The sequence below is a fragment of the Lissotriton vulgaris genome, chromosome 12, assembly GCF_964263255.1.
Source record: "Lissotriton vulgaris chromosome 12, aLisVul1.2, whole genome shotgun sequence".
NCBI lineage: Eukaryota > Metazoa > Chordata > Amphibia > Caudata > Salamandridae > Lissotriton > Lissotriton vulgaris.
The window spans coordinates 742015900-742155742 of NC_141700.1; the positions used below are offsets into that span (position 1 = coordinate 742015900).

The 139843-nt window shown below is 42.3% G+C and overlaps 1 protein-coding gene across 1 annotated transcript; it reads left to right on the forward strand.

Annotated features, from left to right (window-relative positions):
* Positions 1-980: 980 nt before the first annotated feature.
* LOC147678524 (vomeronasal type-2 receptor 1-like) lies at positions 981-64214 on the forward strand. Its single transcript, XM_086945669.1, has 7 exons — positions 981-1458; positions 24346-24661; positions 31621-31912; positions 58296-59126; positions 60135-60362; positions 63091-63214; positions 63316-64214. Exons 1-7 carry the CDS (start codon positions 981-983, stop codon positions 64212-64214), a joined length of 3168 nt encoding a protein of 1055 aa, XP_086801795.1.
* The last annotated feature ends 75629 nt before the right edge of the window (positions 64215-139843 follow it).

Genomic DNA, 139843 nt, shown 5'->3' on the forward strand with positions numbered 1-139843 from the left:
TTCCCCGGCTTACGTTCTGCCACATATCCTGATCTCTAAGGAGTGATTCAGAGTGCGGAGGGCAAGTGGAGCTTGTCCGTGCTTTCCCGGGCCTCGGTGCTGCCGGGAGCTGGAGTGAATCTTTGAGCCGGCACTGCGTGTGCAGAGGAGGCGGCCGCCACGGACCGGAAGACGCCGGTCGGCGGAACGCACGGAAGGGAGAGGGCGAAGCTGCAACTGAATGCAATGAGCCCTGGTGGTGAGGGAAGACCGCGCTGCAGCTCGTCGCAACCTCCCCAGCGTAGGCACTTCTGATATCGACAACGCAACACGGGCCTTACAGGGCCACACCTAGGAGCCACCTGAGTGGTGGGGGCCCCCTCAAAACCTTTGCAGCATCCCACGGCGATCAGCCCGCGGGGCACCCACAGTGGCCCGCAGGCGCAGAGAGCTGATTGCACTGGGCACGGACGTGTGCTGCAGCCCAGGGAATAAAGACTGCGGGGGGAAAGAGAGAGTAACTGCAACCGCCTAAGAGCTTTGTGAATAGAAGCATCGCAGTGCGGAGCTGTGGCGGCGGCCTGGCCACACCAGGAACGTTATGGGCACTCAGGTCACTAGCTGGGTGCTCTAGTGGTCCTACATGTGTTTGATCAGCTTTGCTCCACCGCCCTGCCAGCTGCGGGGGCATAGTTTGTAGAGGGAAGCTGCGGGGTGCCAACGGGCAGCAGAGTGGTGCGCTGGGCGCAGTTTGGACTTCCTACTTTGCATCTACGTACTACAACAGCTGCGCCATCGCTACTGCTGCTTGAGATTCCTGGCAGGCCCAGAACACTTCCCAACATGTGGAGGATTCACAGGGGGAGGGTGTGCACCTCCATCAGCACACGCTAAAGCGGCGTCACAGAGAGTGACCAGCTATCCGTCTCATCGCCTCTTCTGTTCTGCCGGGAGCCCTGGTGGTGGCTACTGAACCAAATACAGTCTGTGGGCCCTGCATAATGGCAGGAAGAACTGACTCAGAAAGGGCATCTTCTCGGGGTCCCAAAACTGCTAAACCAGTCCAATCCAATAAGCTTGATTGGTACACACTACCCAAGGGTTCACCAAAAGACCCACGCAACGCATCTAAGCCTGCAGAAGACCTCGAGGGAGCCACCCCGGAGCTGACTCTTCAGGATGTCATGGCCGCCATCACTGGGGTCAAAGAGTCCCTAGAGCACAAAATGGACACCATATCCATAGATGTTAACCTACTCCGTGCTGACCTCATGAAAAAAAGCAAAAAAGTCAAGAGCCTGGACATTAAAATCGCCAGTCTAACGGACGATGTATCCCAACTTCAGAATGAGATGCAGGTCCTCAAATCCTTCTGTGAAATGGCCGTACGCAAGCTGGATGATTATGAAGGCCGCCCAAGGCATAATCATATTCGCATTCTTGGGGTGCCTGAAAAAGCAGAGGGGCGGCTTCGGATCTGTTTGTGGAGGCCCTCATACTTAATCACCTTTGACCCAAAGCCCTAGGGAAATTCTTCACTATCGAGAGGGCGCACCGAGTTCCGGGAGGCGGCCCAGGCCTGGAGCATCCTCGCACCCCTTGATAGCAAGAGTTTTTAATTTCTGAGAAAGAGATGCAATCCTCCAACATGCTCGGGCCATGACCCTCCTCCAGTATGAAAATGCAGATCACACGTTCTTTCCTGACTATACCCAGCTGGTCCAAAGACAATGTCATACCTTTTAGACCAGGGAGAAAGACTCAGGAATGCAACGATGTTCCTGGCCCGTCTCCAAGTAGAAGCAGAGGGACGAGCCTGGTTCTTTGACAACCCTGCAGTGGCTTCAGACTGGCTAGACAGCCGAACAGACAATAGAACCAGAGACAGAGAAGAAGAGGGTGATCCAGACACGCAGGGCCAGGGATGAGATCCGGGGTTACGTCTGACCCTAACATAGTTCACTTGTGCGTGGGTTGCGGGGGCCCGAGCCTTAAAGTCAATGTGTTATGTTAGCCCCACCCCTGGGATGTTACCATGTTAGAGACTCGCAATCTGTAAAACTGCCTGGGTTAGGGGGATGTAGAGTTGATATTTCCCCTTCTTTTTTCTACATTTAGTTAACTTGTCGGGCGACAGGCACTCTGCATGTTCAGACTGGGCAGTTCTAAGTCTAGGGGGCAGGGTAGCAGGGTGGGGTGTGTGGGGAGTTGGGGGGTGGGGGTGGGAGAATAAGAGAGGTATGTTTTCTCAGTGTATTGTATAGAGAGTTGAGTTTTTCGACATCATCAAAGAGCAAAGCAGAGCTGAAGCGACTCCACATGAGAAATAGTGATGAGCACTAAACAAGAATCAGGGGTTAGAATTCTCAGTTGGAATGTGAAAGGTCTGGGGGACAAGATCAAGCGTGGCCTGGTTAGCCAGTTTCTTAGAAGACATGCCCCAGTCGTAATTCTTCTGCAGGAAACGCACCTGGTCGGAAATAAATGTAGGCCTTGCATAGAGGAGGGTATAAGCTAGTAGCACACACAGGATTCACCTCAGGGTCACAAGGAGTTGGCATATTAATCAAGAATTCCTTCCCCTTCACAATACAGGCCACTTGGCAGATGTACGAGGTGGATACATTGGGGTCTCGGGCCAATGGGAAGGCAAGACAGCTACGTTTGTATCCATTTATGTCAGGCTAGGCCTGCAGACAGACACATTCAAAGACATTGGCACAATTTTACTCTCATTTCCAATAGGCCTTCTGATAATAGGAGGGGACTTTAACGCAGTAATGTCTGGTGAACTAGACCGATATCCACAGCGAGACATTAGACCTGCGCAGAGATGGCTGCAACATTTCTCAGAATTAATGGGGCTGGTAGACGGGTGGCGGACACATAACCCAGTAAAGACACAATACACCCATATTTCGGACACACACAGTAGTCTTTCCCACATTGACTACATCCTCGTCCCTGCGATACAGGTACATACAATCCAAGAGGTACGTTACCTGGGACGAGGCATATCAGATCACTCCCCAGTATGGCTGAGAGTATTGATAGATTACACGAGCGTGGGAAGAGTAGTCCCAATCAACTCATGGTACTTGAAAGACCTTACCATTCGGAATAATATTGCCAAAGCCACTGATAATTACTCCACCCAGACCCTGTGGGAATCGTACAAAACAGTCATTCGGGGAGTAGCGCTCTCACTGATTGTGGGGAAAAGGAAAGAAAGGCAGGCAGATCTAGAGAAGGTTGAAGAGGAAGTGATGAACTCAGAAGAAGAGTTAGCCCAAGCAGTAACCCCCGACAAACTGCACCTCCTAAAGTTGAGCCAAGATGAGTTTAATAGCATTGCCAGGGATAGAGCCAGGGCGCAGACTAGAGAGGTCCAGTTTAGGATATACAAAAACAGGGATAAGGCTGGAAAGTTGATAGCGTGGCTAGATAGAAGGGAGTGGGCATCACGATTTGTGCTTGAGTGCAGGGAGAAGACTCCAGTCCTATAACAGACCCACAAGGGATAGCGGATAAGTTTGCAGACTATTACCGCGCGGTATATAGCACGACTGGCGAATTGACTGAAGAGGAGAACAGTGAGTTACCCAGAGATATTGGGCTGCCTGTGCTCTCAGACGAAAACAGGAAATACCTGCAATCCCTGTTGACGAACGATGAGGTGGCACAGGCAATCAGGGGAGTGAACTCTGGGAAGGCAACAGGGCCCAACGGTATCCCTATTGAATTATATAAATTTAGGCCAAATAAACCTGCTCTCTACATCCGCTCTATGTTGTTGGAAAGTAGAGATAAGGGAATGCTCCTGTATGATCAACGGGTATCCAATATAGTGGTCATATAAAGAAGGCAAACCTAGGAAAAGCTGCACCTCTTACAGGCCAATCTCGCTGCACAATTCAGTGAAGACATCACGGACTTTATCACCCCACACGCCCTCCCCTCCGAGGATTACATTCTTTTGGGAGACCTCAACTTTCACCTGGATAAGAACAACGACCGCAACGCCACCACCCTTCTGGACAATCTCACCAACCTCGAACTCAAACAACTTGTCACTACCCCCACCCACACTGCAGGTCACACACTCGACCCTATCTTCACCTCCAGCAAACATGTCTCCTTCAGCCACACCACAGCTCTCCTTTGGACGGACCACAGCTGCGTTCACTTTACCTACAATAAGACCACAACCCACAACCATCCTCAATCCACTCTGCGAAGGAACTGGAACAAAATCACCATCGACCAGATCTCCTCATCGCTTCTTCAAAACCCCCCTGCCCACTCCTCAAACCCCGACCAAGCAGCCATTAACCTCACCCAATGGCTATTCAACGGCGCCGACATCCTAGCACCGTTGAAAAAACGTCAAATCAAACTAGGCAGCAAAAAAGCCTCCTGGTTCAACGATGATCTTAAGAAATCTAAGAAACTCTGTCGCTCACTTGAGAAGGCCTGGAAAAAAGACCCTAACACCAGCACCAAGGACGCCTTAAAAAACGCCACCCGCATACACCACCAAGTGATCCGGACTGCCAAGAAAGCCGCCTTCAAGGACCGACTAGATAACAACGCCCACAACAGCAAGGAATTATTCAACATCGTCAAGGAATTTTCCAACCCTTCAGCCAACTCCAACGACATCACCCCCTCTCAAGCCCTCTGCAACTCCCTAGCTTCATTCTTCCACAACAAGATCGCAGACATCCACAACAGCTTCGACAACCGACCCGAAGACAAACCCACCCAACACTCGGCAGAACCTCCACCCCCCTTGAACATCCTCAATGACTGTAACCCAATCTCCACTGAGGACACCATCCGTCTGATGAACTCTATCCACTCAGGATCCCCCACAGACCCATGCCCTCACCACATCTTCAACAAAGCAGACTCCACCATAGCACCGCACCTCCGAGACGTCATCAACTGCTCCCTCTACTCCGCCACCTTCCCGGAAAGCTGGAAACACGCCGAACTCAGCGCCCTTCTGAAAAAACCCACAGCTGACCCCACCGAACTCAAAAACTACCGCCCCATCTCGCTCCTTCCTTTCCCGGCCAAAATCATCGAGAAAGCTGTCAACAATCAACTCGCCGCCTTCCTTGAAACCAACAAATCCCTCGACTCCTCACAGTCCGGATTCCGAGCAAAACACAGCACTGAGACCGCACTCATCGCAGCTACAGACGACATTCGTACTCTACTGGACAATGGAGACACAGTCGCCCTCATCCTCCTTGACCTCTCCGCAGCCTTCGACACAGTCTGTCATAGCACCCTGCTACAACGCCTCAGAAACATCGGAATCCAAGGAAAAGCACTGGAATGGATCACCTCATTCCTTACCGGAAGAACTCAGAGAGTCCGCCTCCCACCATTCAAATCAGAGGCCACTGAAGTCATTTGCGGCGTGCCACAAGTATCTTCACTCAGCCCCACCCTCTTCAACGTATACATGAGCCCCCTCGCGACCATCGCACGCCAACACAACCTCAACATCATCTCCTACGCTGATGACACTCAACTGATCCTCTCACTCACCAAAGACCCGAACACCGCCAAAACCAACCTACATGAAGGAATGAAAGAAGTAGCCGAGTGGATGAAGCACAGCCGTCTGAAACTGAACTCAGACAAAACAGAAGTCCTTATCTTAGGTACCTCCCCCTCCGCCTGGGATGACTCTTGGTGGCCAGAGGCCCTTGGAAAAGCACCCATCCCGACGGACCACGCACGAAACTTGGGCGTCATCCTGGACTCCTCACTCTCGATGAACAGACAAGTCAACGCCGTTTCATCATCTTGCTTCAACATTCTTCGCATGCTTAAAAAAACATTTCGCTGGATTACCACCGAAACTAGAAAAACGGTCACCCACGCACTGGTCACGAGCCGCCTGGACTACGGAAACACCCTTTACGCCGGTACCACCGCAAAAAATCAGAAAAAACTCCAACGCATCCAGAACGCATCAGCCAGACTCATACTAGACATCCCGCGTAAAGACCACATTTCTAGTCACCTGAAAAACCTCCACTGGTTCCCCGTTAATAAGAGGATAACATTCCACCTCCTAACCCAAGCTCACAAAGCACTTTACGAACTTGGACCCGAATGCCTCAACACACTTTCCTTCTACACCCCCTCCCGCCATCTACGCTACTCCAACCAAGCCCTTGCTGTTGTACCTCGCATCAACAAAACCACCATGGGAGGAAGATCCTTCTCCTACCTAGCAGCTAAAACCTGGAACTCACTTCCCACTCACCTTCGCCTCACTCAAAACCACCCAGCATTCAGAAAGCAACTTAAAACTTGGATTTTCGACCAATAATTCCCCACCCTTCTTCAAGCGCCTTGAGACCCTCTGGGTATGTAGCGCGCTATATACATTTTCTGACTTGACTTGACTTGACTTGAGCCCAAAGTCCTTGCGAAATTGCTAGCAACACATCTGATCAAAGTTATCAACACCTTAGTTCACCCTGACCAATCAGGCTTTATGCCTCACTGCAATACTGCCATTAACCTGCGCCGACTACCTGGAATACTCAGCAGGGCACATACCATACTGGAGCCGGCTGCAGTGGTATCGTTAGACGCTACTATGACGTTCGATATGGTTGCATGGCCTTATTTATTTTCGGTTTTATGCAAGCTAGGGTTTAGGCCGGAGTTCATGGGCTGGATTCGTCTCCTATACTCCGGCCAGATGACCCGAGTAGTGGTAAACAAATGCAAATCCACAGATTTCCAGTTGAGCAGGGGTACTGCCAGGGATGCCCTCTGTCACTGCTTCTCTTTGCGTTAGCGCTGACATGGATTAGGCAAGACTGAGACATCCGAGGAATGAGGTGGTCATTAGACTGGGAGGATAAGATATCCTTATACTTGGATGATATTCTTCTCTACATGACTTCCCCAAGAGTATCGCTGATCAGTCTCCTTGATATATTGGCGATAGTTATGAGGTACTCTGGATTCACTGTCAACTGGTCCAAGTCCATAATATATGTCCTCCAAGTCGACCCGCCTATAATACCACCAAACTGTCCAATCCAGGTTGCGCCTGAGGGCTTTTGATACCTCGGCATCTATGAGTCGCTGGATCCAAAACTCCGATTTGCCCGTAATCTGGATCCTCCCCTACAAAGGCTCAAGAGCGATGTCGCGTATTGGAGATCCCTTCCCCTGTCCATCCTAGGGAGAGCCGAACTGTTTAAAATGATTGCCCTGCCTCGTTTTCTGTATGCACTTCAAAATGCAATGGACCCTGTCCCAGCTTCCTACTTCAAGGAAGTAGAGAGTCTCCAAAGGGAACTTCTCTGAGACGGCAGGCCCCACATAGCATTTTCTAAATTGACTCTTAAATGGTATGAGGGGGGCATCAGCCTTCCTGATCTAAAGAAATATTATTGGGCATCCCAGCTCGCGGCTATCAAGCACAGGATCTATGGCCGTCCGGGTGATCCTTGGTATGCTATGGATAGGTGGTTACTCCCGGCAGGAGACTATAATAGAGCTTTGTATGCAAAGCCCTTTAGATTCCTGCTGACTTGAACCACGGCTCACTCCACCCAAGTTTGGCATGCGGTCAACAAACACCTGCAATGAGCCAATAATCTCACCCTGGCTACTCCACTGTGGAGCTCTGAGAAACTGGGGAGCCTCTGGAAATCCAAAGGGTTTGATAAGTGGGACCTCATAGGGATCTCACGGATCAAAGACGTCTGGGGGCGGGAACGGTCCTTCCATTTGCCTCACTTAAAGAACAGTACAGCATGGCAGACACTGAGTATTACCGGTATCTCTAAATCCGACATGCATTGCTTAACCAGATACCAAGTAATACAATGCTCCCGGAAGCCTCCCCCCTGGAGGATAGAATACTAGATGGACACCTTCCAGAAAAAAACATCTCTCTCATATATAGGAAGCTAATAAATAACATGGCAGATCCACTACAGATCCTCAAGGGGAAATGAAATGGTGATGGCTTGGAACTTGATGAAGAGGACTGGCAAGTGGCGATTTCATCCCCGTGTGAGGTCGCAATTAGTGCAGCTCAAAATACTTCACAGGACATGCATAACAGGGCCTTGCTTAGTCCGGCTGGGGAAGGCAGAAAGCCTTCCCCAGCCAGGTGTGCGGAGATAGGAAAATTTCTTCACATACTGTAGGACTGTCACCATATACAATCGTACTGGAGGGACATACACCACATACTGCGGGAAGTATTGGGTTAAACATGCAGCTAGTGGCACGGCGATGTATTCTTAACACTTCCCTGTTTTAACCCTACCTGGGGATCATATAATAAGCCCTGTTTTGAGGACTCCTTAGGTAGTTTTAACCACAGTTCTCATCATGTGCCCTCTACCCTAGATTCACAGACCCTCACATACCCATACGGACCCACAAATTAGCCAAAATACAGCTAAATCTTGTTGGTTTTTTTTAAATTTGAAAAAAGTGCTGCAAATGAAGGCGTCTGTTTTTTTCCCTGTAAATGGCATCAACAAAGTGTTTGTGGGGCTGAAATCACAATTTTCCCAGCTTTCAGGGACTGACAGACTTTTGTGAGAAAACCAATGTTGTTTACACAGTTTTGGCATTTTACTGGGACATAGCCTATTTTTGCTATTTTTTGTGCTTTCAACCTTGTGCCAATTAATTCTGAATTCAGTGAGGGGTCATTTGAAAAAAGCACAAGATTCCAATCAATGAAATTAGTAAGAACACTGATTACACCTAAGTTACTGGACTGGGTTTATTAGTAATCACCAGTGGCTCTGTGATGGATCAGAACTTGGGTGTAATCTTAGCACCCACTAATTTCATTAATTGGAATCTTGTGATTTTTTCAAGAGCTTGCAGGCCCTCACCTTGATAATACAGCCTTAATAAAATGGCGCCTGCCCAGGTACGTGCTGTCGTCTAATGGTGCTCCTTCCCCCTCATTCACCTTTCCTTTGAGTCCTGATGAAGACCCCTCCAATAAGAATGAAGCTACCTTTATGAGTACAGGAGTCGAAACTTGGAAATTTTGGCATTTATATCAAACACAGGCTACAGAGACATGTTTATCTGTACCTATAATGTTATGTTTTGTTACTTTATTTATTTGCCAAGTAAATGGCCGGATTGGATCTAAAAAACTTGGATGTATCTGAACCACTTTACCTTTCCATTTCTTTACACCATCATTCACTTCTCCTAGATCACTCACCTACCCCACCCTGTCCCTTCCTTTATTCTCTGAGCACCAATGTGTACCAATGTTCATTAACTGCCTATTACTATGTCTTGATTTATTTCGATTCTGTGATGCAAATTAAATCACAAGAAATCCTGTCTTTGCAGTGACATTTGAATTATTTAATGTATTTGAATTTGGTTCTACATACGTGAATTTAAAATCAATTTTCCACTGTACTACCTAATGGGCATGCTGTTCCTGTATGAGCCACGACACACAACTAAACATGTATATGGGTGCAAACAGGAACAATGGCTCATATGTATGTGCCGTTTTTTAGCTCACAAATAGGCCGATTCTCAGAATTGGCCCATTTGCGAATGGAAGAAAGGTTTTTAAAATGTATCAAACCCAAATTGCAATTCAGTAACCTGTTACTGAATCGTGAAATTTAATGAATGAAATGAAATGAAATGTAATAGGATTTATAAAGCGCATGGCTGCCCCAGCTGTCCCAGCGCTGGTGAGTGTGCTAAATGAAGAAAATAAAAAGAATTTAAGGAAATAACCTAGTTTTCAGCAATTTACGGAAAGGCAGAAGGTAAGGCTGTGCCCTAATGGCAGGTGGTAACGAGTTCCACAGTTTGGAGGCGTTATAAGAAAAAAGACGTCCCCCCCAATCGGGTTCTCTTGATCTTGGGCATAGAAGCCAGGTGAAGATGAGTGGACCGAAGGGCTCTGTTAGTTTTGTAGGGCACAATGAGATCCTTCAGAATAGGAGGGGCATTGCCGTAGAAGATTTTATGAGTGGTACATAGAGATTTAAAATACACTCTTTCCTGTATAGGCAGCCAGTGTAGTGAGCTGACAGCGGGTTTTGCTGAGCAGCGGTTCCCGGTGCCCGTAAGAAGCCTGGCAGCTGTATTTTGGACAACTTGTAATTTGGCAGTTACTTTCTTGTGGGCCCCAAGATACAGGGCATTGCCATAATCCAGCCTGGACAATATGAGGCCCTGGATCAAGAGCTTCCTATATTGAGGGGGAAGTAAAGGACGGATTTTCCGGGAGGTGCGTAGGAGGCCATAACAGACCCCGCCGTTTTCCTGGCTTGAGTGTTGAACGTAAGTCCTTGGTCCAACCATATACCTAGACTTTTAATATCAGGTTTGGGGGGCGGGGGCGGACCCATACAATGTGGCCACATGGTCTCAGTGCGAAAATGTGACTGGTTACCCATGACCAGGATCTCAGTTTTAACGCTATTTAACTTTAGATGGAAACCATCCATCCATCTAGTTATGTCTTCAAGGCAGGAGTAAAGGTCCGAAAGGGGGCGATCCAGCTGGCTCAGTGATACGATAAGCTGGGTATCGTCAGCATATGTCAGGAGTTTGACCCCATGTGGAGTGACGATTTCCTCAAGGGGAGACATATATACATTAAAAAGCATAGGGCTCAAAGATGAGCCCTGAGGAACGCCACAATGTACCGCAGTGATATTGGAGATGGAATTCCCCTCAGCCACATGAAAAGATCGGCTGTGGAGAAAGGATTTCAACCAGGAAAGGGCAAGCCTCGTAACTCCCAAACCCTTAAGGCGGTGAATCAGGGCAGAATGATTCACGGTGTCGAAAGCTGCAATCAGATCCAGGAGGATCGCTGCCACTGATCCCCCTGAATCTAAAATCTTTCTGGTATCCTCGACCACCGCAATCATTGCACTTTCCGTGCCCTGACCGGGGCGGAATCCTGTCTGTGAAGGCTGGAGTAAGTCCCCTGATTCAAGAAAGGTGGATAGCTGAAGGTTGACGTATTTTTCTGCTACCTTGCTAATACCTGGAAGTAGAGAGATGGGCCGATAGTTGCTCAATTCCGAGGGATCAAGCTTGGATTTTTTGGGAAGAGCTTTTACTATGGCCCTCTTCCAGTTTGGGGGGCAATACCCTGTGAAAGAGAGGTGTTGATCAATCTAGCAATTGGGGTACGGATGGTAGATGTAACTAACTTTAAGATGTTAACTGGAGCTGGGTCCCGCGGGGATCCGCTTTTGATTGATTGAAAGATGGGAAGGAATGTATCTTTAAAAATAGGGAGAAAAATGTCTAGATTAAAAGCTGATTGCTGAAGGCATATCTTCCAGATCAACAGATTTACATGTGGGAAGAAGCTTCAGAATGTTTTGGATTTTAAGGTCGAAAAACTCTGCCAGCTCATTGCAGCGATGATTGGAGGGATCCAAGGGAGGAGAAGGGTCCGGGGTTTTAAGAAGTTTCTTCACGATACGATAGGTTTCACTAGATGAATTTGATGAGGATCTAATTTTTTCCTCAAAAAGGCCGCCTGAGAAGATTTTAAGGCCTTTTTTATAATTTAGGATCGTGTGTTTATAATCTAATTTTTTTGTGGGGTCGCATTCTCTCCTCCATGCCTTTTCCGACTATTTGCAGAGTTTTTTTAGGAGGCGAAGTTCGTTGCTAAACCCGGGGGAAGTGGTCTTTCCCCTTGGTTTAAAGGCCTCTTTTTTGGGGAGAGCTATATCCAATGAGCTTTCAATCCATGCAGAAAACTGAGCATCGTAATTTGGTGTTGTGATTCGGTATTAGGAAGGGGCGTCCCTTCCTAATACTGAATCACATTTGTATGTATGAATGTGTTGTGACCGTGATTGCAATCGCAAAACATTTGCATTTCGCCACCTACTTCAAGTAGGTGATAACTAATTTGCAAATGGGAAGGGGTCCCGAAGGGACCCCTTCCCCTTCATGAGTGTTTGTAATAAAAAAAATTAAGGGCAGGCAGTAATTCCACGGACCACTGCCTGCTCTTAAAACATAAAAAGAAATCTTTTAATTTTTCATTTTTAAATGCAACAATTTTTTCTTTAAGGAAAACTAGTAGCATTTAAAAAAAATGATTGCTCTTTCTAAAGGTGATCACGAACATTGTGGTCTACTGTCTCCAGCAGCCCACCATTCCCATGATTTTAGCGATTTCTAGGGGGTTGCAAATTGCGCCATACCTCATTAATATTCATGAGGTAGGTTATTTCTGACTCCCTAGGAATCGCAGAAGGTGTTCCACACACTTTCATACATGCCGTTTGGCGATTTCCTAATTGCAGGTCCTTGTGATTCGCAATTGGGAAGTCGCAAAATGGTATCTTTATACATCTGGCCCATTGTGCCCTATTACAGCGCCCACAGGCCCAGCAAACCTATCCCTCTCCTCAAGATGAAATAAACTATATAGATGGTAGATCACCTGCACTCCCCCCATTAATGCATAATAAAGTATCTTCATCTCCCATCATAGGACAGCCTGCGACCTTAAAATCTTGTCTTCGGAAACCCAGTCTCCTTGCAAGCCCCTGTACACTGTACCACCTCTCCAAGTGCACCAATAACAATGCGCCCAATGATTTCTAATCCTCTAGAGAGGAATTACCACTTGCAAACCTCTTATCCAGAACTAAAAAAAGTTTTCATGGTCATCGTCCCTAAATTAAACATTGTGGCTGGCTATGAAGGTGAGGATTCACTAATCAATAAGCCAATACACTGGATTCGTCATGTCAGGGGATGTCGGTCACTCATACGGAGGATATTGTCAGAGCCAGGAGATGTACATCACGCACACATCCATTGGACCATATTGAGCTTACACTGACTAATGCTGACCTGACTGAAAATCTTCTCTTACTTGAGTTTTGCACCTGCTCCGCTGACTCTTCAACAATACAGCTTAGGCGATTTTCAGTGGCACCACCTTTACAAAGATCAAGCGATAACCACCTGACAAGGACCATAAGGGGCTTGTCTTCATTAGAATCTAACATTTGACTACAAAATATGTCCCGGCTTTGTGCAGCCATCACAGGTCTTTACCCTGGTCATTGACTACACTTCTATAAATGAACTAATCCCCCCTCTTGAACCCACTACAGTAATAACTCAAAATCTAGCACTCTCCCATCAGCTAAAAATTATCTCCTAGAAAGTCACTGCCCTTAGTAGTAAAATATCCCTACCCCATTGGAATGATCTAGTAGAGGGATATAACATCTGCGCTTTCCAAGAAAAGTGGAGCCTTGCTCCTTTATATAGATCGGGCTACAGCCGGTAGCACACCAGCTACCACTATGGGGAACGGTCGCCCCTCGGGAGGGTTGATCGTAGGGGTTAAAATTGCCCTTAATTGTAGAATTTCCAATCATCAAACCTTGAGTCCAGACATTATGAGGCTTACAATTATGGGCCCAAGATGGGGGGAAATTATGGATACGTTCAATGTATATATAAGGGGAACAGCTGGGGGTAAAGTCTCATCCACCATTACACTACTTGAGCAAGGCTTGTCAAATTGTCTGTCCCATTCTAGAGTAGTAGTCGGTGGTGATTTAACAGCACTTTTGAGCCTCTTAGCACAGAGGACATATTAGGGATAGAGGAAGATGATAGAAAATGGGGTGTTCCCCTACTAACTATACCCCGATAAAAAAGATGGTCACAAGTGGCTATCCAATTAAAAGCACTCACTGTGGAATATGGTTTTAGGGCAGAGACTGGCAGAACCAAGTCAGATGTCCAGGGAGCCTTCACTTACAATAGAGTAACTTGCCCATCTCGTATTGACTATATCCTAGTAGATGTTGGGTTTTGGGGGTATGTTTTAGATATGGAGGTGGGGAACAGAACTGATAGTGATCACAATCCTCTCTGTATGTCCATGAGGTTTCCATGGGCACGTCTTTGCCCTACATCGACCATCCACATACACTCTGTGCCTAAAGAGGTGATTCCCTCAAACTCTGGAAGAGCCCTAAAATGGCACAATGTTGCTTTACAAGACACAAAATTAGAGGCCATTGGACAAGTACTGCACAAAAACACCAACGAGCTACCAAGAAGAGGACAATCTGGTATACCAAAGAGTGAGACTCAAGAGGAAGGCCTTGGTAGTAGCTAGGAGAGCCAGGAATGGTTTAGCCATTAAAGCCACAAGGAAAGAATACAGAGAGACCCAGCACCAAGCAAAGCTAGATTGGGATCAGACCAGTTGGCAAGATCTCAAAAATGCCAGTTTAGCAAAGGACACTAACCTCTTCTGGACACTGGTTAGAAGGTCAAACAAGGGGGAAGTAGGCCAAATCTCCAATCAAATCCCATATCGGGTCTGGCATAACCATTTTGGTGAACTTTACTATGGGTCTAACGGCGCTAGTGTGGCTGGCCAATACGCCCATTTCTGAACTAATCTTGGGAATGGCGATAGTGACCCATTCACACTAAATGAAGTTGAGTCTGCCATAAGTAGGATAGTGCCTGCTAAGGCCCCGCGACCAGATGGCCTCCCTGGAGACCTGTTCCTTGCTGATCAGGAAAAATGGGCTGAGTATATCCTCCTACTTATTAACTCCATCTCCGGAGGATGTCCACTTCCATAATCAGGGAAGGGTGCGGAGGCAGTCTCAATCTTTAAGAAGGGAGCTAGGGAGGACCCTTCCAACTATAGGCCAATTAGCCTCATAGATGCAATGCAGAAGTTAGTTGGTAGGGATGTATTGCAGAGAATTCAATCGTTGGCGGAGGAGGAGGCTATCCTCTTTCAATACCATGATGGATTCCGTCCAACATGGGAACGGTGGACCAGGTCTTCAGGCTCCTCTTGATTTATTGGAAAGTAGTAGTGATTGGTAAAGGTAGTCTTTATCTCGCTTTTATCGAGTTAAAGACTACCTTTGTCCTGGTCCCCAGGAATAGGTTATGGGAAACACTGCAAGACATGGGTATCCCTCCATCAATTCTTAACCTCATAGTAAGGCTTCACGAGAGTAACTATGTTCAGATAAGATGGGGGTCCCAAGGGAAGCTTAACAAAACGATTCCACTAAACAAGGCACTTCGGTAGGGCTGTGTGATGGCACCCACCCTGTTCTACTTGGATATGAATGGGGTGGTTAGCTTTTTGCAAGCAATACCATCTAATGCCCTGGCCCTAGCAGATAACAAGGAACCGACTCTCCTGTTTGCTGATGACACATTGCTGATCTCTAAGACCCCAACAGGCAAGCAAAAACTCCTGAACAGGTTCTAACTTTTTTGTAACATCCAGGGGTTGGTCATAAATGCATCTAAAACAAAATTTAGGACACTCAATCCTCCCAAATCATTCAGGAATAACATCACTTTAGAGGGGATACAACTAGAGAGAGTCACCGCCTTTTGATTACCTAGAGATAGGCCTCTCACAAAAAGCGCAGTGGAGACCCCATCTCAATAAAATTCTCCTGAATCACAAATGTGCTGCTGGGGCACTGAGCAAAGAACATCTCTCATCATTTAGTAGTCCTGTTGCCCCGGCACTCACTGTGTATGGAGCAAAGGCACTTAGCTCAGTTCTGTATGGCGCCGAGCTATGGGGTTTTGACAACCTCGATGAGATCAGTAGGTCAGAACACAAGATCTTTAGGGACTTGATTATGTTACCTCAGGGCGTTCCTTGCCCCCTTCAAAATACGACCTGGGCAGGCGCCATTCTAAAGATCCGGCCAAACTTCGCCCACTGCTTTATTGGGCTCACCTTAGGAGTACCCCAGAAGTCGCTAAAGTCGCTAACCATGCAGAGGCATTCACAGACGAAATGGGTATGGACACCAACAAGGGGATCAAATGTATTTCCAATCTTAAGGCACTAATGATAACCCTTGGGCTTAAGGAATCCTGGGACACTCAAAATCCACCAAGCAAGGTAGATTTCAAACGGATCTATTAGGACTGGATAGATGCTAGAGACCACAATAACCGAAACATGGGAAGGCTTACGGAAGAATTCTTCCAGCACAAACTATCTAGAGGCCTCAAACCTTACTTGGATATAATTCAGATCCCAAGGGACAGGGAATTATTTACCCAGTTCAGATATTGCTCACTTCCATTCCTCGAATTTACCGCAAAGTGCCGCCCCCTCATCAGACTGCTGAAGAATGCCCTTCCTGGAGGACTTCCAAAGAGAATGATGCACATCTTATGTTTGCTTGCCTAGGGTACTCAAGCGCTAGAGGTGGCTTGTACCAATCTGCAAACAACTAGGCCCTCTCGACCATCCAGTTGCCTTAAGCATTTTAAAATCTGACCCAAGAATCCTCTTTGTTTGTGAGTCACCAAGTTCCTGGGTCGTGCCTGGATAATCAGGCACAGGGCTATACAAAGGGCTAGCTGATCTTGATCCAGTATCCCTGTGAGCATGTACAGCGAAACCAATTCCAATGAGGAGGACAATTCTATCTTGAAACGCTATACTCTGTCCCCAATATAAAACATCAAACATTCCACGTTTAATTCTGTTTCATAGTTTTTATCAGAAATGTCAAACCAGGAGGAAATAGCTTCATATTTCAATTGTTTTAAAATATTGTAGTGTCATATTTTATCAATTTTAATAGCCTGTATTTCTCTCTTTCTTATTTTTATTAATTGAATTGTCTGATGCTTTTATGATATTTATATTGAAATAAAGCTATTTGACTTGACTATTAGAAGTAAGGCACTATCCCCTTGGAAGCCACAAACTTGCACCTTAGGGTTGCACAATTTTGAAATACCAAGTGGTTCCATTTAAAGGGAGGACAGAGTTCCTTCTACAGGCATGTGCAATGAGGGACTGCTCCTGCTTGCTGGGGGATATCTGGGGTATCCATGGGACACCCTTTCCACCCTTGCTGGGTTTCACTTAGGGGAAAAACTGATTTCGCACCACGATTTTGTGAAAAACAATCAGTGTGCCTCCTGATGACTATTTGCCTCTTTACCCCCATTCATAATAAGGGGAGGGTGTAGAAGCTAATTGTTCAATTTATTTGCATGGGGCTACGCCCTCAATAGCATGGGCAACGCGTCTGTGCTAATGAGGGAACACCACTTAAAGATAGTACCAGCTCTGTATTGGGGCCAATCCTATCTGTATTATGGAACAAGTGCCTGAGTCGTCTTCTGTAATACTACTGTGCCCCTATGCTTGTAATACAGACTCTCGTAATTAATAGACCAGATGAGGTAGGCAGGGCCACCTGTGGTCAGTGATCTTTACTGCTTTCGGTAAGGCTAGCCTTTTCTGGTTTAGAGGCTTGAAATAGTTGGCATGTAATAAGGTGAAATGATGTATGATGTCTATCAATACCAAGAGGTGTATTTACTATCATTTCATGCAACGCAGTGCATCAAGTGCTGCATTGCATGAAAGAGAGAGAGCAGAACTGCACCACATTTTTGAAGACATAGGGCCAGATGTAGGTAATCTCGATTTGAAAATAACAAAAGGTACCAGAGGGTCTGAGATCAAAAAAAGGAGTTCAAAGGTGCAGAATATCCACCCAACCGACCACAGTCCCTTACTCAACCAGGGGTCAAATTGATCGACACAAAGGCTCTCAAGGGATGAGGAAAATACCCATCAGTCACCATACGGATCCGCCCTTCATCATTTGGGATTTATCGAGACCACCCGTCCGAGAAAATCAGTGTCACAATCAAAGGATGACCTGGTGGTTAGGAGGTCCCCCTTGTTGTTTTCAATTACAGTGTGGTCTACCACTCGATATTAATGAGTGGAAAGAAAACATGGGACTGGGGTGTGCAGTGCAAATAACTGTGAGTGAGAAAAAGAAACCAAAACAGGAAAGTGTGTTAAAATTGGTCAAAAGAGCACGGAACAACCTTTATTCTATGTATGCTCTCAATACCAAGATTAAAAAATATAACCTTAGGCAGTCAAATTAGGTAGACCGTCTGAGGTGAGGTCGACATGTTTCAGCAAACATGAAATATTGCGTCCTTGCTTTCATCAGGACCAGAAATATGAGGCTAGTGCTACTGCACAAAGTGAAATAAATCATAAAGTGACAAGAGGAAAAGTGAAACAAGTGCAAGGAGTCACCTGTATGATCCAAATGCCATTACAGTTAGTGTTGTTCACTGTGGAAAAAATAAAGGAAGTGAGTGTCAGGTAAGGTTATCTGCACCTTATGAACTACAACTATGGATCAACGAGAAAATCACATAAAAATGATGTTGATACATGCTCTCTTATTATTAGAGGGTCAGTTGCCATCCATTTGGAGATACATATTATTAACCAAACGTCGTTCAGTTCTTACCTTAATCTGTAAGGTAGAATTGCCTCACCCCACCTGGCAGTGGCTCAGGGGAAAAATGAAGCACCGCTCTAAAAAACATGTAAAGCACATGTAAACATAGTGTGTACAACAAATACATACACCTCTCTGCTATCAATGACCGGGAAGTAGCAAATCTCAGACTGACAAATAATGCTGCCGTTCCCAGTGTAACGTGACCAGATCTAAGAGAAGAGGAGACTCCCTTTTGTCTAACGTCCTCTTCGAAACGGAGCATAGCATCGAGTAATTCGGCAAGAAACAACTCATCTTACCTGTCCGTCGGTACTCCGTGGCCGGCGTCCTAGCCGACTGGGGAGGTGCCGGATGGCAGGAACAGGGCTGTTTATCAACCGCGCTCCAATTGGTGGCCAAGTCACGTGGTGTATATGGACGCGCGATCTCATTGGCTCTGCTCGCGTGTAATGACTTACAAGCTTACCCATTGGTGGTCTGGGGGTAAACAAGCGATCCGATAGGCGGAAAAGCGGCCAAGCTGGACAGGGTCTGATTATGTGACGGGGTTGTCTGGGTAACTGTTGGTTCTGTGTTATTGAATGAAATACCACACTATTATGCATAAGATAATACGAGTTGTCCTAGACAGATTCAGATGACAGCACAGTAATCTCGATTTACCTACTCTTAAGTACCGAATCATACCGATTCGGTATTTAAGAGTCGGTAAATGGGATGTAGGTAATTTCACTTTTGAAATTACCGAATTGGAATGATTCAGTAATTACCGAATCGGTATTTACCGATTCGGTAATTGCAATTGATTCCTATGGGCCTTGAGGCCCATAGGAATCAATGGCAATTACCGAATCGGTAAATACTGATTCGGTAAAATTACCGAATTTGCAAGGGGGACAGGGTGTCACTTTGACACCCTGTTGCACCCCTCAATTGTGCATGGGTGCACATGTTGCTGAAATACATGCCCTTAGATTCTAGGAACAAATAGGGATAGGTCCATAAACACGTGGTGGGGGCTAGACCCTTTATAGAATATATAACACAAATTGCCCGAACCACAAAATATCTACAAGCTTATTAGGAGGGAAAAGATCAATTTATTGTGATCCCCCTCGACATCCTACTTAGTGTCAATGTTTATTATCTTTTTCAAGTTATGACAAGCTATATGACAGAAAACAACAATACATTAAATATTTACACACCTATATATACTTTGGATATACATAAAAAACAGATTCTTTACACCGTACAAAAAGAAAATTTCTTGCATCAAACATTACAAAAAACTAAGAATACATCACAAACAACATTAGAACAAACATTACAATCAAAAAATGAGAAAAATAGGAAAAACCAATCAAGTGAATGGCTCTTAAACAAATCAATACTGGACCAGCGGTCCTAGTATCGTAGAGATAACATTTTATTCCACCCAATGAAAGTGCCGACGCGTTTCGAGATCAGGCACAGTGTTGCTGATCTCTCATCAGGGCTGTTTTATTCTTTGTATCTATAAGATGCAAAGAAAATATTTTACTCATCACTCTCAAAACCGAACTTCTTTTAAGGCAATGGGCTCAGAAAGAAAATTGCTACATACCAAACTTGGTTGTAAGTAGAGCAGGGCATTAAGGTGTAAAGGATTTCAAACCAAATATTTTTAAACGTGGCCAGGCAGGAAAACCTACAAGAAATTTTAAGAATGATTTTTTTTATTGGTGAATCTAACCAGCTCGTGGTTTCAATACCAAGTCGTCACCCAGTTGCCAATAAAGTTTAGAAGATTTTTTAGTTTAAACCCAGTGCGTAACCAAAATAGTTAAAAAATAGATTTTCTGCCTCCATTCATTGACAATGACACTACGAAACAGGCGCACCCTGATTTTACATGCGCTTCCCATACTAAACATAATTTTCTCGTAGCGCAATTATGAGGACACTACAAGTCCCATCATGCCTTTTTTGGAGGTGGGCTTTAAATACAGGAAGTGCTTGGGCGGCCATCTCTTGTGAGAAAACTTTGATCACACCAGCGGCGTGCTGTTATTTTTGAGCAGGTAAATGCCAGGACATGTTTCCTGTCTATTTCCGTTTATAATCTGTTTGAATGGTCATACTTTTGGCTACAAGCGCTTACACTCGCTTTTTGTTTTTTTCGCTAACACAGGACGGCAAATTGAGAGCAAATTTCCAAAAATTAAAAAGGGAATAGAAATACATCATTAAGGTAGGCGAAATGATTCCTGCCTTTCCTGGTATTTTAATAATGCATGCACTATGCGAACATTGCAATCAACAGCCCCACCACTAAAACATTTGTCACTATTGTTTTAGGAGCCTACTTTCATGGTGGTGGATTATATATAAGAACGCCGGTTGGCGGCAGTTGACTATAGCAAGGTATGCTTCATGTAGCACTGGGTGACGCCTTAGTATTGAAACCACGAGCTGGTTAGATTCACCAATTCAAAATCATTTCTTAAAATTTCTTGTAGGTTGTCCTGCCTGGCCACGTTTAGAAATATTTGGTTTGAAATCCTTTACGCCTTAATACCCTGCTCTACTTACAACTAAGTTTGGTATGTACAATTTTCTTTCTCAACCCATTGCCTTAAAAGAAGTTTGGTTTTGAGAGTGATGAGTAAAATATTTTCTTTGCATCTTACAGATACAAAGAATAAAACAGCTCTGATTAGAGATCAGCGACACTGTGCCTGATCTCGAAAAGCGTCGGCACTTTCATAGGGTGGAATAAAATGTCATCTCTACGATACTAGGACCAGCTGGTCCGGTATTGATTTGTTTAAGAGCCATGCACTTGCTTATAATTCCCCCTTGATTGGTTTTACCTATTTTTCTCATTTTTTGATTGTAATGTTTGTTCTAATGTTGTTTGTGATGTCTTCTTAGTTTTTTGTAATGTTTGATGCAAGAAATTTTCTTTTTGTACTGTGTAAAGAATCTGTTTTTTATATATGTACAAAGTATATATAGGTGTGTAAATATTTAATGTATTGTTGTTTTCTGTCATATAGATTGTCATAACTTGAAAAAGATAATAAACATTGACACTAAGTAGGATGTCGAGGGGGATCACAATAAATTGATCTTTTCCCTCCTAATAAGCTTGTAGAGATTTTGTGGTTCGGGCAATTTGTGTTATATATACATGCCCTTAGGGCATGTATGTCTGCAACATGGCACGTTTTTTAAAGCAAAAAAAAATTTTTGGGAAGGGTTTTCATTATTTACCACCAACTTCTAGTTGGTGGTAAATAACAAATTCTTAAACCCTTGAAGCACTGATTACAGTGCTACCTACATGTTGAATTAAAGAATCTGTAATTTTACCAATTCGGTATTTTACCGAAAAGGAAAAATTACAAATTCGGTAAAATTACCAATTCTGTAATTTAACATGCCCCTACATCTCAATATCCAAATACCGGTTGGAAACGGCTGAAAATCGGTATTTTCGGCCGTTTCTGTCAGGTATTTGAAAACCTACATCTGGCCCATGGTGCAGTTCTGCTCTCTACTTGTGGCAAACTAGTGCCAATGCAGACCCCCTTGCATTACATCAAAAGGGTGTCTGCGTTGTGGTCAGGATCTTTTTTTGTGAAGGAAGGGACATGTATGTAAACAGACTGATAGGTTGATAGATGCATAGTTAGTTAGACAGATAGGTAGAACGACAGGCAGACTGGTAGATAGACCAACAAATATGTAGGTAGGCAGAAGAGTACTATATAGAGATGGTTGCATAGATAGATAGCTAGATAGTTAGGGATGCATGCATAGAGTGAGTTGCACAGATAGATAGATAGATAGATAGATAGATAGATAGATAGATAGATAGATAGATAGATAGATAGATAGATAGATAGACAGACAGACAGACAGACAGACAGACAGACAGACAGACAGACAGACAGACAGACAGACAGACAGACAGACAGATAGATAGATAGATAGATAGATAGATAGATAGATAGATAGATAGATAGATAGATAGATAGATAGATAGATAGATAGATAGATAGATAGATTCACTATATTAATTAGTAAAATAGTAGTTACATGTCTATACAAGCATGACATTAAAGAGAGCTGAAATCAAACTAGAAACCCATATAAGCAGCACATACTGACTAAATTAATTTACAAGAATCACTGTAGTACTAAATTAAAAAATATACCTGCTTTACATACAGGGAGCAGCAACACATGCTCTTTATTATCTGCACAGTAATTGGAGGTTAACTTCCTAAAGCACAGTTTCAAATGAACACAATCTTGTATGCTGTGAACTACTAGTAGTCAGATAATCAGAGGCCACTCTAAAAGGAATTTGCAGCATTAACAGGAGACACGGACTGTTCTAGTTGGAATTCGCCCTGTACTGACATTAACCCGTTGCGTGCTTCTGTCGGCCAATGGCTGTCGCGCGCACTACCTCCGTAGTGCTGCGCACGTTGGTTGGCCGACGCGGCCCCACCCACTCATCAAAGCCGCTGCACCGCGGCAGAATTGCCGCTGCGGTAAAGGGGTTAATAGTGAATTGAAGAGCAGGTAGAAAGCATTCTTCTATCACACAGGCTTTAAACGCAAATACAACACTAAAGTAATAATTAAGTAAAAACAAAAACACTGACACGGAAAAGAACTACCTTGCATGTGAATGTGCTCCTTGTGAAAGAGCAAAATGCAGTCACTCAAAGTGAAGTTAACCCTGGGTGAAGTAGGCTGAAGCACTGACCCCTGCTGCATGCTGTAGTGGGCAGGAGCAAATTGTGAATGGCAGAACAACAGACCAATGGATGAAGTGGGCTGGCTGAAAGCTTCTTTAAGTATGAATATCAAACATATGCTTTTAGGGAAATCAAAAGGTCTTGGCTAACCTTAGATCTAAAGATGAGGAGAAAGAAAGATATTTCTTATCATTGCACTTGCCTCAGGTAGGCGGACCATTTTGACGCAATCTATGTTTACAAGTCTGTAAATATGGTTTTCTGTCAGAATACATAAGTAGATGCATTGGGGCACCCAAGCACCAACCGTTTAACACCTTTTTTTTAAAAAGCCATGCAAATCCATCCAAATTGGGATTTGTGTGGCTGTGTAAATACAAAAATGCATTTTGTGTCAAGGCTGCAGCAAAAAAAGGGTGATGCAACCCCAACGAAAAATCTTAATAAATGTGGGTCAAAGTTATTGAGAGTTATTTATATGTCGTGTGGATCTGCCACTCATAGACGATGGTTGGCCATTTTTTAAATATATTTTGTTTCTAACTAGCACTGTTTTATTAGATGGGTCTGTTGATCAAGGGTCTAATGGCTGCCTTCATAAACAACCGAAGAGACGAGCTCAAATGCTCCCTTCCAAGAGGATTTCAAAGTCTCATAGGGTACTGACCTTCAAATAACCTCTCATGAGGAATTGTCAATTTCTTTAATTAAAAAAGTTGAGGCAATCACTCTAACCAGCAGCCTACCTCTCAATTGCAATCATCTTTTTCCTCCCTAGAGCATGGCACCACAGCATAAAAGCACAGAGAGACAAGCAGTTCCATTATCGTCAGTAGAGCAGTGTGAGGGATGCTAACACATAGACAAATGATATTGGCTGCCATTTTGAACCGTGATAAAAGAGATTTGAAGTTGCAGACTTTTTTACCTTCATGGTTGGCTTTTCTCTAGAATAGGAATTGTTCAATGTTACATTTTGTTTGCATGAGGTTAATATGATTGTTATATGTTGCAGTTAATATTAAAAGATGCTGTGTCCAATATTTGATGTAAAAAAATGATATGCATGCTGGGAAATAAAGACATATATATATATGCTAAATTGTTTTGAAGAATCTTTCATCCTTCATGTGGGCTCCTTAATTTCAATACCGGTAATAAAGACCTTGATTTGATTACACGCTTTGAACTTTTTGCACTAACATTCTCCAAATGCTAATTTTCTTTTTTCTCCAATTGAGCAGTTAACATAAAAGGAATAGTCTTGTTAAAGCCGTGTGCAGAGAACCTTGGTCTTGGGCGCACCTATGGTGATCAAATGACGTCCTTAAGTTATTGTCTGGACCGTCTCCAGTGCCGGAGCACTCTCTTCTTGTTCCTTGTCTGCTGCCTGGTTCTTGGCCAGGGTTCCATGCCCCAGTGCCAGCTTCCCAGTACCCAAGTGTCCGGGGTCTACGAAGAGGGAGATATCCAGATCGGAGGGATCTTTCCAGTCCACATGCCAAATGCCTACCCTGTTGCCACATTCATCGCTCAACCTTCACCCGTGGCTTGCGCAAAGTAAGAGATTCATACCTTTTCCTCCCCACTGTCATTTTGTTGGTGTCGTCTGTTTGAGCTTGTGCATCATTCGAGACAGCAAGTTATGTTGTAAGTGGATATCAGGGTGTGCGGTTATATTCAATATAGCATGGATGGGAAGAATTGCTAATGGGATTAGTGAAGCCCCAGACAAAATTAGAAATCTATCTGGAAAGAAGAGTAGTGCGGAAAGCTCAGGATTGGGTTAGATGGGCAGGTTAGCATTGCACCAGGGTTCTGATGCATTGTCAGGGTTGTGTGTGTGGTTGATGGCTGAAATGACAGCATATGATTCAGGTCAGAGTACAAATTGGTAGGCAGACCTGTGTACTGGGGATGATCGAGAAGAACTAGCAGTGTGTGCTCCAGGCCATTCAAAAGCTGCTTGTATGGGTCCCAGGGCTGGAACATCAAGGGAGTTGTATGGGAGCTGCAAGCGATGTGCAATAATATTGATTTACACCAGGACAGCTGCTGATAGGATCTCTGTCCTGGGAAAGCTGATGTTCTGCAGAGAACATTGGAAGAGCTGTGTGGGCAGAAATGAGGAGCATTGTCAGATCTATTTGTATCTCGATATCAATCAACAGTTCACCTACATTAGGGGCAAGATCTTGAGAGTATAAAATGAAAATAAATACATTTAAATGTGTATGCTCATTCAAGAACATAGGGGCATATTATCAAGAGGGTTTATCTCTGCTTTTTTGGCTTTAAAAGCCAGGAAAGCGGAGATAAAATTAACTCCCTATTACTTAGCTGTCGCTAATACCAGTTAGCGACAGCTAGTAGGAGATAGCGACCATCTTGGGCCCCACTTTGCTTGTCAGTGATATTTATCACTAATGACATGCAAAGTGGGCGTGCCAAGATGTTAGAGACTGGAAACAGTTGCTATTATCGCTATCTCCTATTTCCAACTTTTGGAGATATTCGCGCTAAGCGCGAATATCCCCAAAAGCTAACACCTGCCCTGAGCAGTTCTTAGCCATGTTATCCAATGGGAGGTGGATAACATATCTAGAAGCATTAGCTCGGTAATGCATGAATATCGCTGACTTTTCAGCGATATTCATGCATTGCTGCCGATTTTTATCGCATTTGCGATATACCTTCGTAATACCAAGGTTTATTTGCGATAAAAATCGCCGCAGCTTAGCAGTAAATTTATATCTCTAACCAAACAATAGCGATAATTATCGCTATTGCTTGGTAATATGCCCCATACCTCTATGTCACCCAGTGACCGATGGACCTAACTATTATTTCCACTCCAAATTACAGATACACTCAATAAAGTTAAATTGAGATTCCTTCATTATTTTAACCTTCATTATATTTAGTAAATACTTTGAATATCACCCAATTTTCCTCTCTCATCCACTGACGCCTCAACTAGTGCTTCCTCTTTTCAGTTCTTAGCACAAGTGTGTTTTCTGTGGCTAGTGCCTCGTTAACACTTACCACTGTATGAGGTGTCCAGGCGCTGTGCTGACACGCCTTTCAACAATACTGCGACTGTATCCTTTTGACCTTTCTTACTGTTTCCAATCTGAACACAGCTCACCCCTGAAACCGACCCCTTGTTGCACTTGTGCCATATACCATGTATCGTCAGTCTAGTGTCACACAGGTGATTCATTTCCTGTAAAGGCAGCAGAGACAATGGTGAGGTTGGGAAACATCCTTTACAACGCAACTTTTACCACGCAGTGCCTTTACGACGCAACTTTTACAACGCAAACCATCACAACGCATTGCGCTGGGGGGCGCTCTAGGATAGGGAATAGGTTTAATTTACTATCCAACACCTTCCCTACTATCCACGGGGACTAGAGTCGGCCTAGTAAATTAAACTATTCACTATCCAGCGCCCCAAAGCACTATGCGTTGTAAAGGCATGCGTTGTAAAAACCACGTTGTAAAGGCATGCGTGGTAAAAGCATGCTTTGTAACATCATACATCCGGTGAGGTTGCACCAGTCTCGGATGAATGTTAACATTGACTTAAATACGTAAAGCCTTTTTCTTAATTCTTCCACCCTATTGCTTTGACTTAAGTATATTAATTTCATCGGATTTGATAGAGTACATTTATAGAACATTATTTTAAAGTTGCTTTTGGTTCCCTCATAAGCAGTGGACAATTGCACCACAAATGTCTGAGCATACTCTTTTTTTTCTTTTCTTATAGCGCCTTAAGCAGTGGTACTCAAAGTACGGCCCTAGGGCCGCTGGGGGCTCGGCAAACCTTTAATTGCGGCCGCAGACCTTACTCTGGGAACATGGTAAACTGCAGCTGAGAAAAAAGGCTGCTCGAATTCCCTTTTATTCTGTTGCTGCTTACCAATCAACACTGGTGTGGATTCTGGGCTTTTTCTGTATAGTCATTGAGCTTGTTTTGCGAGCTGGACTGCCCTGCTCATAGAACAAGCTGAATAGAAGCAAAGCACATAATCAGAAATCATAGAGAACGATGTAACATGGTTACATATATGGTGATCTTCATCATATAGGCTTTGGGGCAGATTTACGAGTTCTGGTGCATCTCTGCAAATCAGCAGGGATGCGCCAGAACAGATACGACAAGCAATTCCATCCCTGCGCCACCACAAATGCATTGCATTTACAATGCGGCGCACCATGGTGCAAGGATTGTGCGATGCGTGTCGCATCCTGTGTCGTAAGGGCAGCGCATTGCAGGAGTCGTGTCGCAAGAGCAGCACGGCTCCAGCATTGCTCAGGGGGTCCCTAGGCCTAACATGCTGCGTCACTCCTTACGCCTGCTGCAAGCAGGCGCAGGGTTTTGACACAGCATGGACGTAAAAGTGACTCAGTGAAATGTTGTACATTTCACTGCGTCACTTTTATGAGGGATTCCTGCGACGGAACGCCCACTCTGCGCCGGAACGCCCACATGAAACCTAACGCAGGTTTCATGTGGGGCACGGCTTTACAACATGACGCATCTCCCTAGATGCGTCATGTTGTAAATTAGGCGCAACGTGGCGCATGGTTTACGCAGCTGCTGCGTCACAGAAGTGACGCAACAGCGGTGTAAATGTGTCACAAGGAGCTTGTAAATCTGCCCCTTTGTTTCTACTTCTAGCTCAGCTTTTACTATCAGCAAGGAAAACCAGCTCATAGGTGATAGCCTAGCTGAACAGACTTGAAGTGCACAGATATAGCATGGGAGCTACAAACAGGAGTAGATCAGGGCGGGGTTACTGAGCGTGAGCAGGTGACCAGAGTGTCGAGTCTTTAACCTACAGGAACTGCATATACATTGTAATGTTCACATCTTAAAAGAAAAGTGTATGCAAGTTAAACTAATATCTGGAAATATATTGTTTTGGGAGGAAAGGGCAGTTTGATCTCGACAGAGTTCAGTGTAAACAGAGGGTTAATTGACTTGAAACCTCTGGGGAAACGCAATCGAAAATTTTTTGTGCAATTGGGTCCCATCCTGTGATAGTAAGCATTGTGAATATACGAATAATTTGTTTACAAATGTATTGCACACAGTATAACATAGAGTATCAACCTAAAATATTTTATAGAATGCTCACAGTCTGAGTTAGGCTACTGCCAAATGTGCAAACACACTTCAAAGGAAACTTTTCCTACAAATCTTTTGAAAAGGTGTGTGTTTCTTTTCTGATTCCATTAAACCCCATCTCACCCTGATTCCTTGGGCTTTCACCAGCATAGGCTTGTTTGTGAGTAACCTTGGCCTAAAGAATGGCCCCTCCACCACAGCCTGAAATAAGGGCTAGTGAATAAAAATACAAATAAACTCTCTGTGATGAGATGAATAGGAACCTCAGATCACCTTTGCAGTTTGCCTGTGCTTTGATACAGACCATACAACCCAGCCTTCGTGTTAGCGGGAGGCAACATCAGGTCAGGAATAAGGCGTATAACAGGAATCCTGCCTGTGGAGACACCAGGACAGGCATGAGAGGTGTATTTTTAGACCTGCACCAGTAGGCTTTATTTTGAATGTACTTAAGTTTTAATATAGCTCTTCTTTACACCAGAGGATGTCATGGCGCTTTACAAGGTGAGAAAGATGGCACCAGGATGCGCCTGAGAAGGAATGCATAGTAACATGTGTACCAAGGTACAGTCAATTATGGGGCATATTACCAACAACTAGCGATAATTATCGCTATGTTGGCTTAGCGGCAATATTTTTATCGCCGAGCTGCGGCGATTTTTATCGCTTAGGAACCTTGCTATTATCAAGGTTTATCTCCTAAGCGATAAAAATCGACCGAAATGCATGAATATCGCTGAAAAGTCAGCGATATTCATGCATTACCGAGCTAATGCTCTTAGCCATGCTATCCACCTACCATTGGATAACATGGCTAAGAACTGCTCAGGGGCAGGTGTTAGCTTTTGGAGATAATCGTGCTTAGCGCGAATATCTCCAAAAGTTGGTAATAGGAGATAGGGATGTTAGCGACTGTTTCCAGTCGCTAACATCTTGGCACGCCCACTTTGCATGTCATTAGTGATAAATTTCACTGACATGCAAAGCGGGCCCAAAATGGTCGCTATCTCCTACTAGCTGTCACTAACTGGTGTTAGTGACAGCTAGGTAATAGGGAGATCATTTTATCTCTGCTTTCTTGGCTTTTAAAGCCAAAAAAGCGGACATAAACCCCCTTGAAAATATGCCCCTATATTATTAGCCACTAGGCACATTAAATATTTAGGGTAGTCCTAAGGAAAAGGCAACTTTGGTTCTGTGTGCCAAAAATTACATTCAAGCTACCATAGGGGCAATCATTTAAAAACACAAGCTGCGGGCAAAACTGTAAACATAGGAAGGGGCAGAAAGGAGTGGGGTTAAGAGCAGTCATGCAAGGGGCAAATAAACGATTGTTCAGTTTCGTTTAATAGACCTGGGGCATGTTCAGATAACGTTTTGGTTTGCTATGTTGATTCCTGTGGTGCTGGTGTGTTTTCCAGTTGATGTGTTATGTTGGTGCATTAGTGTGTTGTATTAGTGTTTCTTGTTATTATTAAGTCGTGATGATGTTTCCTTGAATGATCATGGTGTGTTATATTGGCACGTGTTTTGTGTGTGTTGTGGTCTGATTTTGAATTACATTATGTCATCATGTTGTGTGTGTTTTTTGTGTCGCTGTATTGGATTTTTGATGTGTCATTATGTTGTAGTGTTACTACTGTAATTGTGTGTGTTGTTTTGGTGCTATTTAATTTGTTCACCAAAACGGCTCAAACATATTTTCTGTACTACAAAGTACGTCTCTGTTTATTTTCTATTATCAGTTTAACAAATAAATTGATCTATAAAAATCTTATTTACAAAAAAATGTCTTTTCAAACAACGCAGGCCTCCGAGTCTACATATATCAAATCAGAGTCTTGGAAAAACCACTCGGACATCTTTCGACACAATCCTGTCTGTTTACATTCACATTCGGGCTCTTGCTTGCTTGTACCCTCTTAACGAAATAGAATGTACCAGCACAGATTCCTCTCAAACCTGTTGATGCCGCGTTTCAGCTACACCATAATTTCCATGGACTTCATCAGGACATGGCTACTATAACTCAATTTTTGCTTCTTGTGGGCAGTTGTTCCCCCTATCATGATTTAGGGCAGGTATACCAGTACAGTGTTCTCTTAAATTTGTTGATGCAGCTTTTTGGCCTCTAAATATTTTCCATCGTCGTTATCATGACTTTGTTTCTACAACTCATTTGATGGTTTTTGTGGAAACATTTCCAACTCTATCAAGACTTAAGGTCAGCATATCCTCATTAAGGGCTGTTTTTATCTTTATTTCAAGCAGCACAATGCAGCCAGACATCTTGCTGTGCTGCACTGCATGAAAGGGAGAGGGCAGGAAGCCACCATATCTATCACAAACTGCTACCTAGTGGCGATGCAAGAAAGGATTGTTTTTGTGCAGGAAGGGACACCTTCCTGGACAAAAACAATACTGAGGCTTTTTAACCTTTCTACATGTGCGTCGAAAAAAGAAAATGAGGATAAATGAAGATATTTCTCCTTGTTACGCCTCCCCTTGGATTGCAATGCATTCTGATACATTCCCAGGTCTCTCTAGTATTGATAAATCTGGGAAAACTAGATTCTATGGGTGGATACATGGGAACACCCACACTTCACTCAAGGAACACTTCCCTGAGGCAGAGTAATGTAAGGCAGCAACTTGCGCTGCTCTGTATTACTCTGGATTAACCAAGCCACTTAGGGCCGTGCAAAGTGGCCTTGATTGGCTTTGGAAATCTCATCACACGTTTCGTGTCACCCTGCACCCCCTTGCGTGGCGCAAAGGCGATGCAAAATATAAATGTACTCTACAGCTTTAAATAGAACAGGCCACCTTCAGGTATACAGGCTACTCTGTTACAAATTTGCATCCCTGGATTTGAGGGAAAACTGTGCTAGCACAGCCAAATGTGAAAGTGATAAGACAGGACTGGGACCAAAGATGCCTGAGTGGCTTTGCCAAGATTTTGATCTGACGTCTGTAGACATCAAGGGGTGAATACTTTAGAAATAAATACTTTTTAAGTAGATTTTTATTTATCAATTCATTGGTTAAACTGATAGTAAATAAAAAGAGGCATATATTTTTATAGCACAAAAAAGAAGTGTAATAGGTTTTTGGTGAATACATTAACTATACTGAGGATTCATGAATAAGTAAAGCAATAGCCCCCACCTCATCATGTTCTTGGGAGTCTTTCCTTCATATCTTTTAATAACTTGTGAACTTGGTGATCTAAATTACTTATTAAAGCATATGCCATGTGCCTTAGGCTTAAGTAAGTTTGTGTGTGACATAACTAAGGCGTTCATAAATATTTATTTTTCTGCAAAATCTTCTAAATTTGAGGTCAATAAATATGGTTCCACTGTTTTTCACAACCTAGGATTGGACACCAGAACTATCAGTGGCTCCAAGCCATGCTCTTCGCCATAGGAGAGATCAATCGAAACCCAAATCTTTTACCAAATGTCACCTTGGGATTTGAGATTTATGACTGCTGCTTTGCCCCGCAACTTGCCCTCGAGGGAACGCTGAGGATCCTGACTGGACAAAGATTTTCAGCTGCGAACTATCGGTGTCTGAAACAAAAGCCACTAGCAGGGATTGTGGGTGATGCTGGCTCTACGCGATCAATCCTCATGGCTCATGTTTTGGGTCTATACAGGATGCCTCAGGCAAGTGCAACACAAAGTCTGCATCTCTCAAAGTTATTCTTTCCTTACATATCCTATGTGTTTAGGAACTGGAAAAACATAGGAACAATTATGGATGTAGTGTGTGTATATTTTTGTTCATAATTTCATAACACGCCGCCTCCTGATTTTATGCATGTATGCTTCACTGTCCCCCTGGCTTCCCTGGGCAAATTAGCATATCTGTTGTAAGAAACATCCTGATATAGGTATGAAATGCACTCTTGTTCGATACATTTCTGTTGGTCTACTGTCAATATAAATTAGGGCTTACCCATTGTGGAACAGGAGCCCATATTACTATCGATGCCCAGGCTGCTGGCGCAAGTCGCCTCTTAGTTCCCATTCTGAATAGTTACCAAATAAAGAGACGGGCGCTGGAAGCAGGAATCACAAGAACAGAGTTTATTTCTCATGAGGAGAGCCTGTCATTTCAGACACGAAACAAGATGTCATCGGGAGGTGCTCTAACAAGTGAGCTGAGACTCCGTCTTTTATACTTTACAAAACACTTGGCATTACAATCACGATATTGTGAAACAAGGAAAAGACATCCCCATAATCCTCGTGTCAATCCTACCCCACATGTGTTCACAATAGGGACCCTTGACCTGCTAATAAGAGGGGAGGGCAATCACGCAGCTGAGTGTTCCGTCAACTGTTTAGGATGTGTGCGCCTGATCATAGCCCAGGGGGTGGGGTGGCCAGGATCAATAGTGGGTCCTTTGAAGAGGAGTGACTCCATACAATAAGCAGTAAACAGCATCTCCTGGCTTAGGCGATGACCTCAGACATGTGTGGACAGTCAATCGCGGAGGGAGGGTTTACTAACAGAGGGGTTATTCATGAAAGGAGAGGAGGTGCTGGTCAGGCGCGGCCGTGACTCCCAAGGACAGGGTCTTGCAGAAGAAGAAGGCTTATGACTTGCCCATGTGAGGAGAAGGGAGGGGGAGCCAGGGTGGACACAGGGACAGAGTCGCAGAGAGAGAGAGAGATCTTATGACCCGTACATGAGAGAGCGGGGGCAGTCAGGTGCAGCTGGGGAGGGCTATGTCAGCTAAGGCGAAGGATGCCTCTTCAAGAGGGAATGGGGGGGGGGTTTGCATGGGTCAAGCAGAAGGGCTGCCTTTCAGGGCAGGGTCGCGCAGAGGGAGAGGGTTTCATGGTTTATGCATGTGAGAGAGAGGGGGGGGGGGTTTCAAATACACGCAGAAGGGAAGCCGGTGATTCTAATCTTAGGCGGGCAAAAGGCCAGGGTGCCTAAAATGGCTGTCATGTACACATGGGTACAGGCCTTTGCTGGCAGAGGGATGCAGTCAATGCTTTACGGTATTCATGGTGCGCGCAGGGAGAGGAGTGGGAAAAGGGAAATGAACGTTGCTTATGTACATCAATATTTCTAATTTTCTACACCTGCCCCTCCCCTACAAAGGGTTGTTGATTCCTATGATGTTTCTAAAGGGGTGCTGTTGGGCAGGTTTGATTTCCATTGGTGTTATTTCAAGGGGTCAAATGCCTTATACGACAGGGTTCAACATAAATTCAATCAATCAATCAATCAATCGGAATTGAGAAGCACGCTACTCACCCATAGGAGTATCAATGCGCTGGAGAGGATGGGGTGCAGCTCCGGTCAGTTGTTAGTGAGTACTGTTTAAATATGTAAATATCTGTATCAGTCTCTCACTTTGTGTATAAGTGGCTGCATGGGTTTGTGAATAGCTATATGAGTGTCTATATGGGTTATTAGTTGGTTTATTGAGTACCAGTATGAGTGTATGTATGTTTTGGTTGGGGTATTATTTAGTCCATAGATGCATGAATGAGTGACTCACTGTTTGTATGTGTTGTAACTGGTATTGGTATATTCATTGTTTTGAAAATGTTAGTTTGTATTTTTGTGTGTGTATCAAAGGTTACATTAGGGTGGGAGGATGCCTGCCACTCCGTCATCAGTGATGTCATTTGAGATGTCATGAGTGATGTCATGAGTGATTTCTCTGACCATGTCATGAGTGATATAATATGTGACGTCATCAGCAGTGCATTGCGGGCGCAAGAGTTATAGTTAGCTGAAATAACTATAACAGGGGAATTTCTATGGTTTTGTACAAGTGACATGTCCAACTAACTATAACGCCCCTGAAACCTATGTTTTTTTCAGTGAATATATATATATATGATAATCTCTTCTCAGATATTATGGGAGTGGCTTTCAGTACCTGGGAGTGTCTTTCTGTACTTGAAATCTGGGCTGGTGTAAATTTTTTACTACCCCCACCATATTCACTATTTGGGGCCATATTACGATGTCGGTCAGTAAGCCTCCGACCACTCGTCAGAGGCTTACCTATCAACATCGTTGGTTTACATTCCGACCACCAAATTATATTGTCGGTGGTTGGAGTGTAAACCGGCCAGTCAGAAGCCTCACATAATCACAAACAGACAATGTTTCCCCAGTCAGGATTATGATGTCAGTTTCCGACAGTCTTCACATTTCGGCCTTTCTGACATGGAAAGGCTGTCGAAGAGCAACTTTGGAGGCCCCTAGCAGGGCCCCCTGACCTTTAGGTTCACATCCCATGAAGTGCCTGCCACACAGTCCAAGGATGTACAAAAAGTTCCATTTCACAATGGGAGCTTGTGCTGAGGGCGGTTTCGGGCATCCTAATCCTAACTACGTTTCAGAACCACCGAGCGGAGGTCAATCAGCTCCGCATCCGCGACAATGTTGGTCAGAGAGAATTCCAACCAACATCATAATTAGCCCCTAAGTAGTAAACTTACATTTGCATAGCTCTCAACAAAGAAAATATAGGAGGGTGCTGGTGGATGTTTACGCATGTAGGTTTGTGAATTGCATTTTTTAGTTCATGAATACTGCTACTGTAGAACAACTCTACATTCCAAAAAATGCAGTTTTTGAATCAGGCTCTATGTTTCCAATTATATAGGTGACACAAGAATCTTATACAAAAATGCTATATGACGATAGAACATATCCAAAGACTCATTTCCTGCAGTGGGATGTATATGTACTTTTTAGATACAGGTCTTTGAATTGTATAATATTGCTGAGTAGATGGGCATAAATGAAAGCTTTTTACACTCATGCCCAATATCATCATAATAAATTCTGTCAGAAAATCCACACAGAATCTTCCCTACCCAGATACCACTCCATGTTTCTACAGAGCATTTCCCAGTAGGATCACAAGGTTTTACTCGTGCAGTGGAAAACCATGTGCTGAATCTCTGCTTCCACATTAATTTCACAGGATTTTCTTCAGTCCTTTTTTCACCAAGCACATTTGTGTATGGGAAGAAAAACTGAAAATATTTTAAATGCACAACTTATAACCCAGAAATTTGCACACATATACTCTTCATGATTGCCTTTTATAGGAAGCCCCACCAGTTTTTTTGGTGGTCTTTTCTGTACCCAGCTCAGGGAATATTTCTAGAAAATTCAATGGTTGCAAATGTCTTCACTTTGTTATATGGGTCCTCAATACTGCCATATTCATATCTGTTGAGTCAAAGAACCTGACTAATAATTCCGTGAGATGCTACCACAGTGATGCAGCGGTACTCACATTAAGCGGTAGCCCAAAGAAAGAAGTACTTAATAACTTGAATGGTATAGCAACATAATATTTAAATGTCTATGCGTTTTATCTTAACTGTCTGAGTAGGTAATGCTTTGCTCCATTCCTTATGGGTAGTGTCTCACAAATTTTTTTACCAGTCAGGAGTTTGAACACATTACATAGCTTAGAATATTTCCTTATTTTATTTATTCCCAGTTCACGTCACAATTTTAACAAATTTTAAAAACAAATATTCTCTATGAATACTCCTTTGTGTATAGCGTCAATGCATTTCAGAACTTGCTCATTTCACATGACTCTGCATCCTCAATTACTGAATCACATCTACAAGGGGCATAATTGGAGATTAGTCTTGGAGTCACTAATCACTGTGGACCTTACCAATCCCCGCAGACTCAAACCCTGAACAGTCCACGCGCTAGGATGTGAGCCTGCACATTGGTGCCTGAGGAGGCTGGCCTCCTCCAGCAGCGTTTAAAAAAACTCCTATGCATCTGGCTCCCTTGACTTCATTGGAGACAAGCCATGGGGACGCTAATATCTATGGATCTTGCCAGGACTAGACCTGGGTGGGGTTTTCGGAGTTCTGCTACGCGGATTTCGGAGAAGTGACCAAAATACGCTGCCAAGCTACGTGGAGTTCCACAAGCATCAGAGTGCATTAGGTAATGGCGTTTGAGCTGATTTTTAGCTCCAGGTGTTTGTTCCTCACTGGAAAATCAGCACCCACTGCACCATGCACAGAGCAAGAGGGTGCTGCTTTTTTCTGCCACTTGTGTAAATGTTCTACTCAAGCAGCAGCTTCCTCAACAGGAATGGAAGGTTTCTCAATTGGAGCGGTAATGGCCATCCACTACTACCTGCATTGAGAAATCCCACTGGGAGGGGGTCTGGAGTAAGATTTTCCTGACTCGCCAACTAAATATTGACGAGTGCGAGTGACAGAAAAACTCTGCTCTGCCATGTGGAGGGGAGTTTTTAGAAATCTACACACCCTACACGGATCGGGGAGTGGGAAAAAATCTGCAAACTCCACGAGTGGGGTGGAACTTCATGCCCAGTCTAAGCCAGGATCTGGGGAGTCAAGCCCCCAACAGTCCACATGCCAGAAGGCAAGCCTGCACACTGGTCCCTGAGCATACCAATGGGCGGGCAAATCTCAGGTCAAATGCTGGCCCGTCCATACCCATCAGAGCCTGAAAAAGGCTGGGCTGGGCCACCCCCTTTGGTCCTACGACTTATGGGGGCTGATTTAAATTTTCGCAGTCCATCCGCCGACCCGCCATGGTGGAGGGACTGATTACTCCACCGAACCGACGGTCTTCCACCCGCCATATTTAAATGTATATGTGATACAGGCAAGACCGCCGCAGCAATTGTTACCGATCCTATGCTGGTGAAGATCCTGCCATTTCCATCTTGATACAGGCAGGATACCACTGAGCCGATTTGGATGTTCCTGATGGGTTGGCGGTGTCCTAACAGTGGAGTACGGATGGGGGCGACTGCGGTGTGGGGCAGACAGGTAAGTAAGTTTTTTTATACATAAAACATAAATAAGTTATTTCTGTGTACATGTGTTCGTAGGATATCTGTAGTGTGCATATGTGTACATACAACCTCGCACTTCCACTAACCTACACACACCATGCAATGTATACCTGCATACAGCATGGACATCTACCTTTGATTCCAATCTGGTCTGTAGCCGTCAAGGGACAGCAGGATATAGGGGCCATAGATGAAGGTGAATTGGACAAAACCACATACTGTACCCCGAAAAAAAGTGAGTTATAATCTTCACTTTTGTGCCATTCGGCCGACTTGAAGTGGGTGAGATTCCCATTGGATTTTTCTTAGGAACAGCCCACATCTAAATACTCACTGTGGGATTCCTGGCTCGACTCCAGCCACCTGCCGTCCAACCCGCTGTCAGGGTGGGAAGCGAAGTTCTGGCAGAGTTGGCGGGACTGTGGCAGTCATCTCTCCCATGGAAATACAGCATCGTAATCAGGTGAGGAGATCGCCAGGTAGGCATTCGGTCAGACCACCAAAAAAGGACACTCCATTGCGATCCTGCCAAAATCTAAATAAGGCCTTGGATGTTGACAGCGGTCCCAGGGCCATTATATTTTACATCGTAAGGTACTGTCCTCATTATCTATCTGGCATATCCCCTCCCTGTGCCTACAACCTTTTGGGTCACTATCTGGTCGAGGAAGGGCCATTTGCTTCTGCTGAGTCACATACATCTTTGCATGGATTCAATTGAGTGACTCCTGTAAAGTGCATTTTTACCCCCGATCCATAAACACTAATTTGTTTTGCACTGTTCCGGTAGTGTGTTTACCCATACCGTCTGTTGTCTTCATCGTTTACCATTTTATTTATCTGTGGTAACATTTGCCTTGCTGCGCCATCAGAGTATACTGGGCTAGACTGTTTGTCTCTGTGGAGGCCTAAACGGGTAAAGTGCAGCTTGAGCAGTTATAAAGATTGGTTTATTGCCTGACTCTATTCACACAGATTAACTTGGATGCCAACAAAGCATCATTCACAACCTTACGTTAGTACAACATGTGGTTGCTCCTGGTACCTCACCGTCAGCATTATTATCTGGACTGAGTGCACACTTGGATTATTGGGACGAGCAAACTGTGCTTAAACGATGGGCAACATGACTAATTGGCCCAAGGGGAGGGTTGGTATAGTGACTCTTAGGTTCATTCGGGTGCAAACTGATTGCTATAACATCTTTAAAATGACCAGCTGATGGATATGGGCAAGCGGAAAGCTGCTGATGCTGCTCCTTCCGCCAACAAACCTAACAAATGTGCTAGGAGGGTCATAGGTTCCAGCGCCCTCAGTCAAATTAATGACATGCTAGGGGAGGTTGAGATAATACTAAACCCTTCCACACATAGTACAACTCGCAGATCAGGAAAGAGTGCAAACGTCACCCTTCCTGAATCATTTTGGGTAGAAGCCCAATAGGGTACAGACTGGCAGAAGCTAATCACGCACATTCATAACTTCTGCACATAATACTGACAAAGATGATGACCTCCGCCCTGGAGTTGCAGCTGTAACCCCACTATAACAGTTATTGGTTTGTTCTAACTGGTGCACCCATCTGATGGAAAGTGCAATGGGGGGGGGTCTTCTGTAGCTGTTTGCGGGGGCCTAGTGGCTAGCATTACCACTCGGTCACACAACGCAACAACTCACTTGTAAGAAATAGTCTAAAAGAGGTGGTCGAATCCCTGGAATGCAATCTGAATATTGGAAAGCAAATGCTAGCTCCAGGAAATCACAGCAAAAAAACTGTAGTCAGTCCTTCCCTGTCTTGATATGTTACACCCTCTATCCCTGCTATGTCTGGGGAGTTTAGAACCAGGGAAGCTCTGGATACTGGAAGGTCAGCACCAGTATATTCTGATCCTTTACCTCTGACCATTCAGCTTCAGAGAGAGCAATTTGGATCACTTGCTAAGGGGATCTGTAGCTTTAGACATAATACAGCTGAACATTTTAGTCAAACAGTTCCTAGTAAACTACTGCCCCAAGTATGTCTAGATTGTCATATAGAAGAGGGGCTCAGGTAGGATTCATGTTTAATGACACTTGTGGCTTTACGTGTGCAGAGAAACCAATCGAGCTGAGGCTTAGTGAGGGTCACTACAATTTATAGAAAATTGATGTACCGAAAATGTAGAGAAAATGCTTTAAGGACAGCTAATCTTTGCACCACAATAACGTTGTACTTTGGTTGAGGGGCAACTACCAGTGTAAGTCGATCATTAAGCAGGATATTCTGAGTGCCCTTAGATGCTCCCTTGAGCTTGAGTCAGGCGACATCATTACCATCTCTTGGGGCTTCAGACAGAACTTAGATGGTTTGGTGGCAAATGAGGCACAGGATATCTGCACCACAGACACTACGTTTCAGCTAGTGTTTGGCAACACTAATGGCAGTGATTTACGATCAAGGGAGTGTGCCACTAGAAGAGAACGACCATTGAGCGGTGTGGACTCACTGCAATGTGCAGTGACACAAGTTACCCCTATTCTGCATATTGAAGCTGCCCCTGTAGTTTTACTGTCCCCAAGAGCAGCAGAGGCAGATGCTGTTTTAGAAGGTAGGGACTGTCCATTGGGCCCTGCATTGTATCGATCAAATCCCGGGGGTCAATTGCAGATTCTCTCCTGGAATTTGGCAGGCTTACAAAGACAGATCAGTGACTTATTATTGGGTGATTTACTTGATTCTTTCAATCTCTGCCTCTTCCAGGAGACCTAGGCCTTAAAGCCACTACTTAGATCTGGCGTTATAACCTTTTTAGTAGGTACACTCCCTTCTTCCTCTGGTTGCTCCTCTGGGAACATCCTGAAATGGGTCAAAATCTCCATTATAATATTGAGCTTCTCCAAATCAAGTCATTTGATGTCCTAGGGTTGTCTGTAAGGGCTTTATAACATCTACAACTGCAGTGTATGTTCCAACTGTCCCTCGCCTATACTGTTTGTCCTTGACAATCACCTAAAGTCCTTGACGTACAAACCAAAGCTTATCATCGCAGGTGATTTTAACACCAGTTCTGAGCCCCCGGAATACATCTCGTTGGTAACAAAAATGGAGAATTCGGCGATGGGTAGTCCAGGATTGAGCACTCTGACCCTTAAATGAATGCTATGTAGGGGCTGTGCAATTGGCCCTTCACTATTGCCCACAGGGCTCGGACATATAATAGCAAGACAGATTCTGACCAGATTAGGGCTTAAAATTCATCAGAGGCATAACCAAAAGTAGGATCAGCTACATATTGCTATCTCTCTACTGATGGGAATGGTTGGTTGACTTTTCTGTTACTGTTAGGCCAGAGATTGATCACAATCCTCTCCACCTAACACTTAAGGTAAGGCTGTATGAGATTCTGGATCAGTCAAGATTGCCTGGGGATTTAATCATTGGGAATTCCAGGAGGGCCCTTAAGTGGCCTAAAATTATTTATTTTCTTCACGGCTTGCTTCTATCTACAATCTCCACAGTTTTGCTCTCTCTCCATAAGTGGATGTTGATATAGATGGCATCCCCATTACTATTATTTGTGGCAACTTGTTCTCCTCCTTAAGCTGTCTTTTTGAGGTGGATGTGGGTGCTAGCAATCATAAGAGGACCTCCTATGAATCTAACCCCTAGTTCTCTGAGACTGCAGACAGGTCAAATCAAATCTACTAAATGCCATTAGATCTCTGTGGCCCCAGCAGATTTGGAAGGCAAGGAACCTGTACAAAAAGGTGCTAGATACCAGTATGAAGAGTTGGGATGAGAAAAAGTGACAGGAGCTATTAGAAGCTTCCAAAAGGAAGGATATTCCCTCTTTTTGGCATATATTTGCCCATGGCAGCTTGAAAGTTCAAACTTCTGTCCATCATATTCATCCACAGATCTGGGTCAAACACTCTACTAATCTTTATTCTATGCTCTCCCAACCCTAGGTGCCTTCTATCCCTGTCTTACACGCACAGGTTAAGACAAATTGAGTGATGCTTGATGCTATTACTTTTTCTTTGGAGAATACTAAGGAAGCAATTTTATCTCTAAAACCGAGGACAGCACCAAGGCTAGACCTTATTCCTGGTGAGGTGTACAATTCTGAGATCGAGATATGGGTACCTTACATTAACACCCTGTCCAATTCCATCATGGCAGGTGCTCCACTCGCTGATTCATGGAGTGGAGCAGTGATTATTCCAGTTTTTAAAAAGCATGTCAGATTAGAACCACGTAATTACAGGCCTATCAGCCTTATAGACATCTTGCAGATGGTGATTTGCCACCAGAACTTGTCCAAACTCCAGACGTGGGCTACCAACTTTGATGTCCTCTTACTCTTCCAGGCTGGGTTTAGATCCAAGGTAGGGACTGTGGATAAAACATTTAGACTTTCCTTGATACTCTGGAAGTACATTAAGTTCTTAAAGGATCATCTATATGTTGCATTCATTGATCTAAGAGCAGCATTCATTCTAGTTCCTTGTGCTAATCTCTGAAACACTCTCACGTCAATGGGGTCTCCTCCAATGCTTTTAGAGATCTTGGAGAGGTTACATGAGAACAACTTTGCCCAGATTTGTTGAGGTAGGGTCGGGGGACTAGCAGGCAGGATTAACGTCACATGGGGGGGGGGGCGGGGGGCGCCAGGGCTCTGTATTACCAACAACACTGTTTTCCTCTATATCAATGGCACGTTTAATTAGCTTTATGGTTGCATCAATGATGCGCATAAACTTGGTGGTGTGCCCGTCCATGGCCTGCTATTCACCAATGATATGCTCCTTATCTCCAGGACACCTATGGGCATTCAGAACTTTTTAATTACATTTCAGGGGTTCTGTAGAAATAGGGGGCTGGAGATTAATGCAAAGAAACCACATTCATAACTCTAAGGCCACACTGGTCCTTTTGTAGGAACTTAACACTGGAGTCTGAGGTACCTGAGGAGGTCAAGTACTTTGATGACCTTGGTATAAGGTCCAGCAGTTCCATGACATGGTCATCCCATATTGAGAAGTCTAGGGCTATTTTATTACATAAATTAGCAGCTATCAGAAGGATGCACAGGGATTCTACCCAGAGAGCAGTAGTGGTAGTTTATAAGGTTGCCGTCCAGTCGGCTAACCTTTATGGGGTTGGGGTTTGGGGCACAGGTTCTATGGACAGTCTTCTTGTCAGAGGAAAACGATTTCATAAGATGCATATTATTCCTCCCGAATCCATGTCACTAATCTCCTTGTTTTTCGACTTTGCTTTAAAGTGTATTGACGATATAGCTGCTCTGAGACCTTTGGTATAGTTGGTTAGGTTATGGTCATGCCCTGAACTTGAGTCATATAGACAAGGCCTTTGTGAACTCATCCTTTTGAATTGGACATGATTGTTCCTTGCTAGTCCACATTAAAAGTGGCTCCTAAGGCTTGGTGTGGAAGCTTTCTGGACCAATCCCTCTGCTATCAACCCTTCAAAAAAGGCTCTTGTGAAGAAAATATTTTGGGAGCACATAAATAGTGAGTGTATAAGGAAAGCTGCCAGATTTACTGGGAGGTTTCAGTCCATTACATTTTCACCTCAGTTTGATCCCTATTTTGATGAGGTTCCACAGTGGGCAAATATGCTTTCTTTTTTTTTTTTTTCCTTTTTTATTTCATCATCAGAAAAACAAAGTGTAAACAATTGATTATTTTGACATATATATCAGTTATAACAGAAATCATTCAATTAGTGCTTTGTCACTTAAAGAATCAAACGAATTGTACAACATATTCTTAAAAGGCAAAGTTTAAACGAAAGGGAAAACAAAAAAAGAAATAAAAAAAACAACAAAAAAAAGAGAAAAAAATTGAAAAATTACAAAGAGGGCTAAGCAGTTTTTGACCCCACCGACTATAATCTTGTAAGAATAAGCATGAGTCTATCCCTCTTTTTAGTTAACCGTCTAATTTAATTTTCCATTTTTCAACTGGGGCCCATATCCGCTTCCCAAGCTGCTTTGCCTTCGCGCCTTTTTTTTCATATAAAGCTTTATCTAGAGTATAGATAGCTAATAATTTTGAAAGCCATTGTTGAAACGAAGGAGGATTAGAATCTTTCCATACCGTTGCAATACAAAGCCGGATCAGCGTCATTGCAATAAATAAAAATTCTTGATGGGGTACCTCCTGCCCCTCCTTTGCCACCCCAAGAACCATAATCTCATTAGTTAATTTAATTGAGATTTTCAATTCCTCTTTAAAGAATTCCTCCATAGCTTCTTTAAGGGGATCTAGTTTAGGACAAGCTGCAAACATATGTATTGTGTCAGCCTCCATACTCTGACATCTTGGGCAGAAGATCCCACTCGTGCCCCCCCAACTGGCTATTCTATGCGGTGTATAATATAATTCATATAGAGTCTTAAAATATTGTGCCTGCAGATTTGCAACCTTTAAAGTAGTGTTTCCTGACCTGAGCGATTTTTCAGCCTCATTTCCTGATAGATTTAATTTATTTCTCCATTTATCAAATACCTTTCCTCTGTCATCCTCATTATACTGGCATAATGCCCCATATAGTTGAGAGATTGTGCATCCATCCTCATCTCGAACAAATTCCATCAGGTCTACCCTAATAAATTTACAATTGCCTGCTTGTTTTCTCTGCAGGACTGACCTTATCTGTAAGTATTTGAAAAAGTCTCTCTGATCCAAATTGTATAGCTGTTGCGCCCTTTCAAATGTTATTAACCCTGATTGATCTGTGATGTCTCCAATTATGCTAACCCCAAGATTATCCCACCGCCTCATCACTTGATCATGGAATACATCTGGGAGAAGTTCATTCATATATAAAGGAGTATAAAAATTAATTCGCCCTAATTTAATTTTCTTCCGGATAATTGACCAAGCTGAGATAGCCGCACCCAACACCTTGAACTTCGTTCTTTTATAATAGTTTAACTCCCTGAAAGTAAGGAGTCCCTTATTAGAATCCAAAACCAGCAGTTCATATATATCCGGAATGCCAGCATTACCCCTCCAGATATCTTTCATATTTCCTCCGAGAAGTCCTTTACAATACTGAAGGACTGAAGCAAAATAATATGTCTTAAAGTCTGGTGCTGCAAGGCCCCCCGTTTTTTAGATAGTGCCAACATCTTAATGGATCTTCGGGTTCTGCCCTTTGCCCATATAAAGCGATTACAAATCCCCTCTATTTCTTTAAACCACTTATTAGTAAATAATAAAGGAATCGTGCGGAATAAATATAAAATTTTGGGCAGGAACAGCATTTTTATAACATTACAGCGACCTATAATCGTTAAATGTAAATTGTCCATCCTGTCTAGGTCTAATTTTGCCTTTTTAATTACTGGGGTCAGATTTTTCTCCACAACCTTCGATAAGTCGGATGTTATATTAACGCCCAAATAAACCGCAGACTCTATAACTCTTTCGTCCTGAATATTAACAAATTGATTTACAACTATTTGCGTTTTCCCTTGGTTCAATTTATACCCTGATAGAAGACCATATTTTTTAGCTTCATCCTCGATCTCTCTAATTGCTATTACTGGTGTTGATGATGTGATTGCTAAATCGTCCGCGTATCCCAATATTTTGGTCTCGTATCCATTCAGCATAATTGGGCTGATATTTTTATTTTTTTCTATATATCTAATAAATGAATCAATATAACAGGCGAAGAGTAGAGGGGAACATGGGCATCCTTGCCTGGTCCCACGTTCGATTTTTATTACCTCGCTCAGTTCTCCCCCTACTCTCAGTGTGATACTCGGATTTTTATAAAGGGCCTTTAATGCTCCTATGCATTTTTTCCCGAAATTGCACTTAATCATTGTTGCCCACAGGAAACCCCACGAGACCCTATCAAAAGCCTTTTCGGCGTCCAGCAATATTAAAGACATAGGGTCTCGTGAGGCAGTTGTACCATCCAGCAGCGCAAACACCCTTCTAATATGATCGGCGGTACTCCTCCCCGGTATAAACCTGTGCTGCCACGGTGAAACTATCTTCCCAATTATCAAGCTCAGCCTATTTGACAAAATTTTAGAATAGGCTTTACAATCACTATTCATTAAGCTGATTGGTCTGTATGACCCGGGATCCGTAGAGCTTTTATTCTTTTTCAGAAACACCACCATTGAAGCTTCTCCCCAAGACCCCGGAGGGGCAGCACCGTTTTGTATAAGAACCATAAGTCTATTAATGTCTGCTTCTAAGATCAGAAAGAACTTCTTGTAAAACTCTAGGGGTATTAAATCAGGTCCAACTGCTTTCCCTGACGGAAGATCTTTAAAGGCTCTTTGTACTTCTTCTAAGGTAAAGTTATTCTCAAGGGATTCGTTGTCCTCTTTTGTTAGCTTATCTAGTGAGGCAGACTCTAAATATTGCTCAATTTCTGCTGTATCTGCTTCCCCATTATCCTGACTATATAATTTTTTATAAAACTTCTGGAATACAGAGCAAATTTCTTTTGGTGTTTTCACTATCACCCCTGCCTCCGTAGTCATTTCTGTTATCTGCCCTGAGTAGCCGCCTGCCGAGTTCTGATCGCTAGGATTCGTCCTACCTGTTCGCTGTATTCATGTTGCTCTTCCCTCCTTGCTAGATATTTACCAGCTGATTTTGCGGCATATGCTTCCCCCACTCTAGCTTTAGCCATTGCCAATTTTTGCATTACTTTTGTCACCTCCTCTTTCTCTCTTATATTTCTTATCAATTCTTCCTCTAACTTTGCTACTAAGCTTATCTTCTTCTCAAGATCTTCTTTTTCCTGCTTATTCCGTCTAAGAGAGTAGCTTAGCGTTCCCCCCCTAATACCTGCCTTCATAGCATCCCATACTATTTGGGGTGACGCTGTACCTCTATTGTTTTCCAGGAATTCTTTTAACCAAGTTTCCATGTAGGTAATATAATTTGTATCCTGTAACAATTCTCTCTCAAAAGTCCAGCTAGTTATATTTTTCTGAAAATTTGGTATAGAGATCTCCATAGAGAGCGGATTATGATCCGACATCAATCTGGGCATTTTTTTAACTTTCACCATCGGTATCAACGAGGGGGAGATCAGAAAGTAATCTAACCGAGCTAAAGTTTTATGGGGGGCAGAATAGTATGTGCTGCCTCCCCCTCCATTTGTATGTTCCCAAATATCGATCAACCCATTGTCCTGCATGAGTTGAATCAGAGCTCTATGAGTTTTTTTCTTTTTACCAGTAAACCTTGCAGGATCATCTTTCCACAACCCATTAAGGCCATTTATATTTAAGTCGCCACATAGTATAATGGGGAGAGGCCAGTTGGATAGTTGAGAATTTATATGGATTAGAGTTTCTGGGTCGTCATCTGTTGGTGCATAAATAGAACATAAAGTAAAATTAAAACTTTGAATTTGGCACTCCGTTAAGACCCACCGCCCGTGTCTATCTACCTGTTGTTTTTTTACTGCAGTTCTATTTCCCCGAGCTAATATTGCAACCCCACGTGTTCTCGTACCCTGAGTCGTACATGTCAGTACTTTATACCCCAATTGTTCCAGTAAAGTTTTCTGAGAAATCTCTATATGTGTCTCCTGAACACAAATTAAATCAGCTTGCAGTGTTTTAAAATATTCTTTCAATTCCCTTCTTTTTCTTGCATCGTTTAATCCACATACATTAATTGTGACTATGCGTATCATTTTTCTTTTTTCTTTTTTTTCCTTTCCCCCCTTCCTTTCTCCCCCTTTATTATGACACCTTTCCTTATCTGATGATGATTTTTCCCCCCCTTTACTCCCCCAAAGGCCCCCCCACCCCCTCCTCCCCTTTCCTCCCCTTGAGGCATCCTGAGTCCAGCCGGAACCAGGTGTGGGCGCTCGTTGGTCAGTGCACCTCAGTGCCCTCCCCCCCCAACCTTGCGTGACTGTATCATTTCCATACAAAAAAGGTTTTTACAATCAAGGGTTCTTTTCTTTTGCTCCTCTAGTAAAGTTTTTTGTATATTATTTCATATGTGAATAGCACTTAATATTGTTCTCCCGTTATTTTTTCACCAGCGAGAGATTCTTAATATGACACTTATTTTTTGTTTCACATAGGAAAGAAATGAGTTCTTGCTCGTATCTCCGGTCTATTTTTTCACAGTCTCAGAAATTTCTTTGAGATAGTTTTCAGCCTGTATTTCACTAGTGAAGACCCGAGTTGAGCCTCTGAATATTATTTTCAGTCTTGCCGGGTTTTGTAAATACACTTTAGCACCAATCTGTTCAAAAGGGTTAAATAGCTGTCTCAGCCTCCATCTCCTTTCCACGGTCGCGTGGGCAAAATCTGGTCTAACAAAATATGTACTACCATTGTACTCTTTCTTACTTGTGGGGCGAGCTAAATCATATATGGAGTCCCGAAGTAAAAAATTTCCAAAAAACACCAGCATTGCCCTTGGAAATTTAGATTGATTCTCTGTTTTTTTAGACTGAGTAAGAGGAAAACGATGGGCTCTTTGAACTTCTCTCTCTAGTTCCCAGGTTTGCAATTCGGGCATAGATGATTTAAGAAGTTTAATTATGTACCCTCTTGGGTCGTTGTCTTCAACACCTTCTGGAAGCCCCTGGAATCGCAGATTATTCCGCCTGGCTCTATTTTCCTGTTCCTCCGCCTTTATCATCAGGTCCTGTATAATGGCTTCTTGTCTTTTTTCTTGTTTTTGCAGATACGTAACATCTTTTTCCAGATGGTCAGTTCGTGTCTCTACTGATATCATCCTTTCAGAAATCGCCAGACAGGTGCTGCCCACTTTATTCACTGCCCCTTGGAGCTTTTGAATAGCGAGGTGGTTCTTTTGTGTGTCTGTTTTAACATCTTTGTGGAGTTTCTTTATTGAAGTCAATATATCTTTCAGAGATGGATCCTTTGCTTCTTCTGCCTCATCGTATTCAGAGATGTCCACAATAGATTCCTCCCCACTTTCCTGATTCACCGTTGCTTTTCTTGATTTTTCAGGTTTTAAGTTTTTCCGAGGATCATTCAATTCTGTGTTACTTCCTTGATCGGTGGTTTCATCGTAGGTAGATCTATTTAGTCTTTTATTCCTTATTCTTCTTTTCTCCAGTTTTTTCCTGGGTGTGCTTCCTTGTCCAGGATCACTCTCTTTCCTTGTTCCAGAGCGACCTGAATTTTCCTGGGACGATGTTTCTTGGTCTCGACTTTTTTTGACACCACTCGTCTCGCTAGCAGTCGAAATCCCAGTCTCATACATGTCTACATCAGACTCCTCAGAGTTTGTATCATTTCCTAGCAAAAATAGCTTATCAGGTACGGGATTTAGATTTACTTGTCCATTGGTCGCTAAATTGAGTCTTTCACTTTCCCTGTCCGGTTTTGCTGACGCCTGGGTTATTACCGCATGACTCAACCCCTTATCTGCCCCAATTTTGGGCACTGGACTGAAGATATTTAATATACTAGGCTGCAATGCGGTTGGTTCTCCCGTCATCTTTGCATTTGCTTTTAATTCTTTGATGGTCTGCAAGCGTTTAGCTTTCTTTAACATTAATTCCATCTCTTCAGTATCTTCATAGTCTTTCTCCTTCTCCTTGTGTTTCTCTTTAGTTTTTTCCTTCATTTTATCTGATTCTCCGCCATTGCCTTTTGCTGCCTGTCTGTCACTTTTTTTTTCCTTTTTTAATTTTTCATTAGCTCCGTGTTGTTCTCTATAGTTGATGCTTTTAGCTTTGTCTTTGTCCTTGTCCTTGTCTTTATCTTTATCTTTTTCTAGACCCCTTCTATTACCTCTGTCGTCCTCCTTCCCCTTCTGTTTCTCTTTCTCATTACCGTTGGCTCTCTCTCTCCCTCCATCTTGTTCTCGTTCCTTATTTTTTACATCTTTTGCTTTGGTCCCTCTAGTTTCTCGTCTTTGTGGCAATGTTTTCAGGGTATGGTCGCTGTCTGCATCTTGTACTTTCTCGTTAGAATCATTAGGTTTATTAGGTTCAAGCTCCTCATTCCATTGTGCACCTGGGGTATTTAATTGAAGCACAGTTAGATCATTGACCGAGCTTTGATCAAGTAGTTCACATAACTCCTTCTGAACGCTCTCTTGGATATTCTCCATCTTTTCTGTGTCCATATTGCTCATCTTACCTATCTCTTCGTGCTTTATAGTCCCCCCAATATTCCTGGTTTCGTCGCTTTGATCTGCTGGCTTTATCTGGGTAGAGTATGTAGAGATTGCTTCCTGCCCTGAGTTTCTCAGTTTTGGGGTGTTTGAAATACCCCTACGATCACATCCCTTTACTTGGCAGTTGAGTTGACACAAAGGACACAAAGGCCACTGAAGGTCAGATCTACTTTCACCATCTTCAGAATTTCGACTATTCCATTTTATTTGTGGGCATTGCGGGCGTTGCCTATTACTTTGTGGGCCCTTGGCAAGTCCCTGGGCAGCTATAGCTATAGCTGCTGTCACTACAACCTCTATGATTTTGTTACCACACAATAAATTACATAATAGGTCGAATTTAGTCTTTCTCCCACTCAGCCTCTTTCGTGGAACACTGTCTAAGTGCCTATAATGCTTATAATGCTGCCCCTGAAATTTCCATCGAAGCTCTTCTCGCATTATTCGCTATTGTGGGTGTGTGACTTTAAGAGCAGGGCCTCCTTTTTCCCTTGCTTCCTAGGTATAAATAGCCACTGTCGGCTTCCGACCAAGTGATTGGTAGATGAAACCGGGTCAGGGATCAGACCCTTTTCCGGCCAGCAAAGCAAAGTGGAGCTGCTCCAGGTGGAGAAACAGAAAACAGAGGTAAATGTTTTTGTTGTTGTAGCGCTCTGTATATCTTGTCAAGGGCTTTGTTACTTGTATTTGGGTATTCTCCTCTGAGTTTCCCTTAAGTATATTAACTCTGCCTAACTCACGTCACCTAACAGAAGCACACCCTCCCTCTCGTACTCACACTACCATATCAACAGTACCTTAAGGAGTAGCTGTAAACTTGTGCTATCACAGAGTCATTTTCGCTCCTAACTCGTCTGTAATTCTTCCAAAAATTCTTGAAATCCTTGAACGCTACTGCCACCCTGTGCCCGCTCCTCACCTTTCAACTTCAGAGTCTGTGCAATCGAGCCGGTAATCAAGCAGCTAGTTAGCAATTACAGTAGGGACAGGGAACAAGGAGGAGGGAGCAGGGCAAGAGCAGACGCTGATGCAAACAAAAGCAGCCGTTGAAAAATCCATAATCTCTTTTTTTCATAAGCTGCCAGTGAATTGTTGATAGCCACGTCGTTCCAATTTAACCAGATGTCAAATATCAGGTGATGAGTAACAGCCTCTCGAGCAAAAAAAAAGATTCACAAACCTCTAGCAAAGAGGCCTCAATTGCTCAGTGTCAATACTAGTTAATTGACAGTGCCGGTCGAGTCTTCAGATCAGAAAAGTAGTGTGTTTCGAGTTTCCAGTTTTTCCATGTTTCACGGCCTCAAACTCGGCTTCACACAATATCTGCTGCTGCTGCTGCTGACTCTTAATGCTCGAGGGTGTATTACTCTTATTTAGTTCCCGTTAATATTCTCCAGCAAGATCATGATCATCCATGAATTATCCTGCCAGTTGAAAGGGGCAGCAGGTCAAATCACTTCATTCTCCCTTGATTCTCCCTAAGCTCTCACGCTCAGCTTCCAGGGGTGGGAGAGGGCTCAGTCAGCGACTGCTCCCACTGACGCCATCTTGCCTCTCCCCTCACGCGAATATGCTTTCATCAAATTTAGGGTCTGCACTCTAGTGGTAAACTGCTACACACAAGACGAGCCTCAAAGCAAATGACAAGGGATCATGTTCCATTTGTCCGGGCAGATTAGACACCATAGAACATATCTGATTTTGTGGTCCACTGTGTTCCACAACATAGGCAAAATACTGTTTTTTGTATATGCAGATTCCTATTGGCAGTGGCTGTGTTTAAGAAGCGACTTGGTCTTCCACTTTAACATCGGCGTTCTGTATCTTTTTAGTGTTTTAGGTAGTGGACAGGATTAGTATTTAACTAGGTATTTTGCCCGGTTAGTGGAGCACTATTATGGTTGCGGCCTAGGACACTGCATGGTTTGCACATGCACTAGTGCTGCAGTGAGGGAGTCATTGTTGCCATCTGCCGGCTTATGTTATGTCCTTGTAGGTATATTTTAGCAAAATAGTCCATCACCTTTATTCTCGCCTGTTACTATGTCTACGAATGAACTTATTGATCTATTCCTTTTTATTGGCAATTGTTTGCTTGGTCTGTGACTGCACTTAGCTCTAGCTACTATTTACATTATGATATGCATGAACCTTACCATTAGGCAAGGTGGACCACATAGGTTTTTTCTATGGTTTGCACTTGTGGATTATCTTCTGTGCAAATAGGCCAATTTTAGAACATGCTTGTGTGATATTTTGTATGTCATTTGCTGTATTGTTTGATGAACTAAATGTATCATGTTTTTAAAGAGATTTCTTGTCATAATGCCTTCCCTGGGAAGGCATAGCATGTTGATGTATTTTCAGGTCTGACACTCATGGTAAATCTGGGAATGTGTCAAAATCCATGGGTGGATATCTGAGAACACCAACACTCCACCCATAGGACACCCCCTGGGGCAGAGTAAAGCAAGGCAACAACTTGTGCTGGCTTTCATTACTCCTGATTTAACACTGGGTGGCCTTGTGTGGCTTGTTAAATCTCATCTAGGTTTGCGTCACCCTTGCGTGGTGCAAGGGAGACACAATCTTTCATAAATATTCCTTGAAATGACTTCTAAGTGTCTGTTATTTTGGATCAGTGACCCTCTGTAAATCTGGGTACATTTTCATAAGCTAAGCATAATCTTGAGTATTTCCCATTTATAAAGTTTTGTATAAATCATATTTTTGTCAGTTCTGAAATTTTGCTTGATTATGGCTTGAAAAAGACTGATTCGAGTAGCAAATAAGACTTGTCAATGTTTTTCAAGGGGCACAGGAACATCTACTGGAGGGAGCCAGATAGTGGTCTGGACATCAAGGGCAATCTTTGTGTGGGTCCACTAAAGCAAGAGACACACCAATGTACAAAGCAGAATACTTTTGAACTGCTGTAAATGGCTAGTGCACAAGCCAAATCAGTGTTGCTCCTCAGCAATGAAGTCTCAGAGGCAGTCTCACACTGACACTGCTGAGGGTAATGATGGTGGACAGGGCAGTTGTAGCTCCCACAAATATGAACAAAGTAAGTGAGTGTGCTTGCTATGCAGACTCCAAATTCAGCAAAAAAAGAAGATCCAGCAAAAACTTAGGAAATGAAACCAGCCCTTACAAATAGATAGTTGTTGTGCAGACTCTTCCGTACCCCAGTGTCCCTGTTGAGGGCCAATGAGGACTTGCTGTGGCTCTCTGTCAACTTATCTCAATTCATTGGGATGACTGTGAACTGCCACACAGGTTATGTTAGCAGCAGCAGGGCCAGCTGGCAGACCTTCAGAAGGGCAGAGACGAACCCCATGATTAGATTGGGTCATCTGAATCTGTTATTTCATGAAGTATTACTAACTGGAGAGGAGGGAGTGAGTCATTTTAATCTTTTGTTTTTACTTTCAAAACAAATAGTTTTTAAACCTTTGTTTGCACTACTGTATTATGAACTTTTTCATGATGTGAATCAGTGTTTTGAATAGTGCTCCAGTTCTTGGACAGCCTCTATATAATGAGAAGCGGTGTGCAGATGCGCCATTAGTGTTGTGCACAGGGGGAATCTCTGTTTCCTGTTAACTGGGGGTGAGTCATTTTAATATTTCAAAACAAATAGTTTTTAAACCTTTGTTTGCACTACTGCTGCACTTTTTCCTTCTGTGAGTCATAATTTTGGTTAGTGCTCCAGCTTCTTGGGTGGCATCTATATGATGATAGACGGTGCACAGACCCACCACTAGTATTGCACAGAGGGGGAATCTCTGTTTGCTGCTAATTGGGGAGTAAAGGAAGTTGTATTCATCTTGTGTTATTACTTTACTGATCGAGCTTCAAAAGTACAAGTTGGTTCTTTTGTCTCCTGCAGCCAATTGATAGACAAGGGGTCCCATAGGGTTCTATCTTAAGACTCACGCTCTTCAATCTGTATGTGGCACCCCTAGATAGATACACAACTACTAATGTTGCTAGGCCCAGATCCAACGGATACCATACTCCGATTTATGAAGTGTATGTCTGACATACACATCTGGATACAAACTAATCATCTGCAAGTTAATGCCAGCAAGACAGAAATTATCCTCTTTGGCAAAGCTCAAACCCTGTGGTCGAGTGATTGGTGGCCTCCTAATCTCAGCCCCTGTCCATTTCCCAAGTCAGTGGTTCGTAACCTTGGGGTGATGATTGACAACCACCTCTTCATGACTGACCATGTTAATCATGTGACGGACATTTGCTATGGACTACTGCTTGGTCTCCATAAGATTTTCTAATGGGTTCCATTGGCATTTCGGATGCCGCTTGCTGAGGGATTAATCATCAGTCGGTTAGACTATGGAAACGCCCTAATGGCCTCCATTAATGCGGAGCTCCTTACCAAATTATAGGTCCTTCAAAATACAGCTGCTAGACTAGTATTAAATCTACCCTCTTGATCCCACTCGACACCAAGCCTGAGAGCCCTTCATTGGCTTCCCATTAGGAAACGTATTATCATCAATATCAACAGCCTGGGCCATAAACCATTCATGGGAATGGACTGCATTATCTTGCAAGAAAAACGATCTTGTAAAACCCCAACAGAACCCTTAGGTCCACCATCAAACTTCTTCTCATCACTTTTAAGATCCATACCGCCAGGAATGCGGGAGATCCTTTTCATATCTTTCCCCCACGCAGTGGAAGTCACTCCCTTTGGATCTATGTATGGAAACCAACCACAGAACATTTCTTAAGACTCTTAAAACCTGCCTGTTCTGATCCTTCCTTTTTCTGCTTGCTCCCTTCATTCTTTTTCCCTCTATGTTCTTGGGTTTAGGCTACCTCTTTGAGACCCTCGGGTGATTTGTGCGCTTGATAAAAATCCTGAAACAACAACAATAACAATACTTTCAAAACAAATCTTTGTTTGCATTGCTGTATTGCTGCACATTTTCACGCTGTGAGTCACCATCTTGGTTTGCGCTTCAGCCTCTTGGTTGCATTGTATATAATTAGAGGCCGCGCTGCTCAAATGGGACCCGGGGCCAGTAAGTAAGCAAGTACAGTCTTCGCCTCAACTATTAGCTTTACAAGGGAATGCTTGTTAAAACTCCCATCACTCAGTTGATCCCAGTGTGGGAGAAACCTCCAGTAAAAACTGCTCTTTGTTCTTTTCCAAGGTGTAGGACCCAGAGAAACAAACACACACTAAAGCTAGTTGCTGTATGTCTTCAATCAACTGTAGATTGCTCCCTGCCCCCATACTAGAAATCTTTGATTTTTTTTGAGGATAGAAACCTGGCACCATGCTTAGTCAGGACGTGGCCCCTTTCAGGTTATGCCTACAGGATATTATATTTTATGGAAAGACAGTGAGAAGAAGAAGGGGGAGGGTTAGCAATTAATCTTAAGAAATAACTCATCTGCCTTATGGAACCCATAAATATCCCAGATTGCAAAAGTGTAATTTCTGTAATTACTTTTTCTTCTGTAATTGCATTTTCTGGGATCTTGCTGCATAGACCTCCAGGTCAATTGGTAATTTACTCCACTCCCATCAGGAAGTGGGACCAATTTTGGCCATTACTAGAGCAAATTACTCCCTAATAGGAGATTTTAATCTGATACTTGGAGCAGCCAGCAAATGCCCAAGCTACAGGGTTCTTGCAGTATCTGATGTCTATCTAATTGTCCCAAAGGGTGTCAGGACCCACCCATGAGAAGTGCCACCTATGCGATCCTGTCTTTTCTATGGATAATGTGCTACAGGTTTTAGTTCCACTTCCTGTCACCCGATCTGATCATTTTTTGATTTTGCCTATTTTGTATTCAGGTCAGCCACCACTAAACCCATTACCAGTCACTTGGAAAGACCAAGCACAGTCTAAATTGCCTATGGAAGCATGGAAACAGGTACTCAAGAATTCCAGACCATATCTAGACTCTGACTCTACTGTATGAAAGGACCAAATTTCCTTGTGGCTAGAGTCCTCGCTTGAATCAGTGATTCTGAAAAAACTGATTCTAGAAATGCCAAAAGATAAATTAGCTCTCTGGTACTCCCCTCAACTTTTGAAACTTCTGCATGTTAACAAAAAGGCATCAAGGGTTTTGGGAAGAGTCTATGGGGAGTACTCCAAACAGAAATGTTGGGACACTATTAGAATTTACAAATCTCAAGCTGCATATTTTGTGAAGAACATTAATGGCTCAACCAATTCCCTGCACTAAATGTTTTGTGTAGTGAAGACCCTTTTAGAGCTTCATCTTCCGGTCCCAACTCGGAAGTCGAGTCTGCACAGTGCAATGACTTGGCACATCCCTTCCAAAGGAAAATTCTGACTATTTATGACACCTTCCAACTTGCTTCTCAATTCAATGCCAATTGCCCAAAAGAAAATGGGCCGGCTACCAATCCTACCAATCTGACTGATTTTCCCAACCTGACATCATGTAGCCTCTTAGATAACTGGGGCAAAATTAAATTGGGCTGTTTAAGGATCAGGCCCCCCTTTGCATCTTAGCCAAAGGGACAGAGGTGATACTCCCTACCCTGCTTGAAATGGTGAATCTTTCCTTAACCTCAGGCTATGTCTCCATGGCGTGGAAACACGCCATGGTTAAATCACTTAGAAAAAAGCCCAATTTCAATCCTCTCAATCTAGCAAACTACCACGCAATATATCTTTTGCCTGGGTTAAGTAGAATACTGAAAAAACATACCAATTCAGCGCTTTGAGATTGTTTTGAGAAGCATTATATTCTGCATTCAACACAGACTGGCTTCTGGCCCTATCACAGCACAGAGACTGCTCTTCTGGGACTGGTGGAATAAGATAAAAGAGTCTTAGATCAAGGGGGGTTTTCAGCAATAATTCTTCTAGACCTTAGCTCTGCATTCAACACTGTACATCACAACCTTCTTGCAGAATATTAGAGAGTGCTGGAACTGATGGCTTGGCTTAAGTCCTTTCTGGAAGACAGAACTTTTCGGATTGTTTAGGGTGACTGTACATCAGACAGCCTCCCCCTTAAATGTTCCTTATTGATCCCTACTCTTTTTAATCTGCATATGAGACCCCTGGCTGATATCGTCCTCCCTTTGGGACTTCAATAATATTGTACGTCGACAATACATAACTGGTCTTTTCCCTCACCTAAAATCATGGTCCAGCATCCACCTGATTAGTCCCCTTCCTTGAGACACTTGCAAAGTGGATAAAGAGCTCCTGTGTCAAATTAAATGGAGACAAAACTTAGCTTATGTTCCTGGGCAACAATCCAATTCTTTCCTGAATTTGGTCTGCCCAAGTTTCCTAAATCCCCCCCTGGCTAAAATGTCAGCCATGAAGAGCCTAGGAATGTGGCTGGATAAGTCTATCAATTTTGATTCTCAAGCCATATAAACTTGCCGTTATCTGTTATCGCATGTGGATGATGTTGCACAAAATGATCCCCTTCTTCCCCCTACCTCGTAAAGGCTTGTAAACCAGGTACTCATCCTCTCTTGCCAGATTTGGGCTAATTCACTCTACTTGGGAATGCCCAAAGCCACAATAAAGCAACTGCAGGTAGTGCAGAAGTTCGCTGTTCATATTTTGCACAATATTCCAAGACTTCAATCCACCGAACAAGCTTTACTCCTCCACAGGCTACCTGAGATCAAGAGGATATTATTTAAATAACTCTGTATCGCCCTTAGGGCGCTGCACGTTAAAGGGCTTTCAATCACTCAGCCATATATTCCTGAGTGATCACTGCACTCCACTGATACCCATTTGTCTAAAATCTGTGCTATTAGGAGAACAAAATTTGGAGGGCAAGTTGTTTCATATAACACAACCAAACTATGTAACAGTCTCCCTTTCTCTCTCTGTTCAATTGGTAAGGAGCGTCCCTTGTCAAAGATCATCGAAATCCTGTCTCTTCTCTAATGAATCTCTGTACATTCCTCCTAAGAATCTGTGCAGCACTAACAGTGCTGGGATGCCTATGGCTAGCTATTCACTATATAAGTGCTCATAGAAAAGAATAGAATAGAATAGAATAGATAGAATAGAATAGAATATTCAGGTTTCAGCGAAGATTCCCTTCTCAGATGGGGTGCTAAGCACAGCAAGCCTTCCCCTGTTCCCAGTGTGATGTAAATTGGTCTGTTTGAAAAATTCCAATACAAAGTGGCTCGTAATCTGAGCTACCACATGAATAGGATTGAGACAGGTTACACATTTTACCTCACTCTGATTGGTGACCTCAAAAGCATGGTAGCCTGCTAGGGTCAGCAGACCACAATATCTGAGGTGATATTTAAATAAAGTAAACTTTCTTTTACTGCAACCAATTTTCTTTAAAAGAAATATGGCTGCATTTCCTATTTTGAAATGTTTGGTTAGGTGTGGTCATTGCTCCCCAAGGGAACCCCTACAAATTTTTGAATGGATTATCACACCAGCTCTGGAGTCTGTAACTTTGCAATGTTTGGCTACTGGATTTTGGTCGCACAAAACATTAATTGGAATTTGAACGGGGCATCTACAACATGTGTCTTTCAAATAATACATTGGTATGGAGTTACAATTCCATTTAAGGACTTATTACATGTTTATAGACTTCTAAAATATTTTTGATATATGAAAAAACCTATTAGGCGGTTAAAAACTCACAATTGGAGTGTTTGTGTTCATAAAATAGATTCAAACATCGATCCCCAATGCAACTAAGTGTGGATGCTAAACTCTATTCTTACAATATTATATATGTCACTACCAATCTTCAGAGCAATTAAGTTGCCACAGAAGGAGGAAGGAAACAGCTTACAAAGTCCACCAACAGAAATGAGCTTGCACTGACTTTATAGTTTAAGTTATCACTTCCTAAGTTCCATTAACTGTTGGTATATCATCAGTGTCTATAAACACGATGAGTCAGATATTAAATCTTCTAATTTCAAGGAGCTTTTGAAATCAGTTTGTTGGTCTCTAACCCTTGGTAAACTCACTAACACCTTGCAAGTTCTCTCCTATTAATAGATAAGCTATTTTGCAACAAGTCCTCTCTTGAGTGATCGGAAGCAGTTCCCAGCATTTTTTCGGACAATTCCTAGTGATGACTCTCAATCCCGTGGGTTAGCACAGTTGCTGATACACTTTGGATGGACCTGGGTTGGGCTTCTGGCTGACGACAGTGACTATGGGCAGCAGGGCATCGCCATCTTAAAGCAGGAGCTTGACTCAGCTGGGGCTTGTGTTGCCTTTTCTGAAAACATAATGTTGAGCCGAGCCGACAGAAATGCTTTTCACATTGTACGAGTGATTAAGGATACAACTGCCAATGCCATTGTCATCTTCTCACTTGACTCAGAAATTTTACCTATTATTGAAGAGGTTAGGAGAGAAAATGTGACTGGTAAAATCTGGATTGCCAGTGAGTCTTGGTCAACCTCCCCTCTCTTATTAGAAAAGAAGTATTCCAACATCCTCTATGGCACCATTGGCTTTGCAATCCACAGTGGTCAAATGCCTGGTTTTGATGAATTTCTCAACAGCATCCTCCCCCTGCGATCTTCCAATGATGTTCTACTGAGAGAGTTCTGGGAACAAGCATTTGACTGTAAGTGGATGGACCACACGGTTCACATAGGTCCCTGGAATAATGAAACCAAACTTTGCACAGGTGAAGAGAAATTGGACACCCTCCAAACTGACTTCAATGATGCTACCAGTTTAAGAGTCACCTACAATGTCTACACTGCTGTGTACACCATTGCCTTGGCTTTACACGATCTGCTGAGCTGCAGACAAGAGGAAGGTCCTTTTCTCCAGGCAAGCTGTGCAGAGATCTTCAAATGTGAACCATGGCAGGTAAGAATGTGCTTTCTTTACTTAAATAATTCAAGCCAATAATTCTGTCTTGTTTTGATAGGGCCTTGTGTACCGAATAATGGTCATGTCATTGATGTAGCCATAATTGACAGCAATTTTCTTTCATACTGCTGCTGATTGGAAATTAACACATTTTGCAAATGAATATAAGCACAAAATACATGTGCTGGTTTGCAAATTAATGTATGTATGCACTTAAATTTCATGTATAAATTCACTTTGACAAGCCCTCCGTGGATAGTATGTTGTAGTACAATATTCCGTGAATCGTGGTCAATAGAGAAAGGCCTAACAAGCTATGATTTTGCCATTAAACCTTAATTGCAAATATAGCAGCTATACTTATGCTTAAAGCTAGTAAGGGAAGGAATTTTAATCATGCATAGGTACTTGGGAAAAGACGGAAAAATGCAGATTTTGTGAAAGTTTAAAATGACAGGCTTAATCCAAGGCCAATATTGTCTAAAACTGGAAGTCCCAACCACACGTGGAGAGGACATTATGCGGTTGGAAAACAGTGTTTTAATTGCCATCTCAGTGCAAGTTTAAAGACACAAACTCTGTCATCTGGCTTCGCACAAATTTATTTCCATGCTGCCAGAAATTTGCCCCACTGATTTCCAAAAGTCGAAAATAAGATTGATCTTGCCATCACTAAAGAAAACAGCTCAAAGGTTGCAGAGTGGTGAGCTCCTTGAAAGAAAGACATAGCAGGAGGACTGTTCCTGATGCAGCGCAGGGCCACATGTTTGCTCCCATTGTTTTAACTTTGCCAACTTCATACTTTAGAAAGCTTCCAAAGTAAAAAAAATATATTTGAGGAATTTGTGAAGTCAAGCAGTTTGAAAATTTGATCAGTTTTCTTAAAAACCCATTTAACAAAAATATATAAAAAGGTGTACTAGCAATGACGTCAACCACTAATGAAGCTCAGGCTGACCGTTTTGGAATGCTCTGTATATTATATTTCACTTATTCGTCAAACAGCTTCTTCACTACATCCAGAATGTGCACTATAAGACTTCCACAGAGGATCCAGTGGATTTTGACAAGAGTGGAAATCCTCTTGCTCAGTATGATATCATCAACTGGCAGATGAAGGAAGAAGACACCCTAACCCATGTGAAAGTTGGTGGCTATGACTCCAGTGCCCCTCCAGGAGAGTCCCTGATCATCAATGTCAAAGCAATCCAGTGGCCCACAAAGAGCAGACAAGTAAGGCACAGGATACATCAGGACTTGCCTCAGTGAAACTGTACCCAGCACACACATTCTTACTAATAAACCAGTGTACAACGACAAACTTTTCTCTCTTTCTCCCCATGCAACCCAAAAAATATTCTACAGTATGTCTTGTATTCTTATCCCTCATAGGATAGGTGCTGCATTTATCTCAAGATCAGGAACAGATCAGAATAGAGGATTGAAGATCAATAGGACATGAAGGGTTTAGGAACATATAAAGATCATTGATTTCTGGATGATATTGTTATTCTAGAAAAACAGTAATATTATATAGTCATAATTTATGCTGAAACAACTCCTCAATGTACCCATGAAGGCAGCATTATTCCAGCAGGACACAACTGACATCATGTCCTTAAACAATAATTGGGATTACACAACCTGATTTAAAATTTGGCAGACAAGGTATTCTGTTGCAAAAGTGGTACCAAACTCTCGGTCTACCTGCCTAATTGAGAGATGGGTAGGCATTAAATATTCAGTTGAAAGAACTCCTGTTGACTCTGTCAAAGAAATGCTTGCTTTAATGGACCAATGAAATTGGGGCAGTCAGAGGAAAGGATTTGCACTGCACAACCTATGTAGAGTGGATGGTGTATTGTGTTTTCTTCTATCTGTCTCTGCCAGGAAAAACCTAGCAGTGAGGGACAGAAAACCAAAATAAGGCCCCCACACAATAGGAGAAAAATTGCAGGGTTTGGGGGATTATTAGTTTGTTTGTTTTTCTGACACAAACTCCCGCTTTGAAAGTTTTTTCTTTTTTTTAAAGCAATTTAAAAATGTAGTATAGGCTGGCTATGCACTAAATATTTTGCACAATGTGATGGTGGTTGCTTATAATGTACAGAGTTGATCGCTGGGCCAGAGATCATCTCTAAATTTGATGGACAGTAGTCCATCAGGATGACAGAGGTAATGTCATCCGTCATCCTATTGGACGGAGTATCGTCAAATTCTGGATCAGGGACTTTATCCAACCAAAGCTAGTATATTGGCCATAAACTGTCCTTGGATTAACCAATCACTGTGAGGCTCTGCTTATATTTCGTTCAGAAATTGACTGCCCAAGGCATAAAAATAAATATTTACAATGTAAAAAGGAAGATAATTTATTGACTATCAATGTACATCCATGAAAGTGTTGGTTCCATCTCGATTCTGACTCTTGGAAAAAAGCGTTGAAGAAATCAGTTTACATCTCTGCAAATATACAATGGGTACTGAAGGTGAATCTAGCCAACTCTGCAGCAACAGTATTTCTGGGTGATATGGAAACAAAGGACTATATTTACCATTCATGCAACACAATGCAGCTAGCCGCCGTGCTGTGATGCATGAGAGTTGAAAGGGCATGAATTCAACATATTTACCATATATTGAACATTACTGTCCTTTCCTATTGCTGGTGCACTTGTAGTTGCCTAATGGAAATGCAAGCGCGCTAAGCTCATGTTGCAAGCAGGATTGTTTTGTGCAGTAAGGGACACCTTCCAGCATAAAAACAATTGTCAGAGGCATTTTGCACTTTCTAAGTGTGCTCCATAATCCCGTGATATTCAACCACTAGAAGGATTCATGCCACAGGATGTGTTGATACATTTGTAAAGGTAGTGGAGTATCACCACAGCTCTCTATCACTTTTCATAGCAAAATGGCCCCTAAGCCTTTTTTTTCCACCACAAACACAGGTCCTGTGATTCAGGCAATAAATGGGGTATTGTTGTGACTGCTCTGTTGCTACTTATTTAGGTAACAAACTGTAGTCTACTAGAAAAGAAGAATGCAAGCGTAGATTTGCTGGTGCTTTCAATTGTTTTGCCTTTTAATTTCCAAAGAAAAACCAAAGGAAATGATGAACGGAGCGTTGACAATACAAGCACTCACCCCCAGTCAACTGATCTGGGTTTAATCCATCACCATTCTTTAGCCCACTCTGCCACCCCAGTTCAGACATGGCCATATGCAAATCAGTCTGACCCTGTGCCTCATGGAAACAGTCCAGCCCAAACTGCCAAGCCATGCCTTCCCTGGACCGTAAACAAGCTCTTTTGGTTTTTCTTTTAATTTCCACACATTCATCAAGGTTGACATGTAACATACTAATACGTCGTTGTGTCTAATGTAATTCTTTGGACCCAGGTAATACATTCTATGATGAAAGAAGCAACATCACATATAAGTCATTATGATAAACAGGAATTAATATTGACTGTATGAATTTGTGACATTCAGTTTTCTTACTCTGATTCCCCAGAATTAGTTTGGCAATATTATAATGATTTATTGTGTTATAATAAATTCAATGCTATGTGATATAACACAAATATTTAATAACTATGTTAATAATTTATAAAGATTCTTCTCAGAGTAGTTGTGATCCTACTTAAGGCAAGGTGCTACTTTCCATGAAGAGAGCAGACTGAAAAGAAAATGTTGCGTGAATCAGGACCTTTATGAGCAAATTGTCTGCCAGTGCAACACATCCATCCACAATCACAATGAGTTTAGTCAAAAATATGATATGTAGGATTTCTACAGCCAATTGAATAAAATGTGTTACAGCCAGTGGTCTGATCAAGATTTACACTGTAGTCACACATCTATGGGTAATCAAATCAAAGCTCAATAGGATCAATTTTGACAGAGCATTACTTACATATTTATTTTTCTAATAATGCCAATTACTTTCTATGCCAAGGTCCCTGTCTCATTGTGCAGTTCTAGCTGCCTGCCTGGCTATTGGAAATCTGCTATAGAAGGAAAGCCTGTATGCTGTTTCCAGTGTGTACCCTGCCCTCCAGGGGAAGTTTCTAATCTTACTGGTAAGTTGATGAAATTGCAAAAGAACCCAAAGTAATATATTTTTTACAAAATCAAAATAACAAGAGCAAGGTTTGAATTTTTTTTGGTTCTATTCTTTCAGACTCATTGGAGTGCACCAAATGCCTTTGGGATCAGTGGCCCAACGACAATCATGATGAATGCATCCCAAAGAATGTGGACTTCCTCTCCTATGATGAACATCTAGGATTTATCTTGGCAGCAATCAGCATTATATTTTCCATGATTCCTGCTGCCATTCTTGGAATTTTCTTCCATCACAGAAACACCCCCATTGTCAAAGCCAACAATCGTTCAGTGAGCTACCTCTTGCTCCTGTCTCTCATTGTCTGCTTCCTCTGCTCGTTGACTTTCATTGGATACCCAACCCCAGACAAATGTCTGTTCCGACAGGCTACATTTGGTATCACTTTTGCTGTTTCAGTCTCTTGCATCTTAGCCAAAACCATCATGGTGGTCATCGCCTTCAATGCAACTAAACCAAACAGTAAATTGCGAAGGTGGGTTGGACCCAAACTGTCTTACATGATCATCTCTATCTGTAGCCTCCTTCAGGCTGTTTTGTGTGTCGCCTGGTTATTAATCACCCCTCCTTTCTCAGAAAATAACATCCATACCCAGCCTTGGATCATAATAGTAGAATGTAATGAAGGTTCTTCACTTGCTTTCTGGTGCATGCTGGGGTATCTTGGCCTTCTGGCTATGATCAGCTTCATAGTTGCCTTCTTAGCAAGAAAACTGCCTGACACCTTTAATGAAGCCAAATTCATCACTTTCAGCCTCCTTGCCTTCCTCAGTGTATGGATCTCTTTTATTCCAGCCTACTTGAGCACAAAGGGCAAGTACATGGTGGCCATGGAGATATTTGCTATTTTGACATCCAGCTTGTCATTGGTGTTTTGTATATTTTTCCCAAAATGTTACATCATCCTTTGGAGACCAGAGATGAATTCAAAAGGCCATTTGATAGGAAGGCCATGACAGGTCATGGGAGCAATAAATAGTTAAAGAGAAAAAGATATATATATATATATATTTTAGAAGTGGAGAAAGCCTAGGTCATATATAATTTTCAAATCACTGTGCATGTGTACCGCCTGTCAAAATCAGACAAAAGGTGTTTTTCAATGAACTTTTACATAATAGACATTTAGACTTGAAAGGCCTACATAGGCCATCCAGATGTATTCCTAGTTCTGCAAAAGTTGGTATAGAGATTCTGGCTTCTAAAAACAAGTTTTTCCAAGAAGTAAAAGTTAGCTCTTCTAACTCACTGACATTTCTATGAACCATTGTACCATCAGAGAAGACGGCATGAAATGCATTGATAATTAATACTGATCTTATGATCAGACAGCTGAAATTATGGAGAGAGGTTTCCACTGTAGAAAGAATGGTTGTTATCAAAGTAATTTCTGTTTCTAGAAAATTCAGCCCAACTGTTTCCCAACTGTATGGATTTCTACATAGCCACAAAGATCAATTCACACAGCCATATCAGCCAATACATTCCGGAATTAATAGTATTCTAAAACCACTATCTGAATATGTGGATTATGTTCTGCAGTGAGTAATAACAATAACTCTTATTTATGTGCAGAATACAAACTCTTTCATGAAAGTCGCTCCATTGGATAAAACTAAAGATATATTGGTATAATTGCATATTGAATCTCTACACAAACTCTCCTCACACAGATATACTGTGAATTCTCAAGAATAATCTTGAAAGAGTTGGACTTCTTTTCAGTTATGAATGTAGACAATTTTGAGACATGATTTACCCTTGATTAAACAGCACCATTTATCCATGTATGAGGGGGTAGCACTGTTATACCAACAATTTCTTCTTTACATCGAAAGAGAATGAAGACAAACTGGAGCTATTTATGGAGTGGATCAATCAGTGTGCCATAGACATAGATTACATTTTTTATAGAAAATAGATATTTGTATTAAGCAAGCCGTATGTGGTGAAATTAGACACAAACCTTTATGTTAAACCATCAGGTAGGAATGTGTTTCTGCACTTCATTAGTGACCATCCAATTTCAGTAATAAGAAGCTTACCTTCATTTGGTTTTTGTGCATAATGCACTAATTTACAATCTAAACTATTGGACAGGAGTCATCCCAAATCTTTAGTTAAGAATTGAAAAAATGAGGAAAAAAACAACCATATTTGAGACTTCCTTTTAAAAACAAAACTATAACAGGAAAAACTTGGCACTAGAATTGTCTTTATATCTACGTTGAATCCTACTATAAAGACAGTGACAAACCAAATTAGTCTGAAACGGACAATCCTTAATAGTAAACGGAAGAAATAGAAATCTGAGAGACACTCTAGTGCATACTCTCTTACAAAATCCATCCTGTCTGTTTGCCATCAATAAAATTTAAGGACTGCATATACGACTCAAGGGAATTTCCCTTGAAGTTGGCAAGGTAAGGTTTGTAAATGTATCAGTATAAAGCAGAATAGTTGATGAATCAGACTAAGATCAAATCAGATAATTTTACAAATTGTATCATGAGAAATGTTATATAAATTGTTTCACATCCATGTGGCTTTCCATATACAGGTCAGCAAAAAACTAGCAATTAAATGTAGTCATTTTGTAGTGTGCCAATGTACTGAAGATGTTATGCAGTAAGGATCAATACAAAAGACAATTTAACCCAGACATTTAAACATTCAAAAAGCTGGCTGTCTCTTTAGGTTTGTCTGGGTGAGTAGTGGACTAAATAAAGAATTTAATAAAAATAGTCTAATATATAATTACACTGATAAATTCTAAGGAAGATTATAATTGATACGCAGAAAGACTCCCTTTGGCCAATAGTGATTTTGCCTCACAATCATTTCTGCATATGTATATATTACCTACTGGCGGTCGCCAGTAGGTAGTTATAGTTAGGATTTTTTTCAATGCAAAATCTCAAAATTCTATTGTGAATAACTTTGGCGTCGGTTGACGAATCTGCCAGAAAATTTCCTCAAATTTGCCTCGTCGAGCTTCGGTCCTTCCCTGAAAGTTTGGGGGGGATTCGTCAAGTGGGGGCCAAGATAAAAGGGGGGGTCCCAAAACGTGTTTTCCCCATGTTAATTTCCAAAGGGCGGTCGAACTCACTTTTAGCCCGAACGGCTGAATGGATTTCCACCAAACTTGGCAAAATTGTAGGGACTGGTAGCCCGATGTGCCTTTGCTATGGCTCAAGATATGTGCTGCAGTGGATTTTGAGTAATTTAGGTTAAAAAAATAAATATATATCTATATCAGCGCCCCGGTACGCGCACCGGGGCGCGTACCGGGCATGCTACGCGACTTGCGCACGGAAAGCTTATTGGCTCTCGGGTGTCTGTAAACATTCGAAACAGTCCGGAGCCGCCGCCATCTTGTGTCTTGGTAGGATCGAGACACAAGAGGTGGCCAAAACAAAGGGGGAAATGACCATAAGGGGGCAGGGTAGACCCCCCCTGACCCCCTAGGTTTGATGTGGGGGCTATAAAAGGGCCCCGCGGGGCAAAACAAAAAAAAATATTCCGTTTTGCGCGGGGGGAGCGCCCGGTACACGCACCGGGTAGCGCACCAGGGAGCGTACCATGGGGAAAAAAGAATGGCAGACTTTTCAAAAATTGTATGTTTATTAATTGTTCTTTTTGTTGTTTTTTTTTATTTTTTATTAAGTACCAACATGTTGGTACCAATGCAGAGTCTAAAATGTAATATACACCGTCTCCTTTGTAGATATCTTGCATGTTGTTACAGAAGTTATTGTGGTATGGTATATGGTATTCATACCATAGTCTGTCAGGAAGGCAGAAACAGCATGGAGGCAGAAGATGATAAAGAGATGTTAAATACACATTGGAGATAATATAGTGATAGAAAGGAAGTAACTATGAGCAAACTTACTATGTTACACAAAAAAGTTGCATAGTGTACTATAAGTCTCACTTTATATTATAAACATTTTGGAACTACTTGATGAATTACATATAAAAATGAATAATGTCTTGAACAATTTTTGATTATTAAATATACATTTATTTTTCTGATTCTTTTTCAAAATTTAATAAAACTTGTCTGGAATGTCCTCATTTTCATTCTGTGATTCTATTGATTCCACACACTCAACTAATTGATGGTCCAGAGATTCATCCATAAAATCAAAGTTATCATTCTCAGCAATTTTTTCCTCAGGGTTGTTGTCCAAAACGATTTCGGAAGAAATATTCTGTTCTCCTTCCATTTTGTGGCTGTAAATTGCATAAAAAATAAATATATCAGTAGAGATAGGGCACTGTTGGGTTTAAGTTCAGACAGGTAGTTTTGATTTTTTAACAGTGAAGTTATCTTTGGGCAGTGTATGGTATCAGGCTGGAATTAGAAATATAAAAAAGTGTATGTGTTAAAGCCTATGTACATTTATAATTATAGAATCGGAAGCCTAACTCAATCCATAACTATAACAGAGAAGCCTATCTCAATCTATAACTATTACAGAGGGATAGTATATAACTATCAGAATATTTTTTCTCAAATTAACTTAAAGTACACAACATACTTCACTTTCCAAAATAAGAACTTACCTTTGAGAAAGCAGATGAAGTTCTCAGTGTAATTCCTTTTCAAATGTACTTCAGGAAGTAGTAGTCAAAATGGCTGTGTTTCCCTCTCTTTTTTATATATATTCATGTACATAACCAATCAAATGTCAGGAAATAATAGTAGAAAATGAAAGTAACTTTTTAATTGGTTGTAAATTCTAACACTTCATATGTGTTTTTGTCATGTAATTTACCTCAGGATATTTAGACAGGCCTAAATGTCTCAATGGAATTCCACCAAATTTGGGTAAATGGTAGGGACTGCTATGTAGTAGGGCCTATTCTATATTTGGTGAAAGTGTCTCCAGTGGTTTTTCTGTAAATTACTTTCCCACCTTTTTTTAGGGAGCGCTTACCGGTGCGCGCCCCGGTACGCACACCGGCAGCGTTACGGGAGTCCGCCATTTTGTGTTTCGGTACAATCGAGACACAAGATGGAGGACAAACAGCGTTGGGAATGAGTAGAAGGGGGCATGGTAGACAGCCCCTGATCAACTAGGTTTTCTGAAGGGAGTATAGGAGGGGCATATATGCCCCAAAAAAATAAAAAAATAAAATTTCGCGGGGGGAGCGCCCGGTACGCACACCGGGGAGCGTACCGGGGAGCGTACCGGGGAGCGTACTCTAGTGACAAATAGTGAAAAAAGTTAGAGAAGGATAATCATTTTGAGTGATCAGAGGTAGGGTAGCCCTGAAAAGAGCTTTTGGGTTCTGTGGCTGATTTAGGTACCTACAAGTAGGTTCCAATGCACAGTCCTAAATTCAGGAGGAATATTCTATTCCCCTCATCTGAGGAGTGCACACCATCTCCTCTGTAGATGTCTTGCATGTTGTAACGCAAGTTATTATTGTATATTAAACCCATTCCACAGTCTCTCATGTAAGCAGAAACAGATTTATTCACATGTTTCCGTGCTTTCTCAAATTGTGGACAAAATTGGGTGGACCAGTTCCATTTCTGTCTTTGGCATATATTGGAATATACCAAGGCAGTTTGTGGAAAAAGTGTCATCAATTGATCAAAGGTGTCCTTTAAAAGCATTTCCAGACCAACCCCAGTCATAGTGCCCAAGTCATTTCCACCACAGTGCAATATTAAGAGGTCAGGGTTTGGCAGATGCAAAAAGGTTTTCACCAAAGGTATCAATTGGTGACATCTCAACCCTCTCTGGCCAATCCACTTGATTTCCACATTTGATAAATCAAGGTTGTGAAAATTTCTGCAAGCTGCATACCTTTGAGCCCAGTGGATGTAGCTATGTCCAATAATCCACACAGAATACATGCTGAGAGAAGGTTCTGGTGCAGTCAGATGAAGTGTGGGAATGAAATGGCAGTTGGAACAGTAGGAGTTTACAAAAAAATAATTGTGGAGTTTCCCTGCTCTTGAATTACAAGCAATGATTGGTGGATTCAGATAGTTAAAAACTGAAAGTTAGGGTGCATGGTTGTGTTGTGTGAAAGAAGCAATTTGAATGGTTAAGAAAAAGTCACTAAAAGCAATAATGCCCTGGATAAGCTGGTGTATTGAGAGGTCAAACATCCTTGCTGACTTAATTTGCAACATTGTAGAATAAACTTTTGAATCTGAGAGTTCAGTTAGGAGGGAGTTGCTATGGTAACAGGTAGAAAGGGCTGAGGGGGGAAGGGTATTGGTTTGAAAATAGTGAGGGAAGAGTTTTGATTGGTTGAAATGAGGCATATGTGTGTAGAATTAGAGCTTTTCACTGCCAGTCTTGGTTTCAGTGTATTGAGTGCACACCTTTTGCTCTGCTAAAGAAAAATTGGTGTGTGTGTCTGACACTGTTCTCAATCTCCCAAAGCATTTTTAAAGGTAAGTAATGATTCATTTAATTTAGATAGAGACTTGTTTGCTCTTTTTTTTTTTTGCAATAATGTGACATGAAATACAAGTACAAGTACATAAGACAGGTAATACAAACATACAGCAGGTATTAACATCCAAGGGGTGAGTCCAAGGTCATGATGAAACAAGGAAAATAAAATAAGAGGTCAAAATTAAATACAACACCAGATAAATAAAACCTGAAATCACATACAATTTTTTTTAAAGTCAACGAATACCGCTGGGGATAATGCAATTTTTCTATTGAGTTATTGGACGCCAGAGTGTTTCCCCTGGTAGCCTAGAATGTATTCCTCTTGTTTCAAATATAGCAGTTTCGTATCTATAAGCTGCCAGAAAGCGTGCTAGCCACATCTGAAAGCTTGGGGGATCTACCTCTTTCCATCTTGCAGATAAGATTATCCTAAATACTGCCATGCCAATAAAAATTAGTCTTTCTTCAGCTTTCGTTAAATTTAGAGAATGGTCATGGCCAAGTAAAAACAAGGTTTCTGATTCTGGTATTTTGTGCCTGAATATTTCTTCCCAAAAGGAAACTATCATATTTTTAATTAGGATCAAATCGGGGCAAGTGAAGAACATGTGAGTGAGAGTTGCCGGCCCTTGAGTGCATCTAGGACATAGATCATTCTCACGTTTACCCCAAGTAAACAGTTTAGCGGGAGTGAAATAGAGGTCAAAAACAGTTTTATAAAGTTGTGCTTTGAGATTACTCGCCATCAGTAATTTTTGGCTCATCTCTAATACTTTATTGATGTCTACATTAGGATTGTTTAGTTTTATGGCCCATTTTCTTTCCGTTTTATCAAGATCATCATTCTTCATGCTTTCATGCAATTTTAGAAAGACAGATTAGGGACTCTTTGGCCTTTAATTTAGCAAATATCTGTGCAAATTTAAAAAAATCTCCATTAGGTAAATTATATTTTATTTTTAGATCAAGAAAGGTGGTGTCAAAATCATTTATTAAAAACTCACCAATTGTTCTAATTCCCTGCTTATCCCATTGCTTTAAGACGCTAGTGAGATCCTGTCCTTGAATGGCGTTAGAGTGCCAAAGCGGCGTATATCGATTAATCTTCTCAATTTTCATATATTTAGCAACTTTATTCCAGGTTTTCCATGCATTAACCATAATTTCTCCTTTAAAATCTTTATAATTTCTTGTCTCGGTCTTTCGTAATAGTAAGCCCTTAGCCTCCTGACCTACAAGAAGCTCATATATTGAAGGTATTTCTTCGGAGCCTTCTGAGTTCTCTAGATTATAGCCTCTAATCATAGGTGTAAGTTGTTTTATCTGTGCCGCCCAATAATATACCAGCATATTGGGTATAGTAAGACCGCCTCTATCAAGAGGAAGTGATAATGATGCAAGGGATCTCCGAATCTTCCCATTTTGCCACACAAATTTAGATATAAGTGAGTTAATCAGTGCTAATGTTTCATATTTAATGGCTAATGGAATTGCCCGAAACAAATAGAGGCATCTAGGTAGCGTATTCATTTTGACATAATTGGCTCTTCCTATAATAGAGAGATGAAGACTGTTAACCCTTTCAAAGTCGTTCTTGATCTTAATCAGTAATGGATCGAAATTAATTTTTGTGATTAACTTAGTGTTTGCACAGAGTTCAATTCCCAGATATGTAGCTTTTTCAGTTCTTCATTGGTTCATGCCAGTTGTATTATCTGTTCATATAATAATTGTTTTTCCTTTGTTAAGAGAGTAACCTGAACAGCGCCCAAATTCAGAAGTAACCTCCTCTATTTCACGAATAGCCTCAATCGGTTCAGATGTAGTAATTGCGATGTCATTGGCGTAGGCCAGTGCTCTTGTTAAAAAAAAATGACTAATAACAGGTTTGATATTATTACTTTCTAGTAGTTTCAAAATAAGAGGATTAATATATAAGGCAAACAGTAGGGGTGAGCATGGGCACCCTTGTCTAGTGCCCCTGGTTATGTTGATATATCCAGAGAATAGCCCGGCTGCCAAAACTTTTGCTTTGGGGCGATGATACATTGATTTAATAGAGTTAATAAATTTAGGGCCAAAATTATTACGTATCATAACTTCCCAGAGAAAGTTCCATGTGACACGATCAAAAGCTTTCTCAGCGTCGAGCAGGATCATCGACATTCGTCCCCCCTTGGCAGCCATGGCGTCAAATAAGGCAATTGCCCTGCGGATATGTTCTGTAGTTCCTTTACCAGGAATGAAGCCATGTTGCCACGGGGATACAAGATGTTCGATAACCCTGCTGAGTCTGAGCGCTAGTACCTTTGCATATAATTTAGAGTACGAATTGATTAGAGATATGGGGCGATATGAGGTTAGCTGTTTAGGGGATTTTCCCTTTTTTGGAAAAACGATTATGTTAGCCTCATCCCAGGAGATTGGAGGTACACCATTACACTGTATCCCGAGGAATAGATCGTGCAAGATAGGAACTAATTGATAGCTGAGAATCTTAAATAGCTTGATCGGTAGTTTATCGGGGCCTGCTGCTTTGCCGGATGCCAATAATGTTAATGCGGCACCCACCTCTGTGAGTGTGATTTCTCTTTCGAGATCATCCTTTGTAGCGTCATCTAGTAGTTTTGTGGCCTCAGGATTAACAAGAAAATTATCTAAATAATCTTTTATATCCTCTTCGGAGATTCTAGCTTCCTCTGTATACAATTTCTGATAGTACCTTTGAAACTGAAAGTTGATATCAATCGCATGGGTAAAGGTCTGCCCATTTTCTATTATAGCAACAATATCTTTTCTTGTGGTTTTTTGTCGTGTACTAAGTGCCAGTTGTCTACCCACTTTCTCTCCACTTTCGTAGACTTGTTTCCTATGTGATTGATATATTTGGGCAGCTTTCTGGCTAAGTTCAGTATTTAATTCTGATTTCAGTACTGCTACCTGCATCATCACGTGACTAGTATCTTGTTTTTGTATGATTTTGACAGTGTGTTCTTCCTCAGCTTTAGCTAGAGCCGCTATTCTTATTTCATATTCTTTTTTTTCGTTTTTTCTGATTTTGTTTTGGTAGCTCATAGTCTCCCCCCACAATGCAGCTTTATAAGTATCCCATACGGTGTTTCTTGATGCACTGAAGCGATTCATACTAAAGAATTCCTCAGTCCAGGTTTTAATATGATCAATATATTCTTTGTTAGATATCAGCTTCCTATCAAAAGACCATGAGGTTTTTTGAGTGAGATTAGTATCATAAACAATTAATAATATTAAGGGATTATGATCCGAGATTATTTTGGGGAATTTATTTATATATGAAGAAGGTGCTAAGTCTCTGGAAGTGAAGATATAATCTATCCGTACATGCTTTTGGTGGGGATGAGAATAGTAAGTATAGCCAGGGTCCATTTGGTTATTTTGCAGCCATATGTCAGTTAGTCCAAGGTTGCATATTAAACTACTAACAGCGCGATAAACCCTCGGTTTCCGCCCGTATATTTCAGTTTAGATGAATACGCCGATAAGGGTGGTAACAGGGAGATGTTAAAATCGCCACAAAGAATTAGCGGACCTTGCCACATAGCTAATTCTATTTCCAAAGTTTCAAATATTGTGGGATCATCCTGGTTTGATCCATAAACAGTGCATATAGTGATTCCATTTGCTAATTTAGCGATTGCCCACCTTCCATGTGCATCAGATAAAAAGCCTGTTCCTTGTCCATAACAATTTTTTACAAAAATTGCAACACCCCTAATATTAGACGATTGAGATGAAGCTACCAGTAAATTATATCCCTTAAATCTTAGTAACGCTCTTTTACTCTAAGGAATGTGCGTCTCCTGTATACACAAAATGTCTGCAGGATGTAGTTTTACTAATTCCTCTAATCTGAGGCGTTTATCTCTAGACAGTAGCCCTCGTACATTCCAGGATTGAATACTAAGCTTACCCATTATTAATGTGGTAAAGTTGACTAATAGCATTGTTCAAATAATACTCCATATCATTGTCCTGCTGCATCTCCTTTCTCAATATCGCAAAAGTTAATTTTATTCCTGCTGTTAAACCTGGTTCGTTTTTTTCTTTTTCCCCCTCCCCCCCTTTCTCCACCCCCCCTTACCGCTGTCCCTCCCCCAGACCCGCCCGCAAACCCTCGCCTTTTCCCTTTCCCCCCCCTTACACAGGCATTCAGACTCTACCAGAGTCTGTGTGATGAAGTTGCTGCACTTCTACTGAGCTACCGCTCCTTGCCATAAATAACAAAGAAAAGCTTTTTAAGTGAACAGGATTAAAGCTTAACATAAAGAAGAAAAAATGACATTATATATCATTACTATGACCATAGTGTCATCTACATCGAATCAGGCATCTATCTAATTCAGACCAATCAGTTTTTTAGAGTATCAAAAAACTATCAGCAGATATTTTACATTTTTTTTTATCAAAACACAAAGAAATACTGGAATCTCATTCTTTCCCCCCCCTGCGCATATGTAAATTATTGCTGCAGTTACCAATGAATTGTATCCAGAATTGTCTAAGATATTTCATCTAGATACGCTTTTGCTTTTATCTCAGACTGAAAAAACTTTGTCTGACCACCATGAATAATCTTAAGTCTAGCAGGGTTATTCAAAAAAGCCAGAGCACCCTTTTCCTGAAATGGTTTAATCAGCAGTCGCAACCGCCATCGTCTTTCGACGGTTGCGTGGCAAAAGTCAGGTCTTGAGAAAAAGGAGAAATCACTAAAAGATAGTTTGCGATCTGGTCTCGCTTTCTCCGCCACTGCCTGCCGAAGTAGAAAATTACCGAAATATACTAGAATAGCACGTGGGTATATCCCTGGCTTCGGTGGTGGATTAAATGGGACTCGATGAGCCCGCTGGATTTCCAATTCCCAGTTCCAGTTCTGTATTTCAGGCATAGACTCGCTAAAAAGTTTGACAATGAAAGCTCGCACATTCTCCCCTTCTATTTTCTCAGGTACCACTAGGATGCGCAAATTATTGCGACGTTGTCTATTTTCAAAATCTTCAAGCTTCCATTTAATATCCATCAGCTCTGCCTCCTGAAGCTTGATTTTCTCGTGATTCTCTGAAGAATCTTTTTCCGCTGACATCACCCTTAGTTCCATTTCTGTTACTCTTTCGCCAATATGATTACACGTTTTGGAGAGTTTCTTGACAACCCCTTGAATTTTACGCAATGCTGCGCGGGATCTTCTACTATCTAGAGCAGTCTCTTCCCTATGAGCTGCTATTGCTTGTAGAATGATCTCCACTGCCGTGGGAGTTATCTCTGGAATGTCTGAGCTGGCGCCTTGGTTAGTCTCAAGATGATCTTTAGCTAATTTGCTCTGTGTGGTTCTAGCACCTGTTTTAGTCTTAGCCTTTACAGTATTAACATTCTGTCTTCCCTCTCCATAGCTGTCTTCTGAGGAGTATGGATGCGGTTCTGATTCCTCATCATCATCCTCGCCCTCCGTAGATTCAAAGCTCTCTGACCACTCCCCCAATGCATCTACTTCAGCGTCCCCGGTTTTGTCAGAAAAGGAGTAAAACTCACTGAGGTCTTTTTCCCCTTCCGGGTGTTGTCCAGTTTGTAGCAGAGCTGTATTCGGTAATAAATCATTAATGCCTTCATTTGCTATAACCTGTTCAGGGGCTGGTTGTGGGGATGCGCATGACACCTCTTCCGAGGTTATTAAGCGTGGAGTTAGTGTTGATATTATAGACACATTCTGATTATTGATAAGTGTTGCTTCTGTAGTCAGATTAGCCTGATCATTTTGTACACCTAGAATATTGCCACCTGGACCTGAGAATGACATTGCGCGCCCCTCCTCAATTTGCTTCTCGCCATTTCCTGTTCCTTCTATCGATACATCGGTTTGTCTGGAGTTAGAAATCTCAATAGTCGCAGAAGTATTGATATTGATATCGATAGTGTTCGGATCTTCTGCACTGTTACCAGCTAAAGGCAGAGAGGTAACAGGAACGTTTGGGGGGGTCAGACAATCCGTTATCTAAGCCTGGTGTGTTATTTGGTTGTAAAGTGGTTATGTTATTCTGCTTGTCATTCATTAGTGGGGTAGACACAAGCTCAACCTCAGTCTGTGAACTAGTCTGAATCGGTGTTTTTTTTAATAGTAAATCAAGCACAGACCTCCATCCCGTATTACTTAGTTTTCTACGTGATGCTAAGATTTCTTGCCTTGGGGTGTTGGTTGGGGGTACAGTCGCTTGCTTCTTTGTCCTTAAGCTTGCTGCTTTTACCTGTAAGTGATCAGAATCTTCCCCGTCCAATAAGCCTTCTCGTTGTTGCCTTTCTGCCTCTTTGCGAAGCACCCTGGCTGCCTTTGCGATCCGAGCTCTGGTTGCAGCGGCTGAGGCACTTTTCGGCAGCATTACTGCTGTCTTTGGCTCCCTCTGCGTTCTTCTCCTTACACACCGCTGCACTCGCCAGACAAAGCCACACACCGTAAATCCGGAGCTCTGCCGCGATGATCGTAGCGTCTGACACGCCCCCTGAAGCACCGCTGACAGCGTAGGTCTGAGTCTCTCGAAGACGCCGTGCAGAGAAACCGCGGATCCCCAAACAAGCGTGAGTTGATTTAGATGCTGCTCATGATTTTTACTTGCGTTGTAACGATGTAGCATTATACAAATCCTCGTAGTACATTTGCCTTGTGGGTTAGTATCGTATAGCCGTGAAGCCGTGGAGCCGTAATCACTCGTAGTCAGTGTATCAGCGTGTCATTCATTAGCATTAGCAGGAGCCCGGCCAGAAGTTTCCGTCGCTCTCCGTAACTCGGTAGCTTAATCTACGATTTTTTCCCCCTTTTCTTTAGTCAGCGGATAAGTCCGAGTCACTCAGACACCGATTCAGATCAAAAACCTGCTTCAAAACGTCTTTGGTCATTCAGAATCCATCGGAGCTCAGTGAAGTGCTGCAATCGGTCTAACGTTAGACCGCCATCTTGTTTGCTCTATGGAGAAGATTTGGAAGCAGATAGTGAAGTTTCAGTAGTAAAATTGAATGTTTGTACATAGGACTTGTGCTGTGTTTGTACAAAGGTATTTAAAAAACGATTTTGGGGTAAATGGATGGCTTATATTTTTGAGAAGAAATTAATAGTGTTTGCCTCATTAAATAAATATATTTGAACCTTTTAGAATGATGTCACTTGCATTACCTTAGATTTGGAAGCAGATTGAGATTCTTTCTTCTTGGTTTGTGGCATGTTTTTTGGAAATGCTTGCTATGAACATTTGCAAGATAGGGGATTTGTATTTTGTGAAACAGTGAGGTTTCAGTAGTGAAATTGCATGCTTGTACATAGGTCCTGCGCTGTGTTTCTAAAATGCTATTCAAAAAACGATTTTGGGGGCAAATCAATGGTATTTTCATTTGGGCCTTATTTATGATTGCCTTGTGGCGCCAGTGCGTCACTTTTAACATGGGACAAAAGTGACGCACCAGTGGTGCAAGGCCTTCATAAATAAGGTCCTGAGTTTCTTTGCTGTTGGTTTGTGTCTTGCTTTTTGATAATGCTTGCTATGAATATTTGCAAGACAGGGGATTTGTATTTTGTGAAACAGTGAGGTTTCAGTAGTGAAATTGCATGCTTGTACATAAGTCCTGCGCTGTGTTTCTAAAATGTTATTCAAAAAACGATTTTGGGGGCAAATCAATGGTATTTACATTTGGGTCTTATTTATGATTGCCTTGTGGCGCCGGTGCGTCACTTTTAACATGGGACAAAAGTGACGCACCGGTGGCGCAAGGCCTTCATAAAAAAGGTCCTGAGTTTCTTTGCTGTTGGTTTGTGTCTTGCTTTTTGATAATGCTTGCTATGAACATTTGCAAGATAGGGGATTTGTATTTTGTGAAACAGTGAGGTTTCAGTAGTGAAATTAAATGCTTGTACATAGGTCCTGTGCTGTGTTTCATAAATGTTATTCCAAAAACGATTTTGGTGGCAAATCAATGGTATTTACATTTGGGCCTTATTTATGATTGCCTTGTGGCGCTGGTGCGTCACTTTTAACATGGGAAAAAAGTGACACACCAGTGGTGGAATGCCTTCATAAATAAGGCCCTGAGTTTCTTTGCTGTTGGTTTTTGTCTTGCTTTTTGATAATGCTTGTTATGAACATTTGCATGATAGGGGATTTGTATTTGGTGAAATAGTGAGGTTTCAGTAGTGAAGTTGAATGCTTGTACATAGGTCCTGCGCTGTGTTTCTTAAATGTTATTCCTAAAACGATTTTGGTGGCAAATCAATGGTATTTACATTTGGACCTTATTTATGATTGCCTTGTGGCGCCGGTGCATCACTTTTAACATGGGAAAAAAGTGACGCACCAGTGGCGCAAGGCCTTCATAAATAAGGCCCTGAGTTTCTTTGCTGTTGGTTTGTGTCTTGCTTTTTGATAATGCTTGCTATGAACATTTGCAAGATAGGGGATTTGTATTTTGTGAAACAGTGAGGTTTCAGTAGTGAAATTGAGTGCTTGTACATAGGTCCTGTGCTGTGTTTCTAAAAAGAGAATTTCTCTATGCTTCAAAATGTTTTAACCAAGCATTATCCAAAAATATAAGTCATCTGAGGAAACATAGATGACATGATTGTGAAATGTGTTAATATATTTCTTGAATCATGCACATACTATCTAATCAACCTTTTTCTTTGTAATATTCTAGCCTTGAGTTACTCTCTATTACACCTTTTGTGTGTTTTATACCGTCTCTCTTTCTGTTTCTGACTTTTTTCTCTCTTCCTGTTACACCCTCTGTCTCTCCTATTTCTTGTAACATCCTGTCTCTGATTTACTTCCTCCTACACCCTCTCTGAAAGTTACTCTCTGTCTCTTCCTTTACAGGCTGTCTCTGTTTTAGTCTCTTTTACAACCTTTTCTCTTCTAACACCCTCTCTCTGTGTTAGTTGCTGTTACACCCTTTCTCTGTTTTATATCCTGTTACATCCTTTTTCTGATTTACTCCCTTTTTTTGACTTACTCCCTTTCCCTATTACATCCTTTTTCTGTCTTTCAACATATTATACACTCTCTTCGTCTTAGTCATTTTTTATGTTTTACTCCTTCTACCTGTTTTTTTGTCTGAGGCTCTCTGTGTTTTTGTGTTACTCCCTCTAGCTGTTTTTGTTTGTCTTACTCCTAGTTATATAGTTGCTGTGGTATAAACTTAGATATGTTGCAAATTAGTGTTTATATCGTTTGCCTATTTTTTTTTTTTTAATATCTTTATTAGGTTTTTTTCCCAAATTTACAAACCCCTCTCTTCCCCCCCCCCCCAAGTCAGACAAGTTCAACAATAATATTTCAAATATAAACACAGAGAAATTATGAATTTTAGGTGAGTTCTTAAATCATACATTAATGGCTAAATAGGTAAATAGGTTAATCAACCAGCCAAAACATTTCCACTCTGTTTGGGTAGATACAAACAGCATCTAAATAATTATTAATTACAACAAAAAAAAATTTACAGCCATAACAAATTACATTTTGGCAATTCTTAGATCACGCTGGTTATGGCCTTATATTACAGAGAATTGCCTTGGGATTGAGACCACTCAATTAAGGGATTCCAGATTTTTAATCCCCGGACCCTCCGTCTTCTGCCTTTTCTTTTATATATAGCCATTTCTAAGTTAAATATAGCTAACAATCTAGAAAACCACTGTTGAAAAGATGGTGGGTTAGGGTCTAGCCAGGCGGTGGCGATACAGATTCTTAAGACCGCCATTGCGATAAATATTAATTCGTGTCCAGGAGATAGTTCTGCGAGACTAGTCGCCCCAAGCAAAATCATTTCATTAGAAAGGGTTATTTCCGTTTTTAGAACATCAGTTAGAAACCTTTCAATGTTCAATTTTAAAGAGGATAAGTTTGCACAGGAGGAAAATATATGTATGCTGTCTGCATTAGATAAAGTACATCTAAAACAACATGTACCCCTCCCACTTCCCCATTTGGCGATTCTATCAGGGGTATAATACATACAAAAAGCAGGTTTTATAAAACTGAGTTTGCAGTTTAGTTGACATGAGGATAGTTTGAGATAAATCATATGCATAATTAAATTCTTCTATGCTGATTGCTAATTTCCCCTGCCACTTCTGTGCTGTTTTCTCAAGATTGTTCGGAAGGAGGGATAGCAGGTGAGAATATATCTCACCAATTGTGAATTTTTTGGTTCTTTTTAAGGTTTCTGCTGCCGGTATTTTATCAAATGGGGTATTTTCCCTAATCCTTCGTGTTAAAAAATCTCTGATTTGCAGATATTTAAAAAAATCCCTCCATTCCAAGTGATATATTTCCCTCAAGGTTTCAAAAGAGTGTAACCCTTCATTTGAAATAAGACATCCAAAATGTGTAATTCCTGCCATATTCCATCTATCAATACAGGCATCTCTGAATATTTCAGGGAGGGCTGGATTCGTTTGCTTATTGTGATTACTTTGTTGTTTGCTAATAGTGGTCTATAATGTGTTATTTTTTTTCTTTACCACAGATTGAAATCAACATTTAAAAAGTAAGCAAAAATGCCTTCAAGGTAAAGGAAAAGAAAAAATACCATACGGAAAATAACAAATTTGGCAACGGCAGTAAAGGAATCCTCTACAACGAGAACTTCAAAAAACACCCAAAAAGATCCTGGTAAGACAACTAAGTCTTCTTTTCGCAACATATGTAAAACAAAAACAAATGTTAACGGTAATGTGAAGATCCAGAAGGAGAGAGCAAATTTGAAAAGGAAGGAGAGGCCCTCAAAAAATGTCTCTATTGGAGCAGGAGAGAAGAATATGGATAGCAATAGAAGGTTAAATCAATTTAGGGGCATTCGTAGACAAATGTTTCGCAATAGGGTAGTTTTAAATTTGATAAAAAAATGAAAAGAAAGGTAAACAGAGAGCTGCTTTTTACAAGAAAAAGAAAAGTGTAGAGAAGATTGTTGATCAGGCTTTTGAAGTTAAGAAAAAATTATTTATTTTAGTAATTAATAGAATTAGGATACTTAATAAGGCAATTGATGTTTTCAAATCGAACAGTAGATGGAAAAGAATAATTAATCGGACTAATTTTTGTGAAGTATTTTCTGGAGAATGGATGCATAGTTCAAGTTCTGAGCCATTTTTTAATTAGGAGAGTTACTTTCAGGAAAATGATTTGGTGCATGCAGTTGACACCAGTGGTCGAGCATATGAGGTGAAAGATGGTTGTGTGATAGAAAAAGAGAAACTTGTGTCTAGAGAAGCAGAAGAGGTGTTAGCTGATAAAGTTTTAGGGAGACGTACTAAGGATCCAGTGTACACATGGAAGTGCAGTAGTATTTGTAGTGTGCGACAGGATTCAATCGATTTGCTTCGAAATTTTTTACGAACATATAGTAAGAAAAGTGTAAAATAGAAAGTGAAGATCTTGCAAGAGTTAGATCCTTGCAGAGTGAGAGAAAACACAGGTTTGCATGGGCATTCACTTGCTTGTCTTTCTAGAAAAGTATGTCAGAGTGTTTTTCATCATTTTAGGATGTTAGCAGTGCATCATAATAAGGTGAGGAAATTAGTGAGAAGGATGTACTATGCAAAAAGTCCAGCACTTAAGCTTAAACAGTTAAACAGTGCTCTTTTGCATGGATCTGAAGTAGATGTGAAGACTATTTGTGAAGAAATTGAGTTTTGTTATTTTGAGAACAAAGAGGACAGTGTAGAAATGGATATAGTAATGGATGGTAATGTGGAAGACAATGTACAGATTTTAAGTACAGAAAAGTTTGACGAGGAAATTACCAAGTTTAAGGTGAAATCAAGTGAAAGGCCTAATTTAACTTGTGTGTGTTGTCGACGGACTCATTATAAGATTCAGACTAGGTTAGTTGATTTATATGCAAAATGTGAATTGGAAAATAATAGTGAATGGAAGGATTTTGTAAGTTATTTGTTGGTGGAGAATTCTTTTGATTTGAGTTATGATCAGCGTATTTGTAATTATTGTTTGAAAAAATTAAATGAAAATAGAATGCCTGCTAGAGCTACTCATAATAATCTTCAGTTGATAGATATTCCTTCTGAATTGATGGATTTAAATACTTATGAATCAATTTTGATTCAATGTGCTATTGTTCGCATGGAACCTAAGATAGGGAAATTACCTCCTACAGATTTACAAAGAGGATTAAAGGGAAGAGTTGTTTATTTGCCTCTAGATGTCAAGAAAAATATTGATACAATTGGTGTAGAAAGAGTAGAAGAGGATCCTCTGGTTATTCTAGTTAATGGGGTTCCGAAAAAGAGTAAGAAAATCTGGCAAGATTTAGTGGATGTTAGGAAAGTCAAAAAGGCAACGTTGTGTTTGGTCAAAAACAATGAGTACTATAAAGATGTAAGTGTTGGAGCAGAGGAAACAGCTACAGAAGAAGACAGTGATTGTTCAGTTGGCCAAATTGAAAAAGTTGATGTGTCTAGAAGTGAAGAAATATATGAACATTATACTGTTCATCCTTTGCATTCCAAAGAAGTAATGGGGAATGCAATTGACTTGTTTCAAATGAAAGCAGCAAAAGGAAGTCCTATTAGTGTATGGGAAGAAAGTTTGGAAGCTCGTTGTTTTTCACAGTTATTTCCAACAGGTGCAGCTGAATACCGGACTTTAAGATTATATGCTGAAGATCCAAGGTTTCGTCAATGCATTCCGTATTTGTTTCATCTACTGTATGAAAGTGATTTGTCTGGGCTTTTTTATGCAGTTAATCATATACTGAAAAGTGGAGCTCATTTGCAAAATGTTTCGGCGGGGGACTTTATGGAGAAAGTCAATCTGCAAGACAGTATTTTGGAATCTCAGCTAATCAATCTCATGGCATGTCAGCGTGGAACAAACGAGTATTGGTTCCGTCGTCATGGGGAATTGAAATGTATGCTAAGAAACTTAGGAACTCCTACATGGTTCCTCACTCTTAGCTGTGCTGAGTATGCATGGGACGACTTACTTCAATTTCTACGAGAGGCAAATGGAAACATACAAAATATAGAATTGAAAAACCTGGAGAACTGCGTTCTTTAGATCCAGTGAATGTTTGCAGATATTTTAATCATAGATTTGAAGCTATGATGTCTTTTATTACCAACAAAAGAAAATCCTCCCCTTGGAGAGGTTTTGGATTTCTTTTGGAGGAAGAAATATCAAGCGAGAGGTGCTCCTCATATACATATGTTGCTATGGATTAAAGATGCACCCAAATTTGGAACTGATTCGGATGACACAGTGATGAGTTTCATTGAAGAATATTCAACATGTGCTGTTCCGAGAACTATTGAAGAAAACCGTTTAAGGTAACAAGTTTTACGTTTTCAATCTCATCGTTGTGGAAAGTACTGTCGTCGAAAATTTAAAAACAAGGAGAAATTCTACACAAAATGTCGTTTTGCGTTTCCATGACCAGTGATTTCTAAAGGAAGAGTAAATAATTTGATGTCTTCTCTGCAACATACTGTGACAAGGAAATCACCAAAAAATACATACAATTTAAAAAGAAACGAAGAGTCCAAGTATATCAACGACTACAACCCAGTGATTTTATCCATGTGGAATGCTAACATGGATATTCAGTTTGTTGCTGACAACTCTATTGCTGTGGCTCGATATGTGACATCTTACATCACAAAAAAAGAAAAGACTGAACTGAAGGAAATGTGGGAAGACATTTCGCATGAAAAGAGTATAAGTAAAAAAATTTACAGTTTCAGTCTGAAGATGTTGTCGCATCGAGAAATTGGAGCATATGAATGTTCTGATCAATCAAGTACAATCCTGATAAAGTTCTGACTCGAAATAATGCCACATATGCCATACCCTCTTTAAACACAGATCTTCCAATGTTCACCAAAGCACTATCTACACTTAAACCTTGAGATTTATGAATTGTCATCCCATATGCCAAACAAACAGGAAACTGTTTTCGGCGAACATATAAGTCTTTTACAAGCAAAAATCTAGCAGAACAGCGACTGATTTGTTGTACTTGCTCAATGCAGAGATTCTGGTTCACTTAGTCCCTTTCTCACACTCCTTCCTTTACTCTCTCTGTTCTTTCTCTCTGTCTCTCTGTCACTCCCCATGTCTTACCCTTATTCACTTTTATCCACCCTCTTTCACCCCTCTTTACTTACACTCACTGCTATTTTCTTTCCCTCCGTCACCGCTGTTCCTTTTCTCTGGTTCTGTCACTACCCGTCATTCCCCATCCTTTACTCTCCTTCCTTTTACTTTCATCACCCATTCACATTCTCTCAGAACCTCTGCTTTAGACTTCTTTCTCTTTCTTCTCTTCTTTTGCTCACTCCTTCATTATTTTTTTATTTTTTTTTTGGGTGCGCTAATGGGACGCGCCCCGGTACGCGCACCGGGTCGCGCCGATGTACTGCGCTCACCGGTGCGCTCACCGGTACGCGCACCGGGAGCGCTCCAAAGTGAAACATTAAAAAAAAATGGATATACTTTAAAAAATATATATTATATTAATATACAATATAGGATTCATTTTTAGATAAAAATACCTTTCTTAGCTATAGACATTTGCTAATAAATAACCTTAGAAATTTACTAAAAAACACATAGGTATGAGGCCCTATATAAAGTTAGGAATTAGCAGTTAAAAAACCTATGAAATTCACTGAAAAAACCATAGGTTTCACACCAGTTATAGTTAGGAATTAGCATTTAAAAAACCTATGAAATTCACTGAAAAAACCATAGGTTTCACACCAGTTATAGTTAGGAATTAGCATTTTAAAAACCTATTAAATTCACTGAAAAAACCATAGGTTTCACACCAGTTATAGTTACCTGGAAATTTTACTGGCATAAAACCATTGAAATTCCCACGTTATAGTTAGTTGGACTCACTATAACTTGCGCGTGTAATGGACTGCTGATGACATCACATATTACATCACTCATGACATGGTCAGTGACATCACTCATGACATCACTGATGACACCATCCTTGTGACAGAGTGACAAACCTCCTTTCACTGTAAAGTAACCCTTGAAACACATATTCAAAAATAGAAAGTAACATTTTCAAAAAAGTGGAGATACCTATACCAGTTACAACAACCAATTCAGTAATTCCACCATGTATATACACATCCACTCATTCACCAACAGTTCTATATAGTCACTCATACATATACTCACTCATCATATGTAGTGATACACCTATACATCCGTTAACACACCGACAGTCTTCCAAAAGTTGCTCACACACATACTCACACATGCAAATAAACTATTGAACATCCATTTATTTGCATATACAGCTATACACACACTACCACCTTACTTCTAAGGAAACTTACACATACTTACTCTCTTAAACAATCACTTATGGAAACACATACTTATTAAAACAAGAACTCTTTCAATCTCTCACTCTCACATATACTCACTTATATACATCAATACTCACATATACTAGATTAAAACATATGTAGTTACTGATAAAGACACTAGTAAGACAGTCATTCACTTTCTAACACATACATATACACACTCATTCACCCATCCAGTCCGGCACATATGCTGTCTTCAAAACACATACAAACAGTGAGTCAGTCATTGATGCATCTATATGCTAAGTAACACCCCCACCAAATCATACAGACACTCATACTGATACTAAAAAAAACATCTAATAACCCATATACACACACATGTAGCTACTCACCAACCCATGCAGCCACTTATACACAAAGTGAAACACTGATACAAACATTTAAATATTTAAACAACACTCGCTAATATATGTATTCACTATGATACACTTAATAAGCCAGTTAACCAATCAATTATTTTTTTTAAAAACATCCATTAAGACATTTATTTAAACATTTATTCTTCCATCGACCTTTACATATACATATATAAAACATGTTTATTTTTCAGAAAGACACACATTCACTGGATGGTGTCATCAGTGATGTCATGATTGATGTCACTGACCATGTCATGAGTGATGTAATATGTGATGTCATCAGCAGTGCATTACACGTGCACGTTATATTGAGTCCAACTAACTATAACGTGGGAATTTCAATGATTTTATGCCAGTAAAATTTCCAGGTAACTATAACTGGTGTGAAACCTATGTTTTTTTCAGTGAATATATATATATATATATATATATATATATATATATATATATATATATATATATATATATATATATATATATATATATATATATATATATATATATATATATATATATATATATATATATATATATATATATATATATATATATATGTATATATATATATATATATATATATATATATATATACATATATAAATAAATATATACATATATAAATAAATATAAGCATATGCATATATAATAAAATATACATATATATATATATATATATATATATATATATATATATATATATATATATATATATATATATATATATATATATATATATATATATATATATATATATATATATATATATATATATATATATATATATATATATATATACATGTATATATCCTGAAATATCCAGCACCTCCTGCTGCTTCCTGGCGAACAGGGACCACAACGAATCCCAAATTAGAGGCAAGATGTTTATTTAGACCAAATTTAACAGCACCACGGTCTGAAGTGTTTCGGGCAGATGCCCTTGATCACAGATGTATATATATACATTTACTGAAAAAACCATAGGGTTCACACATGTTATAGTTAGCTGGACATTTCACTCATACAAAACCATTGAAATTCCCCGGTTATAGTTAGTTCAGCTAACTATAACTCGCGCGTCCGCAATGCACTGCTGATGACGTCACATATTACATCACTCATGACATGGTCAGTGACATCACTCATGACATCACTCTTGACATCTCAAATGACATCACTGATGACATCATCCAGTGAATGTGTGTCTTTCTGAAAAATGCATTTTTTTTAAATATGTATATCTAAAGGTCGACGGAAGAATACATGGGTAAATAAGTGTCTAATTGGATGTTTTTTTTTTTTGTAAAATTGATTGTATAACTGACTTATTAAGTGTATCTTAGTGAATACATGTATTAACGAGTAATGTTTTAATATTTAAATATCTGTATCAGTGTCTCACTTTGTGTATAAATTGCTGCATGGGTTGCTGAGTAGCTACATGAGTGTGTATATGGGTTGTTAGTTTGTTTTTTGAGTATCAGTATGAGTGTTTGTATAGTTCGGTGGGAGATATTACTTAGCGTATAGATGCATGAATGAGTGACTCACTGTATGTTTTTTTAAGACAGCATGTGTGCAGGACTGTGTGGTTGGATGAGTGTGTGTATGGATGTATTAATGAGTGAATGACTGTCTCAATAGTGTCTTTATGAGTAAGTACATATGTTTTCAACTAGTATATGTGAGTATTGATGTATATAAGTGAGTATATGTGAGAGTGAGAGATTGGAAGAGGTCCTGTATATATAATAATGTGTATCTATAAGTGATTGTTTAAGAGAGTAAGTATATGTACGTTTCTGTAGAAGTAAGTGTAGTCGTGTGTGCATAGCTGTATATGCAAGTAAATGGATGTTTGATAGTTTATTTGCATGTGTGAGTATGTGTGTGAGTAACTCTATGGATGAGTATCGGTGTGTAACAGGATGTATAGGTGTATGAGTACATATGATGAGTGAGTACATGTATGAGTGACTATATAGAACTGTTGGTGAATGAGTGGATGTGTATGAGATTTTGTAATTAATGAATAGGTTGTTGTAACTGTTATTGGTATTTCCATTGTTTTGAAAATGTTAGTTTCTATTTTTTAATGTGTGTATCAAAGGTTATATTACGCTGAGAGGAGGCCTGCCACTCTTTCACAAGGATGATGTAATCAGTGATGTCATCAGTGATGTCATTTGAGATGTCTTCAGTGATGTCATGAGTAATGTCACTGACCATGTCATGAGTAATGTAATATGTGACGTCATCAGCAGTGCATTGTGGGCGCGCGGGTTATAGTTAGCTCAACTAACTATAACACGGGGAATTTTAATGGTTTTGTATGAGTGAACTGTCCAGCTAACTATAACATGTGTGAAACCTATGTTTTTTCAGTGAATTTCTAAGGTTTTTTAAATGCTAATTCCTAACTATAACGTGGCTGAAACCTATGTTTTTTTCAATGAATTTCTAAGGTTTTTGAAATAATAATTCCTAACTATAACGTGGCTAAAACCTATGGTTTTTTCAGTAAATTTCAAAGGTTTTGTAAATGATATTTAAATGTATTAATTGTTATATTGTTTTTATACTAATGTACTACATTGTTTCAAAGTATTTATTTTTAGATATTTTATTTTTTAAATTACATTACATATTTTTAATATAAATTGATTTTTTTTAAAAAAAAAATATTGAAATTTTAATATTTTTATTTTTTATTTTATATTTTTTTAATTTATATATATTTTATATAGCAGGCAATTATATCCTATGGAAGGAAATTCAAGTTACTGGTAAGTATAGTTAAATTTACTTTTCAGGAACAGTAGTAAGCTGAAAGATGCAGCACTGAGGTCCCTCCAGATAACAGGTGAATAAATCGGAGTTTGTAGTTCGGCTGATTTTAGAGGAATTTTTTAAAGTTCCAAAATTCCACACCTAGAAGAATTTTCAAATGAAACCAGTCAATGTTAGCCTATGGAAGGAAAGCCAAGTTACTGTAAATATGGTTAGAATTACTTTTCAGGATCAGTAGTAGGCTGAAAGATGCAGCACTGAGGTCTCTCCAGATAACGGGTGAGTAAATCAGTATTCGTAGTTCGGCTGATATTAGAGGAATATTTGTATGTTTCAAAAATAGGCGCTTAGAAACTTTTCTGGAGAAAACCACACAATAAATTCCTACGGAAGGAAATACAAGTTACTGGTAAGTACACTTAGATTTACTTTTCAGGGTCCGTACTGCGCTCAAAGATGCAGCACTGAAGTTTCTCATGATAACAGGTGAGTAAATCGGAATTCGTAGTTCGGCTGATTTTAGAGGAATATTTTGCTCAATAGTGAAGGAAGGGGCGGGGCCTCAGGTAACATGTGTGCAAACATGGCCTGTGGCGCGTTTTAGGTTGGGGAATGAATTCCTCTTCAATCCAGAGGTCCCCTGTGAGCCAAGTAGCCCACCAGGTACCTCCAGTATGCACCAGGGAGCTGTGTTGCAGGGAGGTGTTCAGAGGGCACGCCCCCTTTTTACAATACTCTGCAGAGTAGCTCCGTGGCACTTACTGGAGATACCTATTGGACTAGTTGCCCCCTGGGGGAACCTCTGGATATGTGACCAAGCCCCGTCCGCGGGGCGAAACGCGTCATGGAGGGCACTTGCTCTGCACTACTTGCTGTCGATTAAAATGCACTGCTACAACTGAAAACTTTTTGTTGTGCTGGCTCATCTTTTCCAACTTGAGGGATTGCTTTGGAGGTCTGCGCCCGCTTTAACTGCGTCCAGAGCAGTTGGGAGTTTGCTGTATATATATATATATATATATATATATATATATATATATATATATATATATATATATATATATATATATATATATATATATATATATATATATATATATACATATACATATATATGAAAACAAAGTCCTGCGAGAGTGGCTCCCCACACGTTCTTCAGGAACAGATCTCTCAACACCAGGAATAAATTTCAAAGTGGTTTTATTTTTCCCTCGCCACCGGCATAATATATATATATATATATATTCACTGAAAAAACCATAGGTTATAGACCATATATAGTCAGGAATTAGCATTTACAAAACCTTGAAAATTCACTGAAAAAACCATAGGTTATAGACCATATATAGTTAGGGATTAGCATTTACAAAACCTTATTTTACTCACACAAAACCATTGAAATTCGCATAACCCGCAATCCACTGCTGATGATGTCACATATTACATCATTCATGACATGGTCAGTGACATCACTGAAGACATCACTGATGACATCTCAAATGACATCACTGATGACATCACTGATGACAACATCCAGTGACTGTATGTTTCTGTAAAGTTAAAATATGTCTTACATATTGAAGAATGAGTGGATGTATAAGTGTCTGGATGAAGGATTTAGTAGGTGCATGACTGACTGTATGAGTGAGTGATTAAATGTGTCTCACTGAGTGCATGGGTTAGTGACTAAACTGTCTTAATTTGTGCATCATTATGTCTGTTGTTCTGTAAACTGCTGCATGTGTTGATCTGTAGCTATATGAGTAACTATATGGATTATTGATTGGTTGCCCAAGTATTTGTATGGGAGACTGAGTGTGTATGTGGGTGGCTTGGAGGTGTATGACTCTCTGCATAGATGTGTGAGCAGTTGATTCACTTGATGTATGGGTTCAAAAGTGCATGTGGAAACAGCTGTATGGGCGGTTGACTGTGTGCATGAGTGTATTGGTGATTGAATGGATATCTCAGTGCTACATGTCAAAGTAAGTACATATGTAAAACACAGTACATGTGAGAGTTGACATATATTAATAACTGTGCATAAGAGCCAGTAAATGTGTGAGTGGCTGTACGGTAGTGTACGGATCATTGTGAACTTGTATCAGGGATTGTATAAGAGAGTAAATATGTGTTAGTATATGTTTGAATACGTAAGGTGTGTATAACTGTATAGTTGAGGAAATGGAGGTGTGATTGATTCTTGGCATGACTGACTAGGTGTGTGAGTAACTCCATGGATGAGTGACAGTCTGTAAGTGTCTGTTTACACTGATTGTATCTAAGGTTATATTAGAGTCTGAAGAGGTTCATTGTATTATCACATAAATGATATCATCAGTGATGTGATCAGTAATGTCAAATGAGATGTCATCAGTGATGTCATCAGTGATGTCATTTGAGATGTCATCAGTGATGTCATCAGTGATGTCATTTGAGATGTCATCAGTGATGTCATCAGTGATGTCACTGACCATGTCATGATTGATGTAATATGTGACATCATCAGCAGTGGATTGCAGGTGCGCGATATATAGTTAGTGCAACTAACTATATATGCGAATTTCAATGGTTTTGTGTGAGTAAAATAAGGTTTTGTAAATGCTAATCCCTAACTATATATGGTCTATAACCTATGGTTTTTTTTCAGTGAATTTTCAAGGTTTTGTAAATGCGAATTCCTAACTATATACGGTCTATAACCTATGGTTTTTTCAGTGAATTTCAATGGTTTTTTAATAGCCAATATAAAAAGCTGTAAAATGTATTCTTCTTTTAAATGAAAAATATATTTTATATGTTTTTATTATAATTGTTTTATGCATCTGCCAAACCCTGACCTCTTAATAGTGCACTGTGGTGGAAATGATTTGGGCACTATGACTGGGGTTGGTCTGGAAATGCTTTTAAAGGACACCTTTCATCAATTGATGACACTTTTTCCCCAAACTGCCTTGGTATATTCCAATATATGCCAAAGACAGAAATGGAACTGGTCCAACCAATTTTGTCCACAATTTGAGAAAGCACGAAAACATGTGAATAAATCTCTTTCTGCTTACATGAAAGACTTTAGAATGGGTTCAATATACAACAATAACTTGCATTACAACATGCAAGACATCTACAGAGGAGATGGTGTACACTTCTCAGATGAGGGTAATAGAATATTCCTCCTGAATTTAAAACTTTGCATTGGAACCTACTTGTAGGTACCTAAATCAGCCACAGAACCCAATAGATCTTTTCAGAGCTATCCTACCTCTGATCATTCTAAACGTTTATCTTTTTCTAACTTTTTTCACTATTTTTCACAAAAGTACGCTCCCCGGTTCGCTTACCGGTGCGCGTACCGGGCGCTCCCCCGCAAAATTTTTCAATGTTTTTTTTTTTTTTTGCCTATATGAGCGTCCTAAGCCCCCCTCAGAAAACCTAGAGGGTCACAAAGTGCCTACCGTGCCCCCTTCTACCCATTCCGAACATTGTTTCCCCTCCATCTTGTGTCTCAATTCTACCGATACACAAAATGGAGGACTCCCGTAACGCTGCCGGTTCGCGTACCGGTGCGCGCACCGGAGAGCGCTCGCTCAAAAAAGGTGGGAAAGTAATCTACAGAAAAACCACTGAAGACACTTTCATCAAATATAGAATAGGCCCTACTACATAGCAGTCCCTACCATTTACCCACATTTGATGGAATTCCATTGAGAAAATTATGCTGTAGGACTGACTAAATATCCTGAGGTAAATTACATGACAGAAACACATATGAAGTGTTAGAATTGACAACCAATTAAAATGTTACTTTCATTTTCTACTATTATTTCATGACATTTGATTGGTTATGTACCTGAATATATATAAAGAAAGAGAGAGAAACACAGCCATTTTGACTACTACTTCCTGAAGTACATTTCAAGAGCATTTTGACTGTGAACTTTAACTTCTTTTTCAAAGGTAAGATATAATTTAAAAAATTTGAAAGGAGAACTATGTTATGCACTTTAAATTAAATAAGGAAAACGTTTTCAGAGAGTTACATACTGTCCCTCTATAAGAGTTAGTCATTGAGAAAGACTTAATTATTTAAATTATTGATTGAGTTAGGCTTCTGTGGTATAATTATGAATTTACTTAGGCTTCATCAGAGGCACTTTTTAATAGTTTTACTTCCTGCCTGAAACCATGCACTGCCCAAAGATTACTTCACTGTTAAAAACTCACAAGCACCTGTCTGAACTTCAACCCAACAGTGCCCTATCTCCACTGATATATTTTTTTTATGCAATTTACAGCAAGAAAATGGAAGCACAGCCAAAAGAAACTACAATTTCATTTGAAATTCAGATTGAAAGCAATCCAAACCAAGAAAAAGAAGAACTAGACTTTATGGATGAATCAGTAGACCAAGAATTATTAAAATGTGCTGAAGAATGTGAATGTGATTCTTGGAATGAAAAGGAGGACATTCCTGATGATTTAATGCTACAAATTCTCTTAGAATATGAAAAATCAGAACAATAAATTTAAATTTTAAAAGTTTAAATTGTTTGAGACATTATTCTTTCTAATATGAAAATTATGAAATAGTACCCAAAAAGATAAAATATAAACTGAGACTTAAAATATACTGTGCAACTTTTTTTGTGTTACATAGTAAGTTTGCTCATAGTTACTTCCTTTCTTCCACTATATTATCTCCAATGTGTATTTAACATCTGTTTATCATCTCCTGCCTCCATGTTCTTTCTGCTTTCCTCACAGACTATGCTATGAATTCCATATACCACAATAACTTCTGAAACAACATGCAAGATATCTACAAAGAAAACGGTGTATATTTATTTTTAGACTCTGCATTGGTACCTACATGTTGGTACTTAAATAAAAAAAATTAAAAAAAATACAACAAAAAGAACAATCAATAAACATACAATATTTGAACATTCTTTCATTCTTTTTTCCGTATATTACGCCCCCCGGACCGCTTCCCGGTGCGCGTACCGGGCGCTCCCCCCGCAAAAAAAAACAATAATAATTTTTTTTTTTTTTGCTCCGCGGGGCCCTTTTAAAGCCCCCTCATCAAACCTAGGGGGTCAGGGAGGATGTACTCTGCCCCCTTATGCTCATTTCCCACTTTGTTTTTTCCACCTCTTGTGTCTCGATCCTACCGAGACACAAAATGGCGGCCGCTCCGGACTGTTTAAAATGTTGACAGTCACCGGGGAGCCAATCCGCTTCTCCTCGCGAAGTTCCGTTACGTGTCAGGTACGCGAACCGGAGCGCTAACCGGAGCGCTGTCACAGATATATCTGTTTTTTAAAACGTTAATTTCTCAAAATCCACTGGAGCACATATATTGAGACATAGCAAAGGCACGTCGGACAAACCATATCTACAATTTTGCCAAGTTTCGTGTAAATCCATTCAGCCGTTCGAGCTAAAAGTGATCCCAACTGCCCTATGGAAAAATGAATGGGAAAAATGCGTTTAGGGACCCCCCTTTTTTCTCGGCCCCGCCTTGACAAAACCCCCCCAAATTTTCAGGGGCTGCTCAGAAACAAAATGTGCCATTTTCCTGAAAATGTCAGCCAATTCCGTCCACAAACGCCAAAGTTATTCGACATAGAATTTTCTGAAATCCCAAAGGAAAAAAATCCTAACTATATATACCTATACCTATATATTAGTTGTGGAAAAAAGGAGCCACACCTACACCCTGCTCTGCGGATGCCAGTAGGTAGTTATAGTTAGGACCTAGTTTCTATAGGAAAAACTTTTTTGATTTGCTAATAACTTTGACACCATTTGACGAATCATTGTGAAGTTTTCAAAACTAATGGGGCGGTCAGGTCAGCGCTGTCTTGAAAGTTTCATGGTGATTCGTCAAGCAAAGGCAGAGAAAAGGGGGTACCGTCACCCCCCAGGCCTGGCTCAAGCAATGTCCCAGGGTTCCCACCCCTGGCACGCTGCAGCTTGCAGCTTGCTTTGGGATGGCAGAAGCACTGCTCCCACCATCCCACAGCAAACAGTGTGCTCACTTGTTCAAAGTGAGCAAACTTTGCTTTTTTATCCCCAGGGAGCTGCATGACAGTGGCTCCCTGGGGCTAAAAAGCCATGCCAGCTCCCGCAGCAGGCGGGAGCCCTCTGGACCGCGTGGGCCTTCAGGCCTCTCCTGTGGTCCCCAACCAGCTGGCCATGCCCCGGGGATGGGGTCTGAAAATAGGCTAGTAGGGGGGCGGCTTGGCCCCCATCCTTTAAAACAAAAAAATTAAATAAAAAAAAATAGCCAGGCCTTGAGAGATGGGTCCTTGGAGCCATAATTAGCCTATTGATTAAATAAACAAAAAAATGGGTTAGGCCCTGGGGGAGACCCAAAAAGGATCGAGGGAAGGGGGGGCCACACAGCCCCCTTCCCAAAAATAAAATAAAAATTAAGTCGGAGGCCCAAACCCCCTCTCTGCACTACTCTGCATGCATGCCGCCTGGCCCACTCTTGGTTGGGGATGAAGCCTTTACTACTCAGGGTCCTTAGGAGCCATCTAATCCACCTGTTACCTCCACTAAGCCCCACACAGTGGGATTGCTGAGAGGAGGTCGGATGCCAAACCCCTTTTTCCACCACTCCGCAAACATGCCTCTCAGAACACTGCTGGTAGGGCAATGAGGTCCCTTTGCATCCTGAGGGTCTCAGGACTAAAGTGGACTTCATCCCCCAAGCAGCAATGGGCCAGGAGGTACGTTTGCAGAGTGATGGAGAAAGGGGGCATGGTCTCTGACCATCTTTCACGCAATCCAGCTGTGTGGGGCGTACTAGAGAAAACAAGATGGCTACACAACAGCTTCAACACCCAACCGACGAACGCCACGTCCGACACGACCGAACCAACGCCCCCCACCACCACCCTCCGCACCTGGACCCCGATCAGCACCGAAGACACCGTCCGCATGATGAACTCCATCCACTCCGGATCTCCGACCGACCCCTGCCCTCACCACGTCTTCAACAAGGCCGACGCTGTCATCGCACCCCACCTGCGGGACATCATCAACACCTCCTTCACCACCGCCACCTTCCCTGAGAGCTGGAAGCACGCCGAACTCAGCGCTCTACTCAAGAAACCAACAGCGGACCCCACCGAACTCAAGAATTACCGCCCCATCTCGCTGCTCCCGTTTCCGGCCAAAGTCATCGAGAAGACCGTCAACAAGCAACTGGCCGCCTTCCTCGAGACGAACGGATCCCTCGACCCCTCACAGTCTGGCTTCCGAGCCAACCACAGCACCGAGACCGCCCTCATCGCTGCCACCGATGACATCCGAACCCTGATGGACAACGGAGAAACATCGGCCCTCATCCTCCTAGACCTCTCCGCGGCCTTCGACACCGTCTGCCACCGCACCCTAGTGCAGCGCCTCTACAACGTCGGAATCCAGGAGAAGGCACTGGAATGGATCATCTCCTTCCTCGACGGAAGGACCCAGAGAGTCCGCCTACCACCGTACAAATCAAAGGCCACCGAAGTCTGCGTCGTACCCCAAGGATCCTCGCTGAGCCCAACCCTCTTCAACGTCTACATGAGCCCCCTCGCGGCCATCGCATGCCAACACAACCTGAACATCATCTCCTACGCCGACGATACCCAGCTGATCCTCTCCCTGACCAACGACCCCGCCGCCGCCAGAGCCAACCTTCACGAAGGAATGAAAGAGGTAGCCGAGTGGATGTCGACCAGCCGCCTGAAGCTGAACTCGGACAAGACGGAAGTCCTCATCCTGGGATCCTCGCCCTCTGCCTGGGACGACTCCTGGTGGCCCCCCGCCCTGGGAACCGCACCCAAACCGACAGACCACACACGCAACCTGGGCTTCATCCTGGACTCCTCCCTCTCCATGACCAGGCAAGTCAACGCCGTCTCCTCGTCGTGCTTCAACATCCTGCGCATGCTACGGAAGATCTTCCGGTGGATCCCCACCGAGACCAGGAAGACTGTCACCCAGGCACTCGTCACCAGCCGACTGGTCTACGGCAACGCCCTCTACGCCGGAACCACCGCCAAGCTCCAGAAGAGACTCCAACGGATCCAGAACGCCTCAGCCAGACTCATCCTCGACGTCCCACGACACAGCCACATCTCCGGACACCTAAGAGACCTGCACTGGCTCCCGGTCAACAAGAGAATCACCTTCCGTCTCCTCACCCACGCACACAAAGCCCTTCACGATCAAGGCCCGAGCTACCTCAACAACCGCATCAACTTCTACGCTCCCAAACGACACCTCCGATCAGCCAGTCACGCCCTTGCCGCCGTCCCCCGCATCTGAAGAGCGACAACAGGAGGAAGGTCCTTCTCCTACCTGGCCGCCAAGACCTGGAACTCCCTCCCTCCCGACCTGCGCCTGACCCAAGACCACCTCGCCTTCAGGAAGAAGCTCAAGACCTGGCTGTTCGGGTAGCAGCAGCACCCCCCCCTAGCGCCTTGAGACCCTCCGGGTAAGTAGAGCGCTCTATAAATGTCTATGATTGATTGATTGATTGATTGAGTTGGCCCCCAGGGCCCCTCAAAAGGCAAGGGGACTTCATCCTCCAACCAAGAGCATGCCAGGAGGTGCATTTGCATAGTGGTGGAGAAAGGGGGTGTGGAGTGCAACCACCTCTCAGCAATCATTCTGTGTGGGGCTTATGGGAGGTAACTGGTAGGCTAATTAGCCCTTAAGAACTCCCAGCAGCGACGGGGACTTCATCCTCCAACCAAGAGCACCCCAGGAGGTACGTTTGCAGACTGGGGGAGATAGGGAGCAACTCAGCAATCCTTCTGTGTGGGACTTACTGGAGGTAACAGGGGGGTAGTTGGCCCACAAGGACATCTTTGGGGCCAAATACACCCCTGTTACCTTCAGTAAGTCCCACATGGTTCGATTGCTAAGAGGTCTTTGAAGGCCACACCCCCTTTCCCCACCAGTCTGCAAATGCACCTCCTGACACACAACTGGTTGGGGGCTGAAGTACACTTTACCCCAGAAGGGCCTTGGGGCCAGGAGGCCCTCCTGGTAACTCCTGTAAGTCCTACGCAGTGGAATTCCTGAAAGCTGGTTGGAGACCCATCTCCTTTCCACCATCACTCTGCAAACTTGAATACTTAGAAATTCACTGAAATAACCAAATGTTTCAGGGACGTTATAGTTAGGAATTAGCATTTAAAAAACCTTAGACATTCACAGAAAAAAACACAGGTTACAAGAACGTTATAGTTTGGCTGACATTTCGCTTGTACAAATCCTGTGAAATTCAGCTGTTATAGTTAGCTGAGCTAACTATAACTCGTGCCCCTGCAATGCACTGCTATTGACATCACATATTACATCACTCATGACATGATCAGTAACATCACTCATGACATCTCAAATGACTTCACTGATGAAATCACTGATGACATCATCCCATCCACATAATCTCTTATGCACCTACTCACACCATAATATAATCTTTCATACAGCCACTCCAAAATCCAGACTACCATTCTCGGAACCATAGACACACCAAAACCAGTACCTACATACCCACTTACTGATTCATAGGTCTACACACACATCTACTCACTCACCCATACAGCCACAGATCACTGACAAAATATAGAATACAAAAATATAGAAGAAAAAAATATCGAAGTAAAAATATAGAAAGCAAAAATATCGAAGTCCTATCTACAAACAGGTAAGTACAAAAATATTGATTCAAAAATATCGGAAAAAAATATATAGTTAGTCAAAATATCAATTTTTTTTAAATGTCTTAAAAGTAATTTAAAATTAATGAAATAATAACAACTATAATTAACTAAAACATACTTAAAAATACTTAAATAACTTTAAAAGTATTAAATAATTAATTTAAGGTAAAAAAATAAACATACAATTTAATTTTTTAACACATATATATATATATATATATTAACATAATAATAATTAATAATCTACAATATGTTTACAGTAGGATAGAGGGAGAGTAACATTTACTATTACCATTCCAGCAACTTCAACAGTAGGGTAAACGTTGACTAGCGTAGGGGTAAAAATTACTATTCCCACTCCAGTGAGTGCAACAGTAGGGAAAGCGTTGGATAGCATAGGGATAAAAATTACTACTCCCACTCCAGAGAGTGCAACAGTACGGAAAGCGTTGGATAGCATAGGGGTAAAAATTACAATTCCCACTCCAGACAGGGAACAGTAGAGAAAGCGTTGGATAGCGTAGGGGTAAAAATTACTATCCCCACTCCAGAGAGTACAACAGTAGGGAAAGCGTTGGATAGCGTAGGGGTAAAAATAACTATTCCCACTCCAGAGAGTGCAACAGAAGGGAAAGCATTGGATAGCGTAAGGGTAAAAATGACTATTCCTACTCCCGAGAGTGCAACAGTAAGGAAAGTGTTGGATTACGGGAGGGTAAAAATTACTATTCCCACTCAAAAGGGTGCAACAGTAGGGAAAGCGTTGGATAGCGTAGGGGTAAAAATTAGGCCTGGGCGGAGTTCACGGAGTGGGGCTTCGCGGAGCTACGCGAAGTGGGCGAGAAACTACGCCCACCTCCGCACTCCGCGTAGCCCCACTCCGCAAAACCACTGGCCGGCAGCCCCGCAACCCGCCTCCCTCCCGCCCTCCCTAAATACTTTAAAATAAAAGAACGCAATAATTTTAAAAGCACTTACCTTGCCGCCGCTGGCCGCCGCGTTCCCCGGGGCTCGTTCTCTTCCGTCTTCCGTATTTTGCAGTAATGCGCATGCGCGGGCGGCCGCGCATGCGCATTTTCTCGTGAAAATGCGCATGCGCGGCCGTCCGCAAAACAACGGATAAACCAATAATTGTATACCTCAATGAATCAAAAGTATACAGGTAAAAAGAGGACTGTGACCTGAAAAAATCAGGGCTTGAGGTCTGATGTATTTAATAAACATCAACCTTGTCTGTCATGGGCACCATTTTGGTTCATTTGCAAATACACATGATGGTAAGATTGACATCCCCATGTTACATATGAGTGCGATGGGCGATAATTTTGCCCAAGTGGGCTAACTACTAAGCTTGAGAAGCCGTAACATGAAGTCCGATTTGTTTAGTAAACATCAACCTCGTCTGCACTGGGAGCCATTTTGCAGAGTTCATTCATAAATAAACATGGTGGTACAATCAACCTCCCCATGTCACATATGTGTTCCGAACACAGTTGTGGTTATAATCCTTGCAGTTATTGCATCATTGAGCCCAAGTGGGCTGACTAATAACCGTTAAGGATAATGAAGATACTCAGGCATAACAATAATACTGTGATAGGTAATACTTCAATTAAGAAACTCATGAGCAAAATGGACATATGCAAAATTATGACAGTCCATACCTGCAATTGAAATATATATTTTAGCATGCTTTTGTTCTTCTTGTGGCTATTCATCGGATCACTGTTCATACCTGTAATAACATAACAAATACAAATTATTAAGATTGTTGTATATCCCCTATAACCCATTAAAGAACATCATTTTCTTTTTAAAGATTTTTGTACAAACTAAGTTCATGTATATGTTCCAGAGTCTCATTTTCCGATACATGTGTACATGTTGTCATATAAGTACAGTGTTCTCCTTGTATGGAACAAACAACTACACATTTAAATCTCATGCATGAGTGACCACACTATTTGAATTCAAAACCCAGGAAATGTTAACATGATTTATCCCAAATGTACTGCTAGCTCTTTATCATCATTTAGACTGATCTGGTGCACTGTTTGGAATTCAATATTGTACCTAGATTCTAGGCGTTGTAACTCCTGAACCCTATTGCTTCCCTTCATATTGATAGGAACTCTGTCAAGTACATAGAATCTGAGTAAATTCGCTTTAATAGAGTGTTTTGTCTCAAAATGTTTGCTACTGGGTATTACTTATTCATGTTTGTGATAGCTCTCGTGTGTTCCAACACCCATAAATTGGCTTTGCGTATATTTCTACCAATGTAATACTTATTACAAAGACATTTAACACAATATGTACACAAATCTGAATGACCTGAGATATTCCCTGATTTCAAATTCCCTGTGATCTGCCTTCAGTTTTATCTTTTTTTGCATTCTCTGTGGACACCTGAAAAAGCCTTTAACCTAGTTTGACTTCATATGCTTAGGCAGAATGTTTCTGCATAGCATATCTTTAACTTAATTTTCCTGAATGTTAGTTTAGGATAATCCTCCAGATATTTACTGAGAATATTGTCGCTTTTCAAGACATGCCAGTATTTTTTAAACACATGTCTCAGTGCTTGCGATTCTGTGTTGTGTGTTGTTATAAATTTGATGGTTGGACAATCAGATATAGATTGGGTTTCTTAGAGAATCTTGTCTCCTTATTGTATTTACCTTGATTTTAGCTGATTCTATACATTTTTTTGGAATAGCCTCTCTCTAGCAATCATTTTTTCATGCATTTTGATTCCTCATCAAATTTTTTTTGTGAGCTACAATTATGTTCTCAGTAATTCCCCATATGGGATACTAGAGATTAAATTGCAGGGATGGCTGCTGGATGGCTGCTGGATGCATGCAATAGGCTGTTCCCAGCTGACTTTTTCCAGTATAAGTTAGTTTCTAGTTTGTTTTTATTCTCCTCTAAGCATAGATTTAGAAATTCAATTTCACGTTTATTGTAAATACTGGTGAAAGACAAATTCAAGTTATTCTCATTTAGCTTTCTCACAAATTCCTTTGGTCCAGCCCAGATGCAGAATATGCTGTCTCTGTATCTGACCCAGAGAATGACATTGGAGTCAAACAGATTATTTTGTCTGACCACCTGTTCCTCCCACCAGCCCAGGTATAAACCTGCATAGTTGGGGGCATAACACGTGCCCATTGCCGTTCCCTGAGTCTGACAATAGACTCTATTATCAAAGAGGAAAAATGTATTCGATAGACGAAAAGCTGTCATATCCAGAATCATTTCAGTATGTAATAGATATTAGAGTGATCGTGATTTAAAAAAATATCTACAAGTTTGTAGAACTAAATCATGAGGTGTACAAGTGTATAAGGTGTTGACATCAAGTGACACTGAAAGGTATTTGTCTTCCCAAACAGTATTATCAATGATTCTCAATAAATCTTCTGAGTCATGAATGTCCACAAAAGGTCTTATAAAATGATCAACATAACGTGAGGCATTTTCTAATGTGCTGCCCATAGAGGAAACAGTGGGTCTTCCTGGTGGGTTGTTACTATTTTTATGCAATTTGGGCAAGAAATATAAGACTGGTAACTTTGGAAAATCACATTTTAGGAAGTTAAATACATCCTGTTCCAGTAGCCCATCATCTTATCATTTAGTCAAAAGCCCATAATAGACGACATTAGACTGTAATGCTGCCTCTTTGTTGGATAATTTATAATTTGATCTATCATTTGTTTGCCTGTACCTTTCTGTTAAATATATTTCAATCGGTATTACCACCAAATTGCCTCAATTGTCGGAGGGCTTGATTCCAATATCCTTCATGTCACTGAGCTCTTTGATGGTTTTAAAGTGGTGTAGACTCAGATTATTTTTCTTGCTTGTTTCACTGAATCTCATTTTTTATAGGTCTTTAATAATTTCCTTTTCAAATGCATCTATAGCATCACAAGATACCGGAGGAAGAACATTTGTTTTTGGTTTAAAAGCATTAGGACCATTTAAATCATAATCTAAATAAAAATTCATTAAATATGGAATAGGATTATCACTGTTAGTCCCTGCCTAATTTAGATCACACATTGTTTGTAAAAGATTTGCATCATCAATTTGGTTGGTTTCACTATCAAATTTGTTTTGTGATGTTGTTTCAATTCAAACCAGCGTTTTAATATGAGCTTCCGAGTGAAATGAAAAAAGTCTATCCTGCTTTGCATGTAGTTAAAGTTAGTGGTCAGGTAAAAGGACAATCCCAAAGGTAGTACCTCAATTTGGTTAGTGGCCAAAGGAGAGGTTGAGAGGTTTACCACATTTTTTCTTGACCCATCATTTCTTCTTTGTGCGTGTTGAAATGAAGTTCACTCTGAGGCAGAAGAAGGTAAGCTGAATCTTTATTATGTCACCCACTCTCCAGGACTACCAGAGGGATGCCAACATTCCATGGCAAGCTCTCAAGGACCATACCAACAGGGAGGGGATGAGAGGGGTGGCGGAACGTACCAAGGGGGGAAAGTGACAAAAAGGAGAAATTACAACACATCTCCCATCCCACAAGGGAAAGCTAGGGAAAGGAAACAAGGTAACCAGAGAAGAGAAAGGAAGAAGAAGAAGAAGAAGAAAAGAATTATAAGAAAGAATAAGACGTCCCTGGACAGAGAAGAGGAGGAACAAGGAATCAACTTGGTAACAATAAATGCATTAAAGAGAAATACACAATACATGCGGAAAGGTGGAATCAGCATGGTAATATAAGCCTTAAGGCAATAGCAATGGCAACCAAAGGGGAACGTCTTCCAGCCATGGTGCTTGTGAAGGATAAGGAACTAGAGTAATTAACATAGCAATCAAAAAGGCTAAACATAAAAGTACACTATACACTGGAAATGAGGATGGGGTGGAACCAGGAGGTTCCCATGATCGCTGGAAATCTCAAGGATAGAGGTGGCGCAATGCAGGTACATAAAGGGTGGAACGATATATGAACAATTATGAACCAATGAAAATGACAACCGATTTGCTAGTGACACAAGCGAAAATTTCATTTAAAACACGTACCTAGGAGACTGTTCTTCGCTATATACTACTTTTAATTGATTCATCTCCCCTTCCTTACACACTCTAGCTAAATAGCCCTTTTTATTGCATTTGATGCAAGTAGAGTTAAAGGCGGTACAATGGATACCGTTTGCAAAGTGGTTGCTGCTCCCACACCTGAAACATTTAAGCCCTTCCGTGACACTAATGAGTTTTTCATTTTTAAACTCCTTGGACTTAATCTTGAGAACTTCATTGTCTCCATTATCCTCAACAGTGCTTTTGATTTTGCTTACACCACCAACTTGTTCCTTAGGTTGATTCATTTCCAATATACACTTCGCAGTGTGTTCAATGGATAGAGCCATGCTAATGGCTTCTCTTAAAGAGGGATTTTTAGATAGGAGTTTCTATTTTATACGACGGTTATGAGTACATCTCACCAACTGATCCCTGACAAGGGAGTCATTCAACTCACCAAATTCACACAACCGGGTTAAACTGCGGAGTGCGGCTATATAATTAGTGACTGCCTCGTGTTTTCCCTGAACACGTGAAAAAAACTTATGTCGTTCTAGAACTACGTTCACCTTGTCTCCAAAATGAGTTTCTAATTTCAACAGAGTAATTTTAAAAACATCTAAATCAATCTCATTGTCCTCTAATACTGGATCGGGAAGGGTATCGTAAATTTTCCTCCCATGAACACCTAGATTGTGGAGTAAAACATGTTGTTTACGGACCGCAGAAAACTCCCCCCCCCCCCCCCCCTCAATGGCAATATGGTAGGAAAAAAGAAAAAAAAACAGCTTCTCAGAATGCTCAAGAATAGGTTCTATTCCAAAGTATAGATAGGGAGCCCTACTCACTTGAGCAAAACACTAAAATATACTAGAAACCCACCACATAAGGAAGCAAATGCAACATTAACCCCCGTTGATCTGCGTTCAGGAGTGAGTACACAATAACCGCTGGTATACCTAATATGTACTAAATTACTGTATGAGCATAAAATGACCAAAAATTTACAACGCACAGAGTATACAGAGGGTGCAGAGCACTTAGAAAAAAATCAATAGAAATACAATTGGATCATGTGTACCTCTTGTCCTGGGCTTTATGACAGCAGAAGTGTACCTACTCAGAAAATTAGGCAACACACAAGTGCAGTGAGGGTGCTTAAATCCAAAGGTGATACTGATATATAGAGGGCGCACAACCAGGAGACCTTCTTGGAGGGTGGGTGTCACCCTAGGAATATGGTAACAGGAACCGTGCGCAGAATAGTAGACGCTAGACTGCAGTTAACTGGTATGTGTATCACAGTGCAAAGCGCAGTCACACACAGGGGAATGGGAACACAGAGGTGAATTTGGTGTAGGTTGGTTATTAATGTAGTGCACCAATTAAGTCCCAGTGGTGAGAAGTACCTAAAAGACGAAGGCACAATGATGAAACGAGAAGGCAAAGTCAATTGCAGCAACCAGGGTAGATGTTGATGTGAGCTGTTAAAGTTCCAGATGAGTCTATGTTGTGGAATAAGTTGCCAGCGAAGTTAATGCGAAGATTCACTAACCTGCACAACTGTCCAAAAACCACAAACTGTATTGGCTCACCCCAAGTCATAATCTGCTCCTTGGCTCGGAATTCATCTGAAATTAATCTATAACATAGGCATATGCAGTAATATCCATGGACGGCAGGTGGTGCTCCAGTACAAGAAATGTCTCTTCAGGCGACGCTCTCAAATTCAGAAAACTCGTCATGAAGGGAAGCACGCAGAAAACACTAATCTCTTCTAGAAATGCACTGATCTTCATGAAAACAGGAAGCAGACTGCACTCACCGGAGAATCAGAACTCTGACAGGAGGACAGATCACCGCTGCGAACTCCGAGAGCCACTACCCTTCAGTGAGGAGAACAGAGGAAATACGCGGGCTCACACCTTCTGAAACCAAGATGCCAGCCCAGAAATGCACCTTCAGCACACTCCCAGATGACAGGAACAGAGGCAAAAACCACTGCAAGGGATCGATGTGGCCTCACAGACCATCCATTGATCCAGGAGGTGAGAAGAGACCGTCTGTCTCACCCGCACGCAGGACACTGCAGAACTTGCCCTGAACAGCTTCACCGGTCACACTAGACCATGCTCCGTCTCCGGTGGTCTCGAAGAAAACCCCTTGTCAGCTGGACTCGTCAAAAGCCTATCCTCCTGGAACTCCAGATACCTGCGTGACAGAAAGGGTCCCACAACAGCACACGGGCACAGGCTGTAGGGAGCACTGTCCCATATCGCTCTTGCCCTACTTTTCCAAACTAGTGGAGGCCCACGTCACCAGGTGCCTCTCCAACTTCATTGAGACCTCCAACCTCTCCAACTTCATCGAGACCTCCAGCCACCTGGAACCTAACCAGGCCGGCTTCAGACCAGCCCATTCCACCGAGGCTGTCATCCTCGCAGTGTTGGACACGCTGAGGAGGAACGCTGACACAGGGATCCCCGGGCCCTCGTACTCCTGGATCTGTCTGCCGCATTCGACACGGTTGACCACAACATCCTCCTTCACCGTGTCGAGCGGGCAGGCATCCAGGGTCCTGCCCTCAAATGGACCCAGTCCTTTTTGACCGGCAGAACACAAGCTGTCCGTTTGGGGCCCTACACAGCGCCCAAAACCCCCATGACATGTGGAGTCCCTCAGGGTTCTTCCCTGTCACCCCTATTATTCAACCTTTACCTCCGGCCCCTGATTCACTCACTCCAGAACTGGGACATCACAGTGTACAACTACGCTGACGACCTGCAGATCATCTTCCCACTCAACTCCCCGGAGCCCGTGAACAACTTCCACTCCACCATGTTACAAATCCAGGAGTGGATGAACTACAACCAACTAAAATTAAATCCTGGAAAAACTGAGCTTCTCCTCCCAAGTTCAAGCCCCTCCCATTGGGGCCCACAGTTCTGGCCTAACAAACTAGGCCCCCTCCGGTCCCTGTGAAATCAGTAAAGAGCCTTGGTGTGACCATCGATGCCGAACTCTCCCTCAGATCTCAAATGGGCGCTGTGATCTCCTCATGTACATTCCAGCTTCGTAAAATCCGTAAAGTCAGTCACCTACTACCCCCAGCTGCTCTGGTCCAGGTCATCATCTCTCTGGTACTATCCCGCCTGGACTTTTCCAACTCCCTGTACTACGGACTTCCAAAATCACTGCTGCACCGCCTTCAGGTCGTGCAGAACCAAGCAGCCCGCCTCATCTACAAAAACCCCAAATGGCAGTCGGCCAAACCTCTGCTACACAAACTGCACTGGCTACCTATAGAACAAAGAGCGGCCTTCAAGCTGGGCTGCCTCACGCTCAAATCCCTCCACTGTTCCAGTCCCGCCTTTCTATCAACACTCATCAACCCACACCGTCCAACGCGCAATCTTCGTTCAGCTCACCTTAATCTGCTCACTGTTCCCAAAACCAAAACCAACAAATTCAGTGGCCGTCGGTTTGCCCACCTAGCCCCCAAATTTTGGAATCCCCTTCCCCTGACCATTAAATCCAGTAGTTCCCTCCTTCATTTCAGAAAACTGCTCAAAACCTTCCTTTTTCCCCTACCCCGTTAAACTCCGCCTCCTCTGACCCCAGTCTCACCTCTGTCTTACAGCGCCAGGAAACCCATGGTGTCATTGCGCTTAACAAATTCCACTTAACATAACATAACATAACTGGGAAGGGTCCGTCACTACGTCCTCAGATGACAGAAACAGAGGCAGAATCCTCCGCAGATGACAGATGTAGCCTCACAGACAATCCGACGGATCAATCATAAAAGGTGAAGAGACGTCGTCCGGCTCACCTGTACACAGGACAACTCAGCACTTGGCACTGAACAGCTTAATATTTCACTTGGATCATGCTCTGTCTTTTGTAGTTTCTAAGAACCTTCTGGTAGCTGGATACATCGAATGAAGATCCTCTTGAAATTCCAGGACAATCGTGAAATAAATAATCTCACTACAACACATGTGCACAGATGTGAGAGAGCACCGAGAGGGGAGGTGACGGGTTGGCCTCCTGCGCCAAAATCGGCGCCAGTGTTGAAATGATGTTCACTCAGAGGCAGAAGAAGGTAAGCTAAATCTTTATTATGTCACCCACTCTCCAGGACTACCAGAGGGATGCCAACATTCCATGGCAAGCTCTCAAGGACCATACCAACAGGGCGGGGAAGAGAGGGGTGGCGGAACGTACCAAGGGGGGAAAGTGACAAAAAGGAAAAATTACAACAGTGTGGCCCCTTTTTTTCACTCCCAATGAGCGGTCTTTGTCTTTTGTTGCTTTTGTTTTTCTGGTTCTTCCTCTATTTCCTCCTTGGCCACGTTTTCTTTGTGTACCTCTGAACGATTGTGCTTCCGATCTTTTCTCTTGAAAGCAGTTGGAATTCCATTAAAACTCCGAGCCAGCAGCGCTCATAAAGGCTGCTGATGTGTTGCTCTCAGGATTTGTCAAATCTTCTGTGACCGATATTGTCTCAGAGGGTACATTTATTTTATCAGGTATATTTGTCTTATACGTTTTTGTGAGTTCAGATTTATCATCTTGTGTGTCCTGAATTTTGTCATATTTTCTGCCAAAGGTTAGTATCTTTTTTGCTATAATGTCTTCTTCAGCTTCATATAATTTCTTGTCTATGTTGGCCATCTCAAACTCGAATTCCTCTTTGGTACACAATTCTGTGGGTGTCTTAGTGATTGATTTACTTTCTTCCAGACATTTGTTGTGTTCTTTCCAGGCATATTTAATCAACATTTTTAACATTATTGTCAAACTTTGTTGCGTATTAGCTGTCCATTCAATTAACATCTCAGGATCTGGATCCTGGAGAGTTGGAATAATAAAGATCCTCAATCTTCTCGGGATTCTTTCCACCTCTACGTATTTTGTAGCATTTCCATCTTAAGCCTTCTACCATTCTGACTGTTCCTTTTTGGACAATTTTAATAACTTGTCCCACGTCAGTTTTTTTAATAATGCTTCTGCCCCATGCACATTTGTTTCATTGTTACCAGAAGCGGGAGGGTTTGGTACCTGTTTAAACAATTCCTCCATTGCTTCCCTACATTTGTTATCACGTCATGTTGCCATGTTTCCTAAGCACTTGATGTTAAATCAAAGTTCCGTAAATATTCTGGAGGATCCCCTTGAATTAGTATTGTAGACAAGTTCTAGGGCTCCCTAAGCCTGTGTTGAGTCCTAATCGCAAGAGAGCAGCTGGAAAACAGTTGAGTACATTTGACAGACAAGCCACAGAGGAATGAAGAATGATGCGTCACTTACCCGACTGTCGTGATCACTACCACTGACATCGGCGGGCGTTGTTCGAGACCTTCCTACCGCTGGTACTGAATTCTAATATTTGAGTTTTAGATTTGGGGTCTCTGGTTGGCACAGGTAGGTACTTGTGACAAGCAGGGACCCTCTCCTCTAGTCATGATAAGGGGATCACCCTGTAAAATAACCCCTGCTCAACCTCTAGGTAGAGTGGCGCAAGCAGACAAGGCGTATCTCAGAAGCGTTTACAGGTTAAGCATTTGTGAACACATACAGTAACTCAGGGACAACACCACAAAAGGATACCACACTAGGATTTGTATAAAAATAAGTATCTTTATGTAAGGCTTAGCACAAGACCGAATAAAGTTAGAAATGGGCCACAATACTATTAGCAGTTCAGTTCGTGTTTAAAAAGCGTAGTTTTAAGGTCCATGCGCTTCGCGCTGTCTGTATGTGTCCCTCGGAAATGATCGTACTTTGCAAGAGTTTAAAATACACGCTGCGGACTCTCTAGTCCGGTGCGCACACTGTCACAGTGCGATTCGATTGGATGAAGTCCACCTCGGACGGTACGTTGTCGGAGGTGAAGGCGGGTCGGGATCGAGGTCGGCCTCTCATTGATGCGGGCCCGGATCGGGGCAGGCATTGTAGGCCAGGTGCTGAGCGGGGGCCATGGGGATCGAGGCGGACGGTCCCGGCGTTGAGGCGTTCACTGGACTCAGCGGCATTCGAGCCGTACTTTGAAGAGCGGGACTGCCTGTCAATCCGATCTGGCTGTGCAAGGCGACCGGTACGCTTCGAACTAACGGGCCGAACGCAGCCTTGCTGGGTGCTCGGTCACTCGACTGCCAGCGGCAGGAGTACGGCAAGGAATGCGGCTCGCAAAGGGGGGGATGAAGCGGTGTGCGGGCAGCCCTTCATCGGACGGTGTGAGCTACGACTCGTAGACAGAGTAGAGGCACATGGTGCGGGGCGGCCACGGGCATGGATTCACAGTAGTTTTAGGGTTTTTGCGAGGCGCACTGAAGTCGCGGCTCCAGCGGCACGGTGAGGGGGGAGCAGTTTCCAGCAGCTCTTCAAGGCAGGATGAGTCCAATATTCCTGGGACTCCGTTCAAGGGGCAAGCTCAACCACAAGCCCTTGGAGATCTTTAGAAGCACAAGTTGAATAAAGTCTCTTTAGTCTTTTTCTCTCCTCTCGCAGCAAGGCAACCACTGCAGGCCAATCCCCCAGGTCAGGGACAGTACTCCTCCTTGCAGCTTTCCCAATTCCTTCGCGTCGGGCAGAGGTTCTTCTTGGTTCAGCAGGATCTGATTTCTTTGGAGCAGGGCTGCAAAATTTATACCACAATTCTTTTGTTCTTTCAGGCCAGGGGGCCTTTAACTAGTTCAGTCCAGTTCTTGAGCACTTTTTGGTCATGCTTCTGATTTCTTCTTTCAGGGTGCAGGGCAGAGACATCAAAAACTCCACAGGAGGTGGAGCCAGAATTGTGGTGGCAGAGCACAGCCCTATTCAGAGTCTACATGCACTCCTCCCACCCATCTGGATGTAATCATCCTATTCACCATCTGGCTGCCCTAGCCTGTCTCCTGGAATTCCCCAGCCCTGTCACTCACGAAAACCAGACAGCAGATGCACATCAGAGCAGAGGCGGGTTGAAATGGTTAGGCAAGCAAATACCAACTTTCTAAAAGTGGTATTTGCAAACACAGAATATTAAAATAAACCTTACTGAAAGATGTTTTTAAATTATTCTGAGTTCAGGCATACTAAACTCGAATTTCTACCATGTTCCCTGAGTCTGTTAGGATCATAGGATGTAACAATTCTAACAGCCCATTCTGGTTGATGAGAACAGGTAGCCTTGCAATAGTGAAAAACGAAAATGGCTGTATTTCACTATTAAGACTTTCCACATACATCAGGGCTTGTCCTATCTTATGCTTACAATGCACCCCGCCTTTGGGCCCACCATAGGGGTGACTAATATGAAGTTAAGGGAAGGTTTAGGGACTGGCAAGTGGGTGCACTTGCCCAGTCAGCATGACAGTACCAGACTGCATGCATGTTCTGCAATGGCAGACCTTAGACACATTTTACAAGGCTGCTTCTGTGGGTGGCACAACCAGTGCTGCAAGCCCACTAGTAGCATTTGGATTTACAAGCACTGGCACTCCTGGTCACTTTACTGGGGTCTGACAGTAAACCAAATAAGCCAATCAGGGAAACCAATCAACATATACACTTTACATAGGGAGCACTTGCACTGTGGTACTGATTGGCAGTGGCACAGTGCTCTGAGCAGCTAACACCAGCAAAAACACATGAGGCAACAGCAACAAAATGGAAGGGAGACCCACGCCAATGGTGCCATGTCTAACATTGAGCACCATCCATGCGAGATTTGCAACAAGGGCTGGCAATAGGGTTTATTAATTAATCGACTCGCCTTGTTTCACACTTCTCCCCGGCCACTTAGCAGGCAACTTGTGGTGCGGCGTGTGAAGCCGTAAAATATTCCAAACACAACTTGCCGTGCCACATCGCACACCATAAAAGAATCCACAGGTCTCCGCAGATTGCAATTACGGTTTTATATTCAAAGGTACAACACAAACAAGATTACATCGATCACAACACGTTTCAGAGAACACAGTCTAATTGATCACAGGTATGGGCATAACAGCTCTTCAAACAATAATTATACACCTTAGTGAATCAAAGTCACACAGGTATAAGGAGGACTGTGATCTGGAAAAATCATGATGTGAGGTCTTATGTATTTAATAAACATCAACCTTGCCTGTCATGGGCGCAATTTTGGAGAGTAAATTCACAAATAAACATGATGGTAAGATTGATACACATTTGCGATTATATTCCCTGCAGTTATTACATCAATATGTAGTTGTTCATTCTATACAAGAAGATAACTGTACTTTTACGACAACATGTACACATGTATGGGAAAATAGGACTCCAGAACATATCGCTGAACTTTGTTTGTACAAAATGATTAAAAAAAAATGTTTTTAATCTGTCATGGGGGACATACAACGATCTTAATCATTTGTCTTTGTTATGTTATTACAGGTATGACCAGTGATCTGATGCAAAGCCACAATAAAGATTAAAAGAATGCTAAATTATCTATTTCAATTGCAAGTATATGTGTGTGTATATATATATATATATATATATATATATATATATATATATATATATATCATTCACAATGCCCTGAGCTTAAAGACGCCACTCCTAGGGAAAATGAAATAAAAGCAGCATGCTGGGTGAAAAGAAGGTGTGGCGCAATTCGAGAAGTGGCAGAAACTCCCTATGAAAAAGCGGCAGGAGCCGCGAAACGCGTCAGGGAAAAGAAAATTCACTCGAGGTGTCAGAAGGTTTGGCAAAATAAAGTTCTGTGAACTGTTTCCCTAGGAGTGGCGTCCTTAAGCTCAGGGCATTGTGAATGATATTCTACACGGGAGCCTTAACCGTGGAGGATTGCACCGCCCACGTAAAGGAAGAGTGGGTCTGCGAAGCTCAGATTATCGGAGCGGAGACTGCAGCAGGGGGAACTGCATTAATTAAACTGCCTGTCACCTCGGGACCCACTGGAGGGTTGAAAATACTTTTAAATACCAGAGACATTGAGCCATAACTCGCATCCCACTGGAGGGAAAGAATTGAAATGCACTACATTTCCCAGCATGCGTGAACCCACTGAGCTGAAATGAAATAAAAGCAGCATGCTGGGTAAAAAGAAGGTGTGGCGCAATTCGAGAAGTGGCAGAAACTCCCTATGAAAAAGCGGCAGGAGCCGCGAAACGCGTCAGGGAAAAGAAAATTGACTCGAGGTGTCAGAAGGTTTGGCAAAATAAAGTTCTGTGAACTGTTTCCCTAGGAGTGGCGTCCTTGAGCTCAGGGCATTGTGAATGATATTCTACACGGGAGCCTTAACCGTGGAGGATTGCACCGCCCACGTAAAGGAAGTGTGGGTCTGCGAAGCTCAGATTATCGGAGCGGAGACTGCAGCAGGGGGAACTGCATTAATCAAACTGCCTGTCACCTCGGGACCCCCTGGAGGGTTGAAAATACTTTTAAATACCAGAGACATTGAGCCATAACTCGCATCCCACTGGAGGGAAAGAATTGAAATGCACTACATTTCCCAGCATGCGTGAACCCACTGAGCTGAAATGAAATAAAAGCAGCATGCTGGGTAAAAAGAAGGTGTGGCGCAATTCGAGAAGTGGCAGAAACTCCCTATGAAAAAGCGGCAGGAGCCGCGAAACGCGTCAGGGAAAAGAAAATTGACTCGAGGTGTCAGAAGGTTTGGCAAAATAAAGTTCTGTGAACTGTTTCCCTAGGAGTGGTGTCCTTAAGCTCAGGGCATTGTGAATGATATTCTACACGGGAGCCTTAACCGTGGAGGATTGCACCGCCCACGTAAAGGAAGTGTGGGTCTGCGAAGCTCAGAATATCGGAGCGGAGACTGCAGCAGGGGGAACTGCATTAATCAAACTGCCTGTCACCTCGGGACCCACTGGAGGGTTGAAAATACTTTTAAATACCAGAGACATTGAGCCATAACTCGCATCCCACTGGAGGGAAAGAATTGAAATGCACTACATTTCCCAGCATGCGTGAACCCACTGAGCTGAAATGAAATAAAAGCAGCATGCTGGGTAAAAAGAAGGTGTGGCGCAATTCGAGAAGTGGCAGAAACTTCCTATGAAAAAGCGGCAGGAGCCGCGAAACGCGTCAGGGAAAAGAAAATTGACTCGAGGTGTCAGAAGGTTTGGCAAAATAAAGTTCTGTGAACTGTTTCCCTAGGAGTGGCGTCCTTAAGCTCAGGGCATTGTGAATGATATATATATATATATATATATATATATATATATATATATATATATATATATATATATATATATATATTTATATATATATATATACACACACACACACATATATATATATATATACTACCAATCAGTCCTCCACCATAAAGGATGTCACCTACACTCCTGCATTTTCAATTAGTTTAATTCTTATCTAGGTTTTCAACTTCACCAACATGTTTCAGCCATAGCCTTGATGACAGTAGGGGAAGAGGAACTGACGTGGACAATACATACACCCAATCAGGGTGAGGACGCCGACCTTCAGAATTGCAATGACAATGGAGTTGCATGTTTTTGAGAACACATCCAGAGGAATGTGTCTCCTCTCATCAAGATGTATACCAAGACATCCTCTCTTCACGGTGAACCTCCTTTTGGATTAGGCCTGGACTATTTAGCTGTGTTTATCACTGTATCCCCTGGCTATTCCCGGTGTAAATATTTTACCCACTGTGGGGTTTAGTTTGATTTAGCTCTTTTTTCACCCTGAAGAAGGACCTCAGAGAGAGGTATCTACGGAAATGTTCATCTGCGTTATTCCCACAACTATTTGGACCAGGAAATTTGCCTTATTTGAGTACCATTGGTTGGAGGCACTATAGGTCATGTATTATTTGACAATTTCTGCTTACTCTGAATAAGATGTTATCACTCAATTGTTTTTTTCTGGTCCGTAGACAAATAACTGTGATTGTCTTTTACCAACTATGTGAGGTGTTAGAATGATTGATATGCAAGGTCGGTTATGCTTGTATGAGCTGAGTGAATGGTAGTTTGAGTGACTTCATCTAGGGGTTTTCTGTGATTCTGGGGGGTCTTTGAGAACTGTTTGTACATTTATGGTTATACTGTACTTTGTCTGTTTCTCTCTGTCTCATAAATTGTATAAAAATTAATATATGATTATATGTTATTAAGTTACTCAAAAAATAAATGAATAAAAGATGTCAAACTCTATCTCATGGAAAAAAGATTTTTTATGAGCACCAAAAGGTTATATTTGGGCTGCTTTGTGATGTTTTGCACATTTGTATAGATCATCAAACATATTCTTAAGAGTTTGTTACCGGGCAGGGCACTGTTCTGCTATGATGACTGATACTCTCAATTAGTGGCATTAGCAAAGGATAATAGTAAATAACAGCTGCAAAAGATGTCAAAGGTAGCTGTCATTTTGGCACATATCTTGTTTGACCACAAACATATCCACGTAATGTGAAAAAAAAGTTATATATAGATAATGATCTCTCTTGTACTCAGCATCCCCCCTCCCAATTTATGGTATACTCTTGTGATTCCATGCCTCTTGTACAACTCTATGACTCTGCAAAGCGCTCTGATACCCTAACGGGCCAAGTTCATGCTGTATAAAACACAAAAATAAATAAACAAACAAATAGGTGTGTCATAAGCCCCATGCTGCCCCCGGGCCAATTTTAGCCCCTGGGACCCCGTCCACAGGGGCTCAGCCAAGTCTCCCTGGGTCCCCCGGCCCCACTCAAAGCACCCAGTGTGCATGTTAGGGACCATGGGGCAGCCTCAAGGCCCCCGCTGTCCCAGCCAGCTCCTTCCCTGCTACAGGAGCCAGCCTTGTGCTCATACGCAGGGAGCTACTAGAAATATAGCTCCATACATGAGGGAGCAATACTTTCATCTCTTTCCCTGTCTGCATGTCTGCAAACAGGGAAAGAAATGAAAACTCCACTTCTAGTAAGCAGAAGCAGTTTGACAGCTACCTCTTGCTGGAAGCGGAGTGTTTGCTTTTCCTTGGCAGGAGCTATGTCAGTCCTGGGGATGTGTTGGTACATGGGGATTCTGAAAGCTCCAGGAGGGGAGTCTGCATGGCCCCTCTCCTTTAAAAAAAAAAAAAAAGTCCCCAGGGATGTGGTGGTCCCAGGGTGCCGCTGGGGTCCAGCGACCCCCCTTACATACTTCATATACGCCCCAGGGAGATGGTGGTTCCTGGGGCATAAATAAGCCCATGGAGGGGGGCCCTGTGAGCCCCCTCCATTTTGTATTAATCTATTCATGCTCCTGGGACCTGGCTCACCCGGGGGCTACATTCAGAACAAGACTGGGAGGCCGATTTTTTATTCACAATGATATATGTGAATTTTTCCATGAACTAAAAATTCATTATTTTTTCCGCTGGCAGGGTCCATGTTTTTTTTTTCATGTTTATTTCTTTTGGACCCAGCTTAAGCAAGTTCCAGAATTACTTCCTGGTTGAAGTGTTGGCAGCTAATTATAGATCTGCAGATTTCTGCAAGAGCTTGTCATTACTCTCAAATTTGTCACAACCCTAGATATACAAATGTGGATTTCCTTTAATATCTCCAGAACTACTGAATGGATTTACGCCAATTAACAAAAAGAATGCTTTCTAGACATAAAGCTAGCTTTTTGCCAAATGTGGTGTAATTCCGTCCAGTGGTTTGGACTGTTGGCGTGTCTAAAATCTCTAAGGGAATTTACAAAGGAAACACACTTCATTCTACCCCTATATCTCATCCCCCGCTTGACGGATTGCACCAAAACGTTCTTTGCACAACTAGAATCACACTAAAATCCCTTATCATCCAAAACCCCATACCCACCCGAAACCCTAAAAAATACTGAGCCACCCAAAAACTTACACCCACCCTAAACTGTGCGCTTGTGTCTCCCAATAAAAGGCATAGAGCCACTCAGACACTCATGCACCCACTCACAGACACACTCAGGCAGTTACACACCCACTCACTGACCCACTTAGACACTCATACACGCACTCACAGACCCGTGCAGTGACTCATGCCCTGCTCACAGAGCAACTCAGACTCACACATCCACTCACAGACCTACTCAGAAACTCATACACTCACTCACAGACTCATGCACTAGCTCACTGACCCACTTAGAGACTCATGTACTCACTCACAGACCTACTCACATACTCATTAAGATACTTACGCACCCACTTACTGACCCATTAACACAATCACTCACTCACCCACTGAGAGACTCATGCATTCACTCACACACTCACTCTCAAAGGCTGCAGGCTACACTTATTAAACACAATTAAAAACATTTGAAATTCACTTAAAAGAACAAAGGTTACAGACACATTAGAATTAGGAAATATAATTTTTGTAAACGTAGAAACCAACTAAAAAACAAAGGTTACAGGGTAATTATAGTTAGTAAATAGAATTTAAAATGTAAAAATTTAGAAATTGCCTAAAAAAAAACAAGGGTTACAGGGACATTATAGTGAGGCTTAGAGTTCACTTGTACAAAACCATGTCACTGACCATGTGATGAGTGATGTAATATGTGAGGTCATAAGCAGTGCATAGCTGGGGCATAAATTATAATTAGCTCAGGTATATAAATATATATACAGAAAAAAACAAAGGTTACAGGGACATTAAAGTTATGTTCAGATTTCACTTGTACAAAACCAGTGAAATTAAGCAGTTATAGTTAACTGAGCTATACACACACACACACACACATGCACACATACACAAGGCGTTCTACAAGTTATTGTGGAGTTTGAAAGCTTGGGGAACCATTGATCACAAGAAGTACCAATTTCTCATGGTGGAACATCCACACATTCCCAATTTTTAATACAGTACATAAGAATGCCAAGGAACCACCGGGTTGTCCAATTGCATCATCAAAAGGAAGTTTTGTACAAAATGCCTCAATTTTTGCTGATTTTTTTTTTCTGTTTCCCTTTATCAAAGACCTCCTTTTATATGTGAAGGGTACAACAGATTGCATGAGAATTATTGAGGGTATTGAATGGGAGGACACTTTCTTGTTGATAACTCTGAATATAACAAGTCTTTATATATGGCTAAGCTAATGAGGACATGATAGCTCTGTATGGGTGAGTTGTATGGAGCATTATATAAAAAGCAATTACTTGTATTTTTTGATTACATGTCTCAGTTTTTAAAGACGGTCTGGCACTTCGATGATGGCATGTGATGTAACCTTCAGTGGAAACATTGGGTCAAGAAGGACGTGCTTTGACAATCACAACTATGTCCTTGAGGGTGGAATCTGGCCTACATCTCACCACTATAAAGCCTTGCTGGAAACCCCTGACAAGGAGAATCCACCTGTTCAGCTATGACCAAAATGTCCACTTATTGCTTAGCTCTTTCAGGCAGGACATGTGGCCGTGGGTGTAATGGCTCGCTCTTCAGTAACAACAATGGAACAAAGCACAGCTGCTTCCCTCCCGAAGGCCTCCAGGTCCCAACAGCATCAAGTCCCAAAAATAAACTCTTCCATGAGGAACTACACTTTTCTTAATTGGAACAGGTGAGACAATATCTCTAGGGAGCAGACTCCCTCCCACTCCCAATCCATTTTGCACTACCCAATGTGAGGGCAGAAGGATATAAAGGCACTCAGAATCAGTCAATTCTAGCATCACCAGGGGGGCAGTGCAAGAGGACCAAACGCGGCAGCCATTTTGAATTGGCATGTAACAGATAACAAGCTTAAAATCCCAAACCCCTCATATTCTGATTTATCCTGCTTTCAAAATATTCAGTCATTTTTTTTCCAAACCACAGCATGTCTTTGTATAAGGTTGATGTTCAATTGTGATATTGGTAGTGTATATAATGGCATACATTTCAAAGAAAGCTGCTTTCATTCTTTGCTATTCAACTGCTAGCAAGAGTAGGATGTGCCACACTGTATAGAGATATGTTAACCATACTAGTAGGCTCAAGAGGATGTCTTCATGTTCACTTTGGTGTTTTTTTACGGAGTGGTAAGATAAGATGCTATTTTTGAAAGTATCGAAACAACTTTTTAACAAAGTCTAATTGTTTTTTCTGTAATTTCACAGTTATGGTGAAAGGAATGGATTCAAGAAAGTGTGTAAATGCAAAATGTGCTGTTGTACTCACCTCTGCTGACCAAAGGACCTCATTGGGTTGGTGTCTGGTCCCTCTTCGGTGCCTGAGAGCTGTGCTCTTCATGGTCCGCTGCCTGGTCCTTGCTCAGGGATCAGTGCGTCAGTGCCAGCTTCCCAGCGCCCCGGTGTCCGGAGTCCATGGAGAAGGAGATATCCTTATTGGAGGGATATTCCCAGTCCACATGCAGAAAGTCTACCCGGAGACCACATTCAGCATCGAGCCTGCTCCAATAACTTGTCAGAAGTAAGAGATTCTTTACTTGCCTTTTGCAGTCGGGTCTCGTGACGTTCTGTTGGTGAGGTCTGTGTGTCCTCCATTCATTCAAGATAGTGCGCGTGGTTGTGCTGTCAAATCATGGTGCACTGTTGGATTGAAAGTGTCATGGCTGTGAAGAAGTGCCAATTATGTGAGTATTGAAATGTCCTAGAGTGTGCATTTTTATTCGTTTGTGTTGTGTGCTGCAGTGCACTGAAATGCAAGAAGGGGTCTTGGCCGAAGTGAGATGTGCCAGTGTAACCGTGTGTGGGTATGTGTGCGTGGAAAAACTAAACTTTGTGGTGCTGCATGAATTCATTTTGATGAAAATCAGGAGAGGGTCTGTAACAGGGGCATGGTTTAAAGAAGTGTAACTCAGATCTTTCCAAAAAGAATGTCCTATGCATTTAAGGGTGTTGCTTGAAACAATCAAACTAAACCTGTACTTCCCATAGGTGCCACTCGACCAGTGTGTTGTTGCCTCTCTGGGAGTGTTCTGCTATTGCATCCAACAATATTACACAGTAACGAGCATTCACCTAAAACACGCATGGCCAATTGGGTTTGCCAGTGCTTGTTAGCAGATTCAAACAAACGAGTAGCAGCGATGGCTTTTTTTGTGAATAATTATTGAAGAAATTTCAATTTTGAAAACATGAGATTGGGTCAGAAGCATTACTAAAGTCTGGAAGGGGTAGTGGTCTGCGAGGTGCACTCTCTCCGGTTCTTCCCTGCAGAGCACTTTCTGCTGCAGTGTCTTTCGTTTTACATCTTTTTCCTCCCAAATCTTTCTGAATTCCTTCATAAGAACATCACCCACCCCATCTCTGCCCTCTTCTGCACCTTCAGCATCTTCTTTTCATCCTGTCCTGCATGTACGTTCTTGCATCACCTTCACATCAACCTTCTTCCACACAGACACGCGGTACCCATTCACCCGTCAGGCTGCATTTCCGTTTATTTACTTCCTGTCAATATTTCGACAGCTGCGTTTCTCCTTTAAACACGTTCGCACAGAATCACAAATAAATAAATAAAATTGACACACTATATTTCCTTCTTGGGATCTGCAGAGAGGCCAAGGATTGGAAGAGCATGCATTATTTATGACCGACTGACAGGCACTTTCAGAAACGGGCACTGCCTTCACTCCAAACCTTTCAATCGTGCACCATTAGAAACACCTGTAACCTGAACTCAATCCAACCCACAAAAGAGGAATTCAGACCAAGTAAAATGTGGAATCGAGGTAAGGACCGTGGATCTGCCATTGTCCACCTTCATGGTTTTTGTTGCTCAAAAATCGATCAGTTTTTTCACCTGTAAAGTTAAGGGCATCGATAGAGCCCCCCTCCCCCCCCCCCCCCTCCATCCCCTCTCCCAGGGACCGGTTTCAATGTCAGTGTTTAATTACTGGTGGGTCAGAGACTCACAGAGACCCTGACCACTGGCTATATATATAGGTACTTAGAAGCGTCACTTCAACTCTGTTCCAAGTAGCTCTCCGGCTGCCTGTAAGTCTTTCTCCTGTGTCCAATCCAGCCTACGAAATTAAAAGCTTTTGCTCTACTGACTTAATATATGTATTACAAAATTGTATTCGAGACGAAAATGTGTGTATTTTCAAAACTGATAAGCTGATGTTTGGATTCCAAAATATATCAGAAGCTGATATTCAAGTGATAAATGATGTGGAGTTCGGATGGTTTATTACTAATATTATTACAGGGGCATTTAAGTCATGGCTTTTACATATTAACCACTTAAAAGCATTCTAAATTGACAATGGCTTTATTGACATTACTGCTGACAGTCCTGTCTGATGCACTGAGGTGATCACTGCAGTCATTTTACATAGGCTGGCCACTAACGTAATCTTGTCTAATATGGTCACTATTACAACACTAATGATATTAGAAGCCCGGGATTATTTTTATTCATCATAAGAAGCTCTTACACCTGAAAAGGCTGACGACCCCTGGTGTAGAGTATGCGCACATTTAACCATTTGGGAACTTCAGGCAAATGCGTGCTCGAGCTCAGGAATAACATTTGGGAGCGGCGGTTCTGGGGTAGAAACACCAGAAAGTGCCTCAGGCCAGTACCTAGGCGCAGTGAAACCAGCTGCGCGTGCTGACGTGGGGCTTGGCGTGTATGTGCCTGCGTTAGTGCCCACACCGCCATCGCTCGCTCCACTTGTACCCAATACATTCACAACCAATAAGACTCATGAGACATAATTGTGGGAAAACGGTGATGCAGGTTTATTTGCATACAAATAGCAGATAGGTGGGTCATCTTACAGGCGATCCAAGACGGCAGCCCCTCGCTGACCCGCCTGCCTAATTAGCCAATTTGCACGGTAAGTCGATGCTCTTGACGGTGCAATACTTTTAATAGTTCTCGTTTACTCCCGCCCCCCCTGTCGGGGCGGAGCGATGAGGCACACCCCCGGTCGGTTCAGGCCCCCCGACCGCCCGAAGGACTAACGGGGCGCCGACGTTGTTTCCTGGAACCCCCTCGGCTCCAGGTTCTTGGCTCGGGCACCCCTAATGTGCCAGGCAGAGGTATTGCTGTCTCCTTCTGCCGCAGAGGTACCCTTACTGTCCATCTGCTTCCAGATCGCCCTGTGACTCCGCCTGCAACACAAAACAGACCATTAGTTGTTCACACCAACCCGCTGCTCTGCCGCTGGGTCTGGGCCAGGGCGGGAACAGCGCAGAGTAGTCCCGATCGCTGAACGCGGCGGCAAAGAGGAAGTACTGCACCAGGCTGGCCTAGATAAAGGCCCTAGGACCGCCCACCACCTTACAGTTCGCCCTGCATTGGCCCCCCCCAAAGGGGGCGGCACCCTGACTGTCGCGCTGCTGACGTTATGTTCGCGAGGCATGTGTCACTAAGACGCTGTCTCGCGTTATCTCCCCTTCGGGTCGCGCGGCCAGCGGCATAGTGCCCACACCGCCATCGCTCGCTCCACTTGTACCCAATACATTCACAACCAATAAGACTCATGAGACATAATTGTGGGAAAACGGTGATGCAGGTTTATTTGCATACAAATAGCAGATAGGTGGGTCATCTTACAGGCGATCCAAGACGGCAGCCCCTCGCTGACCCGCCTGCCTAATTAGCCAATTTGCACGGTAAGTCGATGCTCTTGACGGTGCAATACTTTTAATAGTTCTCGTTTACTCCCGCCCCCCCTGTCGGGGCGGAGCGATGAGGCACACCCCCGGTCGGTTCAGGCCCCCCGACCGCCCGAAGGACTAACGGGGCGCCGACGTTGTTTCCTGGAACCCCCTCGGCTCCAGGTTCTTGGCTCGGGCACCCCTAATGTGCCAGGCAGAGGTATTGCTGTCTCCTTCTGCCGCAGAGGTACCCTTACTGTCCATCTGCTTCCAGATCGCCCTGTACTCCGCCACAGCTCTGGAGGAGGCCCCCGTCGATGACAGAGCCCCCCCACCCACTTAGCTACTTCATCTCGCTCTCAGTCGCTCCACTTATACTTCCTAGGGGGACATGTTCACCCCAACCCCGACAGTGTACCCAACCTAAGGGCCGTTGTAACCCTTAATTAACCTTTATGCATGAAAGACTGCCTCCCACAGGATGGCGTGCTTGTTAAAACCGCCATTGCACAATGATTTTTGTCGTGGGCCAGGACAGGGGGCTGTGCCGCCTGCTCAAGCACTCGGTGTTCAGAATCTTCACTATCCTCTATTGCTTCCTCGGTGAAACATGCTCATAGGCGGTTTCGACTGGCGTCCTAATGACAATTCCGATTTGCCATAATCACAGCTCTGCCTGAGCCTGAACTGCCACATAACGTACCAATCACTGTGCCTTGATGTCACCTACTGCACACTCTGCCATGTATGTCCCACCAGCTTGCTCCTAATGGATGCGTTCTCAACGTATACATAAACTCGTGCTTAGAGACAGTGGACCTGGACAAAATCAGGGCAAAATATACTTTAAGGAGGGTGCTATCCCGGACTGCTGCCCGTTTGGTTGAATGACATTGCATTAACATGTCAAAACGTCCGGTGTGTACCCCTGAAGTGTTGTGGGTTACTGCCTAGTCCAGCCGTGCCTTTTAGGATACATGTGCTAGTATGGACACATTTGTATTTGTGCCTGCATTTAAACTCCCAAACTCTGAAGGAACGCCAGAAATGTCTGCAATGGGTAAGTTAACTTAACACCTTACCTTTTCCTGAATTGGAGGCTGCAATTGCCGGTGAATTTCCTCTCTGTACGCAAATTTTTGTTGCATGCTACACATTCAAGCCTTATACTTTGCCGGTAAGCATCTCGTACTGAGCAACCGTGGGTCACCTAGGGATTGTTATCAGAGCATACACCTTGTATAGGGCCCGTTCACTTCGCCTAATCCTGGCCCCCTGATCTCAGTTCGCCCTTTCACCTCTTGTTCACGCCCGTCGTAGGCACGTGATTCCCTGCGTTCTCTAAGGCACTCACGTATGTATTTATAACTTGGCATCTGAGTCCGTAACTGTCCATGGAATCAGTGACCTCGTACATATGGCGATCGCATTGCGCGTAAGCTTTATATGGGTGGACGTTGTACATAGCATTATACTTGAGGAAAGTCCACACCTTGCCTGCTCCCTGCTCCGCATACGAGGTGAAGCAGCTGCTAGTTACTTGAACAGACACATTGTGTGTTTATAGGACGGTGGATCTGTTAGTCCGACAGCGCGCCTACTAAGAGCCTTGTGCACAACATACCCTACGTTGCAAAAGAAGAAAATGCTTAGGACCAGTATCGATATGTTTTGTTTGGAGCCGGTGGGTGTCTTTCATGGAATTCGCAAGGCACCGGCTGGAAATCTAGGACAGGCATATTCTTCCAGGAGCCTTCTAATCCACCTTTACCCCTGTAGAGTTTCAATTAGTTAAAAGAATAACATTACTAAATATATCTGTAGTGTTTGTTCGATAGAGTGCTGAACAGAAGCGTAAAGGGCATCTGGGTTGCCAGAAAAGCCCATCATGAAACCCCCAGTGCATCTAATTAAAATTTCTATCGGTCCTGAGTGGCAGGATAATATGAATTTACTGACGGATCATTTTGCCGACTACATAGGAGCAGGCAAACTGGAGGAGGCATAATAATGATTTGCTCATTTTGAGAATAAACTTTTTAACCTCAAGTTGTACAATTAGCTTTCCAAGGATCCCCCCCGCTGGTTGATCACACTGTAGCAGTAACATGGGAAGGGATATGTTCACAGGCTTTATATAAGAATCACTGGGAATAGCCCCTAGCCAGTAGCCATTTTAAGAGATGAGGGAGCCTATCTCATTGGCTCAGAATGCATGTTCATTACTATGCTGTCTTGTTGATCCAATCCATCTGCTGCAGGATGTGCGGCAGGGGAGAATTCTACCTCTGCTCTTAAGTTTGTAGAGTAAGCCTACTAAAAATCACAACCTTGGCATCCTTCTCCCTGCTAAATGAGATGTACAATATCGGATTTAGATTTAGTCAAGGAAAGGATTCTTCTCTCAATGTTGCAAATGATCCGAGCTGGCAATTGTTGGTCTCAGAACTTAATTTGAGCCAGTTATTTCTGGTGTTTGACCTGGCACTTAACCGCCAACACCGTCACTTATGACCATCTACAAAATGGTGGCACTGTCTGTCTACATTAAGATGAGTTGTTTGCTAACCAAATAAACATTACAAAGGACTAATATCTGCTGCCCAAGCCATCTCATAGCTTTGGGGGTCAGGAATAATCTGAATTGTCCACTTGTAGGAGTGCAATGTTAGTAGTTGCGTTGATACTGTCACCGCCAGGGTTAATGGGTGGTGCAACCCACAGTGACCTCTAGAGGTGGGCCCTGGCACCCCCTTTTTTTTTTTTTTTTTTTTTTCACACATTAAGCACTGGTCTGTCTAATTTACCTCCATGTTATATAGGCCAGCTAACCCAACAAGTGTTTGCAATACAATAGGTCTTGCACTTGCGCAAGTCCCAGCCGTCGGCACCGCAAACGACAACGCCCCCCATCTACCCGTTTTCAAAACCAACACAAATCTAAAAGGCGCCGCCATCCCCAATGCCCACGGCCTAAACTCTCGCAACACGAGACCACTTTGACAGTGATCTGTTAAACCTAAATTACAGCAGGTGTGGGACGGAATCAATAAGCGCAATGGCACTCAACCCAGACGACGATGAGGAATCCACTTACTCGTGCCAACAGAAACCATTGAAAGCTGGCACCGCCGCGGAGGGCTCACGTTTCGGAGTCGAAACGATTTCTGTATTAGGACACGGACAATGGCACCGCGACCAAGCTCCTGCTATCGGAGGTCCCTGAGGCCTTGCTTCACCTACAAATGCGGCGCCATTTGGGCCCTCCCCGTCCCCTAAACACAAGCAGTCCGTCTCAAAATGGCGACCTCTGATGGCAGCAACATCACCGCATAAACGCTTTTCCATTCGTTACAATCAGTTAACTAATCTCTGCATTCCCGGAGATACAGTTTGTGTACGTTCCACTAACATTTTGGGAGTGCAAAATGTTGAAAAGTTAGTCTTTTACCCCCCCCCATCTTGGGAGAGCGTTGTATGTCTTTCCTTAATAAACACGGTTTCTCGTCAATCTGGAATTGATGTCTGCTTTCTAAACGCAAGTGAACAGTAACAACGGTCGCCCCAGTGATAAGAAAGGAGAAGAGGGTGAAAGGAAACCGTGCGGCAAACGATGCAAATGTGGCGATTATAATACATGTGACGGCTTCAATGAAGACCACAACATTCTCACACTTTCTTATTTATACAGTGGAATCTAGCATATGGAATACCTGGCTAAGAGCACTCCACCTACAGCTTTACGGCAACAAATGCTACATACATACTGTAATTGCATGAATATATACCGAATACTACACCCATCTCTAGTCTTTTTGCCTCTGTGTTCACTAAATTGTTGACAGCTTGACCAAGCATTTGCAATGCAATCAGTCACGCCTTTGGGACCTTATATGTACTTAACAATTCTGCCTAGGGTTTTAAATAAACAGGAAAGTTTGGCGCTCTAAGCAGCAGGAGATAGGGTAGGAAAGTCCGGAATGGATTTGGTGCTAACCAGGTCAGGGGGAACCCAATAACTCCTGAAAGTGAGGGCACAGGCCAGCACTGTATACATTAAACCAAGTCCTGTGCACACATTAAGGTTAAAGCACATGAGCCAATGGCTTCCCTATGATGTCACTATCTGAAGAATTCCGCTAATACAAACAGAAAAGTATCCACTGGTGTCGACCTTTTGTGATTATCCTGTCTACAATACGATTGAAGTGCAGACACCGAGGGACAAGGAGAGTGACTGGCGAAGGCTAGCTAATAAAGGCACCGCCACCCTCAATGCCAACAGCTCAAACCCTCACAACCGCGAGACCCACCGCACCGCAAATGCCCGTCTAGCAGGGAGGTGTGTCTGAAGGGAGTTTATTGTGCATGTATGTTTGCCAAACTATAGGTTTGATTACACGTGGAGTTTGTGTTCAAGTGTTCACGTGGAAATCTATTGGCAAGAACTCGAGCCTGTATAGAGTTATATGGCAGTGAACTGTGTCTTCATGGGGATACAGCCGCATGGAGCTGTGCCCACAAACAATTGTGCCTGCAGGATACTGAATGCGCAGAGCAAGCACTTTGTTTAGTCGCCAAAGAACACTTCGTATAAGCACAGATAGCTGTGTTGTGTCATCGAATAATAGTTTCCAAAGATATATGCACCAACTTGCCTAAAAAGTGGAGGCCCACAACGCTTAAATTCCGCTCACAAAAAATGCCTCTCCATTAGGGCTTAGATTGTACAAGGGTTAATAAATGTAAAGAGCTGCGCCAGCATCTGAACTGTCTATCATAACTCATACTTGTCTGAGATCACATATTTTTCTTAACTCTAATTACAGTGATTTAATATGCATGATAAATAATGGGCACGAACGATGAAGGCTGCATGTTTGATTGAGACAGGTCAAAAAAAAAAAACACGAGAGCCCACTCAGTTGTGGCCAGCTGCCAAAAGACAAAGTGCACTCAAAACAACCCTGTATGCACACCACACGTGCAGGAGCTCTCCCCATACCCACCCTGCCACGCTCTGCCCACAAGGTGGCACCTCGGGGACCTGGAGCCTCCGCTCCTCCGCAGTCCGCTCCGGGGTCAGAGACATCTGCAGGCTGTTCGCCACATCCAGGACAGACTCAACAGTATGCGCCCCACTACTACCCAGAGTGACAAGTGCGGCTCCACCTCCTCAAGCTGCACGAGAATTGTTTGCCTCATCCCTCAAGAAAACGAACTCTAAGGTTTTCACAGATCACTTCCCTCCAAAAAAGAAGGCCTAATCACTCTCGTGTGACAGCACTTCTCTGTCCAACCCATTCCTGGTCACGCCCCGTCCTCGGACACAGGCACAGCACATAAACAACGCCACTTCAGAAAGGAACACCAGTCCAGCAAGCAAAACAAACCGACGGAACCAGCCGAGTGAATTTGGGGGCGACTCGACTCACGAAGGCCGACAGCAGAAATAGTCCTGCACATGCGGTGCAAACGGGGAATACAGCAAGAAAGCATCAAGTCCCGTGTAAAGGGCGTGGCGATTATATTTGATTTATGTGACTTTACACATTTTTTCAGCATGAAATGTTGCTGTTATGAGGCTTCAGCAGTTGGTGATAATTAGAAATAGCTGTACTTTAATATGCAGTGAGCACTTTATCATCACTTCGCATTTTAGTAGGGCAGTTAAGAAATATGGACACTAAGCACTTTAATTAATTTTTTAATGAATATGAATCTGTTATAGGTAAAATTGAGTCACTTGGTATACAAAGTATGAAGAGACTTTTGTGAATTTACACGCAATGGCATAAACCAACTTCAAACACAATGCACGTGGCCGAGTAACAATTCACCACAGACGTCTATGTAAACTAAAATATACGAGCATAAAATAAATTAAGCACGAGCTTGAAATAAATTTGAAGTAGACGTTTGTATCCAACCTCGATGTGGGCCAGGATGTAGCGCACAATGACCTTCACAAAATACACCAGATGAATTTCCCAAAACAGACAGTGCACAGACACCGCGTGCACAGTCACCTCACTTTCTATTGGTAGTGCTTGCACTACCTTATCTGCTGGCGGTGCCCTTTCATGCTGGCCTGCTTCTCTGCTGAAAATATATAAAATCTCCTCTGATGGGAAATGAAACATTTCATAACTCTGAGGAGCAACCACAAGAACAGAACAACAACTGCTGCAGCAGCTGCTGGCCTTTCAAAAACAAAACTACTCAGAACTGACGGCAAAAATGTGCAGACTCATAAGGAACAAACGAGGGTTCCTATTTTCAATACATTTGTTACCTCATAGAACAAGTGCATTCGAATTCGACTTTACACAATCAGCCTGCGCTTTGGAACACATGATACAGATTGTTTTTTGCTGCCGAGCACACGGGGGAACGTTCACATACAAGGCACGTCAGGCTGTGAACAAAGAAACCACATGGCTCTGTGTACTTCAACTTTTCTTTCACAACTACTGTAGTAGGTTTACATATATTTGTAATCAGGCCCGGGGCAATGGCCCGGTTACTAGAGTAAAGAAGCTGCGGCTCCATGACCAGGATAAAGAAGGAAAAGATGCACAAAAACTGATTTGAATAAAGACTCGTATCTCTAATTTACCCATATCTGTTTAATTCAGAAACACTTGCATGCATTAAGTATCCATGGAGTAACTCATCTAAGACAGTATAAGGAATTCATTAAACAAAAGGCGGGCATCTGAGACCGTGTCATGATGCTCATTCCACCCATGTTGTCCCAATCGTATACCTGCTGACTGGAAAGGACTGCACACTATACACGCCCGGCAGGCCTCCCCAACTCCACCCAGCATGCCCTCACAACAGTCCACGATCCAAAACAGCCCTCCAAACAGCGCACCCTGACCGGAGAGACCACTGTGCAAGGAACCGCAGCGTCTTTGCATCCCACACCCCAGTCCCGGCCTGCTCTCCTCGCTCCCATCGGCAACGACCTCAATCGGCGGAATTCCCTCTACACAGCGCCGCTGCCTCCCCTGACCCTGTGCACCAACACAAAGGGCAATGCAATCGCGCGACCACGCGCCAAGTGGCAAACGTGCCCCAAACCGAACCATCGCTAGACCCGAGGCCCGCCTGCCACGAGAGGGAACGACTCACCGCCACAGAACACACGACGACCGCAGGAAACGGGAAGACGCACAACGGCACCGGATCAGCGCAGAGCCCAGGGAAAACGTGGCGCCCAGGGAACGTGAAACAGCGCAGAGTAGTCCCGATCGCTGAACGCGGCGGCAAAGAGGAAGTACTGCACCAGGCTGGCCTAGATAAAGGCCCTAGGACCGCCCACCACCTTACAGTTCGCCCTGCATTGGCCCCCCCCAAAGGGGGCGGCACCCTGACTGTCGCGCTGCTGACGTTATGTTCGCGAGGCATGTGTCACTAAGACGCTGTCTCGCGTTATCTCCCCTTCGGGTCGCGCGGCCAGCGGCAAAGTGCGTGCCTGCGTATATATATGCGTGCGAGCGTGTCCTAGAGCTAGAGTGCGCACCAAGAGGTATATGCTGTACAATCCCGTGAAACGCGCTGGTCCCAGTACCGGCACAGCTGCAAGGCCAGGACGGGCTTCTCGTCATCAGACAGGGTTGGATTTGGATTGAAAATCGGCCCGGGCACGCAAAAAAATATCGGCCCACATTTGCATTATGCCTTTCCTCAAATGACTGCTTATGTGTAATCTTAAAAAAAAAGCAAGGGTGGGGGGGGGGGAATGCACGCGTTAGTTTACACTGCTGAAACACACCTGGAAACAAGTGAGACCACTTCTACTCAGGCCCCCTGCCCCCGCTCATTATGTGCCCACATTAATGGGCCGGCCAGCGAGACAAAGGGAGTGATACCTCTGTCTGTTGCTAAACAGGAGGTAATGAGCGCCCATCTGCCTCTAGAAAGGCCACTCAGACACCCACTGGGCCGCTGGCTGTTCGAACAATAGAGACAGCGCCCACTTCGGCCCCCAGACTGCTAAAAAAAAGCAGCCCACAACAGGAACTCATTACCAATCCGACGCTGTCTTCAGATACAGGTAGTGGACTTGAATCAAGGTACAACAGTTGACAATTATGTCATTAATATATGTAATTTATAATGCTGCATCATACATTTCCTCTTAAAGAAGATGCAGTTCTAATGGGGTAACAGGCGCATGCACATAGATTAGGTTCAGTTCACCACTGACAAAACGATCATTGGATACATGTCAATCTATCGATGCTGCAGGTGTGCCCGTCACCGCCATCACCAGGTCAACTAACTCCCGCAAACACCCACTCCTCCATATATGTATTCCTTTGTGGGGGGTTTTGGTGGTTGGGCGCCTCCGTTTCCAGGAGCCCAGTATTAGACGCCCTCTCCTCGTGCACGGTGACATCTCTGACAAGGATGACCCCGCGGGTCAGGGAGGTGACGGTCCCCAGGGGTGTAGGAGACACTAAAATTCTGGGGGGGATAGGGACAACCTTGTGGACTTTCCAGTACCCCTATACAAATCAGAGCCCGTTAAACAAATATAATCGCATACTGAATGAATGAATTTATTGTATAGTTAATAAAAACCATTACAAAAATAAAAATGCATTAGTTTAAAATTGGTCAGTATACATGCCTGTTTTAAAAAAAACATTAATAACTAATTATATTCATAAAATATCAGATGTAAGAATATTACTGAACTGCATTATACAATTTCCTATTCGTTCTATACAAAATAGCTCTTATTTCAGGAGCTCAATATCAAATTACATCGATCCATTTGCTAGTGTAAAATGGTTCGCACAGCTCTTCCTACTCAAGATCAAAGTTGATAATCGCATACTTTCGAAGTGAAATATTGAGAAAAGCAGGCATGTAGTCACAGTTTGCATTATGCTTTATTGTTATTTACATTCATAGAGTAATCAGACCAAATGTAAAAAGAACATGTATATGAATATTGCATCTTCTTGTCCCAAGCAAAGAAAGGTCGCTGACTTAGGGTGGGGGCGTAATGTTTGCAAGTGCATTATGGTTTGAAAAGTACCTGCTGCTGCATTCCTGGTCTCCAGCAATTTTCTGGCAACAATAAAAATGTGAAGATAAATTCAGTGATTAATGTTCTTATTGAGAGAGATCGGAGGTTTGTCTAGTGGAAGTAATGACTCATGGTAAGGTAGCCACACTGGGTTAATATGCCTGCTGCAAAGAACATGTACCACGCATATCACAAAATGCATATCATGTAAATAGGTCAGTGAGTTACTGCTTTTGTCTGAGAGATTCTTTTGATATTTGCAGTTTATAAGTTAACATTCTAACATTGAACAGTGAGCTATTAACCGTCATCAAAGAGCTGCATGAAAACTTCAAAGTATAGATTAGAATGTTATGATTTTTCCCCAGCCTTTCTTTACCCTAATGTTGGAAAATGGGTTCATTGGGATAGAAATCAATTCTGATTATTAAAGAGAACCCCCCCCCCCCAACCATCGTGTTATGTTTTAAGTTTTTGCTTCTCTAATTTGTGCTTCTCTAGTGTTGCAAAACCACCCTGTGCCCTGGGCACTCCCCAACTTTTTGCTGACTGGTACAGGTGCTACCTGACTCTGACTGACCCTGGCCTCTGCCTAAACAGGCCCAGGGCCAGTGTTATTCAGAAACAGACACTTAAAAATACAGTGAAAACACAGAGCTGCATTTTATAAGCTAAAATAAATAAAACAGTTAAAAACGATCATATTAAACGTTTCCATTCCAACCATCAACCAGGTATTGCAGTCCCTTTGGGAATGGTGCACTTCCCCACCCTGGGAAAACTGTTGTTGAAAGAAAGTAGCGCTTTCACTGGAAAACTCTGTAAAGTGGCGCTAATGTGTGTGGGTGTAAAAAAACAATTTGGCCTGTATGCAGACCTTTCTGTATTGCTTTATTTAGGAATTTAATTATTTTGCTCTACGTTCTGAGGTTTTCTTTTGAATAGAAAACGGTCGGAAAATGAGGACATTTCCAGCCAAAGTGTTCCACCTTTTTTGGATCCATTTCACAGGGGAACAGAGAAAGAAAAGGAGAGGATTTGCAAACTGCACTTTTTGTGAGCAGGGTCCCTTTAACACACGGTGTGGAAGGTAAAAAACTGTAACGTCGCTCACGAGTCATGGCCAGTGGATGTATATGATACTGCAAGGTACCACTGTCTGTTCCTCTGATGCCAAAAGTTGCCCTTTGCGATGTGGAAGCTGTCCCTCCCTCTCCACTATCCACAGATGACTTTCCTCAGAAAGGCAGTATTAGTCCTCAAAGTGAACATGTTTTTAAACTGTATCTTGTAAAATGTAGAAAACAACGTTTATTCTCAGGGGGATGGGGGAGCCAGCCATAAGATTAACATGAGTGCAAGGGAAACAGATATTGAAATGGGGAAATATATATATTTTTTTTCTGAAGGTATCAAAATAAATGTTTTTGTGTGCAGATGTACGTTTACTTCGAATTTCTACATTAAAAACATGTGCACCTGAACCTCTTCCATCAGTGAATACCCCTGGACAGGGCTCAAGTCCTAAAAAAAGAAATGGAGGGACTCACCAAGTTAGTCAGAATGTGTGTGACATCACCACATGTGACATCACAGGACGTGAAATCAATGTGTGTGACATAACATGAAGTGACATCACTGCGCGTGACATTGCATGTATCATCACAGGATGTGACATCACAACCCATTATCACACAGGAAGTGACATCAGATCTTAAGACCTCACATTTGTTTAGCAGGTCTATCATGAGTACATTTGTGCGATTTACAATATTTTACAAATAATATTATGCATTGGGGTTGTGCCAAAATATTGATGCAACCCCAATGCAAAATCTGAGATTTTTTTTTTAACCCTGGCCCAAAGAAATTGGCAACAAAGAGAAATGTAGCAGTGCATCTGTTCTGCTTAATTGGTTGCAATGTCTTATTTAAAAATTTCTTATGGGGTTAAAGGACCGGTTGCAGATTTCATTGTGTGCCACCTAAACGTCAGGGAATAATAATAATGGTGAAATAACTCTGGAGGATAATGTGTTTGCTGAAGAGACCTGTGTTTTGCCAGTCAAAGTAGCATACAGGGTTAATATGTCTCATACAAAGCTCAGTATTTAATACACAGATGACAGATTTTTATTTTATGTAAATGGGCAAGTGGGTTACTGCTGTAAAGACAGAGATCCTTGTGTTACTTTTAGATCATAAATTATAATCCTCATAAAATATCACACTGAGGTATGAAGGACATGGGGCTCCTACACCTTGTAACCCTCACTGTCTTATGGAACACATCTATTATACTGACACACACATGATATATTGTCAATGCATTGCACTAGTGGCACTACTCATCACAATGCAAGGTGTCAGAGCGCTTTATATCACAAGTACACAAATAACACTTTGAATACCACAATTTTGTTTTATTTATTTAATAGTGTTTTAGCACTACTGTGGTGCTAAAACATGACAAAAGAAAAAAAAACGAACCAAGGTATGTAAATTGTTATTTGTGTAAATACTGGGGCGACCAACACATCTAACATTTTTACAGAGTATGAATATCTCTTATATAGGGGGAATGAACAAAGTCAAAAGCATTTCTCTCTCAAGTACATGTGAAGTGATAAGATGTGAGCCTTTGTTTTCCCTCCATTGCATCAATGTTTGAGGCTCTAGCTCCCAGCCAGGAGAGTCCAACAAAAAGAGGCCTAATGGCCCAGTTGCCCCAGATTTTGTTATGGGCAAAGCTGGAATCTGATAAGCTTCTTCTCACCTGCCTGCATGTTGTTGATTGGAACAAAAGCAGACAATGTGCAGGCTCTACTAAAAGTGTCCCGGAACATGGCACTCTACTGAAAGTGGCCAGCTTTGCAGCAGGGTAGACAGCGTATACCCTCTGAAAAAAATGGGTAAACTAGGGTGACCACCTGACATGAAGGCAAATTCTGGACAGGACTGAAACACTTCAGGACAAAGGGTCAATATTCAGCAAAAAAACTCAGGACAAAGGGTCAAAAATATGGACAAGAAGGTCAATTTTACAGACACATCCAAGGAGAGACCATCGACCACATGCATCATCCCGGCCTTTTGCGAATTCCAAATTGCGAAAAATAGGGAATCGCAATTTGCAATTCGCAAGATGGGATGCATGTATATTTTCGCAAAATATTTTCAATTCGGGAAAAATCGAAATTTTTACTGAATCGCAAATATTATGCGAATTCCAAAGTGCGAATTCGCAATTCCCATTGATTCCTATTGGCCAAAAGGCCCATAGGGATCAATGGGAAGGCTTTAACAAATTGCGATTTTCTTTTTGAAAATCGCAATTTGTTAATGCATTCCAAGGGTGCAGAGGGTGGTCCAAAGGACCCCCCCCTGCACCCCAGAAATATAATTTGAAGTGCACGTTTCACACATACATGTCCTAAGGACATGTGTGTCTGAAACATGAAAGTTTAAAAAATGTATTTTTGAGCATTTTCAAAACTTTTCGCAAATTACCACGAGGTTCAACCTCGTGGTAATTTGCACCTCCTAATTGCTAATTCACAATTAGAAAAACAATCATGCATTGCTTTTAAGGAATCGCAAATTTGCGATTCCTTAAAGCAATCGCATTTTTGGAAATCGCTAAAAATAGCGAATTTCACAAAAATGCATGATGCATCCCAAAACTTATTTAGGAAGTGCAAACGGCCGAATTTACCTATTCGCACCATTTGCACTTCCTAAATAGGTTGATGCATGTGGGGGAAAATCCCCCTACTTTATCAGTGCATTTATTTACTAGTTTCTGTTTAGCACTATTTTTTCACTAAGGTCTTTATGTGAGTTCCTTTAGTTCTGCTACATTCAGGTGGCAAGTTATGTTCTTGTTCAATCTAAAATTAATGCCCTTGGGCACGGTGTCAAGGGCATCAACCGTCTCTGGTTTTAACCAAGCTTTCTGGTACAGAAATTAACAGCAAATGTTTGACTATGTTTCTAAACATTTTAGAACCTATGGCAAACTGTTTAGCCAACATTTAGGTAAGTGACTGTATGCTAGCTTAGCCCCTTAAGTGCTGCCATCGGCCAACGGTCGTCGCGAGCACTACTTTGCCAGTGCTGCGCACGACCGTTGGCCGACGGGCCAGCATTCGTTCTTCGAACGTTAAGCACTGGGCGCTGAACGTTCGACGCTCCTATGAGGTTAGACAAGTTGAACAAAAACATCTGGCTTACCTCAACCTCCAGTCAACGTAAATCTAAAAAAACATTATTGAGGCATAGCAGATGGTGTGAGCAACAGTCTCACATCTAATGTCAGGGTGTGGGGTACTCACAGCTTGTCTTTAGACTCACATAAGAAGACTGTGCTTCCAGGACTCTACATTTAGCTCAGAACTGAGAGGCTAGAATAGCAGACACATAGAATATAGGAGCAAGATGAAATCGAGATCAGATGGAAGATCCACAATAACTGATTCAAAGGATTGTTGCTAAGAACTGGACAAATAAGGAAGAGAAGGACAAGGTTGGACGATTTCTAATATCAGACAGGATGGGTCCACCATGAGTTTTGGAAAGTATTGTGTACCTCAGGATTTTCCTCAGCAGGGAAGAGGGAAACAGAAGAGGCACTGTCAAGTGGGTGAACAAGCAGCACTCATCCATACTGGCAAACTCAGTAGGGGAAATGGTCCACTGGTCGTTCTTGTGAAGGGTGAACAGAGGCCTGGCCCCTTGGAAGGTTGTGCTGGGCAATTGTCCCCTCTGTCCACGTATTAACATGGTTCTTCAGTCAAACCAAGTACCAACTAGTGATCTGACTCATCGTAAGTGCCAGAGTAGATGAAGAATCTTCAAAGTGTTTGCGATGTACATAACACAAGCAAAATCTAAGAATATAATGAAGATTGTATACTGTAAGAAGTGTTTCTTTAAACATATTGTAGTGTTTTCCCCTTTTTAAACAATTAGACTCCAGATTGAACTGGAAATTAGTTACCTTTCAATACTAAGGGATTAATGTCTACCATTACCCCACTTCAGCTGGGAAATTTAATTCATGTAAATGAACTTTTGTACTTCAGCCGAGAGGCTAAAATGACGGACACATGCCATATGTTAAGACATCAGTCACGGACAGCGGACTTTAGGGTAAATTTATGGACAGTCCATGAAAGTTACAGATGGTTAGTCACTCCAGGGTAGACAGTGTCTACCTGCGTCTACCCTCCACTCATGCCCTGCCACTGGCGTAACGAAAGTTGAGGGAGCCCCCTCCAAGGTACATGGAGGGGCCCGCTCAAGACTTAATCCGGAGCTCTCAGGCCTGAGTACTGTGCTGAGTTGACCCCTGCAGCTAAGGCCCCCCTGCACCACGGCGGCCACTGGGGCCTGTGTAATGCCACTGAGCCCTGCCCTTGGTCACTGCCAATAGTGGCGGATCTCAAGGAGGAGACAGGAAACAGCGACTTTCTACGTAACTTCTGGAGGCGAATTAGAACTTTTTTTCAGGTACATTTTGTGAATTGAGCACTCATAACGTAGCTGTGACGGTGTTGATTGGTATCCATTAAAGGCGGGATCCGTTGTCCCGTTGCTTAAGACTTCCTTGCATGTGCATTTTGCTGACCTAGCAAGCTGATATACCCGTGCCCACTCCTCTGTCCACACCCTTATCCATTGAGCATGCGTGTGCGTGCCTTGCTGACGTCGAGGTCGGCCATTGAGTTTTCTGATGAGCTTCAGCGCCTCTTTTCATGCTGTGGCAAGGCCCTGTATGCTGTTCAATCCTTGGCAAAGGTGGCAGCGCGAAATTTAGGACTGGAATACTGCTTCTGGGGGCTGCAGGTCTGGACGTATTTATACTAAATAAATACAACTGACCTATGTAGCTTAAACCTTAAATTTATAACAGTATAAATACAAAAATTATAAGAAATGACGGTTCGCATGAATAATTTGTACCTACTGCGGAATGTGCATGCACAGAGGGCTCATATTTTTCACTTGCACCAACGTACCTACAATATCCTCTCATAGTTTATTCAGCTTTATTTTCACCTTTTGATATATTCACAGAATGTATACACTGAACTTCCTGTGTTTTTTTAGGGTTGGCGCTTTCTTTCTTCAGATACAAATATTGTTGGCCTTAGGTAAATTCTCACTATTATATGTTATACACATTGGTGTAATAGTTGTTTCTCTGTCTTTTAAAAGCAACAAATAAATAAACCAAAAGGTCAGCATAGGTGGACTGACAAATACATTTTCTCTCCTCGACTTTACATTTCTTCCTAATGGTTTCTCAGGCGTCTTGTGGAACTGCCTGCTTGCCTTCTGCTCTTGTCCTTGACATGGACTTCCTTCCCGTACTCATTCATATTTAGGTAAACTCTGGGCAACGGAATCATGTGGTAACAGAGGAACAAAATACAGGGGGCCTCATTTATGAGGCCGTGAGTCACTTTTACGTCACTTTTTGTCACGCACCATTGGCGTAGGAAATGCGCCTTGTTGCGCCATATTTACAAAGTGACGCATCTAGGTAGATGCGTCACTTTGTAAACCCTTGCTCCACATTATACCTGCGCCAGGTATAGTGTATGCAAGGGGGGGCGTATTGACGCAAGGAAGGGTCGTAGAAGTGACGCAGTGAAATCTATGAGATTTCACTGCGTCACTTCTAGGACGCAAATGTGTCAATATCTTACGCCTATGAAACAACAAGAGAGTAAGGGTATGTCAAAGAACACTCTTTTACCCCTTCTGAAATATATAATAATAAACAACAGAAGAGTGTCAAGGTAACTCATATAACACGAAACAAGACTCAAAAACTCATTGATGTCAGGTAGACAGAAAAGGAAGTACCACCATCTAAAGAAACAAAAGATTAAGTCAAGAAATCAGGAATAAGGTGCATGTGCTCAGTGATGAAAAAGAACCCTCAGGCACTGCCTATAAAGGTCAGTAGCCAATTGTCTTCATTGGGTTCAAAAAAGTAGGAAAAACGAAATAGTGATACGGGCGGCGGTCGCGGTTTTGAATAGGTCCGCAGGCGGAGAGTCGCATCGGATCAAATGGACCGAGCGTGAAGGTTTTCCCCCCACCGCCAGCCCATGAGGTCCTATTGAGGGCTTACAAATATTTTCTGTCTCCCCCTTAGGGGTGAGACTGCTGGAAGACTTACCCAATATAGGAAGTCTGCACTAATCAGGTTGTATTAGTCTTGTACACTTGTTTCTCTACACCTTAGTTTTGGACACCCTAGTGAGGGCCCTTCTAGGTACAAGATAGAGTTTCCTGGTCCTGACGAATGCTGAGCCGATCACTGGCTTTAAAGCAGAAACATGTTGACCATTTTTGTTTTTCTGTCACTTTAGTAAGGACTTGTTGGTTCAAACTAACCCAACCATCTACCAGTCCTTGAATTCGCACTGTTTTTACTAGAGTTAGAGCTACCCTCTTAATAAAATGTAATGTGTGATGAGTAGCCCACGCTCTTTTTAATGCACTACCTTATCACTATTTCGTTTTTCCTACTTTTTTGAACCCAATGAAGACAATTGGCTACTGACCTTTATAGGCAGTGCCTGAGGGTTCTTTTTCATCACTGAGCACATGCACCTTATTCCTGATTTCTTGACTTAATCTTTTGTTTCTTTAGATGGTGGTACTTCCTTTTCTGTCTACCTGACATCAATGAGTTTTTGAGTCTTGTTTCGTGTTATATGAGTTACCTTGACACTCTTCTAATATCTTACGCCTGCCTCACAGCAGGCGTAAGACTGACGCAGGCCCTTTCAATGGCACTTGCCCCATGTGAAAGGACACATTGCTGGAGTTGCGTCACTTTTGTGACACACTCCAGCAATGTGTCACTTTTGCGCCATACAGATACGTCAGAAATACTGACGTATCTGTAACTCCTTGCGACATGATGCGCTATACAGTAAATATGACGCATCATTGGTGTCGCAAGGAGTGCGCAGTGAAAAGTGACGCATCGCTGCTTTCATGCAGCGATGCGTCACTTCTCATAAATGAGGCCCAGGGAAGGGTGACTAAAGAGTGTGGCAAGGAATGGAAAGGTATGTGGCAAGGTGTGGGAAGTTACGTTTCACGGAAAGGCAAAGTGGCCCATGTTAAGTAATTAAAGTCAGTTTATGCAGCTCTTTCTGTGTTCATAGTATCCAGTATCGACGGTTTTTAACTTTTAACACCGTAATGCAAAAATGTTCCCATTGTTATAAAAAGAAGTCCGTCTATCTATTTGGGAAAAAAGTAAAAGTTATGGATTGTGCCTTGCATGGAAGAACAGTAACACAATTGTATCAGCTCCCTCCTTTGTAACTCCCAGAGTGAAATACGCTGGGTAAAAAACTGCGGTGTTGCAGTCAGCAGAAAACAAGCAGGCATGCGAACACAGATGAGGTGCATTGAGATGAGGCATCCCAGGTATGTTCCAGAACTTGTCTTTAGTTTAAGATTCACCTGAGTCTCTGAGGGCAGCTACTTGGATTAGAATCACCCTGCAGAAATAGGTATCAAAACATTGGAATGTTCAGAGATGCAGGGAATGCAACAGAGTGTCAGAGGGTAAAAAGGGCTAGTTGAGACCTTCTTCTCCAAGCCTCCAGTGCGAGTATGTATGTCCCTGTCAGGGGCAGTGTTTCACTCCCTCTGTAGCGATTTAATACTTTGGATCTGTTTGTGCAACAAGTAACACTTTCGTTAAAAACTGTAAATTGTGTAGCAGATGTTGCATCTTGTAATAAGTGGTGCAAATTCACATTTTCTTGGGAAAAAGATGGGAGAACATAATTTCTTTTTCCTGTGGACAGTGGTGTAGTTTATAAGGTAACTTAGACGCTAGCTGCCTAGCCATAGAAGGGCAGCATCAGATGAGGAATCGAGGGAAATGACCGAAGAGTTAGTCAATTTATTTGAATACATACCAGGGCATCCTACCTTTCTGGAGGCAGACCCACTCTATCAAGTTTGCAAGTGTAGTTACCTATAGATGGGGAAGACTAAGATTAGCTGCACTGTAAGAGAATGCTGAATGTCAGAGAATGCATTATCAGAGCAGTGGGCAGGTTATAATTAGGGGAATTTTAAATTGCTGTAATGTGTTTTCACATAATTGCTTGAAATTGTGGGAACGTTATGCCAAATCATAAATACTTATTAAAAATATAAATCTGACATTCATTGCTCTGTTTTGGAGC

Coding starts and splice junctions, on each gene's coding strand:
- LOC147678524 (XM_086945669.1), top strand. CDS start 981: ATGGCAGGAAGAACTGACTCAGAAAGGGCATCTTCTCGGGGTCCCAAA. Junction 1,459..24,345: donor AGAGGGGCGGCTTCGGATCT/GTTTGTGGAGGC, acceptor CCAATTGAGCAG/TTAACATAAAAGGAATAGTC. Junction 63,215..63,315: donor GGAAGTTTCTAATCTTACTG/GTAAGTTGATGA, acceptor CTATTCTTTCAG/ACTCATTGGAGTGCACCAAA.